Source organism: Lagenorhynchus albirostris, chromosome 15 (genome assembly GCF_949774975.1).
Source record: "Lagenorhynchus albirostris chromosome 15, mLagAlb1.1, whole genome shotgun sequence".
In the NCBI taxonomy this organism is placed as follows: Eukaryota; Metazoa; Chordata; class Mammalia; order Artiodactyla; family Delphinidae; genus Lagenorhynchus; species Lagenorhynchus albirostris.
In genome coordinates this window covers 66905441-67037171 of record NC_083109.1, presented here as the reverse complement: position 1 = coordinate 67037171, position 131731 = coordinate 66905441, and the positions used below count along the sequence as shown (strand labels likewise).

Below are 131731 nucleotides of genomic sequence, written 5' to 3'. Positions count from 1 at the left end.
TGGATATTCCAGGAGTTCCTGTAAAAGGAATTATCAAGGATACATTATGTTGACCTCCAGCTCTCATGTAAAGATCGCCCTCAGGACATTGATTCTTTCTCCTTTGAGCTTACATTAGGTCGTAGGAAGCACATCACCCATCAGTTGTCCTCTTTGCCTTGACTCTTTGGAAGCTCAGAGCCACTCTTGAGTTCATTCAATGTGGAACATTTATCACATATATTTCTTTTTTTTTAAATGAGATAATATGAATATTTATATTGATAAAAGGCATAGTCCACATAAAGTTACAAATATTGTAAATCAAACAACATAGCATTCGAAGTTAAAACTCTTAGATATATAAGAAGATATTATCAAAAATTATTACCACAACGGGGCACATTAATATAGTGCTATGCAAAAATAATAAAGTAATAAAATTCCCGGGGGGAGGGATAAATTAGGAGTTTGGGATTAACATACGCACACTGCTATATATAAAATAGATAACCAGCAAGAATCTACCGTATAGCAAAGGGAACTCTACTCAGTATTCTGTAATAACCTATATGGGAAAAGAATCTGAAAAAGAATGAATATATATCACATACATTTCTTGATCTGATTCTATCTTCCTCTTGATAATTTAACTTTTGATCTGGAATTTTATCTTGATCCCTGCAGCAACTCTTCTCTCCAAAGTTAGTTTAATTTCCAAGGGAAGGCTTGGGTCAAATCCCCACCTGTCTCTGCTTGCCTTTGTTGCCACAGACAAAACACCCAGACTTGTGCCCAATTTCTTATTTTCTTCACTTCTCAAATATTATTTTCCTGCACTTAAAGAATGCTAGCTAAAAGACAACACATGTCATTTCTTCATTCCCAGGACTAACAACATTTGTTGATGTCAAGTTCTTCCTAAAAGACAATTTAAATTTTTGTGCTGCAGCCCAAGTCTCTTTCTCATAAAGAAGGAATCTGGAGTGAGAAGTTACAGATTTGAGTCCTGGCTGTGTGACCCTAGACAAGTAGCTTAAAAAAAAAAATCTTTGGGTCTCAGTTTCTTCCCTCTGAAAAGTGGGAATACAGATCTTAGTTATTATAAAGAGAAAATTATGTAAAGTATATGAAAGGACTTTATGCCCTTAAACAAGTTTATGGTCAAGTTAATATTACTCAAAAGCAGGAGAGATTGAAGTCCCGTATAAACATCTTTGTTTCCCTGGATATTAACAAGTTTACGGTCAAGTTAATATTACTCAAAAGCAGGAGAGATTGAAGTCCCGTATAAACATCTTTGTTTCCCTGGATATTTTGCCTCTGCCATTTTATCTTTGTGTCTCCATATTACCCAGAGTTTCCTGGCTGTACCTCTGCCCGAGGGCTCTGAGTGGCTGCAGCCTCTGGAGAGAGGGTTCAGGACTCTGAAAGTGGCATGAGGTGCCTTGAAGAGCCACTTTGAGGAGCCCAGAACAAACCCCATTAGGACCAGGTTCATCTGGGTAGTGTGAACTGCAGGGCTCATACTGGGCTCTGATAGAGCTAGATGCCCAGCGTGGAAGGACAGCCAGGTCAGGGGCTGAGGAGCTGCGGCAGCAAAGCTACAAATGCATCCTTTGCTCCAGGCTTAGGGGGGCACAGAGCCCCATCCCAGAAGCCTGAGGGCAGGACTGCAGGCAAGATGCCAGCTCTACTGCAGGGCTGAGCATGAGTCAACCTGGTATTCCTCAGACAAGCTCCCGGCTGAGGTGTGCTGGGCAGGCTATGCCCACAAAGCATGTGTCAGCCAGCCGTGATCCAATTAGCCATGTGTCATCGATCATGTTCTGGTTAGACGTGGATCAGCCTGACACGTGTCAGTCACACAGACTCATCTCCAATCCTTCAAGGCGCATGGGAGTAAAATAAACGTCAGTCACACACATGGTCACTGGGTGCGTGTCTGCCAAACTCTGAGTGAGGAATGGACACCAACCACGTGGTTTCAGCAGGAGAATGTGGATGTAGAAAACTCTCCCATCCTCCCCTGCTTTTCTCTCGCCCCCTTTCATTCATGGTCTGGTCCCTTCCCCTGCAGACTGTGTGTGTGTGTGTGTGCACAGAGGGGGGATGCCAAGGGGTGGGAGACAAGCAAAGGGAGTTGCCTCTTACTCAGAGAGTGGGTTCTAAAGCCAACAGGCCACATGACAGAGACACAGAAGCCAAACCGCCTGGAGAAATTCCCCCAATCTGACACTGCCGCTTCCATCTCCCATCACTGCTACGGAGGTGTTTATTTATCCAGTTGGGCATTTGAGAAAGTAACTGGCTTGCATTTAGGGGCTATGGAGGGTGAAGAATAAGTAAAAATCTACATTAACCTCACAATCAGCGAGGCAAAATGCTCACATGGTGATGGGCATGCAAGGATGGAGGGGACAGAAGACCCCAGCGTCTTCTCATGGTCACTGTCATGAAGCAAAATGGCAGCTAGAACTGCTCACGCTGCTCGAATCACCTCTCTGACAGAATATAATTGAATTTAGGTGAATTAAATGCTTGTCTGACATGACTCCCTCTCATTATCGGATGAAATGCAATCTGACTCGTTTAGGCTTGGTTAGGAGGAGTGTCTTTCTGACTTTCTTTTTTTCTTTCTTCTAACTGAAACAGAGATGTGGTGGCCAGAGCACCAGCATCCATCTTGGACCATGAGGATGAAAGCCAATGGATTAAGGATGATGTAGTAGAAAGACAGAAGGTGCCTGAGTCCCTGTTAACATAGTGGAGCTGCTGTACCAGCCCTGGACTGTCCAAGTCCAGACTTCTTTCATTTGAGAGAATAAATTCCTAATTTGTTTAAGCTACTGTTGTCAATAAAAAGCAGTTAGGAATATAGTTCCTAAAAGGCACAGTCATATTTCCATTTCATACTAGAAAAATGGAATAAATTTTGTTCTAAGTTGTTTTGGAGGCTGAGGTATATATGTTTCTTTCTTTCTTCCTCCCTCCCTTCCTCCCTCCCTCCCTCTCTCTCTCTCTCCCTTTCTTTCTTTCTTTCTTTTTCTTCCTTCCTCCCTCCCTCCCTCCCTCCCTCCCTCCCTCTTTCTTTCCTTCTTTCTTTCTTTCCTTCTTTCTTTCCTTCTTTCTTTCTTTCCTTCTTTCTTTCTTTCTTTCCTTCCTTCTTTCTTCCTTTCTTTCTTTCTTTCTTTCTTTTTCTTTCTTTCTCCTTCCTTCCTTCCCTCCTTCCTTCCTTCCTTCCTTCCTTCCTTCCTTTCTTTTTCTTTCTTTCTTTCTTTCTTTCTTTCTTTCTTTCTTTCTTTCTTTCTTTCTTTCTTTCTTTCTTTCTTTCTTTCTTTCTTTCTTCCTTCCTTTCTTTCTTTCTTTCTTTCTTTCTTTCTTTCTTTCTTTCTTTCTTTCTTTCTTTCCTTTCTTTCTCTTTTCTTTCTTTTTCTCCAAAATGATAAAAGCAACATGTTCTCCTTATTTATTTATCAGGAAGCCAATTTTATCAAGAGCCAAGTTCATTGTTGAAGTGCGAGGGGCCCCTTGGGGCATCTGTTTATCCACCTGAATTCGTTCTTCAGCTCTCCAGTGCTGGGCAATGGGAGGTGGGGGAGATGAAGAGATTACGTATGTCTCCCATAGAAGGCATCCAAGCTGACTAGTGGCCCATCTTATCCTGGAAAAAGAGTGGACATCCATTTCTGCCCTTAGTATTGGGTAGGCAGGTGTGGGGTACACCCTGAATTTGTGGAAAGACTGAGAGTAGCCCTGGAACTGGGATGTGGTGTAGATGGGCCCAGGGTCCAATCCAGTGAACAGAATTTAGCCCAGTGCCCTTAATCCTTGTTCCCAGTTGCCCCAACCTAGAAAAACACACTCCTGGGCATTTTGGGCTGGCATGTAACACTCTTCTCCAAAGGATGAATTCCTCCTCATCCTTTAGGACACGGCCCCACTGTCACTTCTGCCAGGAAAGTTCCCGTTCTCTTCCCTGTAGCCCTCATCACCAAGTTTCAGTTTATTACATTATAGAGTAACTGTTTACGTGACTCTCATTCTCATTAGTCTGAGAGCTCTGTGAGGGGAACAGGAACAAAGGTTCACACAATTGTGTATCCTCCGTGTCTGGCTAGTCAGCCTAAATTGTTCAGGAAATATATGCAGAACGAATGAAATCCCATTGATTCCTATATTTTTTGTATTTCATCTAGTAGTTTCTTCACCAAATTTGAGGACCAGCCCTCCTAACTTCCTTCTCATTCCTGGGAGATGTAATGTCACTGCACCTGCAGTGTCTGATAAACAAGCTGAGCTTTATGCAATAGGTGGTGAGATTTGTTATAAGGGGAAGGAGCTCCCCGTCCTTTTTCATGAAGTCCTCACTGACTGTGTTATGTTTCCCCCTTTACACCACCCTCCCCCCTGCATTTGCTCCAATTATTGCCCTGGACTTATTTGCTCACATCTCTCTTGTGTGAGTTACTCTAGGACAGTGTCCATACTGCAGCAATTAAGGGTGTGGCCTTGACACATATATACAATGGAATATTACTCAGCCAGAAAAAGAAATAAAATTGAGTTATTTGTAGTGAGGTGGATGGACCTAGAGTCTGTCATGCAGAGTGAAGTAAGTTAGAAAGAGAAAAACAAATACCGTATGCTAACACATATACATAGAATCTAAAAAAATGGTACTGATGAACCTAGGGGCAGAGCAGGAATAAAGACGCAGACGTAGAGAATGGACTTGAGGACATAGGGAGGGGGAAGGGAAAGCTGGGACTAATTGAGAGAGTGGCATGTACATATAGACACTACCAAATGTAAAATAGATAGCTAGTGGGAAGCAGCCGCATAGCACAGGGAGATCAGCTCAGTGCTTTGTGACCACCTAGAGGGGTGGGATAGGGAGGGTGGGAGGGAGACGCAAGAGAGAGGGGATATGGGGATATATGTATACGTATAGTTGATTCACCTTGTTATACAGCAGAAGCTAACACACCATTGTAAAGCAATTACACTCCAATAAAGAGGTTAAAAAAAGGGGGGAGGGGGTGTGACCTTGAGAGGAACGCCTGGTCTGGATCCTGGCTCTGCTACTTGTGTGAACTTGATTTCTCCACTTTTTTCAGCCTCCGTTTCCTCACCTCAAAAATAGGGGTAATATCAGTGACCACTTTTGAATGTGATTCTCAACTCCACATGGATTAACTTGTCTAATCCTCATAAAGCCACTACGATGTTGGCACTGTTACTAGCACCCCTGTTTTACAGATGAGGAAACTGAGGCACAGAGAGCATAAAATAACTGGCCCAAGATCCCAGAGTCAGAACTCAGGCAGCCCATGTTTGTAACCCCCACACCCGTCTGCCCTGTGTTCACTGGACTTTGAAACAGGACTTGCTTTGTAGGGTTGATAAGATATGGAAAGCCCAACAGCCGACACAGAAAAAGCATTCAACAAAGGTTGTCTGGTGTGACCTCCATACTCTCCTTTTGCAAACACTCAGTAAGTGTTGACTAGTTTTGAGTGTTAATAAGTGTGTATGAGGATATAGGAAAGAGACAGACACACACATATGAGAAGACACAAACCCACACGTAAGCATGCATCCTCAGACACGTGTGCACAGACCAGAGGGACTGAATGTGGAGTGTGGGGAGACACTACGCATCACGACACCAGTAGGGATGGAGGAGCGCCTCAAAGACAGGGCAGGAAGCTGGGAGAACAGAAAGCATCCTGGATGTCTCAGTGCTGCTTTCAGGTGCGTTCAGGGCCAGGGAATCTCAGTGAATGCGAGGAATGGCCGTCAGGACTGCCACGCGTGATGGTGCAGTCTGTGCCCTACACAAAGATGTCAGCTGGGAGCGGCAGGGGGCGTGGAGGCTGATGTCCAACCTGCACTCTGTTTGCTATAATGTGTCCCCTAAAGGCTGTGTGCATACCAAAGGGGCACCCTTTCTATTTATTCGCCAAGAGGGAGTGCCTTTTCCTAACCCTCACAATGGTGCTGTATAGGCTAATAATGGCAGTAAAGACCCCAAGAGACCTAAGAGATCCCAGGCAGAAGGTAGAGCTATGGACAGCATCCTTTCTTGGGGTTAAGCAGTGGGGTTATGCGTTCAGGGTACAGAGCCCCAGTAGTTCATTCATTTACTCAAATAATAATTAAGTACCTACTGTACCCTGGGCACTGTGCTGAGGAAGATGGACATGGTCTCTTCTTTCCTAGAGCTTCCAGACCCAGGGGGGAGAAAGGTATCAACCAGTAAACTCACATATAATGCCAGATAGCAGTAAGTCCATAATGGAAGGAAAACAGAATCACAAGACTGAGAATGACAGGGGGAAGGGAGGACAACTCTAGGTAGATATTTGAGCTGAGAACTGGACGATGAGAAGGAGCCAGCCATGCTATCTCGAGGATCAGCTCTTTAGGAAGAATAAACTGCTTTTGGAGTTCAGGGTAAGATCAGAGTAGTAGGTATGGCAAACGGTCAGAACCAAAGAAAACCTAGAAGAAGACTGGACCCAGGGTCTAGGCCAGCAGGAGCAGAACACTGGGACAATTTTGGCCTGGGGGCAATAAGGACACCAGGGAATTCACCACCCAAACTGGGGCCCTGCTGAGTGTGGAAGGGGCAGTGTCAATAATTTCTCCAGGACATCAGCTATACACTGGATCTGTCCTGGGAAAACCAGGGTGAATGATCACGCTACCCTGGGCGTAATGGGTATTGAGTTTGTTGGGCTGAAATCTTTGCAGCTCATCAGTTTAGACTCAGCCACTTGCTCCTGGGTTGTGAGAGTAACTTAATTCCTAGGCACATTGGAAGAGATAGGATGGAGGAAACTGCTACGAGCTTGGTTCTGTTAGAGCTGCGGTGGATCTAAGCTGACAGGAGTGGTAGATTCCACTGCCACGAACCAAATAAGTGAAAATAAAGGGAATACAAGTGAGCACCTACTGTGTGTCAGGCACGTACCTTCTCACCTAAGACTCACAACAAACCCCTTATCGTAGGTACAATTTCTGTCCCAGTTTACTAAGGATAAAACTAGCTCTAAGAAGTTGACAATCTGACCAAGATCATATAGGTAGGAACGAGCAGAGGTAGGATTCAAACTCAGACCTACTGGGCTCCCCATGATATATTGTCTTTAGACAGAGGCAGGGAAAGCAAGGCTGACACAGGTGTAGGCACATTCAGATAGGCTCAGAGAAACACACTTACAGAGCGACACTCAGACGCAAGAGATCCAGACGCAGCTGGAAGCTTTGATGCGTGGATAGGGTTCTGTGCCCCGTACAGCTAGGTGTCCCCAATATCTGCTCTCCCCTGCTTCTATAGAAGACCCCAGTTTTAGCCGAGCCCTGTGCCACCAAAATGACAGATTATATTTCCCTACTCCCCTCGCATCTAAGAGTTCTACCCAAGGTGATGAGAGCGAAAATAGTACCACTATCCTCGCACAAGCTTAGGGGGCGCTGTTCACAATACGAGAAACATGTGAGTAAAAAGGATGTTGCAGCCTTGACTGGCAGAGGTTTGTTCTGCCCATGCTCCCTTTTGCTCCCAGGACACTGAATATTTGAAAGGAAAGCGGCCAGACCATATATGACAACAGAGCTCTGACCCATACCCCTGGAGCAACTGGCCTGGAATGGTCAGGACCTGCTCGATGACTGCCAGCTGTCCTACTTTAATGTCCCTGCTTCTAACTGAGGACCCACCAGAGAAAGTCAAGTATGCCCATAAAACAGTCACGTAGGATGCCCGCTTCTAGTTAGCCCACCTCCAGCTTCGCGGAGCCAATAACCACCTTCAGGGCACCTGAAGGGTCAGGAGGCTCTGCGGGTTCTCTTTCGGGCGATCTCCACTGATTTCTACACTCCCTGCTGGTGAGCGTGGAATGAGCCTTCGTGAAGTGTGAGCTCCAGGATGGAAGGAACCTGATTCTCCGGTAGTTTGGAATCACCGTGCACCCTGGACTGTGAGTGAGAGAGGAAAACACACACACACACACACACACACACACACACACACACACACACACACACTCAGGCCCGGAGGAGGCTTTTTTGTCTCAGATTGAATAGTCAGACCGCATCTATTTAAACCACACTAATTTGGAACTTGTGCAAGTTTACCCTTGGGCAGCCTGGGACAAAGGGTACCCTTGCACTGGAATAAAAATCAGAGGTTGCTGAGCAGACTCACATATACACCCGATTTCACTCGTTTAGGATTTTTAAGGTACTTTAGCGTCTTTCATTTGCATACGATGATTGATATGCTAATTACAATAGACTCTGACCTATTTATTAATACTTAGAGGCTACTTAGTCTGGGAGGTCTGTGAATACTAATAATGCAAAGGAATAAAGCTGCATTAATTCTAACCGGATTCTCCCTCATCAGGATAAACAACCGAATTTCACTGCCTCTTTCTTGGGTTTTTCCTTTGTGTCCCAATGTAATTCGATCACCCTCCGGATACAGCCTTGGCCACCGTGTAGCCCAGGATCACAGGACACCAAATACTTCTGGATGGGGAATTTATAAGGGCAATTCATTCATGTCCACATACAACTCATCCTTCTTCTGATCACCAGAGATTCAGGGCTCAGCTTCTGGGTGGTGGCAGCTCCCATTGGCCTCTGTGTCCCTTCTCCATGCCCATGGGGGATGCCCAGAGGGGGCAGGCTCCCAGAACTGGATTCTTGGTACCATGTTCTCAGTCATTTGATCTCCTAAGATGCTTGGGGTGGAAAGATGCGCTAAGACCCAGAGCTAATATCTTATGTGTGTAAGTCTTGTAATTCAGACTCTTATTTTCAGGAAGCTTCCATGATGCCTGACAGAGCAGACAAAGGCAAAGTGGCCCCTGGAGGTTCAGCAATCCTTCCCAGCTACCTGTGTGCCCTGTGGAGCTACCTGGGAAGTGTCCCAGAAGTGCAGTTCCATGGGGCATTCCTGTCCATGCCACCAGACCTCCAACATCCATCCACACACTCACACCTTCATCCATCAAACACTTGCTGTGTGCCTACGACAGGCCAGCAAGATACAGTCTTGACTCTTAGGGAGTTCACGGTCTATGGTCAAGACAGGCATTTACACAAACGATACTCTAGTGTGATAAAAGCTGGAGCTGAGATGCATACAAACTACCAAGTGCAGAAGAGCGAGCAGATAACTCAGCTTGGTTGGGGAAGGTTTCACAAATATCAAGGCAGCGACAGCTGAGTGAAGTCTTACAGGAGCAGGGGTTTCCATTAGCTGGAGACACACGGGGGAAAGCATTCCAAGCAAGGCACGGAGACAGAAAAGGATCAAGAAAAGACACGTAGTTCTGTAAGGCTGGGTGAGGGAGGAGACGTGGCTAATCCCCAAACCGACATTGGGGTTGTTTTGGGCAACGTGCTGGAGGAGTCGGACTTCATTCTGAGGCCACGGTACACACTCAAAGCAGGGCTGTGAACGCAAATGCCTGCAGGGTCAGGCAGATGATGAGGGGGGCCAGGTGGGAACTGAAAAACCGAGGAGTGCAGGTCCCATCCAAAGGTGACGGCCATTGTCGCCATGCTGGAGCACAGGCTCAGTGTGGCCAAGTCTCTATGTCCTACTGACTGAAGTAAGTCAGACAGACAAAGACAGATATCATATGATATCGCTTATATGTGGAATCTAAAAAACTAGCACAAATGAACGTTTTTACAAAACAGGAATAGAGTCACAGATGTAGAAAACAAACTTATGGTGAGCAGGGGGGAGGGGAGGAGGGATAAACTGGGAGATTGGGATTGACATATACACACTACTATGTATAAAATAATTAACTAATAAGGACCTACTGTATAGCCCAGGGAACTCTACTCAATACTCTGTAATGACCTATACGGGAAAAGAATGTAAACAGAGTGGCTATATGTATACGTATAACTGATTCACTTTACCGTACAGCAGAAACTCACACAACAATGTAAGTCAACTATACTCTAATAAAAATTTTAAAAATAGAAGCTGGAAATCCATATTTTTATATGAACACTCCCAAGTTTTAAATGTTGGAAATTATTTCAAAACATCATGCTGGCCAAGCAGAAACATGTCCGATGTCCTATCAGCCTCTGGTTTGGCTTCCCTTCAGATGTAAAGCTTAAACAGAGAGCTGACACCGTCAGACTATGTTTCAGAAAGAGGATGTCCCCACTGACCTCCCCAGGCTTTGCCAGCAAGAACCTCTTCTTCTCCCTCCTCCGCCCCCTTGCTTCTTCCCTCGCTGCCCTCCCAGACCATCCCCAGCGCAGCCCCATCTTGCTTGGAGGAGCTGGGTGAATGCGCCGTGCTCCAGGCCTGACAGAGAAAGCCCAGCCACGAGGACACGAGAGAGCCGTATTTATTTCACATGGACAAGCGTGATTCTGTCGCATGCTGAACATGAAAGCTCGCGTGAGGAAAGTACCCGTAACAGCAGAATTATGTGCCTTTGCCCACAGGGAGCAGGGAGAGTCACAGAGCGGTTTTCAAAGACAGTTCAAGCAGAGTTGAGACCACAGGCTTTGAACTCACTGGTTTATTTCATCAGCAAAGGGTGTGTCTCCTAGGAGTGGCCAGGGGGACACTTCCAGCTTTGTAATCTCGCCACGACGAGGCTGGTCCCCCATCCATCACCCAGGGTGGCTCGGAGACTTAAGCTGAGAGGGGAGGTACATGCCGCTCGAAATTAACAAACCCACTCCGGGGTGGATGGTGACAGGGACAGACTGCTGTGTTCATAGCAACAGACCATCATCCCTTATAATATGTATCATAATTGGAAGACGCACTCCCACTCTTCCTAAAGCCATTTCCCAAGGCCTCTTAAGGGCTGAAGGGAAACCATTCAGAATTGACCGGACATGTCAGAAGCAGATCAGCTTTGCATGGACAGACTGGGAGGGCTAGTGTCAGGGACCCCCCTGGTCTCTTGGCCTTAGCTGGGCTCCCGGGTTCCAGGATGATGAAATCCGAGATGGGAACAGGGGTTGGAGCCTGGGTTCCCTGGGGGAAGAGGGTCAAGGGCTCTCAGGGCAAACCTCGCTGAAGAGACAAGTGGAAGAGCCCTGGCATCTCGATGGCTCACTCCCACCTGAAGTCCTGCCCAACAGTTTCATAAAATTTAATATTATAAGGTCTATAAAATTCCCGGAGCTGGTCTATCACTTCCGGATCGATCTGTACATGAGTTCTACCTTTCGATTTGCCCAGGCATCGAGGCAGGAGGCTCGATTCTGTTTTTTTCAAGCAAGGGAATCCTTTGGTCTTGTTGAAGTAGAAGTGCTTGTCCGTGATGAGCCTCTTAATGCCCAGGAAGTCCTGGACCCGCCCCATCTCGCCGGCTGGGTCAGTGATGAGCCGCTCGCCGCTGACGAAGTGGATCTGGGCCAGCGGGAAGTAGCGCAGCCAGCTCTCCAGGTGCAGCGCGTACATGCCTATGCGGATGGCGTTCCAGGACACATCCACCAGGCCCAGGGTGCGGTTGCGGAAGGACAGGCCCTCGAAGGTAGGGATGTCCGGCTTCTTGGAGAGCGTCTGCGTGTAATCGGAGATGGCGCGGGTCACGGGGTTCCGCACGACCACTATCAGCTTTGTGTCTCGGGACATGTTGAATATCCGGCGAGGGGCCTCTTGAGTGACGAAATAGCTGGGGGTCTTCTCCAGCGTGATCTGGCTCTCGAGGGTCCGGGGCATCAGGCTCCTGCGGGGCAGAAACGCACACGATCAGCCGGGGCTCTGTTGGGGGCCTGGAGATCACTTCCTTCCGCCCAGCTCCCTAGTGAAGCACCCGCCCCCTCACCAACGGGACATTTGAGGCTCACCTGCTCTCATCTGATGAAGAACCCACTTTAACTCTTGTTGACTTTGTTTTTTAGGTCTTTAACAGTTTGCTTTAAGACAAGAACCAACCTAAATGTCCATCAGTGTGAAATAAATAAATTGATGGAATAGCCGATTAATAGAGTTCGGTAGATCTGCGTGTACTCTTATGGAATGATTTCCAAGATTTAGTGCTTAAATGAAAAAAAGCAAGATACAACTTGTTTATCTCAGGAAAGATACCAAGAAACCAATCAAAGTAATTGCTTCTGGGGAGGGGACTTGAACGGGAGCAGAGCCAGGAGGTCGGGGATAAATGAGAATTAGTTTTTATTGTGTAATCTTTTACGCTGCTTGAAATTTTTATTGTGTTTATTACATATTAAAAAAATACAAAGGAAGCCACCGAATATTGTTCTGGCAAAAGATACTTCTCTAAATATATTAAGAAAATCTTTTGGGGGGAGGAAAGGCATGCTTTGTAGGAATAACATGTGTTTTAGAAATGAGTTCTGATGTCTTTCCCTCCTTGGTATAAGATGGAAGAAGCACAGAACTGCAGGCTGGTTGGGACCTCAGTCGGAAGCCCTAATGCAACCTCTTGCTCCCTTACTTTTTAATTTCCTGGTTTGCTTAAGGTTTAAGGGAGGATGGTGGGACACGCTGATGTCTCCTTCTCAGGTGTGTCTCTTTCAGGCCCTTGTGAAGGAGAACACCTCTGGCTCCCAGCCGCTACAGTTTTCTTAAATAAAATAAAAATTTTGGTTTTTTTTTTGGCTGCGTTGGGTCTTCGTTGCTGGGCGCGGGCTTTGTCTAGTTGCAGTGCGCGGGCTTCTGATTGCGGTGGCTTCTCTTGTTGCAGAGCACGGGCTCTAGGTGCACGGACTTCAGTAGTTGTGGCTCGCAGGCTCTAGAGCACAGGCTTAGAGCACAGGCTCAGTAGTTGTGGTGCGTGGGCTTAGTTGCTCTGCGACATGTGGGATCTTCCCGAACCAGGGATCAAACCCGCGTCCCCTGCATTGGCAGGTGGATTCTTAACCACTGCGCCACCAGGGAAGTCTGCTACTTCTTTCTGAAGGTTGTGTTTTACCCTTAACCAGTTTTTCTTAATCCTGGCTGTTCATTAGATCACCCAAGAAAGTTAAAAAAAAAAACCCACAAATGTCTGAGCCCCATCCTAGACCAACTGATTAAAAATATTTGGGGGTGGGTTCCTTTCTGAAGCTCTTCAGATGATTCTAATGTGAAGGTAAGGGTGAGAACCACCAACACAGCATCCTTCCCCCACTCTTAACACTACAGCTTCCCAACGCCCACACAATGCATCTTCACAGTCCTCTGGAATAGAGGCGCCTGGTACCTGGTCTTCTTCATCCCAACCCCTATCGTCATCTCTCTTCAGTAATCTGGTCTTACAGTTCTTTGACCAAATATCTCCTTTTTCTCTTCCTTTTAGCAACTCTTTCTCATGGCCATACCATAGGTCTTGTCCTCGGAATTGCCCTAATTCTGAAAAGATTCACACTGAAATTCCACTCTAGGACTATGTTGTGGGTTGAATGGTGATCCTCCAGAAGATACCTCCACCCAGAACCTATGAATGTGACCTTATTTGGAAAAAGAGTCTTTGCAGATGGAAGTAAGTTAAGGATCTCAAGATGAGGTCATCCTGGATTAGGGTTCCTTGTAAGGAATATCCTTAGAAAAGAAGAGAAGGAGAGAAGAGATACACAGAGAAGGAGGCAATGTGGCGATGAAGACAGAGCATGTAGTGATATGTCTACAAGCCAAGAAATGACAAGCACAGTTGGCAGCCACCAGAAGCCAGGAGAGGAGCACGGAGCAGATTCCTCCTCAGAGCCTCCGGGAGGAACCAACCCTGCTGACAGTTTGGTTTCAGAATTCTGGCCTCTAAAACTGTGAAGGAATGAATCTCCATTGTTTTAAGACATCCATTTTGTGGTCATTTGTTATGGCAGCCACAGGATACACACACAGACTACAACCTTCTTTCTTTCTACCTTTACCACGGTTTCGGATTCATTGTATTGATACCCGATCTTCAGATTCATCTGTGATATTCTTGATTTCACTTTCTTCTAAACCTTCTCTGGACCCAGTGAACAATCATTTCAATAGCATCATCTTCACATCTAACCCTAACCCTAACCCTAACCACCATCGCCATCATCATCAACATTAATTTCTTTGTAATGCTTGCTCTTCCAATCTCTAATAATGCGTCTTGCCAGCTTTTCATCCTTTCTAATTCCGTCTTTGTGTCGTCAAACTGCAGTAGAGAAAATTGCTGATCCTGACAGAGGATTGCTTCTCCTTTATATATTTATTAATTCTAGCTTAAGTTGAGCCCTCAACACTGCTCAATAATCTTTTATGTTTGTCTTTACAGAGCCCCCATCATTCCTCATAGTAAGTGTTCCAAATTCTCACCATAAACTCTCAACCATACTCAACCACCCTAACACACAACTAGTCTCCCACTACTCTAGAAAAGGATAAGCTGCCACCCCTCCACTCCTTCAGTCTTCCTCTCCTTCACCTTGAAAGTGACTATTATCCATCCTGAACCCCTCCCACTAATCTCAGAAGACAAGGTAGGCAAGGGCTCACCTGCCCACCTGTGCTGTCAGATCCCTTCCCCTACTGCCTTCCCTGCAAATCTACCCATTATCCCCTTGAATCTTCAAATTCTCTTTGCAGCTGATAAGCTGATACGACTGATAATTTGCTTCTAGGCCCAGAGTCTATAATGCACCCTCCTGGCTTGAAACTTTGAAAGTATTTATTAATACTGAGGAGGCCATTTTCTAAGTTGGATATCATTCTTGGCAAATAATCACAGGTGTACTTGAATAGAATTCTTTGGTTGGATTTTCTTAGACATCTGCCTGTAATATTTTACAACCTTGGCGTACATTGATATCAGCACACAAAAAGTTGACCTGATAAGCCATCAAACAGATTTCTTCACAATATCCTTTTTTAAAAAAGAGTTATTTATTATTTAATTATTTATTTTTTTTATTTTTGGCCGCGTCAGGTCTTAGTTGCAGCATGCAGGATCTTCACTGAGGCATGCGGGATCTTCTGTTGTGGTGCGCGGGCTTCTCTCTAGTTGTGGCACGCGGGCTTCTCTCTAGTTGTGGTGCACAGGGCGCATGGGCTCTGTAGTTGTGGCACACAGGCTTAGTTGCCCCATGACATGTGGGATCTTAGTTCCCTGACCAGGGGTCGAACCCAAGTGCCCTGAATTGTAAGGCAGATTCTTTACCACTGGACCATTAAGGAAGTCCCTCTTTGCAACATCCTTTAATACGCTAAAGAACATCCAAGAGAGGAGTTGAAGGTGCAGCATTTCCAAAGCTTATGTGACCAAGGAGCTGTGAGCTTTTGCCAGGAGCACCAATTGACACACCTTTTTGTTACCAGTTTGGGAAATTCTGACCAATTCCAGTGATCTTCATTCCCCCAGCTGTGCACTGAAGTGAAGTTCCACCCTTCTAATTCCTAATTGGCATATCAGCTACAAAACCAAATTACAGATACTAAGGAAGATACAAACACCAGACTGTAAATAACATGACACCAAGGTCATCACATCGTGAGTCAAACGTGTACTCCAATCTATCCCACCAAAGGACACCCCTATATATTTATTTCTCATTCGGTCACTGGAATAGAGCACAGGAGGCCTGTGGGATGATAATGTACAAGGAGACCATATGGACACACACCTCCCTGCTCTGTGGTGGGAAGGGGCCATTAGGCTTTTCCTTAGGCTCATTTTTCCTCCTCATGTCATTGTTCAAATTTTGCTGATTTGTTTCCAGCTGCTAACAAACAGCTGAACTTTTCTCTCACCCTGTAACCCTTTTAAGCTTCAGCGTCCTTTTCTGTGTAGCTCTGCAAAAATTACTGAAAGAATGGTCTAACGCTCGTCATTTGGACTTACCTCCCATCTGTTATTTTAACCTGCTAAGCAACAATTTCCACCACATCTGGTAGCAGCTCCCAGATTTTTTTAAGGAACCACCACTCCTGCTTTAGATAAAATCTTAGCAGGCCAAGGGGAGGGTGCATGACTGAAGTTAGGCTAATTAGTGCCAATTGTGTCATAAAGACAAAAATGTATCAGAGACTGAAAGTGGACTGAATCTTCCAACCAGACACAGGAGCAGGGAAGAGCCTCCCTATTGGTTTCTTTTACCAAATCCCTTCAGCTCTCTGGGTTCTTGCCCTTTCTGAGACCTGCTTTTCCACTCTCCTCTGTATTCCGTGAGTTACTGCACATCCTTCTAATTTGTTTGTTTGTTTCTGGACTACTTTAAGTTAGAGTCCGTTTCTGTAGTTTGCAACCCAAGAACTCCAACGTGTCATACACAACTTGGCTTCCTCTCTGTGGAAGCTACACTCACCCCTACTTGATTATAAACTGCATGAGGGAGGGCAGGTGCACCTTCTTTGCATCTACATCTGCAAAGTCTACCACAGCCATGGCACAAGTAAAGTCTCCAGCAATATTTCTGAGGTTACATGAAGCCAACAACCTAATCCAGTTATGCAATGAAGCCCTCATCCCTTTTCACATTCTCAACTCTCGCCAAACCACCGGGAACCTTCCCAGGAGTCTATCTCCCACTTCTCTTACTCTACATCATCTTCCTGGATGACCTCATGCCTTCCCCAGCCATTAGCACTGCCCAGGAGCTGTCGACTCCTCACAAGCCTGTAACTGCAGCTCCAACTTTCCCACACTAGGGACTGGAACGTCCAACTGTCTGTGGAGTGGACACCTCATCTCAACAACTGAACCCCCCATTTTCCTTTCAAGCTTACTTCTCTCTTTTGCCTGTTTGTGTAGGTGATATCACTGTGAATCCACTCACAAGGCAGAAAAACGTCAGAGTCATTTTTGACCCCTTCTCACATCTAATGTCTGTCGTTCTTGTAAGTTCTCAAGTTTCCCCTTCCCCCTCCCCCAGCACTCACACACCACAGATTTTTCTCTGACCTCCATGCTTCTGCTCTCGTCTCCCTTTCAATTTATTCTGCAGTCTGTGTCCACCAGGGAACTCCTTCTCAAGCAAATCCAATCTTGTCAACCATCAGTTATTCTTTTGAAGAAAGCCCACATTCCTTGACCTGGTACTCAAGGCTGCTGCCTACCTTTCCAGAATTTATCTCTTGCCACCTCCTGGCAATCTGATGCTCATACTATGCTGGACATAAAATCCACTCTCCAAACACATCCTGCTCTTTCATATGTTTTGCACTTGCTGGGTTTTTTTTTTTATTTTTTAAGACTCTTGATCATCTCTCTTGTCTCTTTCACCCTGGTAAATGTCTACTCATCTTTCCAAGTCCAAAGGAAAGTCATATCCTCTGTGAACCCTTTCTTGTAATTTCTTGGCACTTCCTGCATCCAACTACTAAGACCTCACCCCATTGTGTAGAACTTACTAGGTATCCATCCATTTATTTCCACAGACACCAGCATCTTGGATGTGTTTCTCGTTCGTTTTTGCCTTCCTAGCACAATACCTGGCATGACATAGGTGCTCAATAAATTGATCAAAGATCCAGTATCAAAGGTAGGTGCCTATTCAGAGGTTACCTCGAGTCCTCAGAAGTTACCGGTGTTTACCTTATGAAGCTTGGCCTTTTCTTGGCATTCTGTCCTTGGGCAGAGGAAGGTTCCAGCAGATAGTCCTGGGGCGAGGGGATCGCTGTGCCATTTTAAAAACTTCATCATGGCCACATGTGCTCAGGCTCACAGGCTGAGGGGAATCCAAGCTCTGCTTCAATCAAAACCTCCCAATAGGGCTTCCCTGGCGGCGCAGCGGTTGAGAGTCCGCCTGCCGATGCAGGGGACGCGGGTTCGTGCCCTGATCCGGGAGGATCCCACATGCCACGGAGCGGCTGGGCCCGTGAGCCGTGGCCGCTGAGCCTGCGCGTCCGGAGCCTGTGCTCCGCAACGGGAGAGGCCACAACAGTGAGAGGCCCGCGTACCGCCAAAAAAAAAAACACCTCCCGATATATGAAGGTAAAATGAGATTGAAAGGAACACATCTTGTGCTATTTCTGTTTTGCCATCTGCACTCTGTCCTTTGCCCAAGGCCCCCTCTAATGTTGAAAGAGGACAGGGCTGTGGTCATCTGTAGTGTGGCTGGGAGAGGAGGAGTTGGGGAAGTCAAGCTGGACTCTGGGACCACCTGGAGGGCTTTGGAAATATGTAAATAACCCCACACCAGACTAATTAAATAAGAATCTCTGGGTGGGCACGGAGGCCTCGGTACCTGCAACTTTAAAGTTCCTCAGATGATCCCAGTGGGCCCCCCAGGGCTAAGAACCATGGCTGGGGGCTGCGTGTTCCTTTAGCCGCATAGCCTTCAATATGGTAGCCCAGGAGTATCACCTGGGGGTGCGCCTTAAAGAGTCCCAGGACATTCAGCTTCAGTGGGTTTGGGGTACAGCCCAGGAGCCTACATTTTTAACAAGCCCCCTGCCCCAGGACTCACGATCAGAGAAGCTTGGGAAGCACAGCCTTAATAAAAGGCACCCTCATAAGTAACACGATGGCGCTCATTACTACCTGAGATGTTATATATTTATCTGACGGATGTCTCTGCCCACCCCTGCCCCGAGCCATGGACTGGAAGTTCCAGAAGGAGAGTGTTGGTGTGTGTCTTGCTCATGGCTGTGCTCTCAGCACCTAGGAGATGGCTGGCACTTAGTAGGGGCGCAGTCAATATTTGCTGAAGAGAAAAAATAGAAAGGCAAGGTTTTGGTTCCCAAGTCTGGGAACAACGAGGAAGAAGCATATTTGTGTATGCCGGTGGAGATGTGTGCACAAAAGTCCATATTTTATCTTCTCCCTAATGGAAAAATCACAGACTTCTGCGGCCCTTACCGAAAAAGACACACACACACAAAATCCAAACACTCACTTGTCAGCTTGAGGCTCTCTGGAAATGGCATTTTTTGACCCACCCAGTGGGACAGAGACAGCTTCTGTGACTCCACTGTCCACAGAGGGACGTGCTGTGCGGGGCCTCTGAGCAGGGCCGGTACACCCCTGATTATCACTGATAGGGTTCTCTGGGAGATTTCATTTCCTGCTCAATCTGTACCCTCTGTGTATGTGTTCTGGAAGGCCTGGCTGCCTGGGGGACTTCAGTGATGTATTAGCTCCTAGCTGGGCAAGCAGGCTCCTTGAAAAAAAATAATTGCAGTCTCCAGAGGGATAATTAGGAGGGAAAGAGGAGGGGAAAGGCTTTCTTGCAAGAAACTCGTTCTTAACACTAAACCTAGAGGGGTGGGATAGGGAGGGTGGGAGGGAGACGCAAGAGGTAGGAGATATGGGGATATATGTATACTTATAGCTGATTCACTTTGTTATACAGCAGAAACTAACACACCATTGTAAAGCAATTACACTCCAATAAAGATGTTAAAACAAAACAAAACTAAACTAAACTAAACCTGCTAAACCTGCTCACCCGCTACGTGCTGGCCGAGGGCAGGCACAGCCTGTGTAGCGTAGCTCACAGCCACTGTGAGCGTAGAAATGAGGCCCCTCTAGCATCGTGGCAACGCCTCCTTCCAAGTCCACAGCCCCACATCCTTACGTTGATGTGACACAGGAGGAAACTGCTGAGTCCCAGCCTGAAACCCATCAATAATTCTTCACTGCTCACAGGATAAAGGCTTAAACAGGATTCATGTGGCTCATCTTGATCCAGCCCACAGCCACCCTGGGCTCTGGCCAGACTGGACTATTCAGGGTTCTCCCCCGAAACTGCATTTTTCATGCTAAGGGACCTCTGACATGTTTTGCCCTCTGGGGGAAGGCTCTGTAGCCTATCAGGCAGAATTTCTTCATCTCTCAGCTCTTAGCTCATCATCACCTCCACCAGGGAGCCTTCCCTGATTGTGCCCTTATTATTTCCCCCTTCCCAGGAGTTAGGCAATTTGTTACCCTTGTGATTCCATGGTAGTCACTACAGACACATCCCGTTTTTTACACATTATCTGCATCTGTCATCACCCTAGAGTGTTAGGTCACGGAAGGCAGCGATCACCACTGTCACATCTCTATCAACAGGGCCTGTCCTGTGCTTGGTATGCATTCATGTATTCATTGGACAAGGATTTATCGAGCACCTGCTGTATGCCAGGATACAGAGACAGGCATGGTGTAGTCTCTGTCCTCAAGGAGTTAACAGTCTTGTAAACCCCAGGGGTAAGGGGGTTCCCTTTTCTCAGTGTAAGGGGCTGCACTGAACTTGGCTTCCCACTAGGGCTGGTGGCTTCTTCCTCTGCCAGGAGGGGCCATGCCTGAACCCAGTCTCTGACAGTCATCAAGGCCCCCAGGGGCAGGAGAGCTGGCTTTCCCAGATAACTTCTGTACACAGCTGGCCCCTCAGCCCAGCCTGCCTGGTGTCCTAGTAGTTTGATTGTCCCCCCAGCTGACAAGGCTGTTCTCACCCCTGCCCTATAAGAAGGGAAGTTGATGTAGGTGTCGGGGCAGAGTCCCTTCGCTGGAGCATAAACCCACAGCTGGTCCAGGCTCTGGTATGTCCCTCAGGGTGATGGTGAGAAGACAGAGTAACCCCTTGCCTGCCTCTTCTAGTGCAAGTTTCCCCAGTGACGCTTACTCATTTTTTTTTTTTTGAGATTTATTATTTATTTATTTATTTTATTTTTGGCTGTGTCGGGTCTTAGTTGCGGCATGCAGGATCTTTTGTTGTGGCACGCGGGCTCTTCGTTGCACGGCTCGAGTTTCTCTCTAGTTGTGGCATGCAGGCTCTGTAGTTTGTGGCACGCAGGCTCTGTAGTTGAAGGGCGCGAGTTCAGTAGTTGTGGTGCGTGGGCTTAGTTGCCCTACAGCATATGGGATCGTGGTTCCCTGACCAGGGGTCGAACCCGCGTCCCCTGTATTGTAAGGCGGATTCTTTATCACTGGACCACCAGGGAAGTCCCCCCAGTGACACCTATTCTTTCACCCATACTTTGTGCATTATGGAATTTGTCTTGAGTCCTGCCATGTGACCGATGGAGACAAGAAAGGGATCCTCCTGGGCTTCCCTGGTGGCGCAGTGGTTGAGAGTCCGCCTGCCGATGCAGGGGACATGGGTTCGTGCCCTGGTCCGGGAAGATCCCACATGCCGTGGAGCGGTTGGGCCCGTGAGCCATGGCCACTGAGCCTGCGCGTCCAGAGCCTGTGCTCCGCAACCAGAGAGGCCACAACAGTGAGAGGCCCGCGTACCGCCAAAAAAAAAAGAAAAGAAAGAAAGAAATGGATCTTCCTTGCCTGATATATCCTAGAGATGTTCGGAGGGCAGTGGGCTACTTTAGCAGCTGGTTGTGAGTATAGGATTTGGAATCAAAGAGACCTGAGTTAGAGTTCTGCCACTTGCTAATCAGAAGAAATGGGCACATGGCTTATTTCACTTCGCATGATGTCCTGTGGGTTCATCCACATTGTCACAAATGGCAGGCGTTCCTTCCTTTTTTATGGCTGGGTGAAATAAGCCAAGCACAGAAAGACAGATATCAATACTACATGATTTCACTTAGAGGTGGAATCTGTATGTCGAACTTATAGAACCAGAGAGTAGAATGGTGGTTGCCAGGGGCTGGGGTGTGGGGTGGGGAAATGGGGAGACGTTGGAAAAAGGGTACAAACTTTCAGTTATAAGATGAATAAGTTCTGGGGATCTAATGCATAGCCTGGTGACTACAGGTAACAATACTGTGTTGTATACTTGAAATCTGTTACAAGGGTGGGTCTAACGTGTTCTCACCACACACATGCAAAAATGGTAACTATGTGAGGTGATAGATACGTTAATTAACCTGACTGTGAAAATCATTTCACAATGTAAACGTATATTAAATCATTATGGTGCATACACACAGCATACATCAGCCATCACATAGTCTGCTACAGACTGAAGGTTTGTGTTCCCCCCATCCCCAGCCCAAATTCATACGCTGATGCCCTAACTCCCAGTGTGATGGTATTTGGAGGTGGGGCCTGTGGGAGTAATTAGGACCTGAGCGTGGAGGCCTTAGTGCCCTTATAAGAAGAGACATGGGAGAGATGATCTCTCCCTCTCTGCCACGTGAGGACACAGTAAGAAGGCATCCGTCCATAAACCAGGAAGTGAGTCCTCACTGGGAACCAAATTGGCTGGCACCTTGATCTTGGACTTCCAACCTCCAGGCTGTGAGAAATAGCTTTCTGTCATTGAAGCTCCGTGGTCTATGGCGTTTTTGTTATAGCAGCCGGAGCTGATCGAGCCGGGGTCATTGATGCCTTCGATGTGACCGAGGGCCAGATGCGGTTCTCACTCTGTGTATGAACCACCGCCCTCAGCCTTCACATTAACTTCCGGCACTCTCACTATTCCTGTTTATGGGCTGAGGAATCTGGGACACAGGGAACTAAAGTCAGTCACCAAAGCGATGCAGCAAGTTGCAAAATCTGGATTCAAGCAAGTGTGACTCTAACACTAGAAGAAAACATGAGAATATAAAATTAATCTTGGCACAAGGACAGCCTTTCTAAGCATGAGACAAAACTCATGGAGGAAAAGACTGAAAAGTTAGATACATAAAAAATGGAAGTCTTTGGGATGGAAAAATACCATAAATAAAGGGAAAATGACTCACTGGAAAAACATTTGCAGATATAAGATAGGGAAACAAAGGATGATTTCATATATTTTTAATATCTATATACGTGTTTATATGTTTTATATATTTTTTCAAAGTTCTTGCAAATTAATAAGAAAAAGAGCCAGCTGGTAGAATAAAGGAACACAGGCTGTGAAAAGTTAATAACAAAAGAGCTACCTATGGGAAATAAATACATGAAGAGACACTCCATCTTCTTAAAATTAAAGAAATGCAAATTAAAACTAAGATGAGATCATATTGTTCACCTATAAGACTGGAAAATATACTTTAAAAAATGATAACCATTATTGCTGGCAAGAGCGTGTAGCACTAAGTACTTGCCAGTATTGGAGGGAGTGTAAATCAATGCATCTCTAGGAGGACAATTAGATATTATCTACCCAAATGTAAAATACACATACCCTTTAACCCAGCAATTCCACTTCTGGAAATTTAGTTGTGCAAGTGTGTAAAGACCTGTGTGCAAGAATGTTTGTTGCAGTATTTGTGGCAGAGATGGGGAGGTATCCACCAAAGATCCCTGCCCCTCACTCCATAGTGTAGCTCTGTCTCTAGAGGGCGGTGGCCCAGCCAAGAACTACATTTCCCAGCACCCCCTGCATCCAGGTGGGGCCCTGTGACTGGTTCTGTGTGTTACCTCCAGACCCAGGTGCTTACAAAGTAGGTGTGTCCTTTTCATTTTCTTTTCCATCTACTAGCTAAAGGCAGAGAACTCTGAGGCCCTAGAAGGTCCAAAATGTAGAAGGGGAATGAAGACCCCTTATAACTGGGAAAACAACCCCCTTGGACTACCATGAGCAAGACATACACTTTTCTCTTGGCGTTTGTTACAGCAGCTGGCATTGACCTAATGACTGAAACACTGTAGCGGAAAGAGACCAGAACAACCTACATGTCTTTTGGTAAGAAGCTGGTTAAATAAAGACAGACAATAGCTTATTTTGTGGCTGTTAAAAAAATAAGCTGGTTCTATAGATATTGACACAAAAAGGAGTCCAAGATGTATTCTTAAGTGAAAAAAAAGCAAGATGCAGAACAGCGAGTTCAATATGCACCTATTTACATACCAAATATACGCACAGATGCCAGTGTGGATATGCATATACCATCTCTAGAAAGATACACAGTAAATTGTTAGCAGTGATCACCTTGGGGGACCTGGATGGCCCATGGTATAGGATGGGCTTTTTTTCCACCTTTATCTTTCTGCACTCATTGGATTTCTTTTCCTTTGCCATGAGCATGCATTGTTTGTGGTTAAAAAAAAAACTAGCTAATAAAAAGCTATGTTAAAAAATCTCCATTGATATTGTTTAGGGAGAAGATAGCCTGCATGGAAACAGTTTTGAGGATTGAGGGGGAGGAAATGTGTCTGGAGGAGCTGGGGTGTGGGTGAGAAGCAAAGATATGGAAGGCCGGGAATTCACAGCTCTGCTCTCCAGAATCTTGGCTCGGAAAGGAGGAAGGGCGACCGTGGGCGTTGAATGAATGGATTTTGGTGCTGCACGTAGAGTTCTGATAAGTTTCCGGGCAACTGGACCTCAGTTTCTCAGGTGCCATCAGGCTAGTCTGGCCTGACCATGGTCACACTAGCAGGGCACCTTGTGTGGGTAACTCTGGGTCTCTCACCTTCTCTCACTGTCTGGGCTTAGCTCCTTCCCCACACCAAGCCTACCCTCCCTTTTCCCCGGGAGTGGGTCCCTTAAGTCAGCCCTTCTCACACTTGGAGGCACATTTGTATCACCTGGGGGACTTGTGGAAAGGCAGATTCTGATTCTATACGTCTAGGGAGGGGGCCGAGATTCTGCATTTCTAACAGGCTCTGCAGTGAGGCTGACAGGCTGGTCCATGGCCCACAGGTTGAGTAGCCAGGTCCTGGCCAGCCTGGCATGAATTGCATAGTCAGTGAATGTTTATGCACTAAATGGAATTGGCTAATGGATATTGGATGACGAACTGCAGATGATGTGAATTCAGAAAACCCAGATTGGAGGCCCAGCTTTTCCATTTCCTGGCCTTGTGACTTTCACAGTAGTTTCCTCAGCACAACAGGTGGATGATGAGAAGGTGGGCTTCCCCTGGCTGCTGTGAGGTCTAAGCTGTATGAACACATGAGGGGCCTATGTAAGCCATAAAGCACTGTACCCAGCCATGAATGGATTCCTCTTTCTCTACTTAATTTTCCCGCGCTCGTTTAAGTCTTTTCTTTTTTTTTGTTCTTTCATTTATTCAGTTATTTTTAAAAATTGAGATCTAAAAGACATATAACATTATATTAGTTTCAGGTGTACAATGTAATGATTCAACATACATATATATTGTGAAATCATCACCATTATAAGTCTACTGGACATCATCACCACACAGACTTACACACAGAGTTACCTTTTTTCCTCGCGATGAGAACTTGTTAGAGCTACTCTCTTAGCAGCTTCCGCATATGCTATAGAGTATTATTAACTATAGTTACTGTGCCATAGTGCTTGTCTTTCTCATTTTCAAAAAGCCAATCATCTGTCCCTTCATGCTCTCCTGCTACAGCCCTATCTAAGCTCCATTTCTTCCCAAAGTTCATGAAATAAAGCTCAATGGTTCTGGGCTTCCCTGGTGGCGCAGTGGTTGAGAGTCCGCCTGCCGATGCAGGGGCCACGGGTTCGTGCCCCGGTCCGGGAAGATTCCACATGCCGCGGAGTGGCTGGGCCCCTGAGCCGTGGCCCCTGAGCCTGCGCGTCCGGAGCCTGTGCTCCGCAATGGGAGAGGTCACGGCAGTGAGAGGCCCACGTACCGCAAAAAAAAAAAAAAAAAAAAAAGCTCAATGGTTCTACTTTCTCACCTCACATTCATCCTCAACTTGTCACATCTGCCTCCTTCCTCCTCACCCCCTTAAAGCAGCTCTCTCTGAGCACATCCATAAATGCCGGTGCCATTCTGTCCTGGCCTTGTTTTAACTTTCTGTGGCATCTGAGGCATTAGCCCACTCCCTGCTTCTTGAGGAATATGCTCTTTCTTGGCTTTAAGAACACAAGGTCTTGGTTTCCTTTTTGCCCCTCTTACCAGTCCTCCTCCATACGTATTTCAGTTATTCTTCCCGCACTTACCACTTATCTCTTTATGTCTCACTTAATGGCCCCACCATCCACCAGTTGCCCCAGCAACACTCACATCTAATCTATAACCAAATCCAACTGGTAACCTCTCACCCAGTCTCTTCTGACATTGGTCCCTGCCAGCTTAGGACCCATCACAGCATCCTCGTTCATGGTCGGAGCTCAAGGAGCAGCTCAGCATCTTTCTCTAGGTAGACTCTGCTTGTCAGCATCCATTCGGAGCCAGCTTGCTCCACCAAGTGGCCCCAAGGCTACCAGGGGTGGTACCAAGGGGTGGCTTAGGGGACCTTCATCCTCCTTGCAGTCTCCTGAAATCAATCTAAGTGAAAACAGATGGAGGGGAAGAAGCGAAAGTGCTGCTGGAGAACGTCTGAAACTGGCAGGATGGCTGCATTACAAATACCTTATTCTTGACACAAAGGGGGCCTCAGCACAGCCAGCAAATTCCACCACGTTCCTCTGGCCAACTCACTCTCCCATTCTGCGCAATGACTATCTCAGACCTTTTCCATTCTCTGCAAATGATCAAAGCCAGCCCTTTTCTGTCCCTCTCAGCAGATGAGCTCGCACCGTGGAGAATAGAGAAACTGTTAGCATGAAACATCTTCATGATCCTGCTGCCAAACACATAAATTTTTCCACACTGACCAGCCGAGGACGGAGATGGTCAACCCGGTGGCCTTCGGATGCTAGTCTCCCAGGCCTGTGCGTCTCCACCTCCCTTCACCTCCCAGTGTTCCCTGCCTGCAGTGTCCACGGAGGCCCACCTTCCACCTGTGCCTGGATCCATGCTAAGGACCTGTCAGTCCCCACCAAATCTGAATGCATCCCAGGTATCTGCAAGTACCCCAGCCAAAGACTGGATGAATCAGTGCGTTCATCTTATTTTTTAATACCAAGCTTTACAATGTCACACTCCAGAGTCCCTATGGCTACTAAATTTTGCAGGGTTGAGCTCCACAAGCCTGCCCCCGCTTCCTGCAGCATAACAGTGCCCCCTAGTGGGAGGTGATCCAACTGCAGCTGGTGGCGGCAACACCTCCTGCCTGGTCCTCCACAATTCCGTCGCTTCCCTGGGAGACGTTAGCCACCATCAGGAGTTCTTTCCATTTTGTCTCCCGAAGAGGCAGGTGTATCAGAATACACGAAGCCCAGTGGTTGCAAAGGTGAGCAGGGCTTGGCTTTCTGATCATGCAGGGAGTAAGGAGAGCAGTGCTGTTGAGCAAAACACTGGGGAGTCAGCTGCTCAGATATCACCCAGGCCAAAGCTGCATGTATGGTTACTGAGTCAACAGCACTTCTACAGGGTCCAAGTCTTACCCAAACTGTGCAAATCTGGATTCTTGTCCAGGCTGTGGTGTGGAATTGTCCAGCTCTGTATTTCAGTTCTGGAAGGCATTCAGGACACCTTGCAAGATGAGATAGCAGACACTCTCAGATCCTTCAGCCCTACCCTTTCCTGCCTCCAGGGCTTTTCTGCTCTTTCTGCCTAGAACACTCTCCCCTGACTCTTCCATGGCTCAGTCCTTCTCATCCTCAGGTCTCTGTTCAAATGTCACCACTCTCAAATGTCACTCTCTAAACCCCATGGTTTATTTCCCTCCTCGCACTGAGCACAACCTGTAAATCTCTTGCATATCTGTTTGTTTATCTATTGCCTTTCCCCCAGTTAGTCTGCAAACCCCATCAGGAAGGGATGCTATCTTCCTTGCTGAGTGTGGAGTCTCAGTCCTTGTCACTGGGCCACACCACCACAGGCAGTCAAAAAAGCATATGACTCATGCTGGTCAAATGAATAACAGGGGAAAATCAAAGCCTAAAGGCAAGAAGACCTGGGCGCCTTGAGAAAATGCAGCAGCCTGAGCTCTTTAGAAAGGGTTTCCCAAAGTGCAGTCACATATAATCTCTGGTGTGCAAGTGATTCATGGATGAAAGTTACATTTTTTTTTAAAACAGTTTTGTGTTTATTTTAATGCGTTTTAGAAAATTAGAACTAGAAGATCGTCTATATTTAACAGATTTTACTGCTTAGGATGAGGCTTAAATATGCAGTGAGCATAGAAAATGTGACTTGATCTAAAGACAAATACTAAGTAAATAGTACAAATGGTACGTGAATATGGAGAAAAGGTGATCCTTATAATGACTCAAGCTTGGGAACCTCTGGCTCAAAACAATGTTAGTTTGGCCAAAGGAAATCCAAGCCAGAGTAATGTGGACATAGACTCATTCAACAGATAATTATTGAGTACCTACTGTTTACCAGCCATTGCTGGTGCCGAGGCCATGGCTCTAAGTAAAACAGATGTAGCACTTGCCCTCATGGAGCTTCTGGTCTGGTGGAGGACGTAATGAACAAAAAATAAGCAAATATATAATTACAATTTGGGGTGGAAGAAAAGAAGAGCAAGTGTAACGAGGGAATTGAGGGGTCGAAGAAACCCCAGAGTGGACATTTGAGCAGAAGTTCAGGAGATGAGTACCGGCTTGGATGAAAAGACCATACGGTGAAATGAGAAAAACAATAGGGTAAGACAAAACAGGTATGGATGAGGTAAGACGGTACTGTAGAGAATCTAAAAATGCACTAGCAAACTACACTGACAGAAATCGAGAGTGGAACTAGCAACGTAGAAAATAAAAATCAGAGCAAACTTGGGCCTGATCTTGGGCTTCTCAAGTAAAGAGCCACGAGATTGAACTGTTGGGAGAAAAGATGACATGGAAGACAGAGTAGTCGTAGGCAACGAATAGTTTGCGATGTTACTGAAGAGGAAACCTGAAACAAATTGGACAGAGCTATTGGCAAAGATTTCATTAAATAGACACTTCCAGAGATAAAAGATGGCAATGTGGGCAGATCAAAAGGCCAGAGTAGTCCAAACAAAATAAAACTTACATCAGTGAACCCATCCATCCATCCATCCATCCATCCATCCATCCATCCATCATCTATCTATACAAACATGCGTCAGGTCAAACATTTAACCTTATACGTAAAATGCAAACATTTTGTAAGTATTATATATACCCAGGATGGATAAAGCAAACAAAACAGTTTTTCTACAAATTCAAGCCAGACAAGGACTTTGTAGCAGCAGTATATGCTAGAAAACACAAATCATCATTCATAGAGTTTTGCAGAAAAAAGAATTGTTACTTCCAATACTTAGTAGTTAGACAATTTGCCTGTGAAGCCAAAAGAAAAGCACAATAAGATAAGCTTGAAAAGCATTCCACCTCATTCTTCGAAAAGTTTTCTGAAAATAAAATCAGTGACCTGAGTGATGGTGTGAAGGAACTGGGGAAAGGGAAGTTGAATATAAAAAGATAGTGACTGGGATTGAACTCAGCACAGAGTCTAAAGAATTAATACATTTAGCTCTTAATATCTATAGTTTTCTTTAAAAGTTAGACGTAAAAAGTAATAATTTATACCCCAATACAGGTGAAAACATTAATAATTTCATCAATCAAATTCAAGATCCCAGGGTAAATTAACACAGACTGAGAAATTGGCAATAGAGGACGAGGGGGAGGGAAGGGGCAGAGGGAAAGCACAGGAGATTCTTTACCAGAAGGTCCCTCCTACTCATTTGCTCTATTAGAGAAAAATACAATGAAGAATTAAAAGCAGGACATGCATCCTTCAAAACACTGGAAAATAGAAAAGCAAAGAAAATGCAGCTGCTATAACAAAAGAGACAGGAAAGGAAAGCAAGGAAAAAAGAGCCAAAATTGTAGAGCAAGATGACAGAAGTGCAGAAGTAGGATTGACTGTGTTAATATTCAAAATCGCTGGAAATAGGCTAAACCCCATAATTAAAAAAAATGACAACAATAAAGGTTTCTCATTCTCACATAAAACCTAGTCAGTCATATTTGTGTTTATAAGACCACCCAGAACACAGGGGTGGAAACATTTTATATGAAAATGGAGGGGTTCAGATGCAGCAGGAAAATGCCAGTCTAAAGAAAGCTAGAGTCACGTTCTTAACACCAGAAAAAGTAGAATCCAACGCAGAAGACATTAAATGAGACAAAGGGCATCATTTAATATTGATAAAGGGCCCAATTCATGGTAGTGCGTTCATATAATGTGGGGGAATCACGGTGTTCATCTCTCTTCCTTCTCTGGTCACCGCTAAGTTGATAATGAATGGATAAAAGGTATAAAGTCAAAATATCAAGAGAATGGGTGAAGAGTTGGTGGCAGACAAGGAAGAGAGACTTACTTTTGGAAGAAGGGAGGCTGACTTATGAGGGGTATTGGTCTTGGAAAAGAAAGCTGAAACTTAAGTGGCTGCAGAGAGGAGGGGGTGTCACTAGTGAGAAGAAAGAGGAATCTTCCAATAGCTCTGGAATCGGAGGCACCAGGGACCCTGGTGGGGTGAGAGGGCAGAAGCACAGTCAGTGTTACAGGTCTCTAGCACAAGCAGCTGGACCTACAGAGCTTCCCCCAGCCCTACAGCCGGGCTGGAGCCACTTTTCCTAGTAGGGCAGTGATGGGGAGATTATCTTGTGGCGCTATTACAACAGGCAGCCCCCAGACACTGGCCAAGGTGAAGAGGGGGGCGAGACACCTGCCAGAATGCTGGCAGGCAGCTTATCTACCTCAAGCTGACAAGTGAAAGATCCCTCTTGAGAGAAACTGACCAGTCAAGATTTCAAGTAATATCTACCAAAGCACAATTTATTAAGAGAAAAGCTGCCACATCCCATTGAGATCCATATCATTGCATGTAATACAGAATCATAACTCAGTGCAGAAATAGGTCAAAAGGAAAAATGATCCTCTCAACTGATTCTGAAAAGGCACTTAGTAAATTCAACATCCATCACTAATAAAGAAAAAAATTACCTTAAGAAACCAGGAAGGCTGCATCTTGAACATGAAAAAGAATATCCATCTCAAACCCACAGGGACTTGTATATTGAAGGATGAAATAGTGCCAGTAGCTAACTTAAAAAAAAAGTTCTTATTGAAGTATAGTTGATTTACAATGTTGTGTTAATTTCTGCAAAGTGACTCAGTTATACACACATACATATATGTATTCTTTTTCATATTCTTTTCCATTATGGCTTATCACAGGATATTGAATATAGCTCCCTGTGCTATACAATAGGACCTTGCTGCTTATCCATCCTATATATAATAGTTTGCATCTGCTAATCCCAAACTCCCAATCCTTCCCTCCCCCATCCTCTTCCCCCTTGGCAACCACAAGTCTGTTCTCTTCAACAGCTTACTTTTATTGAGAGCGGCGTGGCAGGCATGGTTCTAAGTATTTTCATATCTATTATCTCATTTAAATCTCACCACAATATCACTAGGTAGGTATTTGTATTCACATAAGGAAATTTGGTGCAGAGGAATAATCTGCCAAAGACCCAATGTACTAATTGGTGAAGCCAGGATGTAAACCCAAGGGTTTTGATTCTAGTTGTATGTGCTGTAACCTCCAGGCTGTGAGTCTCGTTAAAGTCAGGCAAGACAAAGATGCCTGCTAACACAATTGATATTTAAGATTGTTCCATATTGTATAGACAGTTCAATTAAAACTTTAATAAATGGAGAGACAGGAAATCATAATATTAGAAAGACATCCATACTTCTCAAATTAATCTATAAATCAAATGTAATACCAATCCAAATCCCAAGAGGATTTTAAAAATTGAATTTGACATTACAATTATAAAGTTTCTTTTGGATGAATAAATTAAAAATAAGGGCCAATGCATTGTGTTAGAAGGAAGAATCATGGGAAGGAAGCTACAGTGTCACACAATATATATTATAAAGCTGTAGTAATTAAAACAGTGTGGTTCTGGCTCAGAAACAGGCAAATGGATTTATAGAACAGAATACAAAATCAGAAATAAGCACAGCTACATAAAAAACACATGATAAAGGTAGTATTTCAAGTCAGTTGGGAAATTACACATTATTGGGACTTTGTTGGGACAATTAGGTGATTAAGCTGGGAAAAATGTAGTCAGATTTCCTCATTTACATCTATACCAATATTAATTCAAATTGAATGAAACATTTCAATGTTAAAAAGAAAACAATGGGGTAAGAGATTAAAATATCAGTAAATATGTATATATTCTTGAGAATTGGGAAGGCTTTATAACCATGATATCAAAGAAGAAAGAAAGAAAGAAGTTAAAAGCTAAAGTTTTGGGGAATTCCCTGGTGGTCCAGTGGTTAGGACTCAGGGATCTCACTGCTGGGACCCCGGGTTCGATCCCTGGTTGGGGAACTAATATCCCACAAGCCGTGAGGTGAGGCCAAAAAAAAAAAAGTTAAAGTTTTGGAAGACAAAAAAAGTAACCATAAGGGAAAATAAAATGCAAAAAAGCAAATGGTGTTCCAGATATGATAGACAAATATTTAGTATCTTTACTAGAGTTTTTATAAATCAATAAGAAAGACACCCCAACAGAAAACTGAGGAAAAGACATAAACGATTCCTGAAAGAAGATATAAAACTGGCAAAATATTAAAATTCATTAGATACCAAAGAGATACAAATTCAATCCAAATAAGATAGCATTTTGACCTATCACAAAGTTATTATTTAGTGTTATCCATGGTGCATAGAAATATGCACTCTTATACAATGCTAGGTTTGCAAATAAGTTGAAAGTAGTAGATGCAAACTATTACATATAGAATGGATAACCAACAAGGTCCTACTGTATAGCACAGGGAGCTGTATTCAATATCCTGGGATAAACCATAATGGAAAAGAATATAAAAAAGAATGTATATATGTGTATAACTGAGTCACTTTGCTGTACAGCAGAAATTAACACAACATTGTAAATAAACTACACTTCAAAAAATAATTTAAAGGAAGGTTCTTGTTAGAATTTAGCCTGTTGAAATGTTAAGATATTTGTATAAAGATGTGTTATAAGGGTGCTCAACACAGTATTCTTTATTTAAAGTGGTGAACTAACAGAAACAACCTAAATACACACAATACTATAATGATTAAATGATGGTATGTATATGCATTTTGAGAAATGCTAAGCTGTGATTATAAATAACTTTTCAGAAAATGTTTAAGATACGGGAAAATGCTGGTATTAAACTGGTAGTTTGAAAAAAAGAAGTTAGAAAATACCATATTACGCATGACAACTGGTCTTGTGTGTGTGTGTGTGTGTGTGTGTGTGTGTGTGTTTGGATATCAAAAGCAAGGACACAGTTACCCCTGGATATTCTGGTCTCCTCTACTTCTCCCAACTATGTATAAAAATATACGACCTGCTGTTCTTGATGACTTTTCCTGAAAGATGTGTAGATAGAACAGACTGTTCTTCATTTGATATTTATACAAAATCCTTCCCAGTTTTGCTCCCAAAGCATTTATAAATTCTAAATAGGAAACTTCAGTACAGAGATATGGTCCATTTCAGCCAAACAACTTATAACCACAACTTCAAAGAAAAGAATGAGGTGTACATGCATAGTTATATTGGATGCTACGTAAGAGCATGGTAGAGTGGGCCTCTGGGAAGGGAAACCAGGAGACTAATGGCTGGGAGGAAACTCCATTTTCATTACACATCCTTTGTGTATCCTTTGGCTTTTTTGTCAAGTGCATTTTTTCTTCAAATGAAGAATGCAGAAGGGGAAAAAACACAGGCATTGGAGCCAGACATGTCTAAGTTTGAGTCTCTGTTTTGCCACTTATTTGTGTACAGCCTTGGGCAAGTAACTGTCCTCTCTCTGAGCCTCAGTATCCCCAATAAAGGGTAGAAAATAAACCTTACTCTGCAGGATTGTGGAAAGGATTGGAGGTGATGCATGGGAATTTCCCCATGTGTTGGATGGTGCATAGTAGGCGCTTGTTAGCTGTGGCTATTATGATTAATCTTGTACCTGCCTGAGACTGTAGGCAGAGCTGAAGCAGAATGTAATTATCCATGTTGGAACAAAGCCAGGATACCTGAACCTTGCAAAACATGCTGTTGAATGTTCAATCAAGATATGTAAGTACACACAGCCACAGAACATACCCAGTGCTTTCCCCCAGGGTTCAAGAAGTAAAATGCATTTCACCATGGTACATCTGCTCGTTTTTTAAAATTCCACAACTAATTAACCAGAATCCTCATCAGCCATCTCCATGTGGATTAACTAAACATGTCAGCAAACCCTGGCCCTTTTCTGTTAAACACAGGCAATTTCTTCTCCCCACCAGTGGTTCCAGCAAGATGCTGACTGCAGGGGGAGTTGAACTGCAAAGTCTAACCTTCATTTAACCCACTGTAAGGCATTTCTCATGCAGTAGGTCAGTTTGATAGCTCCTCAACATTAGGAAGGCACAATGTCTTAGTGGTTAAACCTACAGTCCCTGGAGTTGGTCTGACATGGCTTTTAATTCTGCTTGATCACCTCTTAACTGACAAATCATGGGTAAGTTATTTAACCTCTGTAAACCTCAGTTTTTTCCATCTGTTAAATGGGGCCAATTATGGTGCCTACCTCATAGGATTCTTGTAATAATTAAGGGTGAAGATGGATGAGCATTAAAAGTATTTTGCACAATGTCTGGTGCTAGGCAAGGCCTCAAAAAATGATAACAAAACAAAGATATATGTGCTTTTGCATTAGAAGATTCCAGGGAAGGATCATGTCCTCACGCAGGCAATGGGGAAGTCACCTACTGCAGAAGGATGTATGTAGCTGAGCTCTCTTTAAGGAGCCCTGTAATGGCCAGAAAAAGCAGTCACAAAGAACATGCACATTGTCCTCTGTGTTAAGTTTATAAATAATTTGCTTATCAAATATCCTAAAAAGGAAAATGCGAGGAAAACAGTTTAAAAGTATGATTGCATCATGGTCAAAAACATTTCATTGGTTTTCAAAGGAAAAAAAAAAAGCAATGCTCCTTTAAGAAGAAAATCCTTTTAGAAAAACCCAAAGTCTGGTTATTACTGTGATTATCTAATTGTATCTCTCATATGTCAACATTTTTCAAGGGGTGGAATGTCATGTAAATGTAACTAATTATTATTTAATTCCAACCACTTATGTGAAAAGTACTTTTCTGATTAGCAAGGCGGTCAAAGGAGAGATGTCAGAATTTTTTTTTCTCTTTCTGATTGTATAAGATTGTTGTGGAGGAGACGTGGATTTGTCCTTATTATATCAAGAACCTTGACATGGAAGAAGGTAGTCACCATTTAAATGCTATATCTTGAATCAAACCTAAGAATAGCCATTGTGGCGGTCCCACCCCCTGTGCCCAGAATGGAGCCCGCGTTTCCACAGAGCTGGAACTCCTGGCTCAGGGTCTCTACCCTCCACTGTCACTGAACTGCCCCGGAGCCCAAGACGAGGGTGGCCTCACTGAGGCTGCCGGCTCTGGACGGGCCTCAGCAGCTGAAGCTGCAACAGTCCTGGGGACAGCGGGACAGCCGCGTGGATGACAGGCTCTTGGTGCTCCAGCCAGGCATCAGGGTTGTGCCTCTGAGGTGGGAGAGCCAAGTTCAGGACACTGGTCCACAAGAAACCTCCCTGCTACACGTAATATCAAATGGCGAAAATCTCCCAGAGATCTCCATCTCAACGCCAAGACCCAGCTCCACTCAATGACCAGCAAGCTACAGTGCTGGACACCCTATGCCAAACAGCTAGTAAGACAGGAACACAACCCCACCCATTAACAGAGAGGCTGCCTAAAATCATAAACAGGCCACAGACACCCCAAAACACACCACCAGACGTGGACCTGGCCATCAGAAAGACAAGATCCAGCCTCATCCACCAGAACACAGGCACTAGTCCCCTCCACCAGGAAGCCTACACAACCCACTGAACCAACATTAGCCACTGGGGACAAACACCAAAAACAATGGGAACTACGAACATGCAGCCTGCGAAAAGGAGACCACAAACACAGAAAGTTAAGCAAAATGAGAAGACAGAGAAACACACAGCAGATGAAGGAGCAAGATAAAAACCCACCAGACCTAACAAATGAAGAGGAAATAGACACTCTACCTGAAAAAGAATTCAGAATAATGATAGTAAAGATGATCCAAAATCTTGGAAACAGAGTGGAGAAAATACAAGAAACGTTTAACAAGGACCGAGAAGAACTAAAGGGCAAACAAACAGTGATGAACAACACAATAAATGAAACTAAAAATTCTCTAGAAGGGATCAATAGCAGAATAACTGAGGCAGAAGAACGGATAAGTGACCTGGAAGATAAAATAGTGGAAAAAACTACTGCAGAGCAGAATAAAGAAAAAAGAATGAAAAGAATTGAGGACCGTCTCAGAGACGTTGGGGACAACATTAAATACACCAACATTCGAATTAAAGGGGTCCCAGAAAAAGAAGAGAAAAAGAAAGGGACTGAGAAAATATTTGAAGAGATTATAGTTGAAAACTTCCCTAATATGGGAAAGGAAATAGTTAATCAAGTCCAGGAAGCATGGAGAGTCCCATACAGGATAAATCCAAGGAGAAACATGCCAAGACACATATTAATCAAATTATCAAAAATTAAATACAAAGAAAAAAAAACAAAAGCAGCAAGGGAAAAACAACAAATAACACACAAGGGAATCCCCATAAGGTTAACAGCTGATCTTTCAGCAGAAACTCTGAAAGCCAGGAGGGAGTAGCAGGACATATTTAAAGTGATGAAGGAGAAAAACCTACAAGCAAGATTACTCTACCCAGCAAGGATCTCATTCAGATTTGACAGAGAAATTATAACCTTTACAGACAAGCAAAAGCTAAGAGAATTCAGCACCACCAAAGCAGCTTTACAACAAATGCTAAAGGAACTTCTCTAGTCAGGAAACACAAGAGAGGGAAAAGACCTACAATAACACACCCAAATCAGTTAAGAAAATGGTAATAGGAGCATGCATATCAATGACTACCTTAAATGTAAATGGATTAAATGCTCCAAACAAAAAATATAGACTGGCTGAATGGATACAAAAACAAGACCCATATGTATGCTGTCTACAAGAGACCCACTTCAGACCTAGAGACACAACAGACTGAAAGTAAGGGGATGGAAAAAGATATTCCATGCAAATGGAAATCAAAAGAAAGCTGGAGTAGCAATTCTCATATCAGACAAAATAGACTTTAAAACAAAGACTATTACAAGAGACAAAGAAGGACACTACACAATGATCAAGGGATCAATCCAAGAAGAAGATATAACAATTGTAAATATTTATGCACCCAACATAGGAGCACCTCAATACATAAGGCAAATGCTAAGAGCCATAAATGGGGAAATCGACAGTAACACATTCATAGTAGGGGACTTTAACACCCCACTTTCACCAATGGACAGATCATCCAAAATGATAATATATAAAGAAACACAAGCTTTAAATGAAACATTAAACAAGATGGACTTAATTGATATTTCTAGGATATTCCGTCCAAAAACAACACAAAACAGTTTCTTCTCAAGTGCTCATGGAACATTCTCCAGGATAGATCATATCTTGGGTCACAAATCAAGCCTTGGTAAATTTAAGAAAATTGAAATCATATCAAATATCTTTTCTGACCACAACGCTATGAGACTAGATATCAATTACAGGGGAAAAAAATCTGTAAAAAATAAAAACACATGGAGGCTAAACAATACACTACTTAATAACCAAGAGATCACTGAAGGAATTAAAGAGGAAATCAAAAAATACCTAGAAACAAATGACAATGAAAACACGACGACCCAAAACCTATGGGATGCAGCAGAAGCAGTTCTAAGAGGGAAGTTTATAGCAATACAATCGTACCTCAAGAAACAAGAAACATCTCAAATAAACAACCTAACCTTATACCTAAAGAAAATAGAGAAAGAAGAACAAAAAAAACTCCAAAGTTAGCAGAAGGAAAGAAATCATAAAGATCAGATCAGAAATAAATGAAAAAAAATGAAGGAAACAATAGCAAAGATTGATAAAACTAAAAGCTTGTCCTTTGAGAAGATAAACAAAATTGATAAGCCATTAGCCAGAGTCATCAAGAAACAAAGAGAGAAAACTCAAATCAATAGAATTAGAAATGAAAAAGGAGAAGTAACAACTGACACTGCAGAAATACAAAGGATCATGAGAGATTACTACAAGCAACTCTATGCCAATAAAATGGACAATTTGGAAGAAATGGACAAATTCTTAGAAAAGCACAACCTGCCAAGACTGAACCAGGAAGAAATAGAAAATATAAACAGACCAATCACAAGCACTGAAATTGAGACTGTGATTAAAAATCTTACAACAAACAAAAGCCCAGGACCAGATGGCTTCATAGGCAAATTTTATCAAACATTTAGAGAAGAGCTAACACCAATCCTTCTCAAACTCTTCCAAAATATAGCAGAGAGAGGAACACTCCCAAACTCATTCTATGAGGCCACCAACACCCTGATACCAAAACCAGACAAAGATGTCACAAAGAAAGAAAACTACAGGTCAATATCACTGATGAACATAGATGCAAAAATCCTCAACAAAATACTAGCAAACAGAATCCAACAGCACATTAAAAGGATCATACACCCTGATCAAGTGTGGTTTATCCCAGGAATGCAAGAATTCTTCAATATATGCAAATCAATCAATGTGATATACCATATTAACAAATTGAAGGAGAAAAACCATATGATCATCTCAATAGATGCAGAGAAAGCTTTTGACAAAATTCAACACCCATTTATGATAAAAACCCTCCAGAAAGTAGTAGGCATAGAGGGAACTTTCATCAACATAATAAAGGCCATATAGGACAAACGCACAGCCAACATCATTCTCAATGGTGAAAAACTGAAACCATTTCCACTAAGATCAGGAACAAGACAAGGTTGCCCACTCTCACCACTATTATTCAGCACAGTTTTGGAAGTTTTAGCCACAGCCATCAGAGAAGAAAAAGAAATAGAAGGAATCCAAATCGGAAAAGAAGTAGTAAAGCTGCCACTGTTTGCAGATGACATGATACTATACATAGAGAATCCTAAGGATGCTACCAGAAAACTACTAGAGCTAATCAATGAATTTGGTAAAGTATCAGGATACAAAAGTAATGCACAGAAATCTCTTGCATTCCTATACACTAATGATGAAAAATCTGAAAGTGAAATTAAGAAAACACTCCCATTTACCATTGTAACAAAAAGAATAAAATATCTAGGAATAAACCTGCCTAAGGAGACAAAAGACCTGTATGCAGAAAACTATAAGACACTGATGAAAAAAATTAAAGATGATACAAACAGATGGAGAGATATACCATGTTCTTGGATTGGAAGAATCAACATTGTGAAAATGACTCTACTACCCAAAGCAATCTACAGATTCAATGCAATCCCTATCAAACTACCACTGGCATTTTTCACAGAACTAGAACAAAAAATTTCACAATTTGTATGGAAATGCAAAAGACCCTGAATATCCAAAGCAATCTTGAGAAAGAAAAATGGAGCTGGAGGAATCAGGCTCCCTGACTTCAGACTATACTACAAAGCTACAGTAATAAAACCGTATGGTACTGGCACGAAAACAGAAATATAGATCACTGGAAAAGGATAGAAAGCCCAGAGATAAACCCACACACAAATGGTCACCTTATCTTTGATAAAGGAGGCAAGAATATACAGTGGAGAAAAGACAGCCTCTTCAATAAGTGGTGCTGGGAAAACTGGATAGCTACATGTAAAAGAATGAAATTAGAACACTCCCTAACACCATACACAAAAGTAAACTCAAAATGGATTAAAGACCTAAATGTAAGGCCAGACACCATCAAACTCTTAGAGGAAAACATAGGCAGGACACTCTATGACAGAAATCTCAGCAAGATCCTTTTTAACCCACCTCCTAGAGAAATGGAAAAAAACCCAAAAATAAACAAATGGGACCTAATGAAACTTAAAAGCTTTTGCACAGCAAAGGAAACCATAAACAAGACTAAAAGAGAACCCTCAGAATGGGAGAAAATATTTGCAAATGAAGCAACTGATAAAGGATCAATCTCCAAAATTTACAAGCAGCTCATGCAGCTCAATATCGAAAAAACAAACAACCCAATAGAAAAATGGGCAGAAGACCTAAATAGACATTTCTCCAAAGAAGATACTCAGATTGCCAAGAAACACATGAAAGCATGCTTAATAGCATTAATCATTAGAGAAATGCAGATCAAAGCTACAATGAGATATCATCTCACACCTGTCAGAATGGCCATCATCAAAAAATCTAGAAACAATAAATGCTGGAGAGGATGTGGAGAAAAGGGAACCCTCTTGCACTGTTGGTGGGAATGTAAATTGATACAGCCATTATGGAGAACAGTGTGGAGGTTCCTTAAAAATCTAAAATTAGAACTACCATACGACCCAGCAATCCCACTACTGGGCATATACCCTGAGAAAACCATAATTCAAAAAGAGTCATGTACCAAGATGTTCATTGCAGCTCTATGTACAATAGCCAGGACATAGAAGCAACCTAAGTGTCCATCAACAGATGAATGGATAAAGAAGATGTGGCACATATATACAATGGAATATTACTCAGCCATAAAAAGAAATGAAATTGAGTTATTTGTAGTGAGGTGGATGGACCTAGAGTCTGTCATACAGAGTGAAGTAAGTCAGAAAGAGAAAAACAAATACCGTATGCTAACACATATATATGGAATCTAAAAAAAAAAAAAAAAGAGGTCATGAAGAACCTAGGGGCAGGACAGGAATAAAGACACAGACCTACTAGAGAATGGACTTGAGGACACGGGGAGGGGGAAGGGTAAGCTGGGATGAAGTGAGAGAGTGGCATGGACATATATACACTGCCAAACGTAAAATAGATAGCTAGTGGGAAGCAGCTGCATAGCACAGGGAGATCAGCTCGGTGCTTTGTGAACACCTAGAGGGGTGGGATAGGGAGGGAGGGAGACGCAAGAGGGAAGAGATATGGGAACATATGTATATGTATAACTGATCCACTTTGTTATAAAGCAGAAACCAACACACCATTGTAAAGCAATTATACTCCAGTAAAGATGTTAAAATAAAAATAATAGCCATTGCTCCAAAGGCAGCTCTTTAGTCTGTTTTATTTTTATTTTTAAAGAAATATTTTTGTCAAAAGTCCATTATATCCCAGAACAATGTTATAGGTAATACCCCAAATCTCAGGTCTTATCCCACCTCCTAGTTGTGGTGAAAACCTCCTGAATGTGTCAAGCATGACTCCACAAGGAAATGATTTCAGTGCAGTGAAAGCTCTGGCCTGAGTTCTGATCCAGTCTCCACCACTTACACTGAACAAGTCACTTCAACTCTGAGTCACTTTCTACACATATGAAAGGGAGAAAGTGATACATTTCTACAATGGAGAATTTCAACTATAACACTAATGTTAACTGTCAACTTGACTGGGCTAAGAGATGCCCAGAGAGCTCGTAAAACATGATTTCTTGATGTGTCTGGGAGCTTGTTTCTGGAGGAGATTAGCGTTTGAATCAATAGACTCAGCTGAGAGAGTGGCCCTCTCTTTACTCCCAGCGTACGAGGGCATCATCCCATCCACTGAGGGCCCGGCTGGAACGAAAAGGCGAGGAAGGGCGAATTCAGTCTCTTCCAGAGCTGGACGCCCATCTTTTCCTGACTTTGGATTCGGGGCTTCTGGTTCTCCGACCTTCGGTCTCAGGCTGGGATTTACACCAGCGGCCCCCCTGGTTCTTAGGCCTTCAGACTTGGATTGAATTCCACCACCTCTTCTGTCCTCCGGCTTGCAGACAGCAGATGGTGGGACTTCTCAGACTCTGTAACCACGTGAGACAATTCCTATAATAAATCTCCTTTTATATATAATCTATATATGTCTTATTGGTTCTGTTTCTCTGGAGAACCCTGGCTGATACAGTCTCTCACAGAGTTCCTGTGAGGGCTAAAGAAAGCGTATATAACGTGGTAGCACAGTTCCCCGCACGTGATCAGTGGAAGGATTTGCGGGAGCAAGGTCACCGGCTGCAGGGCTGGGAAGAGTGAGCAGAAGATGAACACAGAAGGAAAGGTCTGAGGTGGCCACTGAAGGATGGACAGAGGGGGCCTCAAGGCTCACACACAAATCACTCAGAAGTGCTCGGAGCTCTGATGAAGTGTAGGATCCATAATTCAACAGTGGCATCAAGGCCATAGTAACATCTTTCAAATGTGAGGTGTGATCCAGCGAAGGAGAGTGGAGCAAATGTCTCCTTGGCTTCTCGAATTTGTTATTTTGATTTTTTTAAAAAAATCTATGGGGCTTCCCTGGTGGCGCAGTCGTTGAGAGTCCGCCTGCCGATGCAGGGGACGCGGGTTCGTGCCCCGGTCCGGGAAGATCCCACATGCCGCGGAGCGGCTGGGCCCGTGAGCCATGGCCGCTGAGCCTGCGCGTCCGGAGCCTGTGCTCCGCAACGGGAGAGGCCACAACAGTGAGAGGCCCGCGTACCGCAAAAAAATCCCACAAAAAACTATGAAGCAGAGGTCACTTTCTGGGCAGCATAAAAGTACCTGCATCAGGCCCACGACCTAAAGTTGTACAAATTGTCTCCTGCCGCAAGGTGTTCCAGCCGAGGGAGAAATGGGGTAGAATCCAGTCGCCCTCAGGTTTACTAAGTTTCTCCCATGCATCTGGTTTACTGGTAGTGATGACTTTGTCTACTTTTCAGGAGGCTGGTGGTGACCCTGGGCTTCATACAAGGAGTCCTCTTTACCAAGGTTTGGGGCCAATGTGGCTCCTCAAAGGCAGGCCATCCAGGCCCCATGTCCAAGGGAGTGATGTGAACCTACCCTTAACTTACAGCTCCCCTCCCCAAGTTGTATTTTCCCGGAAAGGTTTTCCCATCAGTATCAGAGAGAGGGAGAGAGAAGAGCTATATTTCAGTTTGTTTATTGCTCTAAAACATCTGTTACTTTGCTATGTTTTGCAGGGAAACTTGGCATCTCATATTCATTAACTGGGCTGCTTTGGGTTTAATTGTGTAAATAACTCAAGCTATAAACTGGGATCTGTGGTGGTCTGGAAAGATTTTCGACAGAGAAGCAAGTGAACCTCCAGGGTTACTTTCCTGAGCATATAATCATGTGTTAACTGCACCCCTGTAATTGATGCAAATGTAGCTCTCGGTCTTGGGTGTGGGGGAGCCTGGAGCCCCACATGAGAGAACAGCTGATTTCTGATGACCCGACCCTGGGAGAGAGCCAGGCTGGGCCAGAGGTGGTCTATTGAAATCTCTGAGTCCCCTGCTTTTGGCAACCAGACGGTGTTGACCCCAAGACTGTGGACCAGACCTTCCACTTGGTGTTGTACCCAAGACCTCATCTCTTCCAGATACACCATGGTTAGGTCAGTGCTGTTCTTCTAGGGAAGGGTCCCCACTGTATCGCCAGTAGAGGAGCATCTCTGGTAAAAATCTAGAACAAAATGGAATCTACAGGGACATACAATGAGGCCACTCTGGTAGGAAGTGACATTTGAGGGCAAGAGCCCCAAGTTCAAATGTTCTGTTCTTTCTGGGGTTTTCTTGGCTTCTCTCAATTCCCTCTTCAGAGACTGTGGACTGGGTTGGCCTCTGGATTCTCCTGTATTTGAGGTTTAGGAAAACAAGGGTGGGAAGGCTTTCTTCCTCCAAGCTACCTCTCATAGATCCTTAAGTTAAAGAGGCAAAAATGGGGGAAGGGGGTTGGTACTATGATTGTGTGTTTTCATATAAGAGTGAAGAACATCATGGTCTAAGTCTGAAGATGTATCTGGCAAAAAGGAATAACAATCAACGTAGATGTCTAGATGGAATCAGATCCTGCCTAATTTTTCACAGGGGATAAAGCTGACAGTAGATATTTTTCCCCCCTCCATTTTACAGATGGAAAAACTGAGGTTAGGGAAGTTCCCCAAGGTCATCCAGCTAGAAAGTGGTGGAGGTTTGAACTCAGCTCTTTCTGACCCAGCGCCTGCCCTGGAGGGTGAAACTGCAGGACCTGGCATCCAGGCAGGAGATACAAGATATGAAGCCCCTTCTATTACAGAGTCCTGGGCCAATGGGCCAGGGAGACTCCTGCCAACACTTGTATCCTCTCCGAGAAGCATCATGAATGAAGCTTCTTCATTTCCTTCTATCTTGGCAGGAGCTCCAATTTGGAGTCAGATTAACCTGGATTTGAAGCTCAGCTCAACCTTTTCCTAGTATGTTCTCAGGCAAGGAAACCCCTCTGTTCCTCAGGTTTGTTATCTATAGAATGGAGACAATAATAGTAATACTTCAGAGGATTGTTGTTGCAAGGATTAAATGAGATAATACGAGCTAGATCACGTGAAGCCCTTAGAATGGTCCCTGACATGTAATAAGCACTTTGTAAGTGTTAGATGTCAGAATTAATTAATTACATGGTGATATTTGGGCCAAGCAAGGCTCAGCTTCTTTCCTGACCCTGTGTTTCTCCCTCTTCCTCTGTTTCTGTGACTTGCCTAGAAATGGAGCCCTTATCCCACCTGGGGGCAGGTCCTACCTGTTCTGGTTTCAGGAGACAGGTCTGGAAACCACCCTCTGGCTTTTCTCAAAAGAGGGTGAGGCAGACCCAGAACCTCTCTGTGGCTGGCTGGTGGGGTGCCCCAACTTTTCCTGCAGGCTGGCCCAAAGTCAGGTTCAGGGGGTGGTGGGAACTTGTGGAATGCCTACTTTTGGTCTTGTGTTCAAGATGCATTCTCCAATCTAGCTTCATTTCCACCTACAACTATTTTTTAAATTTCGTTTAGAATCAGGAAGTGAAGAGGGGTGTGATTAATTGCTAACCTCAAACCTCAACAGAAGGGAAGTATACAGTTCAACTACCATCTAATATTTTATCCTTAAGCCAAAAAAAGGAAAAACCCAGTTAAGTGGTTAATCCAGCCATTCTAGTGAGTTCTCAAGATAGCTCACTTCATTTTTTTTTTTTGATTGTGCTAATGATGACACCTTGAACTTCCCATCCATCATCCACAGCACAGGCAGGCCTCCCATCAACGGCTCCTCTGTGGAGCAGATTTGCAAACACTTCTATCTTAGAACTCTCTGGTCCTGGCAAAAGTGCTCCTTTTCCTTCAACTCTTGCCCATCGGACCAGGTTTTTCTGGTTTCCTCTGGCCTCTCCGATGTATCTGGCTCCCTCTTAAAGGGTATGAAAACCCCTCTGCATTGCTGGGCTGATGATCTGGGCAACACTTGCCTGACACAGGGAGCCTGGAGAGCATTCCCTGGGCTGCTTCTGTCACTTTCTCTCATCCTGTGACTCTCAGAGAAGGAAGCACAAATGGTCAACATATTTGGAAACTGGCATCTGTTTGCAGTTTATAATGTTCTGCAAGTGCTGTAAAGTGACCTGAATTTGCCCCAAATGGAGCATATGGTTGGCGGGATTGTTGCTACGGTCTGGGAATCTTAACGGAGCTGAGTTCACCTCCCTTACTGATCCCCAAGACTCTTCTTGGAAATCCCACATATGCTATTTTTTAAGTGAAATGAGAAATAAAGATTTTCATATGAAAGTTCTCAATTATAAAATTTTGGCGTGTGTTTTTAAACAACATCAACAGCCACTAAAAACATGATTAGGTCCAAATCAAATACGTTCCGTGACACTACAGTCTACTGGCTGCCAATTTGCAAGCTCTGTGCCTTAGGCCACTGGCATGTTCTTGCTTTTACCAGGTGTTTATTAAGGACCAAGTAAATGCCAAGAACTTGAGATGATGTGGGGAGAAGAGAAGCAAGCAAAGGACCCACAGTTCTTGCTATTGCAGGTCTTGCAAATAAGTAAATTAAGGCAAGAACCTGAGGTGTCACTTTCTGAGATGCTATGACGTGTCTTCTCCAGCTTCCCAAGGTCACTGGAACCTTCCTGTCCTCATTTTGGTGAGCAGTGAGGATTCTGCCATGGAAGTCAGCTGTCCCTATGGTAACGTTTGTTTCTACTCCTGTGGGCTTCCTGCAAGCTCTGCTTTCTTTCAGCTTGGTTTGATTTGATACTTTCCATTCTGACATGGCTGGACATGCATTCTGGTACCCTCTTTAGAACATGGAGGGGGCTGGTAACTGAGGGACACAGAGGAAAGGGGTAGAGATAGTGCAAGAGCCGTGCCTGAGAGCAGCCCTTAGAGCTTGCAGTGTTCATGGGGATCCCGCCGTATATCCCCTCCTGACAGCACTGATGTCTGTACTGCCCACCAAGAGGTAGAGCATCAGGGAAGGAAGGGAACCAGAACTGCACTGAGCACCTGTTGATGCCACGAAATAATCAGGAGCGCTCACGTTTGCCCCTCCCAACAGCCCTAAGGGAAACTCACGTTGCCCCTCCCAACATGTCCCCCAGGGACATGCTTTATTATTCCTACCTTGCAGATAAGTAAAGTGAAGGTAGATGAGGTAAATTCTTTCCCAAGATCACAGAATTAGTAGATGGCAGAGCTAGGATTTGAACAGAGGTCTATCCCTTGGTTGCAAGTGCCAGAAACTCAGCTCAAACAATGAGAGAATTTATTGCTGCACACACTTTGGAACTCCAGTGATTCGTCTAGTCTCAGGGGCATCCAGATCTAGGGGCTCAAATGTGTCACTGGGGCTCTCTGTCTCCATCACTTGGCTCTGCTGTCCTTGGTATGCTGGCTTCATGTTGTAGACCGTCCCTTCCATGTGACTGGCAAAGATGTCCATTGGCACAGCTTGAGGTCCCAGAGAAAGAGAGACTTATTTCTACTGGAGTCCATATATCACATCTTAGGGAAGTTCTGACTGGCTCAGTTTGAGTCACATGCCATCCCTGAACAAATCACAATGGCCAAGGGATAGAGTTCCCTGATTGGCCAGCCTAGGTCATGTGCCCACCTCCGTGAAAAGGGTGCAGTCTATATACTCCTCATCCAGGACCACATGGCACAAAGGAGGTTCCCCAAGGTGAAATTAAGGTCCAGTACCAGCCAAAGAGGGGAATGGACGCTGGGGGAGCAAAACCAATAGACGTTGTCTACACTTTCTGATATCAAAACTTTTCCCACACCTTTATTGGAAAGAAGACAGATCGAGATAGGATAGGAGACAGTAAATTTGAGCCTTTCTGCATTCATTTGATTACTCTTTCATATCTAGGTTGGCAGAATGTCCTTAAATAATTTGGAGCTCTATGCCGTCTGGAGCTTTGTGGGGCTAGGGTGTTCTTTGTTCTCTCTCACCCTGACCCACCCAGTCCGCGGCTGGCAATCAGGGGCTCTCTCCTGGACCAACGGCCCCTGACTCCTGCCTGGGAACCTTGGCCATGGGAGATCCCCAGGCGTTTGTGGCAGAAGAAGAAAGTGGCTGCCTTACCCACTCTGGGAGCCCAGGGAAAGATTTCAGACTCAAACATATTTGCAGAAAGGATTTGGCAGTGGAGTTGCTACCTCCAGATTAATTTACACTCCAGTGGCCCCCAGAGAGGCTGACAGACTGATGGATGGTGATGCCTGCTGGGTGTGCAACCACATTAATGCTGCCACAAGCTCAGATCATTAGCTCCAAGGTCCTCGCCACACCTTGGACACAGCTAATCTCATGTAAAATGGGGCCAGCTCCTAGGGCCATGTGCACTCAATGGCAGATCCCTGGGGTGGATACCCGGCTGGGCTACCAACACTGCAGAGGGTGCTCCAACCGCCCCTACCCCCCACCTCCATCCATCATCTGCTTTCATCCTTCCAAGGACATGGTGCGGGACGCGTAGGACGCCTGGCAAGAACATCCTCCGCGCGAGGAGCTCAATTACCTGCCCGTGGGGAGCTCAGTAACAGTTCCGAGGATAGAACCCTCCAAGTCACAGTCCCACCCTGCAGGGGATTAAGCAGAGGAAGGCTCCTAAGTCTATGAGACGCTGAACCTCTTGGTGGATTCTGTTGGAATCCAATGAAATAATCAGTCAAACTGGTTATTTGCTCAGAAAGCAGAATCCGAGTGTGTAGCCAGAGCCCAGGTACCCTGCATAGGTGGTCCTGGCACTGGCTGATGAAGGCTGGTGCTCAGCTCGTGAGAACAGAGCACACAATGGCTGACCGAATTTTTCACATATTCCCCCCAAAGACTGTGGCAGGAATATATAGATAGGGCTTTGGGTAAACGCCAGGAGACCTTCTGCAACCTCCCCCTTCCTTCTGTGACTCCATCACCCGCCACTTCCCCCCTCCTCACTCCAGTCCAGCTTCACTGGCCATTTTGCAGTTGAACACGCCAGCCACACTCCCACCTCAGGGCCTTTGCATGTGCTGTTCTCTGCATGGAAAGCTCTTCCCTTGGAGCTCTACGCCTCCCTCACCTTTTTCAAGTCTGTACTCAATGCGCCTTCTGGAGGAAGACATCCCTGACCACCCTACTTAAAGTTGCAACACCCCTCCCCCAGCACTCCTTGCCCTCATGTCTTGATTTATTTTTCTCTGCCTCACTTACCACTTCCTAATATACTCTATAATCTACTTATTTCTGTTGTTTGGATCATGTTATGCCCCTGCTTAATATCTTTCAGCGGTTCTCCATGTCTTACGGGTCTCCCATAAGGGTGGGTGATTTGGTTGGTCCTGGGGCTCAGCATTTATTAACATTGAATCATAGACCAAAAAGTTTAACCTTTCCACTCTCTCCTGCTTAGTCAAGGACAAAGTCTCAGTCGGTGTTAGCATGTCTCTAACATGTTATTCTCCATTTTTAACAAAGAGAGATCAGTTCTCACGCTCTGAGCTTTCAGCAGGTGACAGTGTCTAATCAGAATTGAAGAATATCATTTTGTGTTTGTTGTATTTACTTCTTTGACAAAAGATACCAGTTTTTCATTTACCAGTGATAAAAAGTTTACTTTCTAAATAATTTAAGTAGAAAGCCCAAGTACCTGATATGAAGAAAATCATGAAGGGGCTACACGAATGACACAAGTTTAAGAAATCGTTATGTATACAACAGATTCAAAATATACTTCAACGGTGCACTCAGCCTTTCACGACCTGGCACGTGGTGCAGTCTCTTAGATACTCTCCTCATGCACCTTGACTCTGGAAATACAGGAGGATTTACGATTCCCCTGGCGTTTTTTGCAGTTTCACACATCTGTGCCCAGAATGGGCATCCCAGCATTACCTTCTGGGTGAAACCCTACTCAGAAGTCAGCGTCACCATCACCACCTCTGAGAAGCCCCTTGCAATCTCTCTATGCAAGACAGAATTCATCCTTTGTTTCTCTCTGCTGCCTGTCTACCGTGTTTATACCTGTATTGTTGCACGAATTACACGGCACTTGTTGAGACAATGGTTCCTTGAGAGCAGAGACTGCCCTATGCCTCTTGTATCTACTGTGTGGAGTGGCTCGCACACATCAGATGCTCAATAACTGTTGAGTGAAACACTGTATCTCATGGACACTGCAGGACAATCTGATTGCCTGGCACTTTGGGGTCAGGGATGAGTCTAGAATGAAATCCAAACTGAACCTGGCCTGCATCGTCCTCAGGGTAAGTCAGGACCTTGGGGTTCCCTCAGATTCCTCTCCTCTATCCGAGTGAGACTCTCCCAGCCCAGCACAAAAGGACATGCATCCTCCGCTGTACACCGAGTCACCTGGCCAACTGGGTATGTCAGAAGGACCTCCATTTCCCTGCCCACTTAGAACCATGTGGAAAGTCTTCAGCTAGAATAACACTCCTGGTCTCTCTCGCTACCCTGCAGTCACTCCTCACATTGCCCTGATTAGCTGGTGAGTTTGGAAGAAGTAACAAACCATGCTGTGGTCAGCAACCCTCCCAGAGCCCTGCCAGAAGCAGCTATCCCCCCAAAAGGCAGTGCCCACTCCTCTGGTCCATCGACGCTGAGGGACAGCGCTGGGGGATGCCCAAAGTCCCAGCTCTGCTGTGACCAGGTGTGAGTCTAACTCAGCAGGGCCATCGGCAGGCTCTTTGGACCACATTCTCAGCCATCTTCATCAGTGACAGAGCTGACCTTTTTTTTTTTTTTTTTTTGCAGTACGCGGGCCTCTCACTGTTGTGGCCTCTCCTGTTGCGGAGCACAGGCTCCAGACGCGCAGGCTCAGCGGCCATGGCTCACGGGCCCAGCCGCTCCACGGCATGTGGGATCCTCCCGGACTGGGTTATGAACCCACATCCCCTGCATCGGCAGGCAGACTCCCAACCACTGTGCCACCAGGGAAGCCCAGAGCTGACCATTTGATCGCCATTTGTCTGACTCTTGACAACTGGTCCTGAACTTGGGAAGGGAAGAGAGGAATGCAATCTCACGTGTTGCCCTCCTCTCCGCCCCAACTTTCAACAGGGTATAAAGTCTTGGAAGTCTATAGAAGCTAGAAGTCACAGGTTCAGGCAGAGGACCTGGGCTTGAGTTGTCAGGGAATCTATAGTCAAGACCCAACTGGGGGTGCTCTTGGAAGACTGCCCCACAGAGGCTGTATTTTACCCCCAACATACACCTACACTCATGCCAAGGCCCCAGGGTCCAAGTCCCTTCAGAGGGATCTGATTTGTGTGAGAACCCCACCACGGCAAGAGCCCACCCTTCCGGGTTCACTCATCCCCCTTTTCTGCTTTCATCCTCTGAGCCCACAATTCCAACCACTCCTCCCCGTCTTTGGCATCCAGGTGTAGCCAGTTAAGGGCATGGGCCCCAGGGTCAGACAGACAGGCTAGGGCTTGATCATCATCCTTTCCACTTACCACTGGCTGGGCCAGTACAGTGATGGCATTTCCTGGGGTCTCAGTTTGCCCTTATTTAAATAGTGATAACAATAATAGCACCTGCAGGGTACATGCTCAGTATGGTACCTGGCACACAGCAAATGCTCTGTCAATGTTGGCTGCCGTTATGATGGTCCCACTAGGGCATGTTTCTGCAGCCTTGGCCCCCGACACCCTTTCTTGTTCGTGTCTGGTATTGACCTTCCTACTTTAGCCACAGGTAAGAGTCCTGCCCACTGCATCCATCCAGCCCTAGGGGAGCCGCACAGGGGGATGTAGCCCATGTTGCCTCCCCACAGGGTACAAGGATCAGGCAGGTCCCAGATTGTCCAGATACAGGCAAAGTTCTGGGGTGTAAACCCTGCTGAGTATCTTCTGAGTGCTTGAGGGGCTCAGAACACTAGTCCCCTTTAGTTCTAGTGGCCTAAGGATGTAGGACCCAGGGATCTCAGGAGAACCAGGAGAGCTTTCATTAGTCCAGCTGCTTCAGCTTCCTGGGGCCTGTGGGTACAGCAGGTCTCAGTGCTCTTCCCGACTGTGACAGGTTCCAGCCCCAGCAGCTGCCTCTGCCAGTTCTCAGCAGTGACGCTCACAGTGAATAATGCCTTCTCCCAGACAGCATATGGCTTTGGTAGAGTTTGGTATTCAAAAGGCACAAACTCACGGTCGCATGGGCCCGCTGCCCAAGCTACTCTGGCCAAGTCAGGCCACGCAGGGCAGCAGGGGTTGGGGGACTTGAATGAGTATCACCGTGAACCAGGCTTGAGGGGAGCAGAGTACCGGCCCCGCTGGAAGGCTGGCTGGTGCGTCCGCCAAGGAACAAATTCCCCGCAAGTCCAAGAATGTGGAAACTGGAAGCAAGGGAGGCATACTCCCTTTCTAGATTTTCCACTTGTTAGAAGTCAAGGGAGTAGTTTTCCGAGGAGGCTCACAGTCATGGTTTGCAAAAATGGTAACAACTCCCCTTCCTGTACGAACCCCCTTCGGTAGAGCCCTCCCACAATGACTTTAAACTTGGCCACGTGACTTCCTTTGGCCAATAGGATAGCAGCAAATGTGAAACATGCAGAAACATGAAAATCGCTGTTGCATCGAGGCTTGCCCTCCTGCTGCTCCTGGAACCCCGTGGCCACCACTGAGAGCTCCCAGGCTCACCTGCTGGGGGATGGGAGACTGTGTGGAGGTGGGGTTCCCATAACCTCAGGCATCCCGGACCAAGACACTGTCTACCAGGCAGCCCGGCCACTAGCTGGCCACAGATGCACGAGGGAGTCCAGTCAAGTTCAGGTGAGCCTGGCCCAGACCAGAAGAACTGTTCAGGTGAGCTCAGGCCAAATTGCCAAACTGCAGAGTTGTTGAGCTTAATAAATGGCTGTTAAGTCACGACGTTTTGGAGTACTTTGTTACGCAACAAAAGCAAACGGAAACACATGGATTTTGTGTTGTCAGAGATCGCCAGAGTAGACACAGCTTAATCCAGCTAGACTCTGACATACCTGTTTAGAACATCCCAGAGTGGCAATTTATAGAGATTTAAAGAAAAAGGGAGTGATTATGAATTCAAAGTGACCTGTATCAGAAAGAAAAAGCCATCTCCCAGTGCTTCCTCCCTTCCCAGTCTAGTTTATCTGTCCCCCAAAAGTTTTAGGCAGATGTAAGTTGACATAAGGGAAAATGGTCCAAGAAACTTGCCGTTAAAGTAAGATAAGACTTAATGGACATTTAAATGCCTACCATGTGCCAGGCTTTGAACTTGGTGTTTTAAACATTCTCGGTTTCATTCGCCCCCGCTTAACCTACGAGATAGATTCTGCTTCCGCAGGTTCTGAAGCCCAGGCTCAGAAAAGAGGCGTTGTTTTCCCCGGGAGTGGAGGAGCCAGGGTTTGAAATCTGCTCTGCTAATTCAAACTTCAGGTGTTTTCATGTTACCTCAGGATCCCTATTCCAGCGAACTCCTGTTGACCGCTACTTATGTGCCAGGTCCTTTTCTGAGTGCTTTCCATAAAGAATTTAATCCTCAACTCTAAACCAATGGGGTAGGAACTGTTGTTACCATCACGGAACAGATGAGGAAACTGAGGCATGGACAGCTTAAGAAACGTGTGCATGGTCACACATCTGATGAATGGTCGATTTGACACCAGGCCTTCTGCCTCACGGGCTTATTTTAGCCAGATTGTTCCATATTCGTGGCTGAAAGCCTGGAAGTCATTATACAACCACCTCCTTCTCATTTTGCTGTTTAGAAACCAATACTGGGGCCCCAGGCAGGGAAGCAGATTGCCTGACAAGCCCATGTTTTGGATTCTCTGGGATGAAGTTTGGGAGAATCTTATATTCTGGGGTCCAGAGCTGCCCCCTTCTCTGTCCTCAACGGAGCAGCCCACCACCTAGTGGACGGTGCTAGAGTTGCCAGTTTAGGCACTTCCATGGGTCAGGCAGGTAACTGGTGAATGCAACGGGCTGGGTGGGGCTGGTGCGGAATCCTTGGCTACACACTTCATCGAAAGAGGAAATTATTTCTTTCCAGGTGATTGTTAGCAGGCAGGAATATGGGTGCACTGTTGCCCAATTTTCCCATTTTTCAAGGCAAGCCAGAAATTTAATTTTTTCATGTGTTTTTATTTTTAAGTTGGCATCCAATAAATTTTTTTTTCTCAAAATACCACGTGAGCCAAACAAAACTTCTTTAAGCCAAATATTGCCCAAGAGCAGCATTTGCTCTATTTGGCAGAGGAGATCAAACTGGGGGTAAATGACAATAAAAATCAGAATGAATTTAAGGGGGAATTTATCTCCTAGAAAATAAGTCTGGAATAATCATCTTTAGGGTCGATAAGAGAAGTGAAGGGTGGATTATTAAATAGTCTTTCACTTGGGTTTACCTCCAGGGCTGCCATTTGACATCCTAATACTCAGCTGACAAATCCCAAGACTGTCCCATTTCTGTGTAGAGAGCGGATTTACAAGCCAAATTCTGAAATCTTCATCTCAGAGAGTCTGCTGTGCTACTGGCTCTTTGGGTATCTACAACAGCATACAGATCTTATTTCCATCAACGATAAACACACAGTCTGGAGAAGAATAGGCACCATCTGTAATCGTTCTACTGGCACCCAGCAAAATGTTTATATGCCTGGTCAGTTCCCACAGGCCTATTCCAGGATCGTTTGTACCTCCCAGGTGAGCCTACCCTGGCTCTGAAAATGAATCCTTTTCCCTGCCAACATCGGAGTCTGAGCCACACAGGTGTCTAGCCCATGAGGTGTTGCTGATAGCGGCTGCTCTCAAGGTAGGAGACTTGCTGGCTTCCTTGGGAGACTTTGCCTCTAAATCCCAGGCCCCTGTGGGTGGAAGGATATTGGACCAGGTTCATTCATTCATCAAATGTTTATTGAGCACCTACTATGTGTGAGGCACTGTTCCAGAGTCCAAAGGTAGACTGAATGAAAGAGACAAAAACCCCTGCCTTCATGGAGATTGTGTTGTGGGAGATGGACAATAAACAAGATGAATAAGCAAAATAGATAGCATATTAGAGAACATAAGTGCTAAGGAGAAGAAAACAAAGCAGGGACGGGGATGATGAAAAGTAAGGGGATTAAAGTTTTACAAAGAGTGTCTGGGGAAGGCTTTACTCAGAAGAGGTGTTTGGGCAGAATTTTATAGCAAGTAAGGGAGGGGGCACAAGGCTCTTGGAGGAGAAAGCATTCCAGGTGGTACAAACACAGGTGCACGATCCCTGAGGTGACACTGTGCCTGGTGTATGCTAGGGACAGTGAGGAAGCCGTGCTGCTAGAACGGAATAGCAGGAGAGGAGGTCAGAGGGACAAAGCAGAAAAGGCTGGGGTGTGGGACATGGGAGGTCATAGAAGGACTTCGATGTTTATTCTGAATGAAATGAGAAGCAGAGGAGTAATCTAATCCATCTATGTTTTAGCAGATCCCACAGGCTGCAGTGCTGGAGGCGGACAGAAGAAAGCAAGGGCAGAAGCAAGAGTCAGTTAGGAGGCTATTGACAGTCATTCACAAAAGAGATGATGCTGGCTTGGCGAGAGAGGGTAAGAAGTGGGCAGACTGGTCAAATCCCCGAATTCTTGATTATTACTGCCACCACAAGCTTATTGGGCATTGCTGGTGGGCTTCGCTGGGGCCCATGGGTCCCCTGAAATTGTCTGCAAAATGCTGTTTTGTGTATTGTATATATATGGGAGGGTCAGTACATGACAGTACATCCCAGGGATTATAAACTGCCCTGTGCAGTCACATGGCCTGAGCTCAAATTCCACGTGAGCACCTTACTCTCTCTGTAACCCTACACAAGCTTTTAAACCTTAGTATACTCACCTGTAAACTCAAGGATATTAATAACTGTGCCTACCTTATGTGTTTTAAGAATTGAAGACTACATTTGTAAAACACTTCATAGTAAATATTCAATATACGTTAGCTATTTTTATCCCATTTTTTCAAAGTGTCAGTAACCCAAATAAGGTTGAGACTCTAAGGCTTTGCCTTCACCCTGAGCTGGACCACATCTGGTATAAAAGGGCTTCTTTTGTTCCCCTGACTTAAATTTTAAAAAGGTTGAAGATCTTGAGGTTTTAGCTTAGGCCTGCTCTGTAATCTTGAATCAGGAAACCGAGTCTTGGTTAGGCTGAGTAGACTGCAGAGCTAGAAAATGGCAGGGCGGAACCCCCAGCTGTCTGATGCTAACCCATGTCTTTACAATACCATGCTGCTTCCCGAATGTGATGGAAGACTTTCTCCTCAAAGATTTTCCAGCAAGGCTGACGAGGGAGGTCTCTAACAGAAGGCAAAGTCAGAATCAGCCCTGCCTCGGAGGGCTAGTTTTACAGAGAACCCCTTTGCCAGCTTCCCTGGGCTTCCCTCTGCTCTTCCAACAACATACATCGCAGCGGCAGGTCTCGCTGTTGAATACCTGTCAGGAAAATGCTAATTTCATTGTAGGTCCCACCGCTGTTCAGACGATCACAAACAGGTCCATCAGAAGTCCTCAGGGGACAGCATTTATAAGCAATTCCCCCTGTAGACTGTACCAGTGGAGGCTCCTAAAACTGCTGCTTCATTAATGGGCCATCTTCATATTTGTTAATGTCTAATTACTGACACTAATGGACTCATGTATTTTAAAAATGAAATGATGGGTTTTATTCAATTAGGAAAAGCACCAGATAAACTGCTGAATAAATCTAGCAAGGGACACAAAGGACTGCTAGCTAAACAGGCACCCCCAGCTCAGGAGACCTCAGGATGCTGCAGCAGCAAAATTAACTCCAAAAAGAAACAAATCAATGCCGGGATTATAAAATGGAGCACAGTTGTGGATGAATCCATCTTTAGATTAACAACAGTCCTGGGGACGGCCCACCCTCAGAAATGGATCTGAAACTTAACTGCTGCTGACTTTCAAATATTTCCTGACTTTGCATTCTCTGCCTGATTTACATGGAAATAACATATCGGATAAGTAAAAAGGAAAAAAAAAAGATCCTGTGTAATCCCACCATATACAAATAAACATTATTAACAGTGTGTTGTATATTCTTCAGACTTTTTATGTTTCTATTTATATGATTTTGTGCGTGTATTTTCAAAAGCTAAACAGAATCACACTAAATGAACGTGATGTTCTGTAACTTTCTAAAACTTGTTAATATACAATGGATAATATTCCATGTTAATAGTTTACACTATGGACTTCATCGCTTTAAACAGTTGTATAGTATTCCATACCAATCTCTTATATTGGACATTTGTTTGTTTGCATTTTAAAATATTCAAACGAAACTATATTAAACATCCTTGAAGCTAAATATACATCTACTCTTTATTTTCTTGAACTTGTTTTCTAAAAAGCAGAGTGTCTGAATGTGACTGAGTCTAAGGCTTTCCAACAAACAGTCAAATTTCCTTCCAGAACAGTTATACCAATTGACATTCATAATAGCACTACAAGAGGGTATTTTCACATTTTCCAATTTCATAAGTGAAAAAATGCTGCCATTATTTTACTTCATTTTTTTCATGACTACTGAGTTGAGCACTTTTCTTTCATTTGTAGATTGTCCATTTGAATTTCTGCTTCACACATTTGCTTTTTCACGCTCATTGCCCCATTTGGTATTAGGGTGTCTGTCTCTTTCTTATTTATATGTTATAAATCTTTACAAGTTAAGGATAGTTAATGCTTGACTGTCTGTGTTGCATATACCATTATCCATTTTTAACTTCTGCTTCACCTTTATAATTTTTTTGGTGTAAAAATGCTTTCACAATTTTATGTAGTCCGATTTCTTAGTCTTTTCCTATATGTTTTCTGTCTTGGTGTCATGCTTAGAAAATTTTGACCACTCCATAGCTATAAAGTGGTTTTATTTTTAACAAGTATGTTGAGACATTTTGATATATGTGAGGGAAGAATTATTTTCCAAATGGCTACCCAGTTGTCCTAATACCATTTCTTAAATAAGTCTTTCCCACTGATTCAAGTGCCACATTATCATATAACAAACTCAAATATTTTATGAATTTTCTATTCTACTCCACTGAACTTTCTTATAGAAGTACTATACTTTTAATTATTATAAACTTACATTATGTTTTAATATAATCATATTCTCCAAATTCAAAATCTTCTCCAGTGTTCTCGCTGATCTCCAGATGAACCTTAAAAGTCAAGATTTTTCTTTTCATTGGTGTTTCCATTTAAGTGAATGAAAGGAATAGATTAATTTGAGGAGAGTTGACATCCAGGTACATGCCATGCCCTCCACTCATTCAGGTCTTTGTTTACATTATCTAGTAAAGTTTTATAGTTCATACACATTCTTTCTAGGCATTTAATTAAGTATTTAGCATTTTATTTCTGTCATAAACAGCCCTCCTCCCTGTATATTGTGTATAACAATACACAATATTCTTAACTGATTATTGTGTGTGTGTGTGTGTGTGTGTGTGTATGTGTGTAGGTATTATTCCCTCTGCCAAGCTCTGCTAAACTCTTTTATTAGTTCCTAAACTGTCAGTTGATTCTCTGGTTTTGTGGGCAGACAATATCATCATCTGCTAATCAAGAAAAAGGGTGACTTCTTTTCAGAATCTGTGTCTAGTTTCACCTTTTTCTTGTCTTGTTGCATTGGCTATACCTTCCAGAACAATACTAAATAACTGCAGTCATAATGGTGTTGTTCTGGGCTTTAAATGCCACTTAAACATAATGTAGGAAGCTAGTCAGATAAATAAAAAGACTATCCACTAGTCCTAATTTAGTATTTTGTTTTCAGAAATGACCGCTGACTTCTAGCAATGCCTAATTTAAAAGCCATCCAACTGATTGTGAATTTTTCCTTCCTTTTACCCACTATATGCTTTACTCATATTATTAAGCACCCTAATAACAAGCCATTCCTAGCATTCTTGGAAGAAATTCTACTTGGCTATAGTAAATACCCCCTCACCAATTCTCTAGATATATATTTCTTTGTGTTAATTTAACTGAATATTATTTGCTCCTTTATCATTAGGTTTTCTGCATTAGTGTTCAGAATTTGGTATCAGGGAAATACGGTTGCTTGCTAGTAAAATAAACAGGGAAGTATGTTTTTTTTATGTCTGGAATAGCATAAATTATCAAGCTCCTTGAAGATTTGATTGAATTCATACATGGACTAGCATACATGGTCTAGCAGCTTTTGGGGGGACATGATTTTCAAATACGTTCATGGTTGTTACTATGTTTTCAGTTTTTCTACATCTTCTTGAGTCAATTGTTTTCCCGTAGAAAACCATCTGCTTAAATGAGGTTTTCCCTTTTAATAAGTGAAATACATATATTTTTAAATCTGCTGTTTCGTCTTTCTAATATTGTGCATTCAAGTTTTCTTCCCGCCCCCCCCTCCTTGATTTACCTATCCAGAGATCTAGTTTGCATTTTTAAAAAAGCAGCACTTGGGTTTATTTATCAATTGAAGTGTCTTGAGGGCCATGCTCCTAGCAGAAGTTGTAAATGTGTGATTTGTGGGTATTCAGTCATATGTATCCAGGGCTGTCTGCTCAGTCTACATCTCCCTTTCTGCAAGCGACCCCTTCACTCGCAGGAGTGGCCCCTGCATTCTGTTTGTACTGAGTAGCCTGACCTCCTAATCTGGACCGGAGCAGCTGTAAACACTTGGCTCGAGCTACAGCAGTCAAGCAATCTTGTGAACTTGGAACTAAGAATCAGATACACTAGTTAATATTTGCCATTTGCTCAAATAGGTAATTACTGCCTTGGTTCCTGGCTACAGTTCTTCATGAGGTCCTGCCATATTTCCTATCCTTAGTTCCATGAAATATCCCTGTAACTTTATAATAAACCCCCCTTTTCTGCTTTCCCTAATTTGAATAAGTTTCTGCTATTTTCAACCAGATGATACTTGATTCAGACGGTCGCTGAGGGTCAGACATCCATCACAACACCTCCTCCAGAAACAGAGAAACTGCATGTTGGTCATGTTGGTGTGGCCTTGACTGAAGGGACAGTGTGGATCAGATGACATTCAGTCTCTCTATATTCTTACTTTTTAAGTTTATATGTTACCTTGAGACTTCAGTTTCTACCCAACTTACCAAAGGAACGTTTGTCCAATACATTTGCAGTTACTGTGGTGCTGAGAGTTTATCTAAGCTACTCCCTGGTACTGCTGCCTTGGCATCCATTCTCTTTGGTCAAGTGGGCTGTGGAGGCTTTAAGCTGTCACTAGCCACCGCATGTCAGCACATGCCCTAGGTAACAGCCCCCAGAGTCACAAGCAAATGTAACTTCCTGATATGACTTTTCCAGCAGCCCCACACTCCTCCCAAGGTCTTCCCCTTGTGTGCCCCTTAGATAAGACCCCCATGGAGCTTTCCAAAACCCTGCTCTTTCTGGTTCAAATTGACCAATCTGGCCTTAGCCCGGGAACCCCAAAGCACTCCACACACAGACCCTAATAAAGGCCTATTTCCCAGGTTCTATCTCTCTTTCGGCCTGCCCCCTGCCTTGACTTCCCTGTGTGGCCCTGCGAGATATGCCATGTACTTGCGAGATATGCCATGTACTTGCGAGATATGCCATGTACTTGCGAGATATGCCATGTACTTCCTCCAGGACGGGTGAGTAATTAACTTCTCTATTTCAGTTTCTCTTGTGGTCTTTTGTTAAACCTCCTCACCATCCAACACCCTGTTGTTCCACTTAGCAAATGTTAATTTAGCAAAGTCTTAAAACCTGGTCACATGAGCGCCATGATTAGGGACTTTCAGATGGAGTGAGGAACCCTGCCAAACTCAACAGAGGAAGGAACGGTGGAGTGCTGTCATGGGTGCTGGGAGCTACAGAGGATGAGAGGAAAGGGTGGTGGGTATTTGCCACTGAGCATCTTGGATGGCCTGGAGAACTATGGATTGTACTAAAACAGCCAGAATCTTTGCCTCACTGATGGGACACACTCCCCTGTGTGTAAGCCTTGTGAGTAAAGGACACTTGCTGGATCAGAGGTGTTGTAGCAGGAGTTGATGGTCTTAAGGACGTGGGTCCTTCAGAAGGGCCCTGGCCTGGAAGGTCAGAAAATTTTGAGTGCTTCTCAGAGGAAGAGGGCCATTGAGTCAGGGGACCTGTGTGTGGAGTGACACCAGTGAGTGAGATGGCTGTTTTCATAAGCACCATGAGAATAAGAACAACTTTATGTCCCTAAGGTGGAGACAAACTAGCAATCACATCTACTGATGTAACATCCCAGAAGGCAGGATTCAGGAGGCACATCATTCTCAAACACATACCGTGAATCTGCTCATTTGGGGGCACTAGTGGGGTTACCAGGAATCCCAGAAGAACTTATGTAAGGTCCTGGGCAACTTGTAGTGCTTCACTTGCAGCACAGCACAACTAGGAAGACTTTGTGTAGTTGGTGGAATAATGGCCCCAGAGATACAAGGGCCTAACCCCTGGCACCTGTAAATGTGACCTCATTTAGAAAAGCAGTCTTTGCAAATGCGATAAAGTTAAGGACCTTAAGTTGGGGAGATTTTCGTGAATTATCAGGGTGGGCCCTAAATTAAATCACAGGTATTCTTTGTAAGAGGGAAGCAGAGGAAGATCTGACACGCATAGAGAAGCAAGTGGTGTGAAGACAGATCAGAGAGAGATTTAAAGATTGGAGTGATGTGGCCACTAGCCAAGGAATGCTGGCAGCCACCAGAAGCTGGAAGAGGCCAGGACCAGATCCTCCCCAAGAGCTTCTAGAAGGAGCACGGTCCCGCCAACACCTTGATTTTGGCCCTGATTTTTGGACCCTGGCCTCCACTATGTGAGAGAATAAACTCTCATTGTTTTAAGTCAAGGACTTTGTGGTAATTTGTTACGGCAGCCTTAAGAAACTAATACACTGTACTTGTGGCTTCCCTGAGAGCATCCATGGCCAGTGTGTCTATTCACAGAATGTCCACGAGAGAGGACATTCACAAGAATGTTCTAGGTCAGGAGGCAGAGAGCCACTCGTGAGTGCCAAGCAGAGCTCCGGTGTCAAGCTGGCAAGATCTCAGGGCAGAAAAAACCATTTGCAGGAGCTGGTGGACCCATGACTGTTAAGAGGTTGGAAGGAGTCTTTGAGTTGCAAACAGAAACCAAAACAAAAAGGGTTTGAATGGAGAGAGAATTTTTGCCACAAAATGGAAGCATGCAGACCCCACCGGATCCGGGGGTTCAGAGGGTGTCCCCAGAGCTCAGCCTCTCTCTGCCTCTCCCAGTCCCAACGCCCTCACTGCTTTATCCACATGCCAGGGGCAGGCATCCTATCAGCCCGGTAACTTCAGTAGAAAAAGGAAGTTGCCCTGATGACTCTGGCAGGAAAGTCCTGCCACAGACACTATGGTTCAGCTCGTACCATGAACCAATCACCACAGCCAAGGGGGCTGGGCATTCAAGGAGGTGTGAGACTTGGAAGTGGACGTAGGGGCAGAGATGCAAACAGTGCACCTGTGGTTGACAAAGCTGAATGGCAGTGCAGAGATCTTGGGATTCCAGTGGTGGGCATGGGTGGTTAATACATTGCAGAAGGCTTGACAACACACCTTCATCTTGAGGACCAAAGGGCCTTCTGCTCCAAGTGAGTTGTTACCCGTCAAGTTCAAGTTGATGGCAGTGGGAAGCCTGTGCCAGGGAATTCTTAGGATATGCTGGCCTTGGCAGGCGTGTTGCATTTTTTATTGGGCTACCCACACACGCTATTACTTTTGCCCCACTGCATCTATAAAGGCATCCCAGGACACCAAAATCACCACTATCTGCTTTCTCTGCTCTTCCTACCAGGCTGATGGGGAAAGTAATAAAACCTATAAATGGGGATGCTGTAAGTTCAAAAGCAAGCACTGTCATCTTAGCCAGGGCCATTTAAAAAATTGTACTCAAGTATTTCCTCAGCATCCACTATTTTCCAAGCTGTGCGGGGGCAGAGGACATTAGCATTGAACAAAACAAACCTGTTTCCTGCTCTCATGGGCTGCCTCCTTCATCCCCGTAGGGGATGTTCCAAACCTTTACTCTTTTCCTCTCGGCTGTCAACCTTGCTCAGCTCCTTTGGAAAGATGAAAGCCAGCAGGCATAGCTTGCTACCCACCCTGAGCCTGGGAACATCAGAGACACGTGAGATGACTGGTTCCCCAGCCAGCTTCCTGAGAACGGACTCTGATCCACGCCGGGAGCCAGTAGAAACCACAGAAGGTGTCTGAACAATCTGAGTCCGAAAGATCCAACGGTCTAGGATAGGTAAGCTCACATGCTGCCAGAGCCAGGCAGGGAACAGAGACGTGTGAGATGGGAAGGGTGTAAGACAAGTGATGCTAAACAGCTGGGACTGCAAGAATAACAGGTGCCTGGTTAGTTTGCCTTTAAAACACTGTGGGAGGCCAATGAAACCACTTCAGCAAATCCACAGGCTGCATCTCGCTCCACCTTCCACCAGTTTGCTACTGGTGCTGCTGACTCTCTTCAAAGAAACTGAGGAGAATCCTGCCTCACAAATGAGACACGCAGCCACACCAGTTGCCTTTAGATCCTAAAACAAGAATGCCTAGTAGGCCTTTTGGTGCATTCACTCACGTATTCATTCGACAAGTGTTTATTGAGTATTTATTAAGTGCAGGATGCTGTGCTAGGCATTGGTAAATGAACCCCCCGATCCCCACCATCCCACAGAGCTCACATTCCCAAGGTGGGGTGGAGAGACAAGCAGTGGACATTAAACAAGTGAAATACGTCATGAAGAAAATACACAGGATGGGAGATGCTACTTTAGATAAGAAAGGTCTCTACCGTGGATATACTGGGCTCACGTTTGAAGGATGGGAGGCAGCCAGGACTGGGGAGCAGAGTGCTCTCTCTAGGAATCAAGTGCAAAGGCCCTGAGGCAGGAAAGTAGCTCAGTGGGTTCAGGAAACGGAGAGGACCCCTGTGACTCTAGTGAGGGCGGTGAGCCAGGGGCCACAGAGGTCGGCAATAGCCAAGATCTTGGAGGCCGTGGTAGGAGGTTTGTATTTTATTATTTTAAGTTCCATTGACCCATGACTCCTGGAAGGAGGCCCCCCTCCACAGCTCTGGACTAAAAATTAATTCGTATTCAGATAATGGTACAGGTGCCTGCCTAAGAAAGAGGACAAGGCTGGTCTGAGGATCTCATCTCCTCCAGCTCCCCTGTGACATTCCAGAGCACAACCCCATGTCCAGGCCCCTCTGAAATAAGAACCACCTTCCGCCAACTCTGACAGGAGAGGACCACTCTGGCCCAACAAGGAAGTCTTTGAGACAGGAGGGTAGGCACAGCTCAGAAAGGCTCTCAGGAGACCTGACAGTTGGAATACCGACCATGAGACTGAGTAGCAAATTACTGACTCAATTACATTTTCAGCAAAGAATCACAGAATAGGTACTAAATTCAGTTATCCAGCCTTCTTCAAATTGTGAGTTCCCACTGTCTTTCCCCAGATATCCCCTTTGTGCCAAGAATTATTAGAGGCCGTTTGCATTGTTTGCAAACACGAACAAGAATGTGTACCGTGAGCATGGCAAAATACTTCGTGCTGTTCTCGAGAGTGGAGGCGTGGGTCTTTCCTGAGTGTGGGTAACATTTGCCTGGGATCATTGGGTGGGGAGGCAAGATCAAAAAACAAGGACAGAGCGGTTTTCTCATATTTCTGGTCAGCAAGATTTGGTGTTTTCTTTATTATATATATAATATGTATATATTATATTATATAGCACTTTGCAATATATCCAATGAATTCATGTACATCATCACAGAGACACCCAGCAAGGGAGGCATCTCCCTCATTTTGCAATGCAGAAACAGGTTCAAAGAGGGGAAGGGACTTGTCTAAGGTCATACAGTACAAAGCAGGGACTTGAACCCAGGCTCTCTGACTGGATCTTTAAAGCTCTTACTACTCTAGCCTCCTTACTCAATTGACTACCTCCCCAGAATAGCTCACTCCCCCTCAATCAGAAGAAATTGATTCTAAAATAGGTCTTCCTGGAATTATATTTGTAATAATATAGTAATCTACTTATGCTATACTTCATAATTTGAGAACATAGAGAATTCTGTTGTCTCAGCGGGTGAGTTTTCTGGTTTAAAAACAAGTACCATCCACACCACAAATGCATGTGCTTACACATCCTCCTGGACAGCCCATGTGCTGCTCAAGAGGGCCTCAGCACATGTTCTTCTTTTACCTTTTGTGTCTAGCACTGCACCCGGCATGCTGGAGATGTCAGGAAAGGTTTGTAAAATGAATGAATGAACAACAACGGAAAAAGCTATCCTACTTAAGAACCCCTCACATCTCTCCTTCAGCTCCCCTCCGATGCACTGAGTGGCTTATTAATTATGGATGGAAATGGAAGCTCTGAAACAGAAGCTGATGTGGGTATAAGCACACCCTGTGTTTGCATAATCATAAGTAGATTATTAAAAATGGATAAGGCAGCCATAATTGAGCTCCAGCCCACCAGAAATCTTAGAGGAAGCAGATGGAGCATTTGGGCATTTTCTGTGCTTTAATCTAAACCAGCAGAAAAAAAAATTGATTAGAAGATTGTCTTTCACATTCCATTATTGATTTCCAGGCTCTCATTAGCAAATGGGTCACTGTAAGAGCTTTCCCCAGCGCAGCGTCAGAGACATGGGGATTTTATTTAGAGGGAGTTAAACTTTTCTCTGTTTGTCAAGCTCTTTTGAGAGTTTGGGCTTCTGGCCAAAGTTGTAAGTGAATTTTTCCCCAAACACACTTTCCTTTCGTTTTGAAGTGGGGCTGGAAAGGAAATGATATTAATGCATTTTCCACTGTTTATGCTTTAAAATCATCTCAAATACTCATCAAGAGGCTCCAGTGGAAATAACAAGAAGGCTTTCTTGAAGGGAAATCACGCAAAGGCTTGAAGAAAATGATCGTTGGATAACACACGTGAGGAAAGATGCAAGAAATGTCTTGTGAAAGAGTACATGTTGGCTCACGTGAAAAATTACAACTGTGGAAACCCAAGTTAACAAGTAAATAAATGTAAATAATCAAGGAGGAGCATTTCCTGAGTGCTTATATCATTGCCAAGTGGTCATATCGACTCATTTCATCCTCCTGACCACGAGGCAAATGTTATCATCTCCACTTTACAGAAGAGAAAATACGTGCTCGAGGTCAAAGAGGTATTGAAGAACAAAGGTCAAATCTGAACGCAGCCCTGTCTGATCCATGTCACACCTTTGCTGTACAGATCTGAGTCATTAAAATTAATGTTATTTTTGTCACTATATTCAGGAAATCTCACATAAAGTCATGCGTATGAGAGCTCACTGAATTTTTATTATACAAACAGGTGTCATTCAGCCTCCCTGAGCCTCACTTTCTTTCCTCACTTATAAAATGGGGGTGATAGGAGTATATACCTGTGGAGTTGTTGAAAGGGTTAAATGATGCAGTGTGTATAAAACGCCTAGGTCAGGGCCTCATACATATTAGCGTTGAATAAAGTGTTGTTATTGAGACTACATAGCATCAGTTGAAATGTTTCTATTCTTACATTTGAATGACACCCCCAGGCATCAGCTGAGAGCTGGAAAAACCTTCAGAAATGACCCAGCACTGCTCCCTCATGTAAAGGCCCAGAGGAGAGACATGACATGCCCAAGGCAGAGAAAAATCAGGATTGCTGCTTCCTGGGACACTTTAAGGTCACTACCAACTGATGACACATCAGTTACCAAATGGAAGCAGACATGGGGCTCTCCTTCTCTTCCAGAGCTTAATCCACCTGCCCCAGAGTGGACTTCCTACCACTCTTTACCACCAGAAGTGCTCAAAACTTAAGAGGTAAGAGATGGGGAAAGCTTCGGTTTCTTAGTGAAGATATATGTTTTGGGGCTATAGGCATGGAGGCAGGAAAGAAGAATAATCCTACATTAGCAATAGGATTTCTATTTCTGGGGAATGACACAGGATTGAGGATTTACATACTTAAACATGCAAAAATAAGTTGAAGAAACTGCATCAGGACTAGCAGTTTAGGGAAAGCAATTACAGATTGCAGAAGGAACCACTGAGTAAAATACACCTCGAGAAGCCTGCCATTTGATATCAGCCTCTAAGCCACCTTTATGCAATTAGTAAAAGATGCCCCATCTGATACTTCCATCTGTTGGGAAACTGTAAAGTTTACACAAATCTATAATGTCTATGATGTGACTTGGGCCCCTTTAAATGTGGCACGGCTGTGTAGTGCACGACCTGCCCAACTGTACATTGCATCCCTGCTGGGCCAATTCACTACTTACCACTCTGAGGAAGGAGAGTGGTTTCACAGAATTAAGTGGAGAAGGTTTCTACAGTGGACATCTATTGTTTGTGTCACTACCATCCATTCATCCTTTTTATAGTAATAGTACCCTAATATTTCTTTTTTAGGATTTGGATGGGGTAGATTCCAAACCCTGCTTGAGAAGTAGGACTGTGACCCATGCCAAAACTGGGCAGAATATCCCATCTCCTAGATGTGATGAGTGGTTCAAAGATGGGCATGTGATCCAATTGGAGCCAACGAGTCTACAACCAGACTTTTCCTGGGAATGCTGGGAAAGAAGAAAATATTCTTTCTGGTGTATTTGGAGTTGTGAGGATATGAGGGCTGAAGCTGTGGTGGGCATCATGCCACTGTAGGGAGCCTGAGAATGAAGTCAACACACAGAACAGAGAAAAGAGAGAGACTTGATGCGTTGTTTCTGATACCCCTGTACCCAGCCGGACCTAATGACCCCTGAACTTTTCAGTTGTATCAGATAAAAAGTTCTCTTTTGCTCAAGGCAGCCTACGTTTGTTTTAATGTCACCTGCACACAAGAGTCCTGAGCCTCATGACCCCTACTGATTTTGAGAAGTCTGGACATCTGGAATGTTCAAAACCTGTGATGTTGGCCTGGTCAATTATGGAGAAGGCATAGCCCAGGGCTGGGACTGTCTGTGGCCTCACCTTCCTTCTCTGCCTCCCAGGATGCTCAATCCAGGAACTTGCAAAATCTTCCAGCTCAGGATCCATGTGAGGGAAAATTATTAGGAGAATCCACTGCCCTCTACTTGGGAGGAAATGCCAGAGCTGGATGCAACTCTCATCAATTAAAAATGATAAAAAGGCAAAGTATGAAGCCTCAAAACTGCATCATAAAATGGACAGAGCACAATTATCCTTTGAAAATGGTTTACTGAAGGAAATAGAAGTAAATTCCAATAGCAAGCAAATGCTTCGGGCTTTCAATAAAATTAAAGAAAATGCAGACATCATGAAACAAAAACATAGATGAGATGAAAAGAAAAAGAGATGAAAATGATTCTGGTTTAGAGGCAGAAAGAAATTAAACCATTTAAAAATGCATTTGATGAATGTCTATCGACAGATGAATGGATAAAGAAGATGTGGTACATATATACAATGGAATATTACTCAGCCATAAAAAAGAATGAAATAATGCCATTTGCAGCAACATGGATGGACCTACAGGTTATCATACTAAGTGAAGTAAGTCAGACAGAGAAAGACAAATATCATATGATATCACTTATATGTGGAAACTAAAAAAATGATGAAGGTGAACTTGTTTACAGAACAGAAACAAACTCACAGACTTAGAGGGTGGGCATGTGGTTGCCAAAGGGGGAAGGTGGGGCTGGGGAGGGATGAACTGGGAGGTTGAGATTGGCATGTGCACACTACTATGTGTAAAATAGATAATCAACAAGGACCTACTGTATAGACAGGGAACTATACTCAATACTCTTTAATAACCTATATGGGAAAAGAATCTGAAAAAGAATAGGTATATGAATAGGTATACCTAAATCACTTTGCTATACACCTGAAACTAACGCCACATTGTGAATCAACTATACTCCAATATAAAATTTAAAAAGTTTTTAAATGCATTTGATACAGTAACAGCTAAATGAACAATGCAGAAAAGCGACTTAGTGACAACATGGCAAGTGTGAAAAAGTTCCCCAGGATTCAGAGGAAGAGAACAGAGGTGAAAATTGTGGAAGATGGGAGATATTAAAGGCAGGCAGTGTGATGCAGCACCAGGAAAACTTGTATCTGTGAACAAGACGCCAAAACAAATGTAACAAAGGCACTGTGCGATATGAGAAAAAAAGTTTCTTGAATGAAAGAAAAACCAAATCTGTGTTTCAAAAGAATGCAAAAATCACATCAGGAAAAAAAATTCATAAAAGACACCAAAACCTAGATGTGTATTCTGGTAAAGTTCTAACTTCAAGGAAAAGAGCTACAGATATTCAGGGGAAAAGCTAACCTGTAAAGGATGAGTCAGCCTTGCCACAGACTTCACCTCTGCAGCGTCAAACAGAAGACAATGTCGAGTCTGGGCGGTTCTGGAAGCCTGCAACCCCAGGTCTCTAAACACACAGCCAAGCTGCTGTCCTCATGTGCCACAAAAAGGAAGCTATTCTCAGCTGTTGAAGGCTCAGAGGTTCAATGGCCATATTCTATTGCAATAATATTCCAGCCAACCACTGGCTGATTCAAAATACAATTGTGAGACCATGCGTGTCTGCGTTTATAAACTGAAAAGTTGGATGAAATGGATGTTTTTCTAGGAAAAGATAAATTACCAAATTGACTCAAGAAGAGTCAAGCTGCTTAGACCAATAAAGGTGCTAGGCTTCTTGTTCGGCCAGACAGGTAGCCTTGGAGAATGCTAGCCCCAGGGAGATGCTAGCCCCAGAGAGATGCCTTCCATAGAGCTTTGCGGCACACGGCAGCCTTCCAGTATGGAGGGAACCCAGCCAGCACATGGGCTTCTGCTTTAGGGATCTCCACCCGCCCGAGGCCCTCTTCCTTTCTCTCAGGATGGGAAAAGTGAGGCTGCCTTCCAAGGCACCTTCAGACCAGACTTATCTGTAACCGATCTAGTAGAAAATCCTTGAAGTTTCTACCAAACAGGTGAAGCTATTCTTAATATCTAAAACTAATGCATTGGGATTAACAGATACAGACTAGTATATATAAAACAGATAAACAAAAAGGACCTACTGTAGAGCACAGGGAACTATATTCAATATCTTGTAATAACCTATAATGGAAAAGAATTTGAAAAAGAATAGATATGTATATGTATAACTGAATCATGTTGCTGTACACCTGAAACACTGTAAATCAACTATACTTCAATAAAAAATAAAAATTATAAAAAGATAAAACAAATGCAGATTTTCCTCCTATTGTGTTGATCCTTGTCATGGGCATGAGGGGGAAGGGGAGGAAGACTTAGATGCCCATCCTTTTCAGAAGTCTCTAATCCTGAAATATAAATCAAAACTACAATGAGATATCATCTCTCACCGGTCAGAATGGCCATCATCAAAAAATCTACAAACAATAAATGCTGGAGAGGGTGTGGAGAAAAGAGAACACTCTTGCACTGTTGGTGGGAATGTAAATTGATACAGCCACTATCGAGAACAGTATGGAGGTTCCTTAAAAAACTAAAAATAGAATTACCATATGACCCAGCAGTCCCACTACTGGGCACATACCCTGAGAAAACCATAATTCAAAAAGAGTCATGTACCAAAATGTTCATTGCAGCTCTATTTACAATAGCCAGGACATGGAAACAACCTGTGTCCATCAACAGATGAATGGATAAAGAAGATGTGGCACATACATACAATGGAATATTACTCAGCCATAAAAAGAAACGAAATTGAGTTATTTGTAGTGAGGTGGATGGACCTAGAGTCTGTCATACAGAGTGAAGTAAGTCAGAAAGAGAAAAACAAATACCATACGCTAACACATATATATGGAATCTAAGAAAAAAAAAAGAGGTCATGAAGAACCTAGGGGCAAGATGGGAATAAAGACACAGATCTGCTAGAGAATGGACTTGAGGATATGGGGAGAGGGAAGGGTAAGCTGGGACAAATTGAGAGAGTGGCATGGACATACATACACTACCAAATGTAAAATAGATGGCTAGTGGGAAGCAGCTGCATAGCACAGGGAGATCAGCTCGGTGCTTTGTGACCACCTAGAGGGGTTGGATAGGGAGGGTAGGAGAGAGGGAGACGCAAGAGGGAAGAGATATGGGAACATATGTATATGTATAACTGATTCACTTCGTTATAAAGCAGAAACTAACACACCATTGTAAAGCAATTATACTCCAATAAAGATGTTTAAAAAAAAAAAGTCTCTGATCCTCTCTTTTACCCATTCATGGACTCCTGGAATAGCAGTGGTAGAAATGTTACCAAATCTTTCCTCTTCCCTCTGGAAGAAGCCATTTAGCATCCTCTAAATAATACACTCAACCACATGGTTGAGTTTCAAAACATTACGTGGATGGAAAGAAGCCAGACACACATGAATAAATACTGCATGACACACTGTATAATTTAACCTCTATGAAGTTCAAGAACAGGCAAAATTAACGTTTGATGATAGAAGACAGAAGAGCGGATGACCTCTGTGGGGGTAGTGATTGCCTGGAAAGGGGCACAAGGGGACTTTCTGAGGTGATGGAATGTTCTAGATCTTGATCTGGGTAGTGGTTACACGGGTGTATACAGATGTAAAATTTGATCAAGCTGTACCCTTCAGATTTGTGCATTTCACTGTATGTAAATTTTACAGCAATCAAAAAAAAAATCCTTCCAAGTGGATGAGGAAAGGTGAGCTGGTATGAAACGGGACTGCATATTCAGTAGGTAAAAATGTTTCTATAATTTTTTTAACTTTTAATTTTACACTGGAGTATAATTGGTTAACAATGCTGTGTTAGTTTCAGGCGTACAGCAAAGTGATTCAGTTATAATACACATTTCTTTTGTGCAGATTAGTCAGAACCTGATTCTTTTCTCAGTTTGAGAACCAAGACTACATTAAAACATCCTCAGGGAGGTGGAGATTTTATAAAGGACCAAAAGGAACACTTTTCATCTTTTCTGAAAAAGTGCAGAATGAATTAAGATCCTTGGGGATACGAGTCACCATTGAATGCACGTAGCCGTCGGGACTGGAGAGTCTAGCCTGGAATGATGAGAGGAAAGGCGAGCTTTTCTGCAGGAGAAAACAAGCATTAATAACCAGCTGGAGAAAATTCTTCAGACAAATTGAATGTGACAGACAGGGGAAGGGGCAGACCTTGTGAGGCAGAGAGACATTAAGGGCTTCAGGAGGCAAGAAAGAGGACGATATGAAGCTTGAGGGAGGAATCTTTGGGGCTTAAGGTGGTGTCCCCCTTCCCCAGGAAGTAAGAATCCAAGCTGATCTGCTGGGCTGCCCTTTGCCAGAGGAAATGCCTGGAGGACAGAGCCAGCAGGGAGATTACAAAGCTTAGCTGGGAGGAACCAATCATGAGCTTGCCCCATAAAACATGCTTCTCTCATTTGCCATCACATCTGCCATTTATTACCTCTAATTCTGCATTAAAAACCTCCCTCCAAACTCAGAGGTTTCAAAGAACAATCACTTATTTCTGTTCGTGTGTCTACAGGTAGGCTGGAGTCCAAGGTTTCTCAACCTCAGCACTGCTAACATTTTGGGTCAGATAATTCTTTGTCACGGGGGCTGTCCTGTACATTTGTAGGATGTGTAGCAGTATCCCTGGCTTCTACCCACTAGATGCCCATCACGCCTTCCCCTTAGTCATGACAACCAAAAATGTGTCCAGGCATTGCCACATGTTACCTGGTGGGCAAAATCACTTTCCGCTGAGAACCACTGGTCCAGGCTGAGCTTGGGCTGGGCTCACCTGGGCTTGGGCCTAAGCTTCTGGTTGAGGCCAGGCCTGTTCCACGTGTCTTCCATCCTTCTAGGACCAGGTGGTGGTTACAGAAGCACAAGGGGGCAAGCCCAATGACACAAGCACATTCAAACCTTTGGTCATGTTACATCAGCTAACATCCCTTTGAGCAAAGCATGTCACATGGCCAAGCCCAACACTGCTGGAGGGGAGACAAGAGTGATTATTTATGGAGTAATAACCCAAACTATCCCAGCCATCAACACCACCATTGGATGAAAATTATATTAGTCTAATAAGTTCTTTACCTTTTATCTTAAGTTATCCTAGGAGAGACCCAGGAATGAAATACAACAAGTGGGGAGTGGAAAATTCCCATGAATCAGGGGAATATGGATTATACCCTCCTTCAGGAGGATGGGTTTTCATCTTTATTCTAAAATACATGTATAATAATGGTCCCACTCCAAAGAACAGACAGCTGGGCTGCAATGGAGAAAAAAAATAACTTTGACTTGGAATTGGAAGACCTGAGTTCTAGTCCTTGTTTTGCCACTTAGTAGCTGTTTGATTTGGGGCAAGTCTTTTGACTCCACCGAGACTTTGGTTTCCTCGTCTATAAGATTGGGCTACAACAGTTTCTACCCAGTAGGGTCGATGTAAGGCTTAAATTACATAACATACATGAAGTGCATGTGGTTGACAGTCTCCAAGATGACTCCATCAATCCCTTCCCTCCCTTTACACACATGGCGTCTCCTCTCATAAGTGATGGGGTCTAATTCCTTTCTGCCCTTGAATCTAGACCAGCTTCAGTGACTTGCTTGACTAACAGAAGCCAGCAAAAGTGAAATTCTGGAACTCCTGAAGCTAAGTCATAAGAAGTCCTGCAGCTTCTGCCTGGACCTCTTGGAACACTTGTCCTTGAGATGCTTCTTCTCAGAACCCAGCTGCCATGCTTCTAGAAGCCCAAGCCAGGTGGAGAGGCCACACATCATCACTCTGGTTGACAACACCAGCTGAGCTCACAGCCAACAGCCAGCATCAACTACCAGCCGTGTAAGTGAGCCACCTGGGACATTCATTCCAGTAGAACCTTCAGATGGTAACAGGCCCAGCTGACGTTTGACCGCAACCGCATGAGAGATGCTGTGTAAGAGCTGCTCCGACGAGCCCAGTCGTTGCATGGAACCATGAGAGACAGTAACAAATTATTGGTTTAAGTGACTAAGTTGTGGGGTTGTTTGTTACACATGCCATTGTAAGGTATTATTTCAGAGCTATATCACACATATTCTATCATATATATCACACATATATCACACATATACATCTAAGAGAAGCACCACGACCATTCAGCCCTAGCACAGTTATTATGGTGAACAACTTGTGGTTGATGACACTAAGTCGTCTCTTATTCTGACAATACAGCATCCACTCTTTGCTTTGAAGGAGCCACTGGCTTGGGAAGGGGGTTCCCATATGGTGTTGCCAGTTTTAGCAAATAACATAACAGGATATCCAGTTAAATTTGAATTTCAGATAAACAATGAATAATTTTTTAGTGTAAGTATGTCTCCTGAAATAGTTGGGATTTACTTATACTAAAAAAAAAATTCTGTGTTTACCTGAAATCTAAATTTAACTGGGTATCCTGTATTTTATTTTATGGGAACAACATTACTCCCATACCCAGCCCTGAAAGTGGAGATGACTACACTAAGCTGATAACGCATTGTATTGCCCTAGCCTTGGTTATCACTTCATGATGGCGATATTACTCAATCCAGGACGAAGAGAGAGGGACTTCAGGGTTTGTGTGGGAACTATTTGAGGGAACCCTGTCTTTTTTGCTGAAATGGGTGCTGTGATGATGGGAAGCCTAGAACTGCCAGAACCTGAGGATAGAAATAACCCAGAAGAAGCAGGTCCAAAGGATAGAGCATAACGGCCTTGTTGGTGCCCTGGATCAAGCCTTTCCTGAAGCTACTTCCAGGCAGAAATGTTAAGAGCCAGTGCATATTATTTGCCACATTCCCTTTCCACTACTGTGGTGAACTTGGAAGCCCATGTTGAGATGAGGTCTCCATGAGCTGGGTCCCTCAGTGACCACAAGGAGAAGAGGTCCCCTGCTGACACTTGAAGGACATGTAGCATAAGCAAGAAACAAACCTTTGCTCTGCTAATCTTAATGATGTGTTGGGGTTGTTTGTTATGCAGCATGACCTAGCCTATTCACTCCGTCTAAATCGAGTTAGAATGAGAGCTAGACAATAAAATGGATGCTATTCCCACATACTGAAGTTGAGCTGTAACGTGTCCATACAGCAAACATTTCAGTAAAAGGTTTTTTCCGCCTCTTAATTTATGGTCTTAGTATCTGAGTGGGCTGGCTTATTTTAAAGAGACAGAGGACCCAATTATTTCAAAGAGGTAAATGCATATGTCTGTGAGCTCCTGCTGGCTGGCAGTGGTGAAATAACATGAGTGGGGGAGTGATAACTACCAGCAAGTGAGAGTATCTCTGTTAAACCTGCTATTTAGGGCTCGTTGCTTGCTTCACGACACTCTGGGTGTTTAAATACACCCTGCTGAAGATCATTCCCGTTTCCTAGATGAGAAAAACAAGGCCTAGAGGGGTAAGAAAAACCCACACAAATCACAGTGAGTCAGCTGCCTTGTCCCAAACCTGCTGGATTTAAAGTGTTCAAAATGGGAACGCTTTTAAAGACTTTCAGGTTGAATACAAGATTTTAGAAAGCAGCTGGCTAATTTTATAGCGTGTATAACCTGCTGCTAAGATGAATGCAATCAATCTAAAGCCCTCGGAAAATCATCACAGTCCGCGGTAGAGTGTCAGGGTTTCTCGACTCTGTGGCAGGCGTGGGGATAATCATCTAGCCTCGCGTTAAGTTATGGTCTCTCTAACAGACAGCGGAGAACAAAAGGGAGAGAGAAATCAGCTTGAACACACAAGAGTCCTTCTCCCCAGGACCAGTGGGGAGGAAGGTGAGTGAGAAGTCACAGAGTCCTCGAGCCTGAAACAAGGCCGGGAAGTGGGACGGCAGAGGCATGTGTGAAAGCAGAGACTTCCTTTCTAAAGGTGCTCCAAGGAGAATATTTCACAACCACACTCAGAAGCAATCTGGATGCTTTAAGACAATGCTGTGCAGAAGCTCTGTTTTAGCTACACCTAAAGCCACCATCTTCTGCTCCAGTCTATGTAAACATCAGTCCATTTCTGTTCAAAAAATCTTGCAGGAACACCTAGGATATGTTGGAGACTATAGAAAATATAATCAAGGAGAGGATGCTAGGATTTACTGAATATCTACTACAGGTACTGTACTGGGGACAATGGTTCATATTTCCTCATTTAGTCTTGGTAAAAATCCTCAAAGTTCTTTGCGCCCCTGTGTTCCAAATGAGGAAACTGAGGCCCAGAAAGATAACATGACCTTGCCCAAGGTCACACAGTCAGTGGAAGAGGCTCATCTGGCCCGCAAATCCATCCTCTTTCAACTACATCTTGCTGCAGCCATGTAACAACAAATAAGACATAACTCTTGCAATCAAAGAGCTTATCAGTGAGCTGGAAGGAAAGGACACACATTAAAATAATAATTACAGGGTTCTAGAAAACACACAAGGCTGGCCTGATCAGGCAAGAATTCAAGGAGAAAATGAGACTCCCAACTGAACAAATGTTTCTTTCTTATTTATTCTTCTGAACACCATGTGTTGAGAGTTAATCATACTCCTTGCTCTCTGGCTTGTCATCATCATTGGTCTGTGACAGCCCCTTTCTTACGTATTTATTAATTAATGTACACACTTTTCTCTTCATTCCCCTCTCCCACAGGCAATCCATTCTCATATATTTATTGGATATCTTTTTGCTTGAGTATGTTCTTGTAAAATGTATATTGTTTGGCATGTAGGTTTAAAAAAATTTACGTAAATGGTATTACGCTGAATATCTCATTCCTTTTCCTGCATTGTTCACTCCACGCTCTACGTTTTTTTTTTTTTTTTTTGCTGTATGTGGGCCTCTCACTGTTGTGGCCTCTCCCGTTGCGGAGCACAGGCTCCGGACGCACAGGCTCAGCGGCCGTGGCTCACGGGCCCAGCCGCTCCGTGGCATGTGGGATCTTCCCGGACCGGGGCACGAACCCGCGTCCCCTGCATCGGCAGGCGGACTCTCAACCACTGCGCCACCAGGGAAGCCCGGCACTCTACCTTTAAGGTCTATCTGTGTTGCTTCGTGTTCATCTATCTGCTGATGCTGAGGGCTGCAGGAGGCTCCACCTGTGCATCCCCACCCCTGTCCACCGACTTTCCTGGGGATGGAGACTGGGTCCAGCTCCCCACCTCTATAACTACACTGCAGTATCTTTCCCTGTACGTGTCTTTTTACGGAAATTTGTGAGGCTGTCTTTGGGTTATCTGCCCAGGAGTGGAACTCTGGAGTTTTTGATATGTTTAATTAGACAGTCATGTCAGATCGCTGTACAGAATTACACCAGTCTGCCTTCCCACCAGCAGTGCCCGAGAGCTCTCATACCCTCTTATCTACTCTGACACATAGCATTTTTCTAATTTTTGCTAGTTTAATAGGTGTGAAATGATATCTCAGATTGTTTTAATCTTAATATCTCCAATTACAAATGAGTTCATATAAAGCATACAGGTTTTTTTAAACTGCCTACTATGTGCTTGGCACTGTGGGTGATATGGAACAAGTAGGTGACTTGGTCCAAGATCTTACTAAGATTACATGAGGGTACAAAGTAAGACCAAGCATATAACAAGGGAGGCGTTAAAGGTGGGAAGACAAAAGGGTTTGCAATGAGATTGGGAGCATCACTGTCCAACGCCAATAATACGTTAACAAGGGCTGACTGGACCTCCTGGCTCAACGCAGCAACCAAGCTGAAGGACCAGTTTACACCTGACCACCCTGAATGAAATCAGACAATAAAAATCTTTTGTTAAAGAAAAGAAAACTCAATTTGAGAAGACTGGAGGGGGCTTCCCTGGCGGTCCAGTGGTTAAGACTTCGCCTTCTAGTTCAGGGGGTGCAGGTTTGATACCTAGTCAGAGAGCTAAGATCCCACATGCCTCGGGGCCAAAAACCCAAAACATAAAACAGAAGCAATATTGTAACAAATTCAATACAGGCTTTAAAAATGGTCCACATCAAAAAAAAAAAAAAAAGACTGGAACTTTACCAAAAGTTGAATTTGCTTTATCAAAAAGCCTTAGGGGGCTTCCCTGGTGGCGCAGTGGTTGAGAGTCCGCCTGCCGATGCAGGGGACACGGGTTCGTGCCCCGGTCTGGGAGGATCCCACATGCCGCAGAGCGGCTGGGCCTGTGAGCCATGACCGCTGAGCCTGCGCATCCGGAGCCTGTGCTCTGCAAAGGGAGAGGCCACAACAGTGAGAGGCCCGCGTACCACAAAAACAAACAAATAAACAAACAAAATCCTTAACTTCAACATCCTACTAAGTTGCTGATCGTATTGCTAAGCAAATACAGCCATAATTAAAGAGACATCATATGGCCCTGTAGCAAAGTAGCCTGAGTTAACATGGACTCTCCTATCAATAGAAATTCTAGATAAAATATTACAGTAAAAATACATAGTTGAGTTCACAAAAAAGAAAGGGAAATCCCTGAATGGCAGACATGAAGAGAACTTTGATAGTTAGAATGATGGCACAGTGGCCATAGAGATAACAGACCATATATAGGCCTGAGTCGATGGAATTGTTATGCCCTCAGAAGGACTGAAGGTGTGACCCTAAGCTCACGGGAGGTGGTTACCTGGAATCAAGACCCCTGTATAGAGCTGTGAAACTTGCAAGGGTTGTCATCTTTGGGAAGGAAGACTAGAGAAATTTGTCCCACTGGCCCAGGGGAACTGTAAGGAACTTTGTCTTTATTCAGGGTTCTGGGAGGAAAAACTAAGTCTTGTAAAACTGAAACCTTGAGCTTGTGTTGAGCATGGTGCAGGAGTCCCAAAGCAAGAAACTAACACAAAAGTCTGTCCCAGTGCAGCAGAAGCAAATGCAAAGCCACTCAGTGGAAACACTTCCAACCCAGGACACCTAGAACTCACATGGCAGAAACAATCCCCACTAGGATGAACTTGAAACTTAAAAATTAAAAACACTCCAGGAAATAATCCATCATAATGGAGAATAAGATGATATGACAAAAAGGGAATGGGTGTTCCCAAGAACTTGAGATAATAAAGCCATTTAAAAGAAACTATGAAATAAATATGTTGAACATAATTAAAGAGATTTAAAAAAACCCCAGAAACATGAATAAAAGAATAGCCCATTAGGGGGGAAAAACCAGGCAAATCCTAGTTTTGGTAAAAGTTCTAACCTTTCCAAAGTGAGCCTTTCTCTTGTTAAAAACAAATACTCTCCAACAAATGAAAAAATACAAAGGAAATTTTCTATAGTTTGACACTGAGAGATTAAAGAAGGCAAACAGGGGAGAATATTAAGAGATGAGAGAAATGCATTAGAAGGTACAACATGTGTCTAACAGGAGGACCTAGGAGGAAGAAGGGAGAATAGACAATGGGAAAGAAAATACTCAGAGATGATGGCTGAGAATTTCCCAGAATTGATAGAAAGCATTAATCTTCAGATTTAGGAAACAAAGTATGTTCGGATCAAAATAAAACAAATCCATACTTTAGATACATTGTAGTGAAATTACAGAACATCAAAGAGATAGTGAAAAGCAACCAGAGATAAAAGACATATTTGCCTATAAAGGAATCACAATTTGATTCAGAGCAGATTCATCAACAATGATACAAAAGTTCAGAAGATGCTGGAATTATATCTTGCAGGATCTGAGGGAGAATAACTGCCAACCTAGAATTCTGTACTGAGTTAACTATTAATCAAGAGTGAAGGCAAATAGAGACATTTTCAGACAAAGAAGATATTGACAGAATTTAGTAAAAACTAGCGAAGGGCATACTTGAGTAGAGAGCAAGTGAACGTAGAAGGAGGAAGTGGATGAAAGATGCAATGGTGACCAAAGGAATTAGGAAACCTCTGGATAGATCTACAGAGAAGTTTCCTGTTTTTAGAAAAGGAGGTAATAATGATAATAGGATGTGGGCTGGTAAAAACAAGGTGTAACTAAAATCCTAGACAAAAACACGGTAGATGGGGGCTGGTGATAGGAATTTGTATGCTGAGGTTCTTGTATTTTGGGGGAAGAAGGTAAAGTATTGACAGGTTGTAGACTATGAAGTTAAAATTATAAGGATAGCCCCTGAAAGCATCTGAGTATTACAGATAACGTCCAAAATAGTTGAAGGAGAGGAGTCAGTGTGGCTTATGGTGTGGGGCAGTGGAAGAAATGTAAGACGTGCCTCGGTAGGACATTGTCACCCACTCCAGAACCACCGATGTCTCTCCTAATAGCATGAGGCAGGTCATGAGGGGAATGATAACTGCGCCATTCTCTCTGGACTTGCAGGTAGACAAAATCGCTGCTCCCTCCCAGGGCAGCCAGAAGCTCGTTTTCACCTCTTATATGCACTCTGACACCATCAGAGAATTCCTATTTTGTGAGCTCCTTTGGGTAATTGCAAAAGCAGGCGACATCTCTGAAAGAATAAAGTTTCTTTGCCAAGCAAAGAATATGCAGACTGAGAGAGAGGTGACCTCCCCGACATGAGTACAAAGGAAATGATGTGGTATGAATGCAACTTAAGGAGTCTTGGGGAGATGTGCTCCTTGACACCAGGCCACTCTCACTGGGCAAAGCAACCCACTGAATCTCTGATTTCACTTGCTTCTACTTACCTTTGTAAGTCAGGTGCCCATCGCCATGAAAACCAAAAGTCATAATTGATTTGATGTCAAAGATGACATGCACACTGCACCACAATCTCAGCTTCTTGTACCAGCTAAACGCTAGTGGCAGCATCATTGAAACTTCCTTTTGAGTAAAGTTAAAGGCTACTTTTTGTCTTATTCTGCACAACTTTGAGCATTTTTTTTCTAGAAAATGACCATTTATTTTACATTAAAAAGCTGAGGTAAAAAGATGCTTTTTGCAAGCATCACATTCATAGTGCATGGACTTGAAGGCAGCCAATTTCCATTGCAATAAGATGAATTCTGCAAAATGTTGCAGGTACATATTTATAAATTTGAGGGGAATGGGAATATAGTTTTCATCATGTTCTTGGAGACATTTATGAGCAAAATGAAGTTAGAAGCACCTAAGACATTAATTCTAACTAGCAGGAGGGATAGGTATGGGGCATATTGGAATCTTTGGGTGAAAGGGGACAAAACTGTGTGTCATCTAAAAAAAAAAAAGCATATAATATGCTGCCTTGAGTTGGAAAAAAAAGAGTGGAGTGGCTTCTACCCTGGAAAGAAGATTTCACATAACTTATAGAAGTTACCGATGCAAAAGCTTTTGTGTCAAGAAGTAAACAACATTGAGAAACACTGCTCTAAAGTATGATTTAACTTATCAAATGTGATTGACAGGCCATTCACAATTACAACTATTCTAAAGCTATAGGCAGAAAGGAACATTGTACCTCTCCTCCTTCGCTACTTACAATTCTGTTGTTTTCAAGAGCTCCTTCCAGATTTCCTGAGAAGCTTTTCATTCTCTTGGGAGTCAGCAGTGCAATGTGGTTTCAGTGGGTGCCTGTGAGTGAGGCTGAGTCCTGCCCTGCTCAGGTGCTACAAACCCTCGTTGATTCATTCAACAAACAGGTAGCAATGTTATTAGGTGCCAGGCACAGAGGAGATGGCCAGGGACAAGGTTGGGCTTCATTTTGCAGTAATGCACAGATGTTTGAGGACATTCAGTGTAGTGAGGGAGTGTGTTACACAGGGTTGCTAAGGGCAATGTAGGGATGCACTGTGATCATCACAGTTTAGTGCAGTTCACAGATGGGGTGACAGTGCCAGCTAGCGTTGCGCAGGGAAGTGTGGGCTGGGTGTTCATAGTTGGGCAGTAAAGGGCAGCATCGGGTGGGGCTGGGCAGCGCTGGGACCCTGTGGTAAAAACAGTAGATCAGCATTACTATACCTGAGTCCCAGGGTAATGAGACCAAGGCAGGATCTTTCCGAGGCTGCAAATGGCAGTAGGGCACACACCCTAGCACAGGGGTCCCCAAACCCCCGGGCTGCGGACCAGTACTGGTCTGCAGCCTGTTAGGAACCGTGCCACACAGCAGGAGGTGAGTGTCAGGCAGGCGAGCGAAGCTTCATCTGCCGCTCCCCATCGCTCGCGTTACCACCTGAACCATCCCCAGCCCCCCAGTCTGTGGAAAAATTGTCTTCCATGAAACTGGTCCCTGGTGCCAAAAAGGTAGGGGACCGCTGCCCTAGCAGACCCTGTACCACCCACCCTGCCACCTGGAACGAGGAAGAACTGGATTTGCAGTGGTCGCCTGCCTGCATACGCCGTGGTCCTTTCAACACACTGTCTCTTCTCTCAATCCCATTCTTGCACTTCTCAATGACCCCTGCCCTTTCATAAATGCAGCTCCAGGAGCCTCCACTGCTGGGTTTCAGCAGCTGTGGACACCTAATCGATAGCTTTTCATAACAATTTTCTCCCCAGCAAGGACTCTGGCCCAAACTACTCAGCTACGACACACCTGGATTGACCTAAACAAAGATGTCAAAGCAACCAAAGAGGCAATTTGTTATTTATGCTTTTTAAGGACTCATTCTGCAGCTGCTGTAAGAGTTAGGAGCCTCCACCAACTGTCAAAAAAGCCTCTTTGATCCAACGTTGCAGAGGATATTGAATCTGAAGGGTGGTGCTTGGTGGGTCTGCTGGGAAACACCTTCCAAAGGAATCCAACATGGACCATTCAAAATCCCAGGCCATGGAATGTTTCATCCTGAGTCCCAACTGCATGATGGATTTTTGCTCAAAGAGATTCTAGAGTGAGACAAAGGAGCTTTAAGTCCATTTTCTCCAAATTCAGTCATTCAGATACAGCCCACACAATCCTGGCCATATTCTTGCGCTATTGTTTACTTTCTATTTCTCCTTAAAATCCACTCACTTTTTTTTGCTTACGTAAACATATTGTTTTTAGTTTTAGAAAAACTTTGTTAGAACCATAAACGGAAAACCATATCTCTTGCCACAAATGGTAGGTAACCGTAAAAATAAGTAGAGAGAGGAAAAAAAGATTAAACTCTAACTAGGTAGCATTGCAGTGTTAGCTATGAACACCAAGCAGATCTTCTCCTTGACTCAACTGGAATGAGGAATGGGTATTGAAAAGGGCATGTTTTCACCATGAACTTTGATGTGTGTAACATGAGTATACATCATCCCAAATCACCTCAAGGATCACCCCAAACCACCTAGTTATGACACATTCTCCACTCAGGTTACACAAACCTAGTCTAACTCCCTGATTCAACAAATGAAAACACTGACACTAAGGGTACACAAGTCATCCACCCAAGAGCAAAGGCAAGTTGATGAACTTGTGGGAACTGGAACATGGGTTTCCTAACCCAAGACCAGAGCTCTTCTGACACCACTGTTGGACTAAGCTTTCCTTCCTTCAAGACTCAGGACCTCTGAGCATGACATACTTCCCCTGGGAGACCCATGCTGGAGACATTAGTCTAGGAAGGCTCAGCTATCTCCCAGCCACCCGAGGTCAGCACTGACTGGACACAGTGGAGCACAGAGCCCTGGGAATGGCTGGCTGCCCTGGCGCTGCACCTCAGGGACCCTCCTGGAGGAAATGGCCTGGTCTGAAGGATTCCGAGCAAACAAAGGCCTGATAGGCACCTTTTAGCAAGAGACTAAGATGGGACTGAGAGCCTAAGATGGGACCCTCTGTCTAGACCAAGCTCAATCTAAAAAACTGGAGGACTTGCAAGTCACGGCTGAGCTATCACTACTGAGCAGCAAAGTAGATTCCTGGTCCTTGGGAGATCTCTGCGTCTGCTTCCAGAGAAAGTAGTTTGGAAGACTAAGCAGCTGGTTAGTAACCCTAACCTACCCTTGACTTCTTTTTGAGCTCATGGGCAAGAAAGAGTGCACGATATGTTATGTGACAGATACATTCTGTGCCCTGTTTCACTCCCCTTAGCCCACCTTGGACTTCAGCGGCAGCTATGATGGACAGTTCCTGTGAACGCTGACAGCACCCCTGCTCACTTTCCCCTCACCCAGGGCAGTCCAGAAAGAAGCACAGGGAGGGAAACACCCCTTGGAGAAACTCCTATGTCTCTATTGGCTCTCCTATGAGAGCCAATGGCTCTCATCTGGAGATACAATTCTGAGGCACTTTCTAGATGATTCCTTAGAATTCCTTGGATTCCCCAGCACAATTGAGTCCAAGTCACCACCGTGCCAACCAGCTATTCGTAATTGACTTTCCCCCCTTCCCCTTGTCCCTCTATCCTTCCTACTTCCAGGAATCATCTACAAAATAGGTCAACTGTCTACTCTTGTAGAGAAAAGAGAAAAGATCACCAGATGTATGGAAGAATAAAGTACTGTAGCTCATAAATCAGTGCGAGAAATAAGAGTAAACATTCAAGCACGATAGTCGCTACAAGGAACAAAAGTAATATTAGAAACAGCTGCATTCTCAACAAGACTCAGAAAACACTACATCCATTCAACTGTAGAGAGGGAATAATCTGAAGTCAATAAGGGTTGCATGGAAAAGAAGAACTGATTGATAACGTAAAAGCCACAAATGGAGATGGGACTCCACATTTCAAACTACATATCAGTGAATAAAACAACTCAGGAGACACTTACAGAATTCCGAGGCAAAAGAAAAAAGTGATAGAAGAGAAAAGAATTTTAGAGGACAAATCTGTAAAGTTTATTAAGAATTCAATGGACAATCCAGATGAATGCTATTGATCAGAGTAGAAGTGCTAGTAAGTAGCGAGGTAAATTCATGAACCACATCTAAACATATCCTGATTCAATGTTTTCACTTAAACAGTAGAGAAAAATCACAAAGCATCCAGGCAGGGAAAAAAACAACCACACAAAAGGAAACAGTTTGTCTGCAGAGGAAAAAGATGAATCCAGCTGACATCAAACTTCTCTTCTGTCACACACACACACACACACACACACACACACACACACACACACGTGTGCGTGCGCACACACGCCACAGGACAGTAGAACGCTGTTTTCAGAAGGGTTTTTGTTTTCTTTTTTCAAGGTTTTGCCCTAAAAATTTTAATTCAGCCAAATTGTTGTTCATGTGTGAGAAAAACAGAAAGATATGCTTAAACCTACCAAAGGGCTCAAATTAAAACAGTAACTTAAAAAAAAAGTTATCGATAAAAGTTCTCCAACTGGTTGAGAGATAAATAAAAACAAACAACTAAAGAAAGGTATAAATTAATGGAGGAAGGAAGGTGAATACCGGCACCAGTAAACACAGACTTATGCTGTGAATACAGTAATGAAGCTTACGGACAATAGCAAATGTAATATTTGAACTGAGATACATTATATGAGATGATTTAATAATAATTACTTAGAAATAAAGCCCTCAGCAACAGCAGCTGTCACTTACCATTCCGTTCTCACCCTCCTTGGCCCCTGGCAATGTCTCTTTCTGCAGTTTGCAGGTAAGCTTTTTGTTTTTAGCTGTTACACTTGAACTCTTTTATCAATTATCTACGCTTTACCTAGCACTTCTGTGATTCATCAGCAGATAGAGTTTGGGGGAAATGATACCCAGGTGAGTTCAGGATGTCATGTTAAAAATTATTTTTAAAATCATGAGAAAAAGTATCTTTAAGATGCACTAAGTGTTTTATGAGGATTAAATACGAATTCGATTTTATCTAGTTCTTTATCAGCATTATAAAGATGCTTGAGCCCTCCGCAGATTTTTTTTAAACCTTCTGGCTCTACTCTTTTTCTCATTCCTCCTAATTTTGCCTGTTTGTGCTCTTTTTTGTTCTTGATTAAATACCACAGCTGTTTGTCTATTTTATTGATTTTTTCAGAGAATCAGTTCTTGGGTTTTTTGTTTAAACCAATATTACTGTTTTCCTAGATTATTTCCTGTTTTTATCTTTCCCAATGATTTCTTCCTTGTTTCCTTACATTTGTTTTATCATTCTTCCAACTTTGGGGGTGGAGTCCTTAGTCAATTCATCTTCTTCATTTAATAAAGAAGCTTGTCTGCTGTGGAGTAGAGCTCTGACTACATCTGACTAGTTTCTAAGTATTGTACACATTATCATTATTTTCCACATATTGCACAATTACAATCTTGAAATTCTTCACTTACCTGAGTAATTAAGAGGTGCGGTTTTTTTTGCTTGTTTGTTTTTGCGGTACGCGGGCCTCTCACCACTGTGGCCTCTCCCGTCGCGGAGCACAGGCTCCGGACGCGCAGGCCCAGCGGCCATGGCTCACGGGCCCAGCCGCTCCGCGGCAGGTGGGATCTTCCCGGACTGGGGCGCGAACTCGTGTTCCCTGCATCGGCAGACGGACTCTCAACCACTGCGCCACCAGGGAAGCCCGACCACCATCGTATTTTAAATAGGTTAGTAGGAACAACGAGAGCTGACCATGGAAAAGTCCGAATAGACCAATAATCATGGGAAAAAGGTAATGCTAGGAAATACAAACCATCTTTTCCTCAGGCGCCAGCACAGAGTAAGAGATGTCGGAGGGATGGACACCTCAGACACATCTGGTGCACCTACCCCTTGCTTCACTGTGGTTTATGTGCGGACCGCCCGTCTCTATCCCTCCCCATCACTGTGTCCATTTACTTCCTAGTCACGCCACACCTTGTGACCTCCCTCTCCAGCGGTACAGGAGCCTGAGTTATTGCAGCTCCTTCCGTGAATTCAATTAAAACCCACAGGCTGGCAACACTCACATTTTTGCCTCCAGCCCAGGTGACTTCAGCATAACCACCCAAGTTGCGTCTTCATCACCTAATGAAAAGAAATCCGTTCAAACTAACCCAAGGGAAAACTGGGGTCTGTGAAAGGATGCTGGGGTGGGTGCCTTGAGGACATAAAGTGCAGGCAGCACAGTCAGACTTTACTGGCCTCTCTCTATTGTACACACAGTCTCTGCGTCTAATTTAAGATGGCACGGAAAGAAAGAACACGATTGCTGGCCCTTCTATAGTGGTGGCTGAGGAGTGAAGTCTTGTGGGGCTCTGGGAAGCATGGGTTCTTCACCAAGTACTGAGAGGAGGGAGCTGTGGGCATCTCCAGTCCAGCTCTGGGGGTGCTCTGGCAGGAGAAGGTGCATAGGGAAGCTTTTTGTCCCTGCTGAGCTGGCTTGGGACGGAGGGAGTGGGGAGCAGGGGAGGCTTCTGTCTCCGTCCTTAGGCTGTCTGGTGCTCAGGTGGTCAGACCTGCTGTTGGTAGAGTGTGAATTGGTTTGCTCTGAGGGGGAAATCCTTGGATACCTCTTCCTCTGTGGTTTGTGATCCATTCTTCCCCATCGCACATGCCCCGCCAACTCTCCCCAGGACCTCAGCCAAATCTTCTTATCCAGCAACAGGCACTCTGATTATGAGATGCATTTTGCACTGCTGCCTCCTCCATGTCCTGACCTCAGACCTTTAGGTGGAGGCCTGGCTGGACATCTGCACTGGCCACCAAGGCCCCAGACCACAATGGAAACCCAACCTTTGCATCAGACCCCAGCATCGTTCGGAAATGTGGGTGTGGGGTGGGGTAGATTTAAAGGCTACCCACATTCTTGATTCTGACTCATAACAAAGATGGAAGGTAGGCTTGTGAACTCCAAAAACATGGGAGCTGGTTCGCTTTGATAATTAAGAATTAGGGGGCTTCCCTGGTGGCGCAGTGGTTGAGAGTCCGCCTGCCAATGCAGGGGACGTGGGTTCGTGCCCTGATCCAGGAGGATCCCACATGCCACGGAGCAGCTGGGCCCGTGAGCCACGGTCGCTGAGCCTGCACGTCCGGAGCCTGTGCTCCACAACCGGAGAGGCCACAACAGTGAGAAGCCCGCGTACCGCAAAAAAAGAAAAAGAATTAGGGATATAAGATGGCCCTTCAGTAGCCGAGTTCTACAATCATGGATATTTTAAAAATAAAGCTTTACTTTTTAATTTTATCTTTAAAAGTATTACACAGGAAAATAGACTTTTATTAGTGTTAAGCACTATGAATTTTAACACATGTACAGACTCATGTGATCACCACGACAATCACGACACAGAAGGGTTTCACTCCCCACCGCGCACCTGCCGCACATTCCCTCGTCTGCCTCTTTATAGTCACACCCTCCCCCTGCCTTAAACCCTGGCAAGCACTGATTTCTTCTCCACCATTTTAGTTTTGCCGGTTTGAGAGTGTCATGTAAACGGAACCATACAGTACGTAACCTTTCTCTCAGTCGGCATAATGCCTTAGAGCTTCATCCAAGTCACAGTTTTTGTTGTTTGTTTGTTTGCTTTAAGGAACAGTAAATAAAGATTTTACGTAGGCCATTTAGGTTGGAATTGTCAAGAAACTTTGGGTAGCCCTCAGGTAACTGGTCTTATCAAACCCAGAGTCCAGAAAAAAATTATACAAAATCGGTCCAGAGAAAAAGACCTAAAAATACTACATAGCTGGATCTTTTCCTTCAGTTCTTCACGTCTGTATTTGCTTTTCCCATGATGCCCCATCAATTTGCAATTTAAATTGAAATCACAGTTTTTTTAACCACCCAGACTTTGTAATGTCAGCCAGTCCCTCCCAAGCTGCTGATGGACCATGACAACCAAGTATGATAAAATAATACAGTGACATCAAAGCGAGAGGGATCCAGGTGGGTAGGTCAGCATTTCCCAAAGTGTGTTATATGTACCACTACTGGTTAAAAAAATATTTGGGGGGCACGTAGACATGCCTTTAAATGCCACCTAATCACATCATTACAAAATAATCATCTTTCCTTTTTCATTCTATTCAAATCTGATTACGTCATGGAGAAAGTCTTAGGTGCTATGATGTTAACACCTCCCTAACAGATTTTTTTTTTTTTTGCAGTATGCAGGCCTCTCACTGTTGTGGCCTCTCCCATTGCGGAGCACAGCCTCCGGACGCGCAGGCTCAGCGGCCATGGCTCACGGGCCTAGCTGCTCCACGGCATGTGGGATCTTCCCGGACCGGGGCACGAACCTGCGTCTCCTGCAGGGGCAGGCGGACTCTCAACCACTGCGCCACCAGGGAAGCGGGAAGCCCCTCCCTAACACAGTTTGGTCTCTCTCTTTAATAGAAAAAAGAGGCTGCCTCAGGCAGAATGTGGCACAGGCAACAGTATCCGGCTGGAGTCTAATTGCATTGTTTGGTTTTTACTGCCTTGGTTTCTATGACCTGTTTCTGGCAAGTGATGATTCTCATTTAAGATAGTGATATAAAGTTTCATGCTTAAGTAAATAGGTTAAAGCAAAAATTATGAGTGGACTTTAACACCATGTAAAGGTTATAAAAGTATTTGTAGATGGCATCCGAACGACTGAAGATTGGGAAACAATGTGTCAGATTTTAGACAGAACTTTGCTGACTGTGTGATCGGAGAAGCTTGTTGACAGATTACCCCAGAGGCAAGACAAACCTGGATGATTGCCTAGCTCTTCCACCAATGGTTCACACACACAGACTCTCAATACTCATCATTCAACCAACCCAGTGGAGCTCTCTCCACATCAAAGCTCTGCTTGGCTTTAAAGGGAATTGTGTCAGAAATGACACAGTTCATCCTCCGGAGGGGTGGCTGCCTTCTCTTCTCCATCACACCCTTCTCCCTCCAGTCTCCTCTGCACCACCGTCCCAATGTTCTCCTGTCGTTCTGCAGGTGCCAACTAGGCTGGAGGGAAGTCTTTCCAGAATGATCTTTATGGTCCACCCCTGCCCATCCCTTAGCCTCTCCTTGCAACCAAGACCTCACTCTCCAGGTTGGACTTCTATCTGCACCAAACCACCCAATCAGAGAGGCTCTCACATCCTGTGCAAGCTAGGTCATCTCTAAAACATGAATCTCTGAGCATCTCCGCACAAGCCAAAGGAAATGTGTAGAAGAATGGAGAGCTCTGAGCTGCTCTGAATATGGTACCATGAGCTGGGGACAGTGACCAAGCTGCAGAGGATTTCTATCCCCTGGAGAAGCAGTTTAGAGCAGTGGTGGCATCACAAACTCAAAATCCTCAGGGACTCTGTGAGCATGTACAAGAATGACAATAAGAAGCAGTGGGGATTGCTGGCTCCCTCCCTGGGGGTTGGTTCTACAACCAAATGGGTTTCTCCAACCTCGGGTCATCCTGGCTCCAGATTCTTCTCCTCCCCATCGGCCCAACAGATAAGGTCCCAGCTTTCCTCACCTTGACAAAGATCCACATTATGCCTTTTGTCTTCCAGGCATTCCCATCAGCTTAGTGATGGTCATATCTCCTCCAAGCACAATCCAGGAAGGGGGACCCTCAACAGTAATAAGATCTAACACGTACTTATGACATTGAATCACTACAACAACCTAGCAGGTAGGGATGCTTGATATCCTCATCTTATAGAGGAGAAACCAAAGCTTAAGAAGGTAGCAGCTAACCCCACAACTATTATGTGGCAGAGGCAGGATTAGAAAGCCGTACAGCCTGCATCTAAGGCCCACCCTCTCAGGGTGATGAGAGGACAGCTTATGGGTAGCATCCAGCCCACAAACATGTTCTGTTCGGTCCACAAGGGTTCTATAAAAGGTGTGAATCAGTAAAACACAATTATAAATCGACAGTTCACATTTTTTAAAAATGCCATATTTCAAGCTTTCTTCTAAAAAAAAACAAAATACCTAGAAGATCTGGCAATATAGGATGGCAAGAAAAGTCTGTTAGGGACTGACTACTGGGACAAGTGTCCCCCCACCCCTTAATGCCCCACAGCCAATTTCATTTCTTCACATACATGCCCACAGAGTCCCCATAGGATGTTGAGTCTGCGATGCCATCACTGCTCCAAACTGCTTCTCCAGGGAATGGGAGCTCTCTGCAGCTGGGTCACCACCCCCAGCTCCCAGTGCCATAATCAGAGCAGCTCAGAGCTCTCCATCCTTCTACACACTTCCCTGGGCACCAGCCACCTGGACTGGGTAGAGGTGCTCAGAGGTTCATGTTTTCTAGATGACCTTGCTTGCAGAGTTGACATTTGAATCATGTCCAAGTTTGAGTACCTATAAAACATAGCTTTGAAATAAGTACCTCTCAGAGTCTTTGTGCCTATTTCCTCCTTGTCATCCTTGGTAGGAAAGAACAATCGAATTAAGTCAAATCCTTTCCCTCCTGACAAAATGACGGTCAGACAGAGATTTGGCCAAGGTGCCCAAGAATTTCTGGTTAACGGAGATGTTCGTGCTAGAGAAAATAGGAGAAAGAGGCCTCAAAGTAGCAGGGATTTTGCCACCACAGAGCTTTGCAGTGACTTAACTCATTTCTCACAGAATTAATAATTCAGATCCCACACTGTTTCAGCCAGAAGTGGCCATAAACTGTAGAGAGTTTAACCAGCCACTTCTAAAAATGGGGCTCGATCCTGGGAAATGCTACCTCCACTTTAAGCCATCTCACTTGAGCAAAATGAAAGCTGTCGGATGATTTCATACCTTCATTAAAACCATCAAAGCAGAAATGCACTGCAAAGAGGCTGTCGAGGCAGAGGACATTTCCTCATGCTCCAGCAGCTCTGGCGAAGGTGGGGAGATTCAGATCCCGATTACCTTGGGGGAAGGCATCATGGTGTTCGATTCTGTTTGAAAGAAACCACACGTCAGCCCCCTAAATCTAGCACGCCATCAAGGCAGCTCCCTTGCCAGGCATGTTTATGAGGCTGGGACAAGAATGATACACACACTGAGTGACACGTGCCTTTTCTGGGTTGGAGCAAAGCTAATTCAATCTTCAAAAATCTCAAGAGGTTACCTAAGAACACTGCATTTATGAAAAGGGCCTCAAAGACCTCCAGAAAGAGGGACTCTGCCATCTCTCACCAATTTGGGGGGGGGGGCCCTGCTGCCTCCAAGCTACAGTAGAACGTGACATTCCTTTCTTTGGCTAGTTCAAGGATACCTACACGTAGAGGCTTGGCCCGTCAAGCCAGGGGCTGTATTGGGAAGTATGTTAGGTTCAGACCCCAGCCTGCTGTCACTTGGAACGGTCTGAAAGACAGCAAGCCCTTAAGAGATGTCATCATCACACCAGCATCTTCCCTGACTCCCCTCTCGTACCTGGTCCCTATGAATCCATCTGCAAAACCTGCAACTGTACCTTCAGAAGGTACCCAGCACCTGCCCACCTCTCACACCTCCACCGTTACCACTGCAAAAGCCTCCTAATCAGTTTCCCTGCTTCTGTCAAGCAGCCCAAGAGATCCTTTCAAAATATAAGTCAGATCACGTGACTGCTTAGCTCCAAACCATCCAATATATCTCCCCACTCGCTCAGAGGAGAAGCCAAAATCCTTGCAGTGTTTTGGAGACCATTTTGGCAGTATGTATCTCGAGCCTTTAAAAAAGTTCTTCACTGTGACCTAGTAATTTCACTTCTAGGACTCTATGCTAAAGAAAGAATTAGAGATCTAGGCAATGGAGAGTTACTTAAATAGAAAAAAAAAAATTGGGGATCAGCAACTAAATGTCCAAGAAGAGGGGAATGGGTAAGTGCTCCATGGGACCACATGATAGAATGAGACCCAGACACTGAAATCAAGGTTTGGAAATATTTAATGGTGTGGGAACATCTTAATGATGGAATATTAGGCAGAGAATGCAGGATTGAAAATCGTGCTTTATGTATCTATACTACGGGTCTTCATTTTGTTTGAAACGAACAAAAGTCCCAGTTCTGCTGCTTCCCAGCCAGGTGGCTTTGGTCAAATCTTTGAGTGTCTGGGAAGACCAGTTTCTTCAACTCTAAAAGTGAGAGGGGAGCATTTTGGATCTCTCAGTTTTCACTGGTACATGACACAGCATAGACTTTTTAAAAAAGTAATAAATCATAAAAAAAAATTCTTGCAATGCCCTTCATGGATCTGAATGGGGGCCTGGCCACCTCTCTGAACTGACTTCCCATAACTCACCTCCTTGCTGTGGCCACTCCAGCCATTTTGCCCCTAGATTTCCCTCAGTCACACCAGAGACCCTGCTGTCCTCAGAGCCTCTGCATTTCTTTTCCCTCTGCCTACAGTGCTCTTCGCTCAGATCACACATGCTTTGCTCCTTCACCTCCTTCAGGTCTTTACTCCAACATCACCTTCTCTGTAAGGCCTTCCCGAAAACACCCCGTCTAGAATCGCAGTGCCCCCCTCCCTGCCCACCGAGCTCTCTCCATCCTCCTTCCCTATGCTTTCCCACAGCACCTGTCACCATCGGACATAGATATAATTTACTTATTCTTTATTGACCATCTCCTTCCCACCCCATAGAAAGTAAGCACCACAGGAGCAGGGATTTTTGTCTGCTTTTTTTTTTAACTGCTCTCTCCCCGGGGACTATAACAGTACCTGGCATGGAGCAGATGCTCACTAAATATCTGTTGAAGTGGTGGCTGAGTCACCAGCACCGCACCCTGCACTCTCTCGCCCAGCCTCCCGAGAGACCCACGCGTGAAAAGCCTAATGAAAGGCTGGGGCCAGCCTGTAGCCTTGGGACAGACTCACCAATTCCTAGTCATCCTGTACACCTAAGCATAGTCACTCAACGACTATTTATTGAGCACCTACTGTGTGCCAGGCACCACTCTGAGCTCAGGGGACACAACCATGCACCAGACAGACAAGATCCCTCCTGTCCTGGAGTTTTCGTCTGGTGGGGGAGACGGTGAGTAAAAAGAAAAATGAACAAGATCATTTCAAATTGCAATAAGAAGTAAAAAGTAAATAAACCAAGGGGGAGACAAGAGATAGAGGGTAATGAGGAAGGTGAGTCAGCTTAGACTGGGTAGCTAAGGAAGGCGTCTTCAAGGTGACATGTGAGCTGGAACCTGCACGATGAGAAGCAGCCAGATCTAGGGATGCTCTGGGGGAAGAGTGATTCAGGCGGAGGAAACAGCCACTGCAAATGTTCTAAAGCTTAGGCATCAGCTCCCCGGAAAGTCTCTCTGACCCACCCTGAGTGGGGAGCCCCTCCTGTGACCCCATATGCCAGGAGTATTTTCTCTCTCAACATATCTTGTTATTGGATTTGTCTGCCCCTTCAATTCTTTAAAGGAGAGTCCTTTTGTATCTTAATTTTTCTAGGACTTAACACAGTGCCTGGCATACAGTAGGTAATCAATAAATGCATGCAGAACTAAAGTGATTTGAAAAAACTTTATTTTTTGATTTGACTGTAATCAGAAGTGAAATTGTGCAATGAATGTATTTAGAAACAGCATCCCTCTAGGGCCACCCCTTTCACCGCCTCCTGCAAAAATCCCATCTGCCCATTGAGACCCAAATAACATACTATCTCCTCCAGAAAGCCTTCCCAAATTCCCCCAATTGGATTTTGTCTCCCCGCCATGCTACAATAGCGCTGCTTGCATCTCTGTTATGGTTCCTATCATCAGCTCTGACTTGCGTAAAAACTTCCCATGAACATTTCATAACCCATCAAACTGGGAGGAACCCAGGAGCAGGACCTGTGTCTTATTCACCTTCAGGTTCTTAGCACTTAGCTCAATAAAGGAATGACGAGAAAATCAATGACCGATAATGACAGCCAACACTTGTTGGACACCTTCCACATGCTAGAAATTTTCTGAGCACTTTTACATGATATCACTCGTTCAGTCCTACATGTAGGCAAGAGGGTTGGTCCCCATGTGCAGATAGAACTGGGGTACTTGTTGGTGGACTGACACTCTGTGGTAGAACCAGGATTCCAACTCGTTCATTCTGATTCAAGAGCCCGAGCTTTTAATCACTGTGCTGAAACTGTCTTCTGATCTCTATGTTGAGTTCATCTCATCCATGAACTCAGGGCTGCCCTCCTTCCCTCTTTCCGGTGTTCCCTGAGGCACTGCTTCAATGCCAGCTCTTTTTTCCACCAGGCCTAGGGTGGGTCTGGGATTCCATTACCTGCAGTGAGCACCAAGACCCAGGGGCCATGAGTGAGCAGGAAGCCACCACCTCATCAGGGTTGATGACTACTTACCCATCTGAAGGCAAGCTTGGGGAGCCCTGCTATCACAGACACCCTCTAAATGGGTTTTGCTGAGAACATTTGGTAAGTCCCAAGGACAATTTTTCCCATCGGAGCTCCTTTTATGCTCCTTTTATGTAAAAACTATTTACAAAGATATGACACTGTCTTCCCCTCTTTATACAGTGAGATCAAACTGTCTGAGAAAGCAAGAGTGACACCCTGCCCTGCCGTTATGTTTAAGTCTCACATCATGCATCGCAGTGGGGAAAAAAAAAGGACTTTGCATCCTGAGATTTCAAAAAGACATCCTCTCTCAGATGAGCCTCAAAATTTTAAAAACAAAAAACAGAAAAAAGCTCTGAGCCCCTTTCACATAAGTTGCCAAGTCCCTAGTGGAAACAACTTTACTTTTGACTTTTGTAACACTGATGCCTGCAGGTATGTAACGACCTATGGAGATACGATATCCAAGGGGGAGACCGCTGATTTTCCACCAGCAAAAGCGGTGATGAAACCAACAGTAAACTTGTGGGATTTTTTTTTCTTTTAATACCTGCTATACCCTTTATTCAGGGAATCCTGTTCTTCTGAAGGCTAGACTACTTTGTAAATATTGCAAGCACCAATACTTTCTGAATGCTCATACTTGTGCTGAGTTTTCCTTTGGCTTGTCTCTTCCAATCATTAACACATCAAAGGAATCTGAACGCTAGACACATCACTGGATTTACTTACACTGGATTTTCTGCAGACTAGTAGTGTTTCCTATGATGTTGTCGCATAGCTCATCTCAGTAATTTTAGATACTACATTAGACCTACTGGGGAGAAAATTTATTATCTTTTCCACTTCACTTTCATTCCTTCTGATTACATTAAGGAGAAATGTTTCACATTGATATTAGTATTTCTTTAACTGCTCTTCTTAGTATCCCCTGACGTCCTCTTTTAAACAAAGATAGAGCAGGCTACAGGCTTGGAACATTCTAGCCACTTTCAGTAGCAAAAATTCAATAGCACTGTTTGTTTTCAATCTACTTATTTTTACAATTACTTTCTAATTATGGCAAGTGATGCTGGTTTTCCATTTAAGGCGGTTTTCAAATAAAGTTTTTTCTAAAAATATGTTTTTGTTTTTGGTTTTTTTTTGCGGTACGCAGGCCTCTCACTGCTGCGGCCTCTCCCGTTGTGGAGCACAGGCTCAGCGGCCATGGCTCACGGGCCTAGCCGCTCCACGGCATGTGGGATCTTCCCGGACCAGGGCACGAACCCATGTCCCCTGCATCGACAGGCGGACTCTCAACCACTGCGCCACCAGGGAAGCCCTAAAAATATGTATTTTGACTACATTTGCATAATGGGTGTTAGGTTTACAAATGCACAGCACATCTCTAGAAGGATACACAAAAACGGATCCCGTGACTGCTGGGAAGAGGAACTGCGTGGTGGAGACAGAGCGGGAAGGAGCAGAATGGTTTTCATTGAATATCCTTTGTCACTTTTGAAGTCTGCACTATGGGAACATATTATCTATTCTAAAATGTACACACTGCAGAAAATCAACCCAGTTCTTCATAAAAAATATAATTTTAAAATGTTAACATAAACATACAAATTATTAAGAAAATAATAGTAGAGGTCATGCCAGGTTTTGGCAAATATGAGGCGGTACAAAAATGACTGAAGCCTGGAAAATGCTACCCTCCGAAGATGTGGGCGTGATGCTGCCTCTCTGAGAACAGCAGGGAGAGGTCCTTGGGCCTCCACCCAGAGCAGACACCCTGGGTTTCTCACTCATGGGAGCCGGCGGCCACAAGCACTGAGATGGAACCACAATGAACGCCGCTGATTTCTGAGCTTGGGAAGCCACGCCCAGTGGACTTGTGTCCGGGAAATCATGTGATGCTCAAGCCCCAGGTAACCCAACCAGTCCATCTGGCCCAAGGTCCTTGGAAGCACACGCTCAGTAGTAACCCCTTGCCCCCACCTCTCTCTATGCCGTTATCCTCTGAGGAAGCCCCGTGAGAGAAGCATCGGACCAACAGCCCAGCTGTGGAGCTCGACAGGCAGCAATTACCTCTGAAATGCTAAATTATTTCCATCACTGTGGCTTTCACCCACCTCATCCAGCTGCCCATGGCCTACAAAACCCTCCAGCCCATCCGCGCAGCCCACTAGGAGAACACAGTGGCAGCAGAGCCGGTCTACAGCAGCTCGGCACTGATTCCGGCAAATGGTAGGCTTTTGACAAATGGATTAACCCGCCCTGGGGTTAGTTCTGGAGGGGAGAGAGAGTCCCACAGGTTTAGGTAGACTGCGTGACCTTGCAAACGCCCTCCAGCCTGACTCACAGCCAGCGAGCTTACCTACCCGCCCCAGACCCGCGGCCGAGGGCGTGCCCTCCAAGGGCACTCATTTCAGGCGATCTGAATTCGAAGCTGTGTGCTTCCGCCGTCGCCCCGCCCACTCGGTCTCTCAATCATTCAGGAATGATGCGTGGAGGTCTAACCAACGAGAAGAAAACTATTCTACAGTCCTGCACGCCAGATGCATGGAACAGAAGCAAGCCCTGCAGGTAACAGCACCTGTTGGGCATCAAGCATGCCCTGAACCTGTTAGGGACTCTTGGGATATGACTCCAAATATCTGGGCAGAACAGCAGCCCGTGAAGAACATGAGCTCCAGAGCATCTTGTTGTCTCGTGGTGGCTGTCAACCCACACTTCCCCTCATTTCAGGATAGGAAATGGCATGGGTAACAATCAAAAATCTAAAATGGGTACAGCTCCTTCACCAATCAGAAGAGACCCTGCTGGCTGCAGAGACAAGCAGGGTCTTAGGGGCTCCCTGCTGGGCCGGGCATTTGCCACCTAGTTGCTGGCCCTTTGTGAGCTCCAGTGAGTTTCCAGAGCAGAGGGCATCTCTGGGGGAGAGAGTTTCCATCCAATATGGAAACATCGTATCTCAAGGACTTAAGACCCCATCAATCATTAGACACATCCTAATTTCAGAGATATTAAAAGGTGAAAGAGAAAATGTGCTTCTTAGAATCTATGTAATATTTTAACATCCAAAACAGATGTAACAGTGTGTGCCGGCTGAATAGCACTGGGGCTGGTCCAGGTCTTTCCCCCCTAGATAGCCACATACCAAAGGCCATGGGGAAAGCCCAGTCTTCATTCCAAGCTCTTCCACTGTCCCACCCAGCTCTAGGGGGAAGCAAAGCCAGGCTTCAAAAAGCCTCCTTGAGCGATGACAGTCCTTCTTGCCCATCCTGAATGTTCCTCGGTGCCTGACAAGAACTGTACATGTGCTGGAGGTAACTACTATATCTCCAGCTGCTGCGAGGCTGACAGAGACCTACAAGGCGGACAGAGGATTTATGGACTCAGCGGATCCATTTAATCAGTATGTGTGACATCCTCCTGGACAGAAGCAGGAAAACTCCTTATGAAGACGTGTCTGCACAGACACTGGAATTGTGCATGCGGGTGCCCACGTGTGAGCTGTGCGTGCACACACATCTGTGCACACAGCAAGCACGGGTCCATCTGTGTCATGTGTCCATCATTATGTTAAAGGTGGTAAAGCCTTCCACATTCATTACTTCCCCTGCCTCCTGCCTTTGGTTTTATTTCTTCTTAAAGTTTGCCTTTCTAGAGTTTGGCTTTGTTCTTGAAATTTGATTTCTTGATTGAAATGAGCTGGATAGGGTGATAGACCTTATTCTGTGCTTTTAATTCTCTTTCTCACTTAGACTATTGCCTCCAGGGCAAATGCTATGTCTTCTTTGCCTTACGCCATCCGCAGAACACCACTGCCACTGAACAAATAAATAACCAGACTTGTGGAGTCTAAAATTTACAGAACAGGCTCATCTATCACAATTTTGACACCAGAGCACAGAGTCAATTATCACATATTAACTTGCTCTTGTTGGCCTCTCAATGCATTTAGAGAAGATTCACTTCGCCTTCACACTAGCACCCCCCAACCCCAGTCGCTGAAAACTAGCAAAACGGAGGACACTTTACACAAAATTCAGGTTCCCCTAAGACTTTAAAAACTACTGGACAATGCACAACTTATGTCTCTTTATGAAAGATGAAGGCCCTGAATACTCTGTCTCATACTCAACCTTTGACGCATCCCGAATATAACCTTAGATTGGGAGAAGCATTTTCACGTACATTGTCAGATATCATTCTCATTTTAAAGGTGAGCAAACTGACACCCAGAAATGAGAAGTGACTTTTTACCAATGCAGGAGGAAGGAGAGAAGAAAGGAAGGGAGGGGAAAAAGGACAATTAAAGCAGAGCTGAAAGCAGAACTTAAGGCCAGGACCCCTCCCAGGCGTTCATGAAACTACTTTTCCAGCAATTAATTAATTCCTCAGCCCCATGTAGTAACAGCAGTGGGGAAAGAAACTGATAGTTTTAATACTAATAGTACTGATGGTGGTAAAAGGAGTGTTAGTGAAGTAGTAGTAGTAATAGTGGTAACAGTGATAACATTACTGTCTTATCTTTATACACCAGGGAATTTTCCAGGGCACTTTCATATACGGGGTTTCATTCATTCTTCAAAACAACCTTCTGTGATAGTTACCACAGGTGCCATCCTACGACGAGGAAGCCAGGACTCTGTTTCCAATTACCCAGCATAGGGGACTATCTCCTGCCTTCTGACAGCAGGTCCTATCCTGGGTCCCTTGGTAGCATGGTCTCACCCTGCCTCCCTGTCCAAGCAGCTAGCCGACCCCACCCTGCACACCCAGCTGCTGAAAGTAGAACTTAAGGCCAGGACCCTTCTGTGTGTGGAGCAAGTTGGGAGAGGGGAAGCTAGCCAGGTACAGAGGTGAGGTAAGCTTCAGTGATGGGCCTTCCTAGGGTGGCTTGAACTGGGCTAGTTCCAAGAGAGGATTCAGGCTGGGGGTAAGGAAGGTGCAGATTCTGTCTCCTGGTCTCTGGCCAATGGTGCCTCTCTGGATGTTTCATTTTGCCTTCAGGCACCGTTTGTCCCCTCCTGGTTTATCTCCACTTACTCACAGAAAGAAGTCTCTCCTTTTGATTTTTCCATTGTCTACCTGACTGGGGCCTCCAGACCTGGGAGGTTATCCCCAGGGGCTTCAAGGTGGGCAGATCATAATGAGATCCACTGCCTGCAACTCTACCTTTGGAAAACACAGTCCCCTACAATAGGTGCAAGGGCTCTTTGGCCATGTCTACCCAGTGGACACTGGCTTTATGGTGGCAAGCTGTGTAGAACACTGGTTAGAGTACTTGGTTGGAAATGCACACATGCATGAGCTCACACACACACACACACACACACACACACACACACACACACACACACACACACACAGCGTGTATGTGTAAATCTTGGTGGGACAGTGCATGCCAATGACTTTTGGGCCTAAATTTCATCAGCTTGCTTTGGGTCTCATTCCAGATGCTCTCTTTTTGGGTTGCAGTTTTCACATCTGTGAAATGATAAGGGCAACAGGCAGAGAGAGAAGCATCTTACCACCTGCCGTCCTAAGTCATGGAATTCAGGAATAAAGTGAGAGCATGGGTTTTAAAGAAAACCATCTATCCCCATCACTTCTGCAACTAATGCATATTACTTGAGTGCTAATAAAGAGTAAAACACATACAGAGAAATGTTCTGGAAAGTATGGAAACAGCATCCAAATGGGGCAGTATTACCTTATGCAGAAATGACCATCCACACCCGAAACCCTGGGTTCCGGGGGTGTGGATTTGCAACCCAAATAAGCACAGATCACACAGCCCCTCGTGATGCTAGAGGCTCCTAGCCTTCCTGGGGAAGTGACGGGGATGGGGCTGTTACTACCAGACCTGCAGGCCAAATGTTCTTTCGGAAATATAAAGGGAGAAAGGGACGGTAAGACAGACCCTGGGAAGTGGGGGGTAGTAGAGAGAGAAGTGGAGCTGTCAGCATGCTTGATGTTAAATAAAACCTACCAAGACTCAGTTGAGAATTTTAGCAGAATCCAAATGTGCTATATTAAAAAAAAAAAAAAAAAAGGCACGGCTCCCATCTCTAAGGTTCACAGCTAAGCTGGCTTAGAATCACACATGCCAAGGTTAAAAATAAAAAGCAGCCATCCCTGAATGACACAGGCTCCGAGAAGGAAGCCTGAGGTATGGTGTTTGGTGGCAGAGCACAGACGAGGGAGTGCAGGGGCTGGGTGCGGGGAATAGGTGTTTAGTGGAGGGCGCAATAAAAGCCAATGCTCACAATTTTGCTATTGTGCACTTAAAAGGCAGTTCACTTTGGCGAAGGGGTTCATAATGATCTTTAGATTTTCCATCGAGGAAACCCTGCCGTGCATTAGAGTACGGCCAGGGCTGACCCACATCGTGCTCTGCTGTTAGATATGTTTGCCTCTCTCACCCCACGGTCTGGCTCAGACGCTGTCCTCAAATACTTCGCACACCCAGAAGGGATGCCTGGGGGGGTCACAGCTTGGAAAGTACCAGACCTGCCATTCTGTGCCACCCTCCCTATTCCATAGAGCCAGCATAAAGGTGCTGGGGCCACCCACAGACCAGCTGTGCCCTTGTTGCACTCCACTGGAGACGGACTGTGTGTCTGCTTCCTGAGGAAGGGGCATGTCCCACCCCTGGTCCCATAAGCCATGACCACTGCAGGCCAGGGCTCCCTGGCAAAGGGGATACGTTGGCCCTGTTGCCCCGATCCTTACAAATCCAGGGTCCTTATTATGAGCCCAGCGGGGTCCTCCTTCTAATGAAGTTGTCCTTTATCCAATATGCTTATGACTTTCTACTCCCTAGAGGGTTTACTTTAATAAAATTTTTAAAGAACAGCCTCAGCTACTGTGTCAGCTATCATGTTACCCCTCCCCAGTTCCATTACTAGGCAGACATTTCTAGCAAGTCTTCAAGGGGTCAGGCAAATGGTGAGAAATTTGTGACCCAGGTTTTATGGGGACCACATACATTACACCACCCCCAGGGATGCCCTGCTCAGCCCACACGTGGGCCAGTCCTACACTTCAGCACCATCCAGGGCTTGGGAGGGAAATGGGCATTGAACAGTGGAGGCTACTACCTTCCAGAAGTTTCAGGCTATTCCCAGACACCACCAGCTTGGGTGACTGTCATCCCTGGCAGTGCAGTGGGAGTCTGCCTATGACTGGTTGCCCCTATGACCCTAGCCAGCCTTCATCTGAGGCGCCTACAAGTATTCCAAATTCCACACCCTGGCTGCTGGTTTAGAAGCGTCGCCCAGTGCGAAGTGTCTCTTTGACACTTTTAGAGCGCTTAGAAAGGCCTTGAGAGGCACACAGGGCAGGGACTTTTCCTGATCCTTGTGATGGACCAGAAAATCAAGGCTCAATGAATTTTAGGAATTTGCTCAAGCCAAGTGCAGAGCCAAGACTCACATCCAGGGTCCTTTCCACTATTCAAAAACACTAATTCAGGGTCAGAGTGACTGGGAGTCTCAGGCCAGATACAGCAGCAAATACCTGGAGCTCAGATTGAGACTCCGGAAGGGACCTTTGTCATGCCCACACCTCAGGGGATGCCCTGTCCTTCGGGGACCTCGCCCAAGCGCAGAGCCCTGCCGCGAGGGGGCCCTCTTCGGACTTTCCCTTCTCTGGGTCCGTCAAATGCCAGGAAAGATCTGGCGAGACTCAGGACAGGGCTGTGTTCAGGCAGCACCTGTCCCGGCTGACCCTTCCCTGGGCACTCGGCTTTACCCCAGACGCTGGACACGGAGCCAGCCCTCCAACTCGCCCCGAGGTCAGGCCAGAGATCTCCCTTCCCTTCCGGCGATTCCAGAGCCAACTGTCCTTCGCCGTTCAAGAAACCGGGGCCCGTCTGCACAATCACTGGGAAGTTCTGGATAAATCCTTCTCCTAGAGTTCCCCCACCCCCTCACGTGTCAGCCGGAGCCCACTCAGCGAGCCGGGTTAAGGGGAAGCGAAAGCGCAGGAGATGGCTCAGAGGACGGAGCCGATTGGAGCCGGGGCGCGCTGAGTGGGGCTCCCCTCCTTACCTGTACCAGTCCAGCCCGCGGCCGTAGTTCCTGTCGAAGAAGTGGGGCTCGGTGCCCAAGGCCCGCACATCCGGGTGCACGCGGATAAACTCCAGCACGGCGCGGGTGCCCCCCTTCTTCACGCCCACAATGAGGGCTTGGGGCAGCCGCTTGGTACCCAGCTTTGGCGAGCCGGAGTGGTTGGAACCGGAGAGGCGAAGGGCGGGAGCGGCAGCGGCGGGCGCGCAGGGAGCGCTGGGCTCGCTGGGCGTCGGGCCCGGCAGATCGCAGGGCCGGGACTTCTGGAGAAGTTTCTGGTCGCCCGCGCTGGGGCCGCGGAGGCAGCGAGGCGCGCCGAGGAGGCGGCTCTGGCCGAGGTCGTCGCAGCAGCACAGGAGGCTGTAACACAGGTAAGTGCAGGAGAGCGAGAGCGTGAAGGCGAAGAGCAGCCTGCGCGCTCTCCGCGGCTGAGGTGGCCCCGCACGGCCCAGGACCCTATAGGCCATGGCTCCATGGGCCCGCTCCGGGGGTCATGGTTTCCGAGGGGGCGCCGGCGGCGGAGCGGCTGGGGCCCTGCGGCCGCCTAGAGGGCTCGAGCCGCGCGGCCCGGGCCACGGGGGTCGGGCATAGGGGGCGCCGTCTTCTCTGGGAGCTGCCGGCCCGGGCGCGCACCATGCCCGGGGATCCCGGAGGCGGCGTCTCCTCGGGAAACGGGCGGCGGCGCCTCCGACATCCCCGCGTCCTGGGCTCTGGGGCTCCGGGCAGCGGGGCGGCGCCCGGCGCTCCTCGGCTCTCACGTGCGCCGGGTTAGAAGCGCGCCCAGCGCCCGAAGCCCCATCCCGGATCCTCGCGCCGCGGCGCCCCGAACGCTCGGCGGCGGCGCGGCGGTGCGGGCGGGCGGGCCGGCCGGACGGTGGCGCTGGCCGCCGGCCGCGTTCCGGCTCCTCGAGAAATGCGGGGCCGAGCGCGCTGCCGGCTCTATTTAAGGAGTCGCCTGACGTCAGCCGCGCGGGTCCCCCGAGCCCGCGCCCCGCCCGGGGACCCGGCCAGCCCCTTGGCCCCCCCTCTCTATCCCTCCCAGGGACACACCACCCCGGGCCCTCCCCACGTAGGCAGCTCCCTAAGGAGCCCGGGCCAGCTTGGGGTGGTGAGGGGAAGGTGTCGAGGCATTTGCTCCTCCGGGAGGCTGGATACCCCGGCCACCAGGGCCTCCCGACACCCAGGGGTTCGAGATTGCGCCAACATCCAGACCCAGACAGAGACCCGGGCACAGACGCAAGCACCCTGCACTGATAACAGGTCCCACCACACTGACACAGGCACGCACGCACAAACACAGGTACACGCGTACCTGAGCGGGATACACCCCCAGACCCCACATGGGGAGGGGAGAGAGAACTCTAACCTGGGCGCAGAAACACCCACAGGGACACTCCCTCTTCCGCCCACCCCCGTTTCACCCAAAGGACACCCAGAGCCCGGAATCGGACATCGTTTGGTGTGCGCACGCAGGCGCAGGACCGGGACACACGCTCTAGACGGGATGGGCGGAGGAGCCGAGCGTGAGTGAGATTCCGTGACTATCCGTGGAGCTCCTTAGACCCCCGCGCGCTGACTCACACCCAGGCGGCTCGCTCTCACACCCATGAAGCGTGCATCTCCACCCACTGTCACCCCATCTCTTCTTGGGCCTGGCGGAAGAGCGAGCCCCAAAGGAGCGGACTCCCCGAGGGCGGGTCCCTCTCAGCCGCCGCCCTCTAGCGGTGGGCTGCTCCCCGGGGAGCTGACCAGGGTCCCACAGCGTCCGTAAGGTCCAGGACTTCTGCACGCAGTGGCACTGGGAGGAGGAAACAGAGGGCGCGGAGGACTTATCCAGGAGCAGTTCCTCCTCGAATGGCTCCTAAGAGACTGCCCACAGGACAATTATCAGTGACCGTGCCCAGAACAGGCTTGAGTGACCAACCCCAGTACTGCCCTGCGTGACCACACTAGCGGATCAGAACTGTTCAACAGTGCCTAAGTGACCATGGCCAAGAATGCAGCTGGGCTGTCACTCCACAGTGCCATGTCATCCTGTCCAGGTGTTCACCAAGTGAGTACCCCCATGAAATGTCTGAGTGACCACCACCCTCACTGCACCCCTCTCTCTCCCCAAACTGAACATCCTTTTTCAGGGTCCTTCTTCGGGGAATAATCTGGTCAGGCTCTGTGGACTTTAGCCCAAGCTAAGGGAATATTCTGTCCCCAAACCAGACCCATCCCTAGAAACCTTAGGCCAATCCCTCTCCTACAGATGATAACAACTAGGAAGTTTGTTTCAAGCGCTGGGCATGTGTTAGCTCATTTAATATTCACCACAACCTATGGGATTGTTACCATTATCCTCACATCACGTTGCTTCCTTAATCCTAACACTTATTGAGTGCTTGTTTTGTACCAGTAACATGCAGATCACTTGGCATTCACTACCTCATTTATCTTCAGCGACAGGTACTATTATAATTCCTAATTTACAGACAATGCGATTAAGGCTTAATGAACACGTACTCAGTAATTGGATGAGCTGGGATGAAACCCAGGCAGTCGGACTCCAAGATTCAAGCTCTTAGTTAGAGTGCTTTGCAGTTTCCTAAGTTCCTTTGACCATTCCTCACATAATTCCATCCTAGATCTGAACTAATCTGTCTATGTCACTTCTGAAGTCTGACACCTGGGACTGAATGAGGAATTCCCCACTGTAGACTGAAAAGCTCAACAGACTGAAAAGTTCAACAGGACTCTCCCCTCCCTTCCGTAAACTCTGTTTCTAGTAATGCCTCCCATGACTCCATCATCTTTTTCTTGTAGCTACATCACACTGCTGACAGCTCACGCTTCAGCCAAGTAATGTCGCTAAGTGTTTCTTACAAGTGCTGCTGATTAAGGCACATCTACCCCATACTGTGCTTGTACAGTGGGCTTTTTTGGACCCAACATGTAGGTCCTTACACATTTGACCTGATGAAATTGTATCTTATCTCATCATCTCACTCCATTAAAAAAAAATGTCTACTTGAATCTTGAATCATGACATAGCTTTCATTTATTCAAAAAGAAAAAGTAGAAAGAAGGAATGCCAACAGCTTTACCCTAGATTCCAGGTATACCTTGGGCAATGGATTGACAGCTCTGAGCCTCAGTTTTCTCATCTGTACAATGGGGAGTTATGACAAACTTAAACCTCTTGGGGTTCTGACATTGCATAATTCTGATTCCATTATTCAAGGCATGAACCGTTCTATTGGCATCATCCCATCTCTGTGTTTGATTACAATTTAATTAATTCCTCACTCAAATTCTTAATAAAAATGTCAAAACAAATTTATTGAAAGAAGTTCTAATATGTATTCTCAACAGTTTTCCACATTGTGAGCCTGCTATTTCTACATTTCACTGTTAAAGTTACAAGGTTAAATGTGGATTAATCCACTCTGACAAGTGCTTTTTTCTTTAGGGAAAATAAAACATGGATATGGTTATTTCTCATAATTCTGTGCTTGGCTCAACTTTAAAATTAGTTTTGTCTTTGAATTCATAAGCTCTGAAATTTCTGGATATTCAGATACATCAGAGCCAGGCAGATTTACCTCTTCAAATTTCCAAGCAGAGTAATGACCGTGACTGAGACAAAATTTTTCAGGGAGTGAGACAGTGGACATGCCTGCACATCATCCCTGCCCCTATTTTTTCCAGGAATGCCAGGATTTTCCTTTGGGGGGTTCTGGTAGGATTACGTTGGGTTGTGTGGTTTGTCAAATAACACTCAGTTAAACAAGACATATGTTTACTTTTCTAGTTAAACAAGACATATGTTTACTTTTCTATCACATAAAAGAAGATAAAGATGACTCAGTGCTGATGTGGCTCCACAGTGTTAAGGACCCAGGCTCTACCATGTGTTTCCTCCATCCCCAAATCACCATGTAAGTCCAAGATGACTTATTCAGCTCCAGCCATCCTGTCCACGTAAGGAAGAAAGGACAGAAAATCATGACATATTCCTTTGAGGATGTTTCCAGGAAGTGACCTGCATCACTTCCACTTGTATTCAGTTGGTCTGAACATTGTCACCTGGCTTTCTAGCTTCAAGAGCTCCTTTGAAATGTAGTCTTGATTCTGGGTGGCTATATTCCTGGCTAATATGTGGGTGTTTTGTTACCCAGAAAGAATTTGACAAAAACTTATGGAGGGCAATTCATAATCTCTACCGTTCTTAGAGCATTTCCCCTCATTCTTTTCCTATGTGGTGTGTGTTCACCTAGTTCAAGGGCAGGCATATGACCAAGCCCAGTCAATCACAATTTTCCAATCACGTTTCAGTGACTGAAAGCTACTCAGCACTTTCCAGTGAGCAGCAACCACAGAACTTTTGTTGAAACTACTGGAAAGAGAAACTTTTTCTTCTGAGATGATAAACTAGTACAAAATAAGCCTGAAGCTTCCAATGGCCATCTCCGCCATCAAGAGGGGAAACCCTGGAGAATGAAACAGACACAAAGGAGAGCGGACTGGACGATGGAGAATCAGATCCCTGATGGTATGTGAATCTAGCCGTGCCAGAAGCATGGTCCCTGGACTTTTTGCGCCAACTGATTAGTTACCTTTCTGTTACTTGCAGTAGAAAGAGTCTTGATTAATACAAAAAACAGGTGCCACCTCAATTACAGGGAACAGGGACCATTTTAATTTTAAAAAATGGTGAAGGTGGGGTGGGGGCTTATTTTTAAGGAAATACACAGACTACGACTGGAATCCTTCAAAATCTGGGCAGTCATAGGATCCAACTACCATCTCCATCTTCTCTAGTCCTCTTTGTGTCTTGTTTTCTTCTGACTCTTAATTGCCTTTTTTTTTAACATCTTTATTGGAGTATAATTGCTTTACAATGATGTGTTAGTTTCTGCTTTATAACAAAGTGAATCAGTTATACATATACATATATCCCCATATCTCCTCCTTCTTGCATCTGCCTCCCACCCTCCCTATCCCACCCCGCTATGTGGTCACAAAGCACCGAGCAGATCTCCCTGTGCTATGCGGCTGCTTCGCTAGCTACCTATTTTACATTTGGTAGTGTATATAAGACCATGCCCCTCTCTCACTTCGTCCCAGCTTACCCTTCCCCCTCGCTGTGTCCTCAAGTCCATTCTCTACGTCTGCATCTTTATTCTTGTTCTGCCCCTAGGTTCCATTGGTAGTTTGATAGGGATTGCATTGAATCTGTAGATTGCTTTGGGTAGTAGAGTCATTTTCACAATGTTGATTCTTCCAATCCAAGAACATGGTATATCTCTCCATCTGTTTGTATCATCTTTAATTTCTTTCATCAGTGTCTTATAGTTTTCTGCATATAGGTCTTTTGTCTCCTGAGGTAGGTTTATTCCTAGATATTTTATTCTTTTTGTTGCAATGGTAAATGGGAATGTTTTCTTAATTTCAATTTCAGATTTTTCATCATTAGTGTATAGGAATGCAAGAGATTTCTGTGCATTAATTTTGTATCCTGCTACTTTACCAAATTCATTGATTAGCTCTAGTAGTTTTCTGGTAGCATCTTTAGGATTCTCTATGTATAGTATCAAACAGTGACAGCTTTACTTCTTCTTTTCTGATTTGGATTCCTTCTATTTCTTTTTATTGACTGATGGCTGTAGCTAAAATTTCCAAAACTGTGCTGAATAATAGTGGTGAGAGTGGACAACCTTGTCTTTTCCTGATCTTAGAGGAAATGGTTTCAATTTTTCACCATTGAGAACAATGTTGGCTGTGGGTTTGTCATATATGGCCTTTATTATGTTGAGGTAAGTTCCCTCTATGCCTACTTTCTGGAGGGTTTTTATCATAAATGGGTGTTGAAGTTTGTCAAAGGCTTTTTCTGCATCTATTGAGATGATCATATGGTTTTTCTTCTTCAGTTTGTTAATGTGGTTTATCACATTGATTGATTTGCGTATACTGAAGAATCCTTGCATTCCTGGAATAAACCCCACTTGGTCATGGTGTATGATCCTTTTAATGTGCTGTTGGATTCTGTTTGCTAGTATTTTGTTGAGGATTTTTGCATCTGTGTTCATCAGTGATATTGGTCTGTAGTTTTCTTTTTTGGTGACATCTTTGTCTGGTTTTGGTATCAAGGTGATGGTGGCCTTGTAGAATGAGTTTGGGAGTGTTCCTCCCTCTGCTATATTTTGGAAGAGTTTGAGAAGGATAGGTGTTAGCTCTTCTCTAAATGTTTGATAGAATTCACCTGTGAAGCCATCTGGTCCTGGGCTTTTGTTTGTTGGAAGATTTTTAGTCACAGTCTCAATTTCAGTGCTTGTGATTGGTCTGTTTATATTTTCTATTTCTTCCTGGTTCAGTCTTGGAAGGTTGTGCTTTTCTAAGAATTTGTCCATTTCTTCCAAATTGTCCATTTTATTGGCATATAGTTGCTTGTAGTAATCTCTCATGATCCTTTGTATTTCTGCAGTGTCAGTTGTTACTTCTCCTTTTTCATTTCTAATTCTATTGATTTGAGTCTTCTCTCTTTTTTTTGATGACTCTGGCTAATGGTTTATCAATTTTGTTTATCTTCTCAAAGGACAAGCTTTTAGTTTTATTGATCTTTGCTATTGTTTCCTTCATTTTTTTTCCATTTATTTCTGATCTGATCTTTATGATTTCTTTCCTTCTGCTAACTTTGGAGTTTTTTTGTTCTTTCTCTAATTTCTTTAAGTGTAAAGTTAGGTTGTTTATTTGAGATGTTTCTTGTTTCTTGAGGTAGGATTATATTGCTATAAACTTCCCCCTTAGAACTGCTTCTGCTGCATCCCATAGGTTTTGGGTCGTCGTGTTTTTATTGTCATTTGTTTCTAGGTATTTTTTGATTTCCTCTTTGATTCCTTCAGTGATCTCTTGGTTATTAAGTAATGTATTGTTTAGCCTCCATGTGTTTTTATTTTTTACAGATTTTTTTCCTGTAATTGATATCTAGTCTCATAGCGTTGTGGTCGGAAAAGATACTTGATATGATTTCAATTTTCTTAAATTTACCAAGGCTTGATTTGTGACCCAAGATATGATCTATCCTGGAGAATGTTCCATGAGCACTTGAGAAGAAACTGTTTTGTGTTGTTTTTGGATGGAATGTCCTATAAATATCAATTAAGTCCATCTTGTTTAATGTATCATTTAGAGCTTGTGTTTCCGTATTTATTTTCATTTTGGATGATCTGTCCATTGGTGAAAGTGGGGTGTTAAAGTCCCCTACTATGATTGTGTTACTGTCGATTTCCCCATTTATGGCTCTTAGCATTTGCCTTATGTATTGAGGTGCTCCTGTGTTGGGTGCATAAATATTTACAATTGTTATATCTTCTTCTTGGATTGATCCCTTGATCATTATGTAGTGTTCTTCTTTGTCTCTTGTAATAGTCTTTGTTTTAAAGTCTATTTTGTCTGATACGAGAATTGGCTACTTCAGCTTTCTTTTGATTTCCATTTGCATGGAATATCTTTTTCCATCCCCTTACTTTCAGTCTGTTGTGTCTCTAGGTCTTAAGTGGGTCTCTTGTAGACAGCATATATATGGGTCTTGTTTTTGTATCCATTCAGCCAGTCTATGTCTTTTGTTTGGAGCATTTAATCCATTTACATTTAAGGTAGTCATTGATACGTATGTTCCTATTACCATTTTCTTAACTGATTTGGGTTTGTTATTGTAGGTCTTTTCCCTCTCTTGTGTTTCCTGACTAGAGAAGTTCCTTTAGCATTTGTTGTAAGCTGGTTTGGTGGTGCTGAATTCTCTTAGCTTTTGCTTGTCTGTAAAGATTCAATTTCTCCGTCAAATCTGAATGAGGTCCTTGCTGGGTAGAGTAATCTTGCTTGCAGGTTTTTCTCCTTCATCACTTTAAATATGTCCTGCCACTCCCTCCTGGCTTGCAGAGTTTCTGCTGAAAGATCAGCTGTTAACCTTATGGGGATTCCCTTGTATGTTATTTGTTGTTTTTCCCTTGCTGCTTTTGATATTGTTTCCTTGTATTTAATTTTTGATAGTTTGATTAATATGTGTCTTGGCGTGTTTCTCCTTGGATTTATCCTGTATGGGACTCTGTGTGCTTCCTGGACTTGATTGACTATTTCCTTTCCCATATTAGGGAAGTTTTCAACTACAATCTCTTCAAATATTTTCTAAGTCCCTTTTTTTTTTTCTCTTCTTCTTCTGGGACCCCTATAATTTGAATGTTGGTGCATTTAATGTTGTCCCAGAGGTCTCTGAGACTGTCCTCTATTCTTTTCATTCTTTTTCCTTTATTCTTCTCTGCGGTAGTTATTTCCACTATTTTATCTTCCAGGTCACTTATCCGTTCTTCTGCCTCAGTTATTCTGCTATTGATTCCTTCTAGAGAATTTTTAATTTCATTTATTGTGTTGTTCATCACTGTTTCTTTGCTCTTTAGTTCCTCTAAGTCCTTGTTAAACATTTCTTGCATTTTGTCCATTCTGTTTCCAAGATTTTGGATCATCTTTACTATCATTACTCTGTATTCTTTTTCAGGTAGACTGCCTGTTTCCTCTTCATTTGTTTGGTCTGGTGGGTTTTTACCTTGCTCCTTTATCTGCTGCGTATTTCTGTGTCTTCTCATTTTGCTTATCTTACTGTGTTTGGGGTCTCCTTTTTGCAGGCTGCAGGTTCGTAGTTCCCGTTGTTTTGGTGTCTGCCCCCAGTGGCTAAGGTTGGTTCAGTGGGTTATGTAGGCTTCCTGGTGGAGGAGACTGGTGCCTGTGTTCCGGTGGTGAGGCTGGATCTTGTCTTTCTGGTGGGCAGGACCGCGTCCGGTGGTGTGTTTTGGGGTGTCTGTGACTTTTTTATGATTTTAGGCAGCCTCTCTGCTAATGGGTGGGGTTGTGTTCCTGTCTTGCTAGTTGTTTGGCATAGGGTGTCCAGCACTGTAGCTTGTTGGTCGTTGAGTGGAGCTGGGTCTTAGCGTTGAGATGGAGATCTCTGGGAGAGCTTTTGCCGTTTGATATTACATGGAGCTGGGAGGTCTCTGGTGGACCAATGTCCTGAACTTGACTCTCCCACCTCAGAGGCACAGGCCTGACACCCGGCCGGAGCACCAAGACCCTGTCAGCCACATGGCTCAGCCAACAGCTGCGGCAACTCCCCTTTTTTTCTTTGTTTGTAAATCAGGAAGGGTTACTGAGTTGCGGGCAACAGAAACTGACTCTGGCTAACATAAGCAAAAAGCAGAATTTGGACTAATTCACACAGAAGAAGAACTTCCAGGTAATACCTGAATTTAATGAGAAGAATGGAGAACTGGACTTGTAAACAGAATAGCAGCCACAGAACGCATTTCTTTCTCATCCTTTTCCTTCTGAGTCTTTGTTTTCTCTTTTGCATCCGCAGTATCTTGAATCTTCCTTCCCACTCTAATACTTTGCGTGTAAGACCTCCTTGAATTTGAAATTATAAAATGACATTTTCTTTCCCTTAAGTCTTTGGACCCAATCAAGTCTTATTATTCAGTTTTATTTCAGTGTCATTTTCAAAAATTTCCCCAGTGCCGAGTTTTATAAAATGTGAGAAAAATGTTCCAAAGAGGGTGGTTCTTATGAGGCAAAAGGCTGGGAAATGAAGTCTCATGGTCTGCAGGTTGTGTGAGATGCAACATTCACATCTGAGCCGAGAGGATGTGAATGAATATTCCACATTTAAGAAAGAAGTTAGGAGTGAGGGTGAGAGAAGACTTTACACATGCCCCCTTCTCTGGATAAAATCAGAGGGCAAAAGTTCAAGGGACCAGGTACTTCCTATAGAAGGGAACCAAATCTAGAAGACCAGGAACCATGGTTGATTTTAAGTACTTTGTTAGATTCCAAGCCTTTTGTCACTCTCCATGCCGGTTTACTTTTGCCATTGGCAACAACAATCATAACAATAATAGGCACTCCTTACTGCGCCATTTACTCAGTAGCAGGCACTGGGCAAAGCATTTAGATGCATTAACTAATCTAATCCTCTCAATAAACATGACACAGATTGTTACTATCCCTATTTTAAATATGAGGAAACAGTGTCAAGTAGGTCGATTTGTCCATGTTCTCACTCAGATACTTCAGGGTGAAGAAGGGGGAAACTAGTGCAAAAAAGCATGAATGGGGTGATTGACAATCAGTTTTACCTGTAATGTTCCTTTGGGTCAGAGCTGTTACACGGCCCCACCTCCCATCCTGCATTATTTAACCCACATTGTCTTATATCCACCCTATCTTACCATCTTGCCTTCGTAATAAGACTGTAAACTCCTTGGTGGTGGGGATTAAACAGCTAGTTCCAGCTCAGCCTGGTACTTGGAATTTGGGCTGCATATTCACTTTGGGACTCCCTTGGTTTCTTTATCTCCTTTCTTCTTCTTCTTCTTTTTTTTTTCACTATCGCAAGTTAACTTTTTTTTTAACATCTTTATTGGAGTATAGTTGCTTTACAATGTTGTGTTAGTTTCTGCTGTATAACAAAGTGAATCAGCTATACGTATACATATATCTCCATCTCCTTTCTTCTTCTTGATGGACCACTAAATAATATCACCCCATCAGGGCTTCCAAAAAAGAACTAATATTTCATTTCAGAATTTTTCCAAAGTGAATTATTTGTAATGTCAGGGAAGATACTAAGCCTGTTCACCTGTACAATAATATGGTAGAGCTGACCTCCTGATACTCCCTCTTTGACCACAAGGAAGCAGATAAGAATGTCACTGCTGGTGTCGTCACCCTGAATTTATCAATTTCCTGTGACATAGATTTTAGTAGTATAGGAGTGGAAGATCTACCTAGGTACAGAGAACAATTTAGGGAGATACATTTGTCAGCTTACATTGAGTTTTTTGTTTCTTTTCAACATTTTTATTCTACAGATAATACATTCTCCAATGGAGAAACAAATGAAAATACTGAGAAGCAAAAAGTCTCCCAAATCATAACATTCAGAAACAACTGTCATTAATTTTTTTTAAATCCTTCCAATTATAAATGCATTTGTTTGTTTATTTATGGGCCAGCCCATAGCTACTGTTTTGTAAGCTGTTTTTTTTTTTTAACTTAACGATATTGTGAATCTATGTCATATCACTAAGTATAGACCCGTGTAGGTCTAGTGCTTTCAGAAAGAGAAAATAACTTTCTTCTGGAAATGCTGGATGTAAGGATGGTGTAAGCCTGCAGCTACCATGAGTGGAGAGAACCTAGCAGGCATGTGAATTAATTCACCACAGAAGTGAGCAGAGTGGGAGGAAAAGACCGGGTCCTGGTGATAATGTTTGAATCCCTGGATCCAGCTTTGCCTGAAGCTATCTCTTCAAGAGACAGTAAAGTACAGTGGTTAGGAGTGCAGTGTCTGGAAGCGTACTGCCTGAGTTCAAATCCTGGCTCTGCTAATAAGATTAAATGCAGTGCACTTAGAACAGATCCTCATTAACGATAAGCCCTCAGTAAACATTAGCCATTATTATGCTGCAAACTTTTCAATTACATCCATGAATAAATTCTTTTTGACTTAAGCTATTTTGATTGATACAGGTAGGTACTTTTCAATTAAGTATGTATCTTTCAATCTATTTAAAAGTTTTATTGACAATAAAGTAAATCTCTGTTCTCATTAATCACCGAAGACACCTCCTGCTTTGGATCTAACTTATATCCTTGATATTTTAAATATTTCTAGGGAAGTAACCAGATATCCTCTCTGGACAGTTCATGGCAGGTGTTCAATAAATGCTTATTATACAAATAGATAGGTAATACCTTCAAAGACCCCTTTGCTTGGAGGACAATAATTTTAGCCCTGAGGATATGGGACAACTTAACTTAAAGGACTGAATTCTCTGTTTACTGATCACCTCCTTCATACCCACTCTTCCCTCTTTATTCAGTGTAAATTCCATGGATAAACACAATAATCACTTTTTTTGCTTATGTCATCAACTCCCTTGAACTTCTCTCACAGTGCTGTATTTCCTAGTTAGAATCAATTCTCTGCCCACTCAGTGCCCAATGCCTGCACCCAGACAGTTGAACACAGAAAATGCACAAGCACGATGACTAATCTCACTTAAAATTTACCATTTCTAATCTCAAGTGGATCCTTAACACTTCCTAGCAATCATACTACCTTTCCCTAATCCATTTTCCCATTCCCCTATGTAACCATTTAGTTCCTTCTCACCTCTTCTTAAACCTCTAACACCTCCTCCCCCTCCCCCCTCAGCCAATGGCCTTGCTTCTTACTTCACTGGTGAATAGAAGCAATTGAAAGAGAACATTTACCACTGCCTCTACCCACCTGCCTGTAGCTGTGTTTATATACTTTATTTACTCTCCTGTCAATATGATGTTATGGTCTGTCTTTTCAGATAAGGCCAACCCCTCCACTTGTGTACTATATCCAATCCACTCTTGTCTATTCAAGGACATGACTCCAGCAATCCTTCCCTTTTTCTCCTGCATCATCAGCCTTCTCCCTCTCCACTGGGTCCTTCCCATCAGCATACAAATAAATTGATACTTCTTCCACCTTAAAAAGGAAAGAGAGACATAATCCTGTCTTGACCTCATCTCTTCTCCAACTAGAGCACCATTTATATTCATTCCTCTCTTTACATCTCAACTCCTCAAGAGAGATCTCTGTTCACTGACTCTATATTCTCTCCATCCACTCACCCTGGAGCCCATTTCAGTCCAGCTTATGTTCCCAGCTCTCCTCTAAAACTTCTTCTCAAGGTCACCAGCAACATCCATAGTGCTAAACTCAAGTCAGTTCTTAGTCTTCACTGAATCTGACCTATAAGCAGCATTTGACACAGTTGGCACCCTTTTCTTCTTGAAACTTTTTGTTCCCCAGGATTTCAAGACACCAGATTCTTCTAGCATTTTTTTCACCTCTCTGCCTCTCCTTTCTAAGCTTCCTTTGATGGTTTCTTTTTGTCTCCATGATCTCTAACTTGGGGTATCCCGGGGATTCGTCCTTGGACATCATCTCTTTTCTGTCTACACTTACTCCCTTAGTGAGATCTGAAGTCTCATGACTTTATATACCACTTATAAACTACTGCATCTCAAATTCTTATCTCCTTTCCCCTAAACTGTCTACTCAGACATCTCCACCTGGACATCTAGTAGGCATGTCAAACCAAACATGTCCCAAACTGAGCACTTACTAGTTACCTAAACTTGTTTTTTTCATAGTCTTAGTCATCTAAGTAAATGGAAATTCTCATCTTCCATTTGCTTAAGAAAAGAGTAATCTAGAGCTAGCCTTGATTCCTTTTTCTCTCATACCCCACATCTGATCCATGAGCAAATCTTATTGATTCTTCCCTCAGAATATATACTGGCTTAGACTGCCCCTCACCACCTCCATTGCCATCATCTTAGTCCCAGCTACCATTCATTCTCACCTAAATTCCTGCAGTAGCTACTCAGTCATTTCTTCTCTCTCATTTCTATCTCCACTCTTCCATGCTTTCCTTTGGGTTGCAAGATGCTGAAACCCTGAAAACTACATTTCCTAGAATCCCTTGCCACCTGATTTCCAGTTAAGTTTGCCCAATGTGAGTTCCTAGCAGGAGACTAGAAAACAAATGGAAGGGAGAAACCATGCTTTGCTTCTAGAAGTGTCTCACATAGCATTAGCAGCAACAGAAGTGTTGGTTAAATGCAGGTTTCTAATTTCTTGTTCATGTAGTATGGAGGTTGAAGTGAGCATTCCTGTAACCTTAGCAGCACAGAACTCATGGGTGTAGCAGACCCTCCACCTCTTCGACAGTTAGGGGGCCCCAGGGTCCTACAGTGTTAGTGGGAATGTGACCTCCTGGCTTCTTGCAAGATGGAGGTGGCTGTGGTTCCTAAGGCAGCAGAAACAGTAGCAGATGCTCCAGCAATCACTGTGATATAGCAGTCATGGGCCACAACATTTTCCTTTTTGCTCCTATAGCCTAGGGGTAGTTCCTGCAGTTACTAATTTCTAAGTAACTTTATCCTTCCCTTTTTACTGCCCTTATCCTTCCATCACTATTAGAACCAACCTCCTGTATTAAATTCTTTCTGTTTAAAATACCTAAAGTATTTTGTTTTCATGAGAAGGCACTGATTGATACAGCCCCAACAGGTCTTCCTAAAGTCATCTCAACAATGAGAGGGGCCCTTCTGTTTAAAGCCCTTGTGGCTTCTGACCTCACCCAGAGAGAAGATCTGCCCCAGAGGCTAAAGACTTGTAAACCTGGTAAGAATTGTTTTGAGACAATAAAATGAAGATCAAACTGCCAACTGCCCGGATTGCTCCCTTCTACCCTGTCCCCACACTATTCTCAAGCAACTAGCAGACCCAAAACTGGCCTCATTCAAAAATGAGACGTTAACAGAAGAATCTGTCAGGGGACCAATGAATAAATACCACATAGGAGGATGACTTTAACCTAATTCCCCTTGGTTTATACCCACACTCCTCCCCTTCTCACCACTCTGCCTGAGGTCTCCCTGCTTGAGGTCATCTTAGTCAATTTTTTCTGTAGTATAAGTGACTGAAGAATGGGCAGCATAATTTCCCAGTTGTGTGCATGGCCTGTAGCTCAGGGTACAGCTGCTCAGACTTGTACCTCTTTCCTGCTTTCTGCAACACCCAGTGACTCCAAAGCTCAGCCTTTTGAAGATTCTCTCCAGCAGTATTTCCTACTCTAGGCGTTCAGTGCAATTTTCTCAGCTCTGCTGTGCTGGGTGCTGTGTCCAATTTTTTATTGTAATTTCTCATTTGCTGTTGTGTCCTCTCACTTTCTTTGTCCCTGTAGATTAATACTTTTATTTCATGCCTTTAGACTTAGTGGTATTGTAAGAAATACAGTCTGTGTGACAGAGGGGTTCTGAAAGAACCTTGAACTGCTCCAACAGAAAGCGCTCAGGTGGTGGCTTTCAAGCTAATCTCTGTGTGCCAAAGAGGCTGCTCCTCCAGGTCTGAGCCTTAAGCTCTGACAGTTCTCCAATGTGGACCCTGCAGGTGGCAAGCAGCGGGCAAGTAAACAGTTTAAGAAGGTCCGCTGGTGGGTATGTGGGAAACCTAATTAATTTGTACCATACAAGTAGTACATGAATCATTCCTTTTGTAAAAATGTCGAATACTGCAGCCAAAGATATGGTGCCCTTTGACCGTGCCCCGGCAATTTTTGTCCTCTCCCCAAAAGTTACTAACATTATCACAGTTTAGGTAGTATACTTTCAGTCTTTCTTCTACGCTTTCGTGTATAGAAAAATCGGGCGAAAAAAACAGCACTCTTTATTGGGGGTTTAGGGAGTAGTCCTCATATACAATTATGATATTCTGCAACATGCTTTTTTCACTCAACATGTTAATGCCTGTAGACTTAACTCAGTCTCTGCAAAGTGCTTCATCATATATATGCTGCCTCAAGTTGTTTCCAATTTACATTTTTTATAGATCAGGGTTGATTTAGCCATGTCTCTGTAAATAGGCATTTAGCTTTGTATCCATTGTGATTTAATTTGGCTGCATATAACTGAGAAACCCAAAGTAACAACAGTTTGAATAGGATATCAATTCATCTCATTTAAGGGAAGTCCAGAAGTAGGCAGTCTGTGTCTACATGGTGGTTCCGAGAAGTTACTAGGCACCCAAGCTTCCAGCTCTCTATAACCTTGGGTGTGTCTCACCTCCTTGTAGTTGAAGATGGGTGCTGCAGTCCCCACCATCACATCCTCAATAGAGGTGACTGCATGGAGGAAGGAAAGAAGGGTGTCCATCCTAACTTTTAAGATTTCCCAGACGTGCCACACAACTGTCAGCTCACAGTTCACTGGCTGGAATTTAATCACATGGCCACCTGGCTGCAAGGAAACCTGGGACATGTATTCTTTTGACAGGCAGTAATGTTATTAGGTTCAGTTGTTTTGAAAGAGACAAGGATATTTGGCAGGCTGTTAGCAGTTTCTGCCTCAAGTTATTTCCATCTGTAGTTCTTACAACAATGCTTCAATGAACATCTTTTAACACAAGAATCACAGTTAAATATCCTCAGCCAGCTACAGCCGTCCCTGGGCCAGGGCTGGAGGGCAGTCCAAGCTCCCTCTGTGCCAGTCAGTTAACTCACTCTAACTATTTAGTTGCCGGATCACGGGACAGTAGGGACAGTTTGAGGCTGAGGGGAAAAGGTTCAAGTGCCCTGGGCAGTGGGGATTTAGAGCACTTGTAGGACGTGAGGTGGGGCTGTCTACCAACCCAAAGAGAAGTATATCAGTATTTTAGCAACTGGTAGAGGCCGGCTTTTCCTTGCCCTTACTGTGTACACATGCTAGTATCTCTCTAGATGGATTCACTGGGTTATAAGGTGTGAATGTTTTAAATTTTAATAGATCCTCCCCAATTTCCCTCCAATGTGACTTTGCCAATCCATACTCCCGCAGCAATTCCTCCCAACCTCAGCAACTCTACTATTAAGAAAGTATATTTTAAAAATAATGTTGCCTGTCATATGGAAGAAAAAAATGGTAACTAATTGTTTTTATTTGCATTTCCCCGATTATCACTGAGGGTAAAAATCTTTTTATATATTTCTTGGCCATTTGGGATTCCTTGTATGTAAACTGACTGTGGACTTCGCCAATTTTCCTGGAATCTTTTTGTATATAGTCTAAGGTAGCATTCTAATGTTTTCCAATTGAATAAGCATTTGTCCCAAATCAATCACTGAATAGTCCTCTCTTTTCTCACAGATATAAAATACTACATTTCTCATTCTTGGACTCTCTCTTTGGATCCATAGACCTAGCTGTCAAAATTTTCAGACAATATTGCCTTAACATGCATTAATTTTGTAACAAGTTTACAAGACTTTTCCAAAAACATATTCAAATGAGGATCATGAAGAATAGACAGAATGCTTTTGAAAATAAAAATAATGTACTTGGTGAGATCTTAAATGATAAAATTGTAGTAATTCAAACAGTGTGTTAATAGATCAAGACAGAACAGACATTGATGAATGAGACAAAAAAGAAAACTCCCAAATAGACTCTTATGTTCGGTATGTGAGGGAGCTGGCATTTGGGTATTGGAGTTAAGGCCATTTGTTAGCCAAAACAAATTCCAGATGAAGCAAAGCATTCAATATTAGAAATCAGGTCATAAAATAATTATAAGAACATTTTGAGATAAAAAGAGAACTTTTTAAACCTAAAAGCAGTGGAAGATACCATAAAGGATAAGACTGGTACATTTGGCTACACAAGCAACTTACAGTTATATATCTAAAACGTCTCAAATAAAATTGAGAGCAAATGACACCAAGAAAAATATTCGTAATGTAAATGACACAAATTTTAATACCCTTAATACAGAGGTATATAGAGAGAAGTATATTAAGAGTTTTATACCTCTTATATAAAGAGTATATGAAAAAAAAAAGAAAAAAAAAAAAGGGCTTACCTGGTGGCGCAGTGGTTGAGAGTCTGCCTGCCGATGCAGGGGACATGGGTTCGTGCCCCGGTCTGGGAAGATCCCACATGCTGTGGAGCGGCTAGGCCCATGGCTGAGCCTGCGCGTCCGGAGCCTGTGCTCCGCAACGGGAGAGGCCACAGCAGTGAGAGGCCCGCGTACTGCAAAAAAAAAAAAAAGAGTATATGCCTTTTATAAAAGTATAATAAGGAGCATTTAAAAATCAGTAAGAAAAGATGAACAGCACAATGGAAAAATGGTCAACTTATATGAATGGCTATTTCAGAAAAAAAGAAATACAAATGACTAATATACAAATGGAAAAATCGAACATTAAAGAAGTACAAAGTAAAATCATGTTAAGTAGAATTTATTACCAATCAAGTTGGCCAGTAATTTTAAATGATAAACTCCAGGCCATCAAATATATTGAGAAAGGGCTCCCTCATGCATCCTTGAGTATATCAATTGGAACAATTGTTCTGGAAGACAATCTGACAATCTACATTACAAATTTTAGAAAGTATTCATACCTTTTTACTCAGGGTAGAAATTTATCCCAAGAAAATAAATGATGGATACATACACAGGTTTGTGCATGAGATTATTGGTTAGTTACAGCATTATTCATATAAAACTGGAAGCAATCTTAAAACTGCATCAATTGGTTTTTGCTTAAATAAATTACTGTCTCTTGCTCTCTCAATGCCAATCCCCTATATCCACCCCAATGCAGAGTGTACTAGGGAGAGGTAGGAGGTCACAGAGTAGAGAAGGAACAAGATTGCCGTTGTATATCTGTGTCTGAACTTGGCCCCTAATGATCTAGCCTAGTGGTTCTCAGCCCTGACTGCACATGAGAATCAACTGGAGTGCTTTTAAAAAATGCTGATATCTGAGGCCTCACCAATTGGTCCTGGGTGAGGTCTAGGACTGGTATTATTTTTAAAGCTCCCTAGGTGATTCCAGTGCACAGCCAGGGTCAAGAACCATTGCTAACAGCACTCCCTTTAAGTTGATTAACTACATAGGTTATTGACCAAAGCTGGAACTAACAGCCTCCAGAAGCCCCAGGGAAGCCAAACCATTGCTTGAGCTGGGCTCATCGCAAGTGGGCAGCGGCCAACCTCATGCCCCAAGAGACTGGCCTCCCTAGCCTTGCTACAGCCTGGCCAACCAAGTGTCTGTTAGATTTAATACCAAAGAGGTCATGGGTGACCTTGACAAGCACACTTACTGGCGAGGGAATCTTGACTGTTCGTGACAAACTGCCACAACAAAGCTACACACCAGTTCGTGTTTCCATTTTTAGCCTCTTTATTACCTCCATCTGTTGATGGAGATGCAGCAACAAACACATGGCGTGTGAGCTGCAGCATTATCTGGTATTGTATAAATAAGGACAGCCAAACTCCTACGGTCTCCCACTTGCAGTGGGGGCTGATGCTTCCTAAGTGGGTCCCTCCTTCTTTCCGCACATTCCATCCCTACCCCCTCAATCTCTGCTCCCTTCTCCTCCACCTCAATAACATGTTTGCAGTTTACGCTCCATTTCACACAAACAACTTTCTAGCACTTCCTTGCTCACACAGTGATGGCTTGAGGCTTAGCTGCAGACCTTGAAAATGCTTCTTTATTTTCATCCGCGACTGCGCCTTCCCTAATCCTTCCCTCTACCCTGTCTCTGCCTCCCAGCCATCCCAGCCCCTGTGTAATGATACTGTGAGTTGCAAGGACACATTTCTGATAATTTATTAACATACTAAAAGAGGTGATGTATTCATGTCTAGAATCCCCCTTCTAAGTATAAAATGAGAGAATAAAATGGAAGGGGAAAGATGTGGATACTGTTTATTGGGGTTCTGTAGTTTTCGGTGCCCTTTCCACCATGCTCAGATTCTCAAGAGAGAGAACGCAGGGAATTGGAGATATTCCAGGGCAGCGTTCCTCAAACTTCAGTCATTTACATGCCACCTTCGTGATTTCTGCCCTACCAACATTATGATTATTTCTGTCAAATTTCTTTATATCATCTCACTTTTTACACTTAAAATGAACGTGATCATTATTAAAGTGAGCCTGATCATTACTAAAAGTAAAAAACCAGCATCGTTTCCCCAAATTGGAGGGAACTTTAAGAACTTATACAATAAAGACAAAATGGAGTTATTTCATCCTTTAGATATTGTTGTCTGTTAGACACTGAGTTTGAGACTTGTCTCCTTGTTCAAAAGGTGAATAAACAAGAGAGGTGTTAAAGACATTTTAGCACCAGACTGAGAAGTCTCCTCTATGTATTCAGAAGGATTGGAAGATGTTTGTAAAAGAATAACTTCCTTTGTGAGTTGATGGCTGTGTGACACCTGAAATTATCTTGGTGCCGTCACTAACAAACACCCCACAGTGAGAGAAGCACTGCTGTAGCCCAGTGCTGACTTTTTATTTCTGGTGGGATCCTCTCTCTGTCCAGACACCATTTTGGATCATTTTTCCGTTAAACCAGGCCAACTATCTATGCACCAGGGTGACACATGCTTACCTCCCAATCACTTGCCCTTTCTTCTCCATTGCTACTGGGACTCTTTAGCCCTATCTCTACAACTTTGACCTCTGGGAATCCTTGGTCCTAAAGAAGACTGGTGAGAGGGAAGGGTATCAGGGCAACAGTGGTAAAGTATCATTCACCTCAGCTTGATAGCCTGCTCAGGGGACACACCTACAGTGAACTCATCCCACTGGGTGTCCCTATTCAGGCTCAGACATTTGTAGGGGGTATTATTCAGGTTTTCTACAGTCAAGGCAAATAGCTATTAGCACACATTTTGATTTTTAGGTTCAAAATCATCTCTACCAGTCTACTCTATAGAGGATACCCAGTGTAGTGGTAAAGCTTGTAGACCCTGGAGCCAAGCATTCTTGAGTTCAAAGCCTGTCTTTGCTACTAGCTGCCCGAGTGACCTTGACCAGGTTATCTAACCTCTTAGCATCACAGCTTTCTTGTCTCTGATGGAGGTGGCAATAACAAAAGGGGCTACAGCTTAGAGGATGAAATAAGATAAAGTATGTAAGGTTTGCATGGTGCCTGACAGAAATGAGTACTCAATAGATATTAGCCTCCATCATCATCATCATCATCACCAAGTATGAATCTCTGAGATGGCAATGGATAACATCTAAGTGTTAAAGCATCATAGTAAACATTTATTCTTCTTTTAGGCTGCCCAGCTCTGAGCATCTTTCCTATGTTTCTGGAATTCCCCATGCTATGAGTCTTGGTAGCTGGCAGAACCTATCCTCTACTAAGAAGCTGAAAGTGTCAGATCTCACTTTCCTGGACTCCCTTGCAGCTAGGGAGAGCCAGATCTGGCTGTGTCCCTTCCCATGGAGTGAGGAGTCCACAGGACTAAGGAGGTGTGCTCACCCCTCCTTATAGACCAATTCCAGGTATCCTGGATCCTGGAATACCTGGTCAAACAGCCTCAACTCATTTCTAAGTCCACACAGATCTCTTCCCCACGTTTGTCCTGCTGAGGGTGGACTGCATCAGCACCCTGACGACCAAAGGGTGGCCAAGAAATGACTCTTTACAAGAGAGGGTGTGAATGGAGCTCTGATGCTTACATGCTTGTGTGAAGGAAGAGCCAGGAGTGGAAAGAGAAGTGGGGTGGCCCACAGGCCGGGCGGGGCGGGGGTTTCCCCATACCATCACCTTCAAGTGTAGATCTCCGAGGAGTCAGAATTCTATATCTGAACTTGGCCTTCCAGGATGCTCTGAAGGTATATCTGTCAGGATTGGATTATAGAACATACTTTATTTTATAGTTTGTAGGTTTTATTCATAACTTTTAAATGTTTAAGCATATAGTATGTGGACCTCCATTTCTGTTCTTGCTCCAGATCCTGAAAATGATGAGATTTGCTTGAGTACCTGCTCCAGGCTTTGAGTCAGGAGCAAAGGATACCAGGAAGCAGGAACCAGAGAGATCTTTCTTTCTGTCTCCATCTCTCCCTGTGTGTGTGTGTGTGTGTGTGTGTGTGTGTGTGTGTGTGTGTGTGTGTGCAGTAGTGGTTGCAGCAAGATTGAAGTTCTGGAGGTAAGTGGTAGCAGGGAAATTGGGGGCACCCAGTCCATTGCCTGTGATGCTGATGGGCAAGTTATGTCATCAGAGCAGCTCAGGGCAGCAACAGTGCTGCCCCAGCCAGATCCTTTGAGGGAACCTGGCCAGAGATTCCTGCTGCCCAGCCCCTCCTGGTTCTTCCCCACTTTTCTTTCTCCAGACATCTCAGCGATTCTGTGAACTACTTACCCAACAGCCTTTTATTTTTTTTAAATGTTTACTTATTTTCACCCACTAATCCATGTGTCCAGTAGAAAAAATAAAACATACACAGAAATAAAAGATAAAGTTACCCATAGTCCCTCCACCCAGAAGAATTCATTATTATCACTTCAGCATATATTCCATATTTTATACCTAACTATTAATATAAATACACGAAATTATCAAAATAAATTGTTTCTTTATTGTATTCTTTATTCCATTTTGTAACCTAATTTTCTCACAAAACCCTATATTGTGGACATCTTTACATGCCAATGCATTTTTTTAAATGAAACTTTTAATTTTGAGATAATTATGGATTCATATGCACTTGTAACAAATAATACAGAGAATAATACAGAGAACTGCATACTCGTTACCCAGTTTCTCCCAATGGTAACCTCTAGCAAAACTACGGTACAACATCACAACGAGGATATTGACGTTGGTACAATACACTGATCTCATTCAGATTTCCCCAGTTTTAATTGTACTCGTGTGTGTGTATTTATCTCTATACAACATTATCACATGTTCATGTATCCACCAGCACAGTCAATGTACAGAACAGTTCCATCATCACATGGGCCCTTCATGGTGTCCTGTAATAAGTATACCCACCTCTCCCCCAGCCCATTCTCCACCCCTAACCCCCAAATCTGTTCTTCACTTCTGATAGTTTGTCTTTTCACAGATGTTACATTAAAAGAACCATACAGTATGTAACCTTTTGAGGCTGGCTTTTTTCACTCAGCATAATTCCCTGGAGAGCCATCCAAGTTGTTTTGTGTATCGATAGTTCATTCCTTTTTATTTCTGAGTAGTATTTCATGGTACGGATATATCACAGTTTCTTTCATCATTCGCCCATTAAAGGACCTTTCCCATTTTTGCCTATTACAAATATAGCCTCTAGGAAGATTCAGGTACAGGTTTTTGTGTGGACATAAGTTTTCATTTCTCTGGGATAGATGCCCAAGAGCTCAACTGCTGGATCAAATGATAATTACGTGTTTAGTTTGTAAGAAACTGCCAAGTTATCTTCCAAAATAGTTGCATTGTTTTACAGTATGTAAGTGATCCAGGTTCTGTACATCCTCACCAGCACTTGGTATTGTCACTGGTTTTTATTTCAGCCATGTAGCGATACCTTACTGTGGTTTTACTTACGTTTCCCTGACGGCTAATAATTGAACATCTTTTCATGTACTTATTTCCTATCTACATATCCTTTTTGGTGAAATGTCTCTTCATGTCTTTTGCCCATTTTCTAATTTTATTTTATTTTACTGTTGAGTCTTGAGAGTACTTTATATATTCTAGATACTAGTCCTTTGTCAGATGTGTGGTTTGTAAATATTTGCTCCCAGTCTGCAGTTTGTCTTTTCATTCTTTCAACAGTTCTTTCCAGAGCAGAAGCTTTTAATCTTGATGAGGTCAAATGTATCAATCTCTCCTTTTACAGATTGTGTTTTTTGTGTCAAGTCTAAGAACTCTTTACCTGGCCCTAGACCTTAAAGGTTTTCTCTTGTGTTGTTTTTTTTTTTCCTGAAAGTTTCATAGGTTTACATTTTATATTTAAGTCCATGATCCATTTTGAGTTAATTTTTGTATAAGATGTGAGGGTTAGGCCAAGGTTCAGATTTTGTATATAACTATTAATATAAATATATGCTCTTCATATTTTTCCAGATTTTGTATATAACTATTAATATAAATATATGCTATTATAAAAATGAATTATGTCATATCTTATGACTTATTCTATAACCTAATTTTCTCACAAAGTGCTATATTGTGGACACCTTTATACTCCAATACATTTTAATCTGTATGATAATTTCTAATGGCTGTATAATAAGTCATCACATTGATGTATCACACTTTATTAAGGCAAGCATATTTTAAAACCGTCTTACGCTGTCCCAATAACCATTCAGTGGATCTCTTTTTCGCAGGCAGCATCAGTATCTGTTGCTTGAAGCTAAGAACTCTGACACAAGCACATAAGCTGCTTTTTGAGAGGTTATGTAAGCAAACATCACACGTCAAGTATGTCAGAAAAAGAGCTGGAACCTAGAAAACAGTCCCTTCCTTGAATCCTTTAGGTCTCAGTGTTAGACTGAATCAGAGAATTTTGCAGCTTCAAATGTAACCTCATCTTCCTGTGTTAAAATACTCCCCAACCCATGGTGGTCATCTTATTTATGTTTCTATTTCAGTGTGTGTTTGAAGATGTACGCAGATTTTTTTTAAAGAACCTGAGTCATTGCCAAGGTTGAGGTTGGGGCTTGTAGAGGTCATCCACCTCGCTCAGTGGTTCTTCCCTAGGAGCGCTTAGCCGTAGCATCTGGAGAGCTTTTTCAGTCCATACCTGCTCAGCCCTTACCTGACTTTACTAGATTATAATCTTCCATAGTGAGCCCTGGACCTCTGTACTCGGGGAAACTCCTCAGGTGAATCTTACCCACACACAGGGTAAACACCTCTGCTCTGGTCCAGTCTCCCTCCCCTTTAAGTATTCCAAAGTAGGGATTTCTTCTTGAAAATTCTCTTGCTTGATTACCTCCAGAAATGTGGAGCTCACTTCTGAAGCTTGTTTAAATTCTTTGACGACTAGAAAGTTGTCGACTAGGTATGATTTTATTTGCCTTAGAGCCTCTTCCCACGGGTTATCATTGCATTATAAAACCGTGGTTCTTGTCCTTGACTACACCTTGGAAACTTGGAACCATTTTGGGGGCTGTAAGAAACACTGCTGCCTGGGGCCCACCCCCAGAGGGTCTGATTAATTGGTCTGGGGTGCAGCCTCAGCACTGGGATTTCTTAAAGCTTCCCAGGTGATTTGATACGAAGACAAAGTTGAGAACCACTGGATCAAAGGCCCGGGGGTCACAAATTCAAATGCCTGCGGTGATCTAACAGGTAATGAGGTGACGACTGTGATGAACTAGAGAGCTCTGGATTCATCCAAAAGAGCCGTCAGCTACTCAGCAGCTCCAGGCAGTTGTTGTCATGCCGGAAGGCAGACCCCATGTAAGGATTTTTTTAAAGGAAGATTGGAATTCAGATCTTTATGTGAAATTGACAAGTGATAGAAAAAGAAAAAAATCTGCAGGCCAGATCCAGCCCGGGGGCTTGGGCCTCTGTTCTTAACCTTCTTAGTGTAGGAATTCCTTCTAAAGCAGGTTTCTCAAGCTCAGCACTATTTGCATTGTGGACTGGATAATTCTTTGTTCTGTGCATTGTAGGGTGTTTAGAAGCATATTAGTATAGATCAACAATATCTCTATCTCCTGGGGGAGGAATTCCTCCTGAGAACCACTATTCTCAAACAACTCTCATTACTTGCCTCCGACCATGAGAAACTCACTCCTGCACCCTCCCATTCTATTGTCTGGTACATCAACGATAAGGACGTTGTTTATTTTTCTAAGGAGAACTTAACCTTCCCATAACTTCCATCCATGAGTTCCAGTTCCATTTTCTAAGGCCACATGAAGGCAAGCCTTCCAAATTTTAAAGTCACCTCCTGTGTTCCCCCGTAGTCTTTTCCTCTACCTGCTATGTTCCCCGATTTGTTTCCTGCCCCTCACAAGGCACGTTTTCCAGACCGTTTGTCCTCCACCAAACGCCCTCCTGGTCTTGGCTGTCCCTCAGAAACTGCGGAACCCCGTCCAACACAACATTCCAGGTGTGGCCTAACCAGCAAAGCCAGCAGAGGAGCTATTTCCTGCCTCAGTTCGAACATTGTGCTTCTATTAATGCACCTTTGGATCACACTCGTTTTTTTTTTTTGGCAACCACATTCCACTGTTGACTCAGACTGAGCTTGTGGTCAATTAAAACCCACAACCTTGGTCATGCTGCTCTTAGGCCAGTTTACGCCATCCTGTACTGCTGTGTGTGTGTGTGTGTGTGTGTGTGTGTCCGCACATATGCCCTTTAACCTAATTTTAGTATCTTACATTTACTGTTGTTAAATTTCATCTCCTTGGTTTCAGTTTATCATTATAATATACTAAAGATTTTGAATCTATATTCGTCATTCAACAGAAGAGCTGTTATGCCCAATTTTGTGTCATTCACATGTTATTAGCTTGGCAGCCCTACTTTGTCCTCATTTAAGACATTGTTAGAAGTGCTGTCCCAGGCAGTCTGAACAAGAGGACTGTGGAACTTCCCCCACATGACACGGACTCCAAAATGTCCCAGTATCCCATCCCTCAGCCCCCATTTCTGCCGATTATCCACAGGATGTTGGGAGAAAATTTGTCTTAAGTTAAAATTCAGATACACTATTACTCAGTCTTTAAAAAGGGAGGAAATTCTGACACACTTGACAACATGGATGAACCTTGAGGACATTACACTAAGTGAAATAAGCAAGTCACAAAAGGACAAATGTTGCACGATTCCACTTACATGAGGTTCCTAGAGCTGTCAAATTCATAGAGACCGAAAGTAGAATGATGGTTGCCAGGGGCTAGAGGAGGAGGGGACCTGGGAGTTATTGTTTAATGGGTACAGTTTCAGTTTGGGAAGATGAAAATTTTCTAGAGGTGGTTGCACAACCATGTGAATTGTACTTAATGCCACTGAGATGTACACATAAAAATAGTTAAAACTGTAAATTCTGTGTTATATATATTTTACCACAATACAAAAAAAAGAAAAGAAAAGAAATATTATATAGTAAAAAAAATCGAGATACATAACTTCTATGTCATATATATCCTGAGTCCGATCCCCTCAGAATCAGGAAATTAAATCAATCTCATACCCCTTTCTTGGTGACCAGGTCATTCTTTTCCAAGTGCTCACAAAGCAAAGATGTAAGGATACACTTAGGGTTTTGCTGCTTAACTCTCTTGTGCATCTTGAAATTTGCCTTTTTTTAGGAACAGAGCTTAGCGTTTTTTCTAGTCTCTGGTTTTTCTTCCCATGAAGTCTGCGGCTGCTTGCTGTCCCAGGTTACAGAGATTAATGAGACTCAGTTTCTGCCCCTCAAGAAGTCAATTGGTTACTGGCAGTTGTCTGGGAATCCCATTTTCATGTATTTTAGAACTACTGTATTTCAACGTGAGTCAGGAAGGAAAGAATTCACAGCAAAATATAGTAGGTCGGCTAGAGAGACTATGATCTGGAATAGATTTTCCTAGAAAGAAAAAGGCATGGAAAGTAGGTGGGGAAGCTGGACTCCCAGGTTGAATCAGTAGGTCTGGTTTCCAAGGAGTATGACGATCTGCGGTCATGGTTTAAGTGCGTGGTTGGTTGACACAATGGCTATGAAGAGTGACGACATATGGTGGGGGGAGGCCCCAGAGGAGCAGTGCTCAGAAGCCCAGGCAGACAGAAAGGCAGTATCTGAGAAGGCTCCTCGTGGGTGACAGGTCCCAGCCCCCAGCTGGAATGAAGACAGTGTCCTTCTGGGAGATAAAAGGCATAAACTATTTGTAAGAATCAGAACAAAGAGTGGAAGTCAAAACGGAAGCCATGCCTCTGAACTGGGAATGGGGTGTATACTGGGGGACAGAGTTGGATCCCAGTGGTTAGATGACCACATGGAAACCCAGTGGTCAGTCCAGACTACAATAGTCAAGATCAGTCTGTCAGGGAGACAATGGGTAAAGTATGAGTTTGGCCTATGAAAAGGAGAGGTCAAGAAGAGCATGATAGGGACAGGTCAGTGGGGAGAGGGGCAGCAGATTCTAGAGGAAAGAATTTGTACGTGGATTAAAGCATATTAATCAAAGCAATAATCAAATGTTGAAAAATACTTTCCATTAGTGGCAATAGAAAGAATGGGAGAAGAGGGAGATCTGGACGCAGGATTAGGACGTGAAGCAAACGGTTCCATTTGCTGTATTGTATTAGGCCAGAATTATGATCTGGGATGGTGAATATTGCTATCCATCCAGAATGATGCAGAGGGTATCACTTTGAAAGATATGGTCAGCCATTGTTATTTGGGACATCTCTCCAACAAACTTCCCAGGGTTTCCTGCATCTCAGGAACATTTTGTGGAGCTCCCAGAGAGAAGATAAGGTCTTATAAGCTGTTCTTGGAGTATTTAATGGGAAGTGGGAAAATCCAAAAGTATGTCTCTGTTTGACTTATTAGCAGCAGGGGAGCAATAGCCCTTATACACCCCAAACTCTCCTATCTGGTGGAGGAGATGCTTGGCTACAGTAAAGCCTAGTTCACTGTCATCAGAAGACACCCCCTTGACTTCCCTAGTAAAGAAATGCACTTGTACATATATGCAATACAACCAAGCACGTGGGTGCCTACCTGCTCATGCCCCTTCTAGTCTGGTCATGGATAAGGAGAGACTCCTCTACCCACCTGATATGGCTCCCTAGTTGTCTCTTTCATCAGACTGAGCTGTAGAAGGAGGTGGGAATATGCCCAGAACTAGATGGGTAACCTGATTGCTAAGCTTGGGGGAAAGTAGAAAAAGACCCATGAAATGAAGTGGGGGATTGGGTTGGCAATTACATTGGAGGCTTAACCTCATTTAATGAAGCAGAGTTCTGTCTCTTTCTGTATCTCTGTTGCTCTTTAAGTCTCATTTTTAAGGATTTCTTATTTCAAATCTAAAGACCATTTTCTTTGTTGGAAGCAAACTAAGTTCTGCTTTTAATCTGTCATGTGTTGGCACAATCCTGTCATTCATCTTCTTGCTTCAAATGTGCCCCCAAATCAGTTTTTCTCATCCTTAACGTTTTTGCAAACCTTAGCTTTTTTTTGGCCACAGCCTCCCTGAAACCATTCTTGTCCATGCTTAACATTCTTCTGTATTCACCTTTGGTTTTGTGCTCATCTTTCCATCTTTATATACTGATCATTTTAAGATCACAACTTGCCAAAGAATTCCCTGTGAGAACGTGCTAGTTTCTTAGGCTAGGGCCCTGACTCTTTTTTGCCCTGTGGGAATTATATAGGAAATCATCAAACATTCCTTTATTGAGTTCTACATATTCTGTTTTGCATTTTGGGCCATGGGACTATGGCCTATGAAAATGTCTAATCTTTCTGTCTAACGGTTAAGGCATTGGATACAGGATAAGGAGATACAGGATAAGGATACAGGAGGGAGGGAGACGCAAGAGGGAGGAGATATGGGAACATATGTATATGTATAACTGATTCACTTTGTTATACAGCAGAAACTAACACAACATTGTAAAGCAATTATAGTCCAATAAAGATATTTAAAAAAAAGTTCAGTGTGGACGTGCCATTGACTGGAATGAGGCAGAGTGAGAGAGGAGCAGTGGGGCTTGGTGTGGAGGAGACTGAGGATATGGGGCATTTAGTGATCACAGTTTAGGAGTTCCAGAGAGTCAGTGGAAAGGTTTGGGAGAATGGTGTAGGGGATGCAGAGAAATATGGGGCTGAGAACGTCTTCACGATTCCAGACTTGCCTAACCAATTGCTTCCTTGGCCACACCGCTTGGAAGTCTTGGTCACGCAAACTTAACAGGTTCGAAATCAGTCCATTGATATTTCAGCCCTAAACGTGTGCCTCCACCATCATTTCTCACTTCAGTAAATGGCGACCCCCTTCCCAGTGCTCACACCTGAAACCTGGAAGCCTTCCTTAAGTCCTCCCCTTCTCCACTCCACTCCTACGGCTACCTATCCCCAATCCCTGTGACATCACCCTCCTGTAAAAGATACCTCCAATTCAAGCACCTCTTTCTCCCCAGCTATCACGTGCCAGTCCAGGCCTGCATCACTTCTTGCCCAGCATATGCAAACCTCCCCACCCATATACCCACCCCGCTCTTAGCCCCCTGATCTCTTCTTTACACAGCACACTGGACTAATATATCTTAAACATCCATCAAATCACATCACTCCTTTGCTCAA

At 44.3% G+C, this 131731-nt stretch overlaps 1 protein-coding gene across 1 annotated transcript; it reads right to left on the bottom strand.

Annotated features, from left to right (window-relative positions):
- Nucleotides 1-10358: 10358 nt before the first annotated feature.
- Nucleotides 10359-102856, bottom strand: HS3ST2 (heparan sulfate-glucosamine 3-sulfotransferase 2). The gene is made up of 2 exons (XM_060125175.1): nucleotides 102031-102856; nucleotides 10359-11717 (listed from the first exon to the last, which is right to left on the bottom strand). The coding sequence occupies exons 1-2, from the start codon at nucleotides 102513-102515 to the stop codon at nucleotides 11099-11101; spliced, it is 1104 nt and encodes a 367-aa protein (XP_059981158.1). The 5' UTR covers nucleotides 102516-102856; the 3' UTR covers nucleotides 10359-11098.
- Between the last annotated feature and the right edge of the window lie 28875 nt (nucleotides 102857-131731).

Coding starts and splice junctions, on each gene's coding strand:
- HS3ST2 (XM_060125175.1), bottom strand. CDS start 102,515: ATGGCCTATAGGGTCCTGGGCCGTGCGGGGCCACCTCAGCCGCGGAGA. Junction 11,718..102,030: donor CGCGGGCTGGACTGGTACAG/GTAAGGAGGGGA, acceptor TCTGCCCCGCAG/GAGCCTGATGCCCCGGACCC.